This window comes from Myiozetetes cayanensis, unplaced genomic scaffold (genome assembly GCF_022539395.1).
Source record: "Myiozetetes cayanensis isolate MyiCay16 unplaced genomic scaffold, myiCay2020 scf7, whole genome shotgun sequence".
NCBI classification, from domain to species: Eukaryota; Metazoa; Chordata; class Aves; order Passeriformes; family Tyrannidae; genus Myiozetetes; species Myiozetetes cayanensis.
In genome coordinates this window covers 2045477-2187039 of record NW_026087964.1, presented here as the reverse complement: position 1 = coordinate 2187039, position 141563 = coordinate 2045477, and the positions used below count along the sequence as shown (strand labels likewise).

The following is a 141563-nucleotide window of genomic DNA, read 5'->3' as shown; positions in this document are numbered from 1 at the left end:
CACTTCATAAGAAATCTCTTCATTTTCTTTTTCCTGTTCTCTTCTAAGACTCACTGGATGTCTACACTTGGCTCTTGCCGATACCGCTTTATGGTTATAGCTTTTAAACTTCTTGTTCTACATTCGGGATTAGAAACCTCTGAAAACATTAACTGAGTCCACGCCTGCAGAATTTAGATGGCAAACCACCTAAACCACCTAACATCTTCCAGGATGGGGAAAAGACTTTGCATCTGCCTTCTGCTGGTGTTTAAGGGGTCTTCTTATTTTGAAAGGTGAGAAGATCCGTCTTCCTGGGAGAACTCCTGGGAAGTGTCCACATTGAAATGCTGTTCGCAATAAGCGTATGGTCCTCTGTGCTGCTAGGTACACCTGCAACTCCCATTCCCTTTGCAGCCCGACTGCCCCAGCACCCTACACCTCGGTTCCATCCCGCGTGTAGATGAGGCTGTTCACCGTGAAGTTGTAGTAGTGGTTGTACTGGGCTCCCTGGCTGCTGCTGCTGGGATGGAAGGAGCTGTAGTAGGCGGGGGAAGGTCCCGCAACCCGCTGCAGCTGGTCTGGTGAAGGCACCTCCTGAGAAGAGCTGCTGGAAGGGGTGAAAGTGCCACTGCTCAGCTGTCCAGCAGAGAAGTTCCTGTGATGCAGGTCACTGCTGAGACCCCCCGTCAGCCGGCTGCCTCCGCTGCTCAGGGAGCTCATGCCGCTGAAGAAGGTGCTGAGGCAGCTGGGGGTGGATGAAATGATACCGGAGGGAGAGGAGCTTTTTGGATGGTCCCTGGCAGAAGGTGAGGGGTCCAGCTCTGGGGGTGGGCTGTTTCCACATGGTTTGCCCGTGGCTGGGATGGGTCGCTCTTCCTCGGCCTTCAGGCCCCCCAGGGAGGAGGCCGCCGATGCGGTGGCGGGGGCGTTGGGCTCAGAGCGCCGCTTGCGCTTGCGACGGAAGTTCCCGTTGTCAAACATCTTCTCACAGTTGGGATCTAAGGTCCAGTAGTTTCCCTTCCCTGGTGGAAAACAGGAGACACAAGAGAGAAAGTCAGCTTCTGTGACAGCGAGCCCCACTGCTGACAGATAAGCAGCACCCATGTCTTGCCCAACTGGCACAGACCCCACATCTCTCCTACACCTGTTTGCTCATCTCTGTTATCAATTCAGTGTGTGGATCCAAAACCTGTCTCCAGGACATCACCACCTCCATCCCTCCAATGCTCCAGTGAACCTTAAGGCCACATGGAGGACCATAAACCTCCAGGGGGAATCTGTACCTCTACCTCAGACTTGGCTAAAGAAAACAAGAAGTGGGGCTCCCCTGCCTCACAAGAGCTGGGGCACTTGCTGCCATCTCAGCAGTGAGTGACAAGGCAGTGTCCCTGCCATGGCTCGTCTCAGAAGGGCTGATGGAAAGCCGGGCTGACACACTCTGGCACTCCGAGGGGACAGCAGGACAGCAGCACTGAGCTGTGGGGGCGCAGACAAGCTGCCCCACGCACAAGACTTGGTGTGAGGTGCTGCGGTGGCATCAGCTGTCCCCACACGCCTCCTGCCCACGGCCGGGATGGGCGCAGTGACCCCACAAGGTCCCGAGCGGGTCCCACCCGGCCCGTCCCCGCCCCGCCGGGCCGGACCAGCGCTGTCCGGGCGCGCCCCCGCCCACTCCCGGGCACCGGCTGTGCCCCGGGGCCGGGCCGGACAGCGGCGGGCAGGGAGGGGAGCCGTGAATCACGGCCCAGGGAGCCGGGCCTTGCACAACCCGAGCTGCTCGGGGAGGGGGCGAGGGCTGTGAACAGCCGGCCCCGGCCTACACCTCCCGCGGGGCAGCTCCGAGCCGGGCTGAGGCGAAGGGGGACGGTCACCTCACGGTGCCCGGGTGAGGGGACGGGGGAGCCCGGTCTCCTCCTTGGCGGCCCCAATGGTACGAGGGAATGCGGTCTCATCACGATGCCCAGCCCCGGGAGACAAGGGAGCACGGGATCCTCAAAGTGCCCGACGAGAAGGGACGGAGGAGCGCGGTCTCCTCTCAGCTCCGGGCTCCGACGGGACGGGGGAGCCCCATCTCCTTACAGTGCCCGGCTTGAGGAGACTGTGGAGTCCGGTCTCCTCTCAGCGCCCGGCCCCGAGGGTACGGGGGAGAGCGATCTCCTCACTGCGCCCGACTAGCGGGGACAAGGGACCCGCCGGCCACGGGGACCACTGCCACCCCCTCTGTTCACGGCGGTGCCGGCGCCTCCTGCGCTCCCTGCCCCCGCTACCCCCGCCAGCCCTCCCGTCCGGCGCGGGACCTCACCGGGGTCGTCCTCGTCGCGGGGCACCTTTCGGAAGCAGTCGTTGAGGCTGAGGTTGTGGCGGATGCTGTTCTGCCACCCGGCCTTGCTGCGCTTGTAGAAGGGGAAGTTCTCGGCCACGTACTGGTAGATGTGGCTGAGCGTGAGCTTCCTCTCGGGCGCGCTCTGGATGGCCATGGCGATCAGCGCCGAGTACGAGTAGGGCGGCCGCACCAGCTTCAGCAGCTCCTCCTGGCTGGCCAGGCTCAGCCAGCTCAGCTCCGCGCCGCCCGTCGAAGGCGACCCGGGGGCCGGGGGCGAGCCGACGAGCTGCCCGCCCCGGGAGCAGCCGTACGAGGCGGGCGGCAGGAAGGGCGCGGCGGCGGCGGCGGCGGCGGCGCCGGGCGGGCCCTGCAGGTAGGGCGCGGGGCTGTTCATGCCCCACAGGTACCCGGCGTTGGCGGGCGCCCCGTAGTCCCCCAGCGCGTACCCGCCCGCCCGCTGCCCCGACGAGGCGGCGGCGGCGGCAGCGGCGGCGGCGGCCGCGGCGGCGGCAGCGGCGGCGCCGGGTGGGTGCAGGCTGGACTGGGGGTAGACGCTGAAGTTCTCGCTGCAGTACACCGCCATGTCGGGGGCTTCCTGCGCGCTGCGGGGCTGCGGGGGCGCGGGGGCGGCCGCCGGCGCCGAGGCTCTGGGCTGCGCCTGCTGCAACTCACCGGCGCTCATAATCCCTGGCCATGCAGGGCGGCCGGCGCTCCCCCCCCCACAGCTCCCGTCCTTCTCCCGGCGACAACCCCCCCGGTGGCCCCAGACCAAAAAACTCCCGGGGGGCTGCGGCGCGGCGCCCTTATAGGCGCTGCCGTGCGCCCGGACTCCCCGCCCGGGGACGGGGCCGGGGCTGGGCGGGCGGGCGGCGGCGCGCAGGGAGCAGCCAGTAGCGCTGCTTGGCGGCGGGGAGGGGGGCAAGGCCGGGCCCCGAGAGCCGCGATGGGGGAGGGACCGGCGGGGGAGCTGCGGGAGGCGCCAGGGATTTGGCTCCCGGCAGCGCGGGGGCAGCATCCCCTAGCCGGACCCACCCCCCAGGCTGTGATCGTTCCCCCCCTCACTCCAAGTCCTGGGGGTCTCCCCGCTCTGCCCGGCCGACCCCCGCTTCTTCCGCCCCCTCTACGAGCTGCCCCGGCGCTCAGGGATGCGATCCCCCTTTCCCACGGATGCGATGGTCCCCGATCCCTTCGGCCCCGACGCTGAGGTCGGAGGGGGGTGAGCATCGCTGCGGTTCCCACGACGGGAGCGCGAAGGGTGAAATTCGCTTAAGTTCTGTTCCCGAGTTGTAACTTTACTGCCCGTCTCTCAGCAGCCGGGACCGAGATCTCAGTTCATAAGCTTTGGATAAGGAATTGGTTTGGATAAGGAATTGCCCGAAATTAAACAAACAAACAGCACCGGCGTGTTCGCTCGCACCGCGGGCGGAACGGGCTGGCGGGCACAGGGAGAGATTTAGTGAATAAAGGTTGATTTTCACCTTAGTGCTCAGGGCAGCCTTAGCTACAGCGCATCCCTTTGCAGAGAAGAAGCTATCGGTGTTCATAACAATCCCGACACCCGAGATATATAAGAGGACCAGCTCTGGCAAATCCTCTGGTCCGGGGCAAAGCATCCGTGTAACAACAAAAATACTCAGTGGTGCGGGAGGATTTAGCGAGTCTTTGTGGTCTTTTACCAGATACATGAGATGTGCATCTCCTCCCCGTGTCTTAAATGGGGTTGTTATTCTGTTTTCTGCTGGTAAAAATGCCTAAAAATGCCCTTTCCAGGTACATATGCGAAGTGTTTTCTGCAAGCACCGGACATAAGGATTTGGAGGGAGAGAGGAGCTTTGGGGAAAAGTTTTTGCGTTTTATGTCTTCAATAAAATAGTTGTAAACGCACTTGTAAATCAGTGAAGCTGAATCGGGGCAGCTTTCACGGGCTGCCTCCAATCCCAAATTTTCATCCCTTGTGTGATCTAAGCAGCGATATAATAGCTGAAGGATTTTCAACTTCGTATTTCGTTTTAAAACAAGTGAACAAAAATTTTGGATACAGAGAATCACCTAAAAGTGATTGAGTTAAAGAACTACGATTTGGGGTTTTCTCCCTTCATCATAAGGGAGTTGGTTTTGTTGTTGTTGTTGTTGTTGTTTTCTCCCTTTTTTTAATTAGTTTTTTTTGTTTCTTTGGGGTTTTTTTTTGTTTTGTTCTGTGTTTTCTTTTTTTTTTTCCTTTCTTTTTTTCTGCTGTTATTTTGTTTCTGTCACTGTTGCGTTTGCTGATATTATTTTGCATCCCGTTTGTATTTGGATAGGCAGAACGGCAGAAGAAAAGTTTACATCACGTTTTGCAAGGTGCCTTTTCCCCTTTCAAGCTTCCTTGCCTTTACCATTTATAACAGTTCCGCATCTCTTTAGAGCAGGGTCGCACTGGAAAATACTGGTTTGAAGTCTGACCGGACAACAGGCATCTAAACCAAGCAGTTTATGGGGAAATCACAGCTAGAAAGGACATTTATAGGACAAGAAAGATTTTTAAAAAGCAACTTCCTTCTGTGTTTGAAAAGTTAAGCCGAAAATGTTATTCTCTAAAATTGCAACAAATCTGTGTTCATCCGTTTGGTCAAAACCCCCGCGATCGTCGCAGGAGGAAGAGGAGCAGTCAGTGGTATCGCCGTATCGCTCGAAATTGAGGTTTTTGCTCCAGGGACTTGATGTTTTTGGGCAAGGGCAGAGCCATCTAGAGGGATAGCCCGGCTATGGCGAGGCAGGAAAGGCAGTTTCCCTCACAGGCATGGTGTGCTGCCTTCGAGTTTTCCTTAGTTGATTTCTCTGCTTCCAACAAAGGAAACGGGGGAGAAAAATAATGCTGAATTAGCTCTAATAAAAGTACGTGTCCTCAGAAAACTCCAGCTTGCTTTACCAAATAGTAAGGAATGTGAAACAAAAATAGCTTCAGAAAGGTTATTACATAGCTGGGATGGCACGGATATGCAAACCAACACTTAATTTAAAGAGCGGGGAGAATAAAGCTTTGATGGTGTGACGGCTGTAAAAACATTTAATTTTCTTAATGCATTTATCCTTCAAGTAGCGTGCAGTGTTGCCTCGAAACATCGTCAGCTCTCAGTACAGACCTGTTGCTGTTCCCTTCTGCCAAGGCACGAGGAGAGCACGAAGAGATCCAGCGCTCTGCCTCTGTGCTTTCTAAATGCTGCTTTTTTTTTCCAGAGAGCTCTGGGAGACCTTTGCCTTGCAGAAACTCACCGGGTAGCTGGCAAAAGATGCTGGAACACTAAACTGAAATGGGTTTCAAGGTAAGAGTCTGAGGTTACTGTCCATCACTGGGAGCAGGTTTGGGGCTGGGTTTTGGCAGAGCTGTGAAATGACTCTGTTATTACTGAGTGCCTGGGACGTTTTTTAGCGTTGGCACTGAGTGTGGGGCAGTGAGGTCTGCTGGGTAGGGGAGCCCGTGGCACCTCAGAGTGGGGCTGAGCCATAGCCCCAGCCAGCTGCAATTAAGTGCAAACCTCTCCAGCCAGCTGCCTTGGAAAGCGTTTCAAGACTTCCCAAGGAATAATGCTGCAGGAGAGCAAAGTCCTCCCCATCCCTTGCCTTGTGCTCTCCACACTGTTCTCTTTGACGTTGCACTTGTCCTTGTTGTGAGCCTGTCAAGCGCTTTTCCCCCTGCTAGGAAGACACTGTCTTTGCCTCTAAGGCCTAACTCCTCTCTGAACATGTAGGTACAGGCTTAACTTTCCTGTTGTGAATCTCAGGCGTGTGCAGCTGAACACAGAAACCCGAAAATGCTTCAGACCTGAGCACCCAGCCTCGCAGTGGGAACCGATACCTGCACCCAGCTGGGTCTCTCTCCATTTCCTGAGGATGGTCTTGGTACAGGGTATGTGTTGGAGGATCAGGACATACTAGCCCATCTTGGCTGATGTTGCCATTATTGGGAGGATAGAGAAACCAGGATCCCTTCAATGGCTCTGAATTGCTGCAGTGAAGCAGGAACCACAGGTTTGTTTTGTTTTGGCTGCATCTGCAATATAAGTCTCACTTTTTCCCCAGGGCTGGCAAGAAGCAAGGCAGCAACTCTATGGCCCATATACAACCTGCACATGAAGCATTCTTATATATCTTTCTCCAAAGTGGCCAGTGAAATTGGGATTGAGTTCTTGATCCTCAGGGACAAGATGGGAAAATTATCTTTTCTCTTGCCAGTACTGTGGCTCCACCCTCAAGAACAGTAAGGAATTGACTAAGAGCAGCTCAAGTTAAATTTAAGATCTGGTATCACTCCCTTACTTACAGCCAAGCATATTCCTCCCTATACTTAGTGTTTAACACCTATTAATGTGCTATAAGAATGCCTCTTTTTTTTATCAACCTCTGATTTGTCCTGCAAATGGCTAACAGAGGATATCTGATGGTGTGCAATAGAGGTTTCACTGCCATGCATTTGGGAAGGGTGTTCTGTGTATGTGTATACAGGTTGAAGTCATTTTTATCCCTTACCTAAGGAGAGTAATGTATCTTCCTCCCTCCCTATATCTAGTCATCTATTGGACCGAAGTTCTGGCGATTAAATTTTGCCAACTTACCTTATGATAAGATCAGAGGTTTTCAAATCTTTCTTGATTTTTCAGACCCTACAACATTTCCTGGGGAGGTGTCCTCATTCCACGATGTTCAGGCTACCGACAACAGGCTTGGTGTGGTTTCGTTTCGAGTTCATGGTCTCTGTAAAACACTGCAGGCTGCAGACTGAGGGTGAGCGTTTTGGAATAGCACATATTTTCCCAGTGTGTTTATGTGCTGCTGAGTGTGATGGAGCTCCTGGACCCGGCCACAAGGCAAGGAATAAATCACAGTTCATCGCAAGCTGTAGTTAAGTCCAACTCTTTAGGCTTCTGGGAGCGAACACCATCGCTGAAAGAAGCTGTTCTGTGTCCACTCCTCGCTGCTCTTTATGGCTTCTGTGCTCACACAAGTGTTTCTGTCGCTGTAGACTGGGCCACTAATCCGGTTTGAGAGGAACACCCTCTTCCCAATCCTATTTTTAAATTTCTTTCCCCTTTTTTACCCCCTCAGGTTGGTTTTAGCCTGGGCCTCCCTAGCCCCTTCCTGAGTGAGAGCTTGTTAGTGACTGATTAGCCGAAGTTTTGATAAAAGCTTCATTGTTTGTAACCTCTGTAAATTACCCGGGGCTGTGCTCCTAATAAAAGTGGGATTAAATAGACACCTTGGGAGTGAGGCAGTTGCAAGTGGGAATTTCAGAGTTTTGAGGGACAGAAGGATGTGGCCAGGCTTCAGCAACTCTGTGCATCAGATGTGATTTTACCAAAACTGGGAAAAAAGCCCGACTTCTGGGGGAAAAAGGAACCTGGTGGGAGATAGAAGGAAATCAGCTGTTAGTGGGTGGATTACACACATGCTCCAGGGCTTTGGTAAGGCGTTTGCAGAAGCTCTCAGTGCCCTGCATTCCTCTGTCCTCTCCTCGGGCTTAAGATTCACAAAAAGTATTTTAAAATCCCCACTCTGATCCCGTGAAATTAATCCTTCCTCGTTTTATTTTTGCAACAGTAAAAAAGTCCACCTGACAAGGAGGTGTGCCTGGTTTGGTACTGCTGGATGGTGATTTATCTGGGAGGGTTGTTAAGCAGGGGGCTTCTTCCCTCTTGCCTAAAGGAAGAAGCTGACCTGGGTTGAAATAAATCACCTTCTTGCTTTTTACATGGTTTTTTTTATGTGTAATGGGATATTTCCAATGGAGCTTGGTGCTCTGGGCTGGTTTCTCTAAAGTGGTTACTCCTATAGGAGAAGGTAAAGGCCAATATCTTTTGGTCTCAATTCATCCAAATAAGCCACTCTGAAATGAATAATGGAAACAGAAAAACATAAATTTATGGTCAGCTAAGGAGAAAATAATTGAAACTATTAGTAGATAAAGACAGTAGCTGTCATCACCACAACCACAAGGAAACGGAGGAGTATTAAATTGGCATTTCTTTTCCATGTTTGGCTGGGGGAGACAAATCAGATAGTGTATTAGTATCAGGTACTGATGGAAGAGCATTTTGGGCTCCATTAATAACTAGGAATTATGTTAAATAGCAACCACATAGATGAAATATTTTATGATCAGCCAGTCCCGGTAGTTCACAGCCAAGAGTTTCAGAGCTCTTTGAACCAGTATCGTGTGGGCCATTAATGCTGGCTTTTCATTTTGGGACACTGGGAAGGGTTTAGAGGACTAAGAAAGCCAATATTGGCTTGAAAAGATTGGGCAAGTGATTGGGTGGTGCTAGGAGTCTCAGCCTGTCACTGCTGAAGGCAAGAAATAGTGGGCACATCACTTGATTAATGAATTCTTAGAGGAAGGCAATGAAATGGATGCCAATGAGTGTGTACACAGAAAATAGACCTTGTCAAATTATTTTGCTGTTGTCCTCCAGGAAGAGGGAGTGACTCTTGATGTAACTGTTTTCTGAAAGTATTTGATTAGTGCCATCTTGGAGGTGGATTTTTACAAAATGGGATGAAATCCCCATGGCGCAAATTAAGTGGATCTAACTGCTTCAACAGAGATCTTGAAGTGCCACTGTGAAAAACAAATCCTTAACTCTCTTTTCAGGGAAATTTTGTGGCAATTGTCTCATTATTCTCCTTCTGTCATCAATTTGGAGGGAAGATAAAGAGTCATTGTCTACCAAATGTTTAGGAGCCTAAAACTGGGGCTGTGGAGTGTTAAATAATTAAAAGACAGTTCACTGACACTGTGAGCTACCTCTGAATGAGGTCAGAGAGCAAAGGGTTGGGGTATCTTTTGATATGGAGAAGCACAAGGATACATTTTTAAAAAAATCTGAGATTGAAGAGGTGATGGAGTCTGTCTCAGAAATTAATAATTTTTTAAACGTTTTTGTAGTTCTTGTGAATTGTCAGCTGTTCCTTGTTGTGTTCTTCGGGTGAATGAAGCATAGAAATAAGGAATTATAATAATTTCGTATTGATGCTGTATGAAATTATAATGGCACATGTAAAATAATGAGTAGCAGGGTAAAGTTACAGGGATGAAATTGTTTATTTTTCAGGCAAATAAAAGAGCTATATCAAATAAAACTGGTAGGAACCATGTTTGTGAGCAGATACCACTGTACACAGCATGCAGCTATGCCTTGAAGCTTCTCAAGGAACTCTCTTTAATTAATTACAGGAAAGGGGTATTATGGGTGACTTGTTTGCAGTCTATAAATATCTATGCAAGGGCTGAAGCATGAGGATAAAGGACAAAGTCAGAAGAGGACTCAGTGGCCAGAACTGAAGCAGGGCAGATAGAAGGGGCTCAGTTCAGCTGTGCACACAGGGATAACTGTCCACAGTGATCTCCCATCTTCCTATTTTCCTACCAGCAGTCCTGGTCCAGACTCAGGTTTTCTTCAGTTGCTTTGCTGTCTTTGCATTGTGATTAATTTTGCCCAGTACAGACAAGTTCAGTGATATTTCTGTCCAGGGTTTATTGCCCAGTCTGGCAGGTGGTTCTGGAAATTTAAATACTGCTGTGATGCCTAAATTAGAATTGCCCTCTCTTGGAAGTGTGGCTCTTATGAGAAGGGCTGAGCACCTTTTTCATCTCCTAAGCCAAAACTCCACTCATGGGAAGTACTCAAAAGATGCAGAGCAACAGGTGCTGAGACCCACAGGGCCACGTCAGCTATAAAGTCTATTGGAAAGAAACATTTTGAGTCCGTTCACTCTTCTTGGCCACGTAGGTGCTATCTGACACCTGTGGCTTGGTGTCTGATGAGGGGAAGTGGTTCAGCAGAAGGATTGCTGCTAGTGGAAGCTTTTAGCCAGTAGAAACAGGAATCTGAGATCACTCTGGGTAAAATCTCACTGCTAATGAGCCAGTTGGAGAGGTACCAGCATAACAGTGTATGCATTTGAAAATCAGGTGGACAGACAAGGGAGCGATGCTGTGTGGGAAAACCTTGTTTTGAGGCACTGATGCAAAACACAAGAGAGACATCAGCAGGAATCAGAGTTGTAAAAAGAAAACCCTGGTAAACTCAAGGTTTGCCACCTTACAGAAATCAGTCTTCCCACTCAGGGCTGTGGGACAGGTTTCCTAAGGCTTATAGAGGTATGGGCTCCTCAACCAGATGAAGAGGAAGAATTTCCTTGATTTCTTTGAAGAGTTTCAGGTGATATTGCTGCCAATCAAGGCATGCCTAAGCCATACCTTGGGAGTGAACCATTCATGTGCCCAGTGACTGATATTTGTGACTGACTGGCACATGTCAAACACTGGCAGAGACAATACTAACCAGGAGCAGATCTGGTGAGTGCCTGCAGGCTTTTGTGAGGCTCTACAGACTCTACATAAGCAAAAAGAAGTGCAACTGCAAAATTAATAGGCCACAGAGCTGAAAATCTCTGACATTCTCCACCTGGGCAGAGCTAAGCAGAATGCATAGGTGGAAGCACATACCCTGAGCAGGCATACACAAGGCAAAAGTGAAAACAGCAAGGGCAGTCAAGAAGAACTGGTTTAAAAGAAGGCAGCAATAAAACATTCTCGTGGAAGTCCAAATCAAGATGGTCTTTTTGTATTAAACATTCAGGAAGAAGAACTAGTGTATTCTCTTCAACATTAATGTTGAGTAGAGCTTCCTGCTTTCAGAGAGGGGCAGGCTGAAGAGATGGGTGAAATATTACCAGAGTTTTTACAGATCACTGATCAAGAGATTAAGAGATTCTCAGTGTTTGGGAGATTATAACGCTTCAGAAGCAGATTGACAAGAATAATCTTGCTAGCAGAGGTGCAAAGAAGGCTGAGAGAATTGGAATTGTTCAGCCTGGAGAAAAGAAGGCTCTGAGGTGACCTTGTTGTGGCTTTTCAGTACCTAAAGGGAGCCCACAAGAAGGCTGGAGAGGGACTTTTTACAAGGGCATGTAGTGACAGGACAAGAGTTTAAACTGAAATCCACAGGCTTAGATTGGATATCAGGACTAAATCCTTTACTGTGAGTGTGGTGATGCACAGGCACAGGTTGCCCAGAGAAGTTGTGGATGCCCCATCCCTGGAATTGTTCAAGTCCAGGTGGGACTGGGCTTTGACCAACCTGGTCTAGTGGAAGATGTCCCTGCCCATGGTGTAGTGGGGTTGAAACTGGGTGATATTTGAGGTCCCTTCCAACCCAAACCATTCTATAATTCTGTGAAAGTTCAGGAGATTGAAGAAAACTGAGGGGTTGAGAATGGATCGATGGGACTGTAGCACGGATCACTGACTCAAAACTGGAAACTGTATGTTATCAGGAAAGAAAAGATCCCTTAGACAAGGAAAAGTGTTCCTATTGAGTGAATTCCTACAAGGGACCTTCCAAATTCTGTGTGTTTCCTGATAACCAAGCAAATTCCTCTCTGTGTTCCTTGCTGGAGGATTCAGAAGGTAGATTCAGTTTCTACAAAGTAAGAGGGACACTACAGCAAAACCAGAGGCAGGTCACTGGCGAGTTCAGAGATATCAAGAAGTGCTTCAGTTCTTCAGTTGCACAATTTCAAGAAGTCATTTGACCCAGTGTGTTGCAAGAGGTGTGTGGAGTGTCCCAGGGCTATATGATATGTGTAAGAAGCTGCTGCAAAACATTATGAAGAGGTGAGGTCAGCAGTCCTGGTCAAGAACAAGCTGAACAACTGGTTCAACGCAGTGACTGGTAGCAGACAGGGTGACTTGATAATTCACAGTAACTTCTGGAGCTGCCTGTAGAAGGTGAAGGATGGAGCTACAGCCACCAAAGACTTTGGGCAAAGTCAGAAGACCAAAAACCTGAGGATGATCACATGTTCAGTGGTGGTTCCCGCTCATCAGATGTGCCAAGTCAGGTTGCTGCATCCCATGATGAATGATGCAGATCAGACACTGGTGTGAGCCAGACAAAGACCAGGAGGAAAGGGAGAAAGGAAGAGTACTACACAGACAGGTAGCAGCCAGGTGAACAAGATGGACAGCCCCATTTATCTGAGAAATTTTACCACACAGGTCAGCAGCACATCCCTCACAGAGATCTGAAATAGGATGTAGCTGGCACATGTAGATGCAGATCAACTTCAGTAGGTCATGAAAAGACACAGACAAATGATGGAAGCAAAAATCACGCTATTCAGTATGTTCCTGTCCTTGCTTTGTGTGCAAAGAAATGAATGGTCAGGAAGGCAAAACAAAACAAAACAAAAAAACCCCACAACTGGTCTTTGCAATGAAATGTCACAGATTGTGAGAGGATGTCAGAACTGGGACAGTCAGCAGGAGGATGTGCAAAAGGCATGAGGAAGCTCTGACTGCTGGCTGGCTGGCTGGCTGGATAGTCACATTCAAGGTACCCTGCTCTTTATTCTGGTAAAGGGAAGAGGATTAAGATCCAGATGTTAGGAGAAATGAGCATATTGCTTTTCATTTTGATTTCTTTTCGTTGTTGTTTTACATTTTTCTCAGCAGAGGTGTGGACCCTTAGGTACTGCGTTGACACCTGTAAGCAGCTACTCCTTCGTATTCCCTCATAGACCCTTTGGGTCTGCAGTCTGTGGATCGAAGGGGTGGAAGACATAAGAAAAGGAGCCTTTATTTGTTGAACACAGTGGAGCACCTGAAAGTGGCTTGTAAGTGTGCCCTATGGTCATTAGTCCATGGGAAAAAAAATAAAGGGCAAAACTCTCTGAAAATGGAGGTGGCAAAGACTGGGAGGGAAAAGGGTAGATTTATGCATGCAGCAGTTCCAGTTCATCCTCGAGCAATGAAGCCTCTTTGAGTTTCCAAACATGGGACCTATGCCACCAGATCACCCTAATGGGCCAGGCAGGCAGAACCCTGACAGACAGCAACCAGCACCAAGCATGCAGAAGAAGAGGCAAAATCCAGCTCAAATTTCCACACTCTCCCCTTGACGTGTGATGTGGCTCTTTACAAGTCAGGAGATTTCTGTGGAGTGGTGAAATCACACTGCATAGTCCCAAAGTTTTGGATGGGATCCCTACAAAAAAAAAAAAAAATGTTCAGTATGAAGAGAACCAGATGATTTAATCTGGGTTGTAGGAAGGGGTGAGTGAGATAGAGGTGATTGAGCAGCATCAAAGGGTGACAATCAATTTGAATTTCCCCAGAAGTGATGTTGATGCCTGTGTTGCTTCTCCCTGTGCTTTTTCTTTAATTAAATACCAAATGTTCCATTAGTAGTTGGAATAACATGCTGTTCTTGGGGAAAAGAAAACCCGAGTAATCCCTTTATCTGCTAAAATAGATGATTTCTAGTAGATTAAACAATGGCCTTTCAACTACCAGAGCATAGTTCAGGCCATAATTGAAGTCCTCTCCTTGGCCTCTCCTCGGTCCCTCGCAGCCAGCAGTCCGTGGAGCCCCATCATCAGAGATAACCTCAGTGACTCTTGTCTGCAGTGAGTGTTCCTCCAGATGAGGAGATTAGTCGGAGATAAAGCATATTACCTGAAAATAATAAGTGATTATGGTCCCGAACTGTCTCTCCACATTCATTTCATGCTGGTTAACCCTTGCAAAACTGGCTGCTGGTTGGGTTTAGGTCTTTGAAGAGGAGGGAGGGCGAAGGAAGCTTTCCAGTGGCTGAGTGGGAAAGAAGAAATCCCACCTTTTGTCATCTGTTTCATTGTCTGGGTGGGGATTTCTGGGAATGGCAGGAGGCACTGGGCTCATTGCGTTGCTGCACCCCACAGTCCGTGGAGGAGCTGGAGCTGTGCCTTGTGGTGTCCTTATGGGGTTCCATCACCCTCTGCCTCCCCGTGCTGGTCATCTTGAAGCTGTGGGGTCTTAAAATTCTCTTGCAAGGCATCTTCCATTTACCTGATAACAGCGTAGAAAAACACTGGGTGCCCAGTACACACACACTGGCTGCGTTTCCACTGCTGCGTTGGACAGGACCCTGTCGTGGGCTCAGCTGTGACCTGCAGTAGTCCATGCTGTTAAATTATTAGTGTGGACCAGCCATATTTTGGGATTCACAGTACTCTCCCATCCCCAGGCACGGCTCAGAGAATCTGAACTTCTCAGTGGGCAGCTTCCATGGGGCCAGTCTGTTACTGGCAGTGCTGGCTGGGCTGTGTGGGTGTGAGCTCAGGGCCAAAGAACAGCCCCTGGTATTTTTTCCAGCATGGATGTAGCTAGCCTGACTTGACAATGCAAAAACCATTTATAGCTGCTGCATTCATTCATCAACAAGACGTCCAGAGAAATACAAAACCCTTTTAAGTTTTTTATAGCAAATTTTCAACATGTTTAGAAGGAAAAAATTACCACATTGTGGTTTTCTAGAAATTCAAGTTGGTTGCCTAGGTGGGATGGAGAGAAGAACGTAAAAGAAAAAAGCTGAAGAAATGCCTTGAAATCTGCTTGTGGGGCTCTCTGTTGCTGTCACTGCTGGGAGCGAGTTCCTGTGCTGCAGAAAGCAAGTGTCCTGGTGGGAAGATATTTTTCCTTGGTTTCTCAAGGAAATATTACAAATATTACAGGTGAAGTCCTGGCCCTGCTCAAGCCACTGGGAGTTTTGTTAACCATTTCATCAGGACCACTGCTGTTTCATTCATAAAAGGCTTCTTCCCGGCTCCTGTGCCATTACAGCATCCTCTGTCTGTCATCAGGCTGGTCTCTGTGAGTGAGGGGCGAGCAGGTTCATCCTTCTTCCTCTGAAAGCTTCATCAGCCGCTCCCTTGAAAACTGTAAATAAAGGCCGCTGGGGATAGCTTTTCTGCTTGACCCCTCACCTGAAATGAAAATAAAGGTGACTGAATTTCATCCTGACGCGGAGCTCCTTCCCAGGCCGGTTCTTTCCCGTGGCTGTTGACAGTTACCTGCCAAAGCCCCACGGTTACCTTTGATTTTGCCGTAATGACACCTCCATGCTTAGGATGGCTCTGGGACTGTAATCCTCTCTGCAGCCTTTAACCAATTTGTGGGGTAACCTGAGACCAGGCTCTCTCCCCCCTTGTGGTTTTTCCTCTTGTTAACACTCACTGAAGGCATCAACAAACTAAATGCAAGGGGTTTATTTTATTGCATGCCCAGGGTTGGTGAATATCTGCTCTCATGCCTGCTGTAAGTCTCAGCCTTTAGAAAGCAGCTGCATGCACTTGCCACATTAAAATGGCATCGTGTTTTATTCCCCCAAAGCATGCTGCTAAAACAAACACTTTGTTAGCAAAGCCCAGGCAGTGCTCCAAGGAGCTGTTAAGGGCAGAAGGGAAGGTTCAGCAAAGTGGGATTTATCCAGTTTTGCCACGGATTTTCTGTGTGATCTGTAGCTTGCTTTGTCTCGGAGTGCTTCGTCTTTAAAATCCTTCAAGTCAAAGTCCTTTATTTGTGTCGTGTGTTTAAACTGTAAGCTCTTTGGGGCCGGGGCTTTTTGTGTGTGCGTTGCAGCTTTTACAATAGCTCCCTGATCTCTAGAGGACCTACCTGTGCGTGTATAATACAGTTATAAGAGCTCAGGCTCAGCTTCATCACAGTGAATGAGGACATGGTTCCTGCTCCCTAACCTGTATTAATTGGCTTCTCTGAAGGAAATCTCAGGGCAGATGATTTACACGGCGGCGGAAGTAGGAGGAGGATCCCTGGGGAAAGCAAACACTTGAGACTTCAAGGTGGGATGACTCTGGTGGCACACTTCTCTAATGACCATCTGATCCAGGAGGTGCCCGCTTCCTAAGCACAGATCAAAGACAAAAGGTGACTTCTGAAATGACATGCAACCACCTCTTGCATGGCTTAAATTCTCTCCCCCTGCTTGTGTTTGATCTCACTTTACTTTTCCTGTCACTGGGAGCAGGTGGTTGCTTTATTCTCCTGACAAGTTCAGATCAGCTGAACAGCTAATGGCTGCAGTGAGAGAATCTCCCAAGTTGCTTATGCAGTCCAAACCTTGGAGCAGTTGAGGATGCAGCCTGGATGAGCTGATTCAGAGCGGTCATTGCCCTGCCAAACTTGCCTTTGAGAAGAAGTAGGTGTGGTTGTAATGTGAGGTGAGACTCAAGGAAAGCCCAGCTGGCTGATACCCGTGACATGTGGGCATATGGCCCGAGGATTTTCTATGGTGTGCCATAGATGCACATTTCCTCTTTATGCGTTGTTAGCAAAGGCTCATGCTTGTTATCCTGGGCTCTCAGCTCCATGTGGTGGCTCTGCTGACTGCTGGTGAAAATGTCTGGCTCGTGGCCACCATGAGGTGTGTGATGAACGAGGTTACAAGTGACAGGCATAAGTCAAACCAGTGTCATATTGCAACCAGAGTTACACCAGATCAAGAGCCTTCCCGAGATCTTGGGTCACTTGTGTGCGCTGCTCTGAATTTCATCTGTTGTTCCTATTTGTCTGTAAAGCTGTTCTGCATTACCTGTGTGAGCCTATCTCTGATTTTTAACCTTCTCCTTCCAAGGAGAAGGAGAAGCAGAATTTACCTAACAGGCAAGCTTTTAACAAAGCCTTGGATACCTGATACACATAATGGTCCCAGAGGCATGTTTACTTTGGACTGAGTGAGTGAGTGAAAACCATTTTGGGAAGGACTTTTTCACCTCTAGGGACTTAACCTAACGAGGAGAAAAGTGATGTGGTTAAAGGGCTGTTTAAACAACGGGCACTGGGGAGCAGATTTAGGTTCTCCAACAATACAGATATGCATTTGCCTTACACAGGTGCATAAATATGCAATGATTTATATCACAGGACACATTGTACAGACAGTGATGAGATTTCAGCCATCCTCTGCTGATGGATGCTTTTTGGGGGATAATCACGAACAAACAGCTGATTGTTTTGGCAGGTTACAGCAGAACTGTCAAAAGATTTGGGGCACCACCACTGAGTTCACCAGGTGCCCTTGTCTTCTGCACAGAGGAGTGTTTGTTCAACAAGGAGTTTGACTTTGAGGGCTCAGTCCTGTAGGTGATTTAGGTGGCTGGAGGAGAGCTACAGGGGCCTCAGATTTAGGGTGAAGGATGCTGCTTGTTTCTGCTCACAAGGTGCCCTAAGTGCCCCCACCAATTTATCAAGAAAACAGGAAAGAAGGATGAAATAACTCCATAGGAAATGTGCCCATGCTGGACGGCTGCACTGCCACCAAAGTTCATGTTTTTAGACCCAAATGGGTGACTGACCTCATGCTGACAGAACGGACTGTCAACACCGGTCCCTTGAAGAATTGTCTCCCCTCTGTGCTTTGTCTCCTCGTGGTGATAACCTGAATGGAGATGCACAGATTACACCCTGCCTCCTCCACGCGCTGGGGGTCCTGCTTACCCATCACTTCCCTCTTTCAACATCCTCATGGGGGCAATGAATCTTGCTCCTAGCCCAAAGAGCACTTTTCAAGGGCTGGGTTGACAGGGAGGTATGTCCTCCTTGGCCATGTTTTTGTGCATTGAGTTGTTAATAGATGAGGTGGTTCCCCTGAACCCTGCCAGTACCCAGTGCAGCACCTTGCTCAAGAGCTGTACAGGCTTAGACAGCACCTTCACATTCCACAGGTGGGAAAAGACAGCAAATATGGTAAGTTAGGAACAAGTTGAGGTGAATTTTGTCTCTGTGTCATGTCCTATGTGCTGCTGCAGTCTTAACTGAGGCTATGAGATGGAATTTCCAGAGGTACATAGGTACTTCTAAGCACCAGCAGGATGTCAGGAAGGAGCTGCAGAGGTCAGGTACAGAAATCTCATCATTTTACATTATAATTAAGGTCCTTGACTATAACTTAAACTCCCCCAATCTGATTGTAAAGGACCTGAGCTCAGCTTTTAGATCTTAGGGTCCATTGTCAAATTATCCCAAAGTGCTACTAAAACATATCAATTTCTGCCTTTGACAATCTAATCCTGTCTGTTTCATTGTAATCTGCTTCTATGCATGATGTGGATGGGTCAAAAGCACCAGGACCCTCTGAAAACCTCCCTGGATGCTTGGGGTTATTATTGCCTTCGAGAAACAGGGTCACTTCCATTCAGGTGAGTAGTTTAGGCTTTGACCCCGGGAATCTCAGCCATTGCCTTCCTGTAGTATTGTGAAAATAAATCAATTATTTAAGAGCAATTTTCTCCTGCAGGTGTTTATAACCCTGTGTTGGTCTTCAGCATTGTGTCTTCTGTTTCAGGGATGTGCAGACAGCTACATGAGGAGCAGCCACGCAGGGTAGAGTGAGCTCTCCTCAGTGAAATGCTCCTGGGGGAGGGAAGCCTTAACAAAACATACAGTGGGGGAAGGTGGGGAGGAAAAGACACAGGAAAAAATCTGCCTGGTCAAAAAAATTCTGACAAAGCAACCCCATGGCTGAGATTCAAGGTGACACTGAAGTGCCTGGTGCTGCTTTGCGTAGCCCAGCAGAGTTTGAGTGGTCATTCAGAGGTTAATGGTGCAGGGAAGGGGCAGTTCCAGCTTATGTGAAGCCAACACAGTATTTCCAATCACTCCAGCTGGATGTCTGCCATGAACAGCCCATGCTGAGTGCTGTGGGGATGCCAGGGGAGGGATCTGACATGCAGGAGCATCCTGCAGCTGTGTTTCTGTGTATTAAGGGGATTCAAGAGAAAACCAGGACCATTGCAGGGAATTGATGTCACAGGAGAGATAATGGCACTGCAGCCCACCAGCTACTGTAAGGGAAATTTTAAAAGGTCCATATATATATATAAACATTTTTAAAAAAGGCATGTGGCTGGTTAACTTTTCCTCCATATGTGCATTAGCAATGAGGAGGCTGATAAGCTCTCTTGGAGGCAGAGGAAGGTGAGAGCTGGGAATTTGGTTCCTATCCACTTCTAATTGGAATTATGTTGGCAATTATCAGCCCCATCTTTTGATATTTGGGAAGAAGAAATGGGAAACTGAACAGTAATAGTGGGCTGTTCCTGCATAAACTGTTCTGGCAAAATGCCTTTTAATTTCATGAGAGCTGTGCCTGCGAGAAGACGGAAGGATCCAGCTATCATCAAGGAAGATTAGGATTTGGAGCCAGGTTTTGGAAATTGTCTTCAATCTCAGTAATGAATCAGACACCTTAGGTGAAATTCGGATCCTGCTGAATAAGCATTTTCTTTTTGTGTTTAACAGGGCCAGGATTTCACCCCTAACTTCAAAAACATCCAAACACTGCTGTGCCTGAAGCGTGGAGCTAGTTACCAATGTTACATCCTAAAATTTTATCTCATTTATATTAGCCTTGTAGGACCTTACTCTGCTCCCACTGTAACTGATGGGAGTTCCAGTGCTGAGTTCAGGATGATGGGACTGTCTCTCCTTTACCATGTTGCATTACAGAATTATCATATTTTAAGCGTGATTCTTCTTAAGTTATATTATTCCTGTTAATTATAGAGTGCAGACTTGGTGTCATTTACACCAGAAATAGGATCCGTTTTCTCTGCCCTGGAAGGAAGACACTCTGAGGGCTTACTGATATTTGTGTGTTTGACTTTAAGGCAGAAGTTTGTTCCTAATTAATTGAATAAGTGCTTTAATCCCTGGCCTGAGGGCTTCCCATAGAGCATTAGCTGTATTAAGAAGGAAATGGAGTGTAATCCCTTTAATATAAGCACAGGAGAACATGAGAGTTTCACATTTCTGGAAATAACTTCTTTCCTTGTTGTATCATTTATTGTAATATTAATTTGCCTAAAATGCAGTGGGGACGAAGGGCTTCTCTTCATTTCTAACACCAGTGCTGAGCTGTTTGCAGCACACAACCCTTTCCAGAGTGTTAACATCCCTGGGCTCCAGTTGCACGCTGGTGCCTGACAGTTTGCAAAGAGAAATAGCTCTTGGAATTCAGCTCATTCCAGCGGTGCCTGTGAACACAGGTCCGTGACTGGCTCTCCTCTGTGGAGGATCCTGCAGCTGAGATCTCGTCTTTCTGGCTCATCACTAGCATTTACTACTATTTGCAGCGCTGTAGTGGCAGACAACGTCATTTCTGAACCGATAGCCAGGCTCGTGTGTAGCTACAGAAATTGGAGTCCTGGGGGAGATTCAGCTCACCAAACACAGGCTTTCTGAGAAAGCAGTTTATTTCAGACCCAACTCTGTACCTGCAATGGTCACATGAACTGGGCTAAATGAGCCAGGAAGTCAGGAGGGATCGGCTCAGGTGGAGATGTTGTCCTTGTGGACATATAAAATTAGGCAAGATTAGTCCTGTGACGAAATGCGTCCAAACCTGGTCAAGGCCTGTCATTTTTGAAAGAGTAAATACTGCTTTGTGGATCTGGTCTGGTGTTCCTGTCTATTTATGGGACAGAGGACTCAGTCAAAGCATCCCCAGTTGTCTCCTGTTGCAGCTCACCAGAGGAAGAGAATGGCAGCACCTGAATGGGACAGTTCTGGTGTACTTGGCCACCCTCTGAGTCCAAGTGGAGACCCCTGCCTGCCTTACTTCTCCAGTGTTCCCATCCTGCCATGCAGAAGGTAAGGACTCAGTTTCTGGGTGTGTTGAGAGCAAGAAAACTATGTTCTTTCCTTCTCCATTTCCCCATCTTTTGCTCCCATCTTTAGCAGGAGCTGTGGGTGCTTCAAGAGCTAACAAAGGGAAGGCTTTGTCCTTCTCCTGGCCACGTGTCCCCAGCATGGCTGGACACAGCTGAAGCAGTGGGGAACAGCTCCCCAGTAGGACTGTTGGGTGCCTTCTCCCAGAAACAATCCCCAACCCCTTCAGGCTTCCCCGCCCCCCCTCCAAGGCCTCCAGGGTTCTGAGCTACAGTTGTGTCACAATGGGACAGAGTTTTCCCTCAACCCTGGAAACACCGTGGCCACACAGGCCATTGGTGGATCCCATCCCAGACATACCCTGTCCCAGGAGGTCACACCTGTTCACCCTCTGGGTGGCTCTGGGGCTGCTGGTGGTGGGATGCCTCCATCTCATCCCTTCTGGCTTCCAACAGGCTGCGTCCCCTGAGGTGTCCATCTCTGTAAGTCCTGGTTGGGTAAATTTTGCTTTGCTGAGCTTGAATGAAGTCAGTCATACTCTTACCAATTTGAGGTGCACAGAGGTCTTACAGCCCCAGCTGAACCCGCTTCCTCCTGCCAGTAACCTGCTTCAGACCTCTAAGTCCCTTATCCCTTGAGCTGGGATGGAGGAGTGGATCTGTCTTGCTGGTTTTTAACTGAGTGACTTTTCTGGTGCAGGTTCCTGGTTCACCATGGACCTAGCGAAGAATGCAAGGCGATGGAAGGTGAAGGATGCACAGGACTCTCATCCTCAGTGGTGTTTGAGTAATGGGTTTGCTGGGTCTGCTGATCTGGGAAGATAACAGGAACTGGTGACAATGGAATCCTGGGTCCTGGCCAAAGGCAGACACTGGTCTGGGAAGCCCAAAGGGGGAAAAGAGTGAAATGTTAGGAAGAGAATGTAAAATATAGAATAATAGAATATAGAATATAAAAGTGGGTGACTGACAAGGCAAGGCATAAAGAGCCCTCCTGAAGGTGCTGTGTGCCAGTGGAGTTATTCGTAGGGGGTTATTATTAGTAGGAATTCCTTTTAATCACAGGGACATGGGAATGCAGACCCTGCCTTGGCTGGCCAAGCCACGTCTGTGTGGTGGATGTGTCTGTGTGGCAGCAGAGATCACAGTAACACCTCCAGTTAGAGCTCATCTCCCCCAGCTCTTGCCATGCACTGACAAGTTATCACATCTAATGCTTAAGTATGAAAACAGCTCTTGGACCAGCCTGAAGGTTCATCTCACCAAGGAAAGCTGGAGCTTTCCTGGCTCCAGCAGTGCTCATGGTGCATGCTGAGGGAGAAGACACAGCTAATGCTTTCTCCCTAAAATCCTCTCCCAGTCTCCAGAAGTTTGCACTGTGAGGATTTTCAGGGCTAGGGCAGGTGTCACTGGCCTCATATACCCTGGCAGAGTTTTCCTCCATAGCTTCTCCACTCACTTTGCAGAATGAGTACTGACATTAGCCAGCACTTTAAATATGGGATAAGCACGTAGGAAATCTTACCGAGATAGAAGATGGAAGCATGTGCTGATTTAACTTGAAAGACACTGGACCTCAGCAGCTGATCAAAGTATTTCAGCAGCTCTATATTAATGCTCTGCCTGGGACCATCCAGGCAGTCAGAGGAAGCTTGAGAGAAGTAGAAGGAAGGTGTTTGTTGCATGGGACAGCCTGGGACAAGAAGAGCCCCAGAAACTGTTGCAAAAAGAGCATAGGACCTTCTTGGCCACCCTGCTTGGGGCTTAACTGAGCAAGGAGTAGCCTCTGTTGCCTCAGGTGGCCCACGGGACAGAGACTGTGCCCAGAAGAGCAGCTCATGCTCTCCTGAGCTATGAGAGAGCATTTTGGGTTTGTACCACTGCTTTTGAAGGCTTCCTCTGAGACTTAGTGTTTCCTTGTGTTTGCCTTCTCTCATTTTTAGCTGCCTGCAGCACTGGACAGGTACAAGAGCATGTACCAGAAAGACTTTTGCTGGCACAACACCTACGAGCCACCCAACCAGGAGGACGTACAGGTACCGTGGTCTTTTCCTTGCTTGTCTCCTTAGCCCATTGCTGTCAGCTCCCCTCTTGTGGCTACAGGACAGCTGGGGACTGGGATGGTGCCAGGGGGGCAGCAGGCACGGGTGCTGCTGCACTGGCAGGGTCTGCTTTAGTCCCCACCACTGTGACCCACCAGCAGGTCCCATCACGCCCAAATGCCCTTGGCTTGTGCCCCCATCCCTTCTGCGGGAAATCCCCCTTGCACCCTCCGGTAAAGCTGTTCGTGGGGAGTGATGCTAATTACGCTCATTAAGGCAGGGCACTAACGACTGCCTGCTGAACCGGTGTCTAAGCCTTGGACTCCTATTGCTCCCCGTGGGGCTGATGGAGCTCGTCAGGATTAGACCCATCCCGGTACCGCCTTGAGGAGGGGGATTGCGTTTGGGATGGAGATGGCTCCTTGCCCTGACACGGGCCTGAGAAGACTTCTGCGGGGAAGCTGAAGTTGTTTTTTCTCTAATCTCCTCGCAGTGCGAGCGACCCCCTGAGCTATTTAATCTGATTTGCCTCGCTCCGCCTGCCCTGGCTTAATTGCTTGTGGCAGCCCGGTGGGGACAGCTGCGGTTTGCACTGGGCCACTGCGGAGAAGTGGTGGGGGGCATGTTCGGTTGCTGAAGTGCTTTGGGCTCATACGCTCACGAGAGAGATAAAAAAAAAAAAGAAAAAAAAAAAGAAAAAAGTTGAGGCTGGGGAAGAAAAGGGGGGGACAGCAACAGAGAAATCATTGTGTGAAGGTGCCCGCCGGGGCAGAGGGGCTGTCTGCGGCCACCACTGCCATCCTCGCCTGGGCAGCAGCCTGGGGAGCCCTCTCCTCTCTTCCCCTCTCCTCCCCTCTCCCCTCCTCCTGCCCCGGGGAGCGCTCCCGCTGCCAGCAGCCTTCATTAGCGGTCCTGCTCGGGGCTCCCGCTGTTCTCCGGGCTGGCGAGGGCTTCCCGGGCAGCCCCAGCCTTAGGTGGCTGCTCCACTTCCAGGAGCCCAGATCCTGGCTGGGAGGGCAGGGTTTAACCCCTGCCTGCTGGAGCACAGTTTCCAAGCCGTGCATCTCAGTTTCTTTCTTTTCTTTTCTTTTTTTTTTTTTTCATTTTCCTTTATTTATTTAATTTAATTTAAAAATTTTGAAAAATTTTATTTTCAGAAAGCTGCACGCTTGCTGTGGAGGTTGTGATGTAGTTTGGGAGATAAGAAGGGAGGGAGCTATGTCTGATTCTCTTGGGTTGCAGCTCCCTTTGGCTCTTTATTAATTCCCAAGCCCTGCTGAGGAAAGCTCTCCCACTGGGGAGCATGATGATGAGGTACTTGGGAGGCCCAGGTTTCCCTCTTGGCCCTGATAGGATTCGTTCTGTTTTTTAGTGGATAAAACAAGTGTGATGTGAAATTTTGGGCAGTGACCTGCTCCCAGGGGAAAGGTGGGGAACTCCTTGGGTTAAGGAAGAAAGCACTCACTGGTGAACCATGCCCACCGTGGGCTCCCAGAGGCTCCTGACCCTTTGTAGATGCCCCATGAGGAGCTCTGGCCATCCTCAGTAGGGGAAGCCCCCAGATACAGGTCATTCCTGTAGCTCTGCAGCTTCCACCTGCCCTACTGTCAGTATGGCAAAGGAGAAATCACCTTTGGGGGAGCCCTGAGGACCTTGGAGACTCAAAACAACTAAATGAAACCCATGGAGGCCCACCTGTGAAGGTGGTTCTTGCTGGCCCCAGCAGCCTGGCAGAGCTCATAGCAGGAGAGTCCCTTTCTGAGCCCCTAGAAAGCAGCATCTGAAGATCCAGTTGCAGCTGGAGAGGCTGGAGGCAGCAGCCCCTCCAGATCAGCCACACCAGCAGCCCCTTTAGCCTTTCCCTGGCATGAACCCTCTCCCACCGTCAAACCACTGCTTGTGCCGTGGCTCCCTCCATCCCTCCTACAGCCCAGCAGAGTCCCAGGCTGTAAGACAGGCAGACAGAGGAAGCTGTCCCTTCACTTTCAATAACAGTTGTGCCCTGTGGCTGCATTCTCAGGGATACTGACCCCACCAAAGCCCAGGCTTTGCTGTGCACAGGTAGCAAGTGGTGTTCGGTGATGCCTGAGCAGCTGCCCTTCCCGCTCGCTGCCTCTCCATTCACAGGGGGCTTTTCTTCCTGCAGATAACTTCATACCATCCTAGTTCAGACGGCTACGTACCAAGGTGCTACCTACCCAAGTCCCAGCCTCCCATCCAGCCGACACCGGGCCGGTCAGGGAAACTGGAGATCCTCGCTGAGCCACAGGAAGGGCTGCTTTGTTGCCAGGATCTCCCACCTCCTGCTCAGACAGCCGAAACAGAAGGTAACCCCCAGTGCTGGCGCCAGCCACTCTCAAGCAGCTGACTGACCCCATCCAGCCACCCGAGGGTCTGTCTACCTGGGCCTCTGCCAGTCCCCCCAGCCCGTGGTCCATGCTGGCTGCAGGCACATGGATGGCAGCGTCCCGAGGGTGTGTCGGTGCTGGGCTGAGCCTGGTGAGGATTAGCAGCATGGGCACAGCACCCTGTTACCACAGATGCAGATCCCAGGCCAGCTCAAAGCACAGATGCAGTGAGATGGGGTCTTGGAAACATCTCAGTGCATGAAGAGTCCCTGCTAGCAAGGCAGAATCTCTTAAGGGTTTTATCTTCACAGCTCTGTTGGGATAGAGGCAGATGCAGTTAACCCCACCTTGCAGGTCATGAACAGAAGTGCAGGGAGGCAAAAGGACTCTGTGGCTGAACATGGGGGATTTGGGTGACTCAGACACCTTCTGTTAGGGGTGCCTGTCTGACAGCAAATGCAGCAAAGGGGCTGGTAGCCAGCCCTCAGCCACACCATTTAACAACTTGCTTGCAAGGACTAAAACGCTGATGGGAAGACAGGAAAACACAATGAGAGGTCACCAAACATCACTCAACCATGCTCAACCGTGCTGAAGCAGTGGAGATCATCCTCTGAGCTCCTACTTGAGAGGGAAGAGGGCAGAACTGCTCAACAGTGCTCCAGAAGCAAACAGGAGACGTGGCCAAGGATGTCCTCTCTGTTCCCTGAGCTGATCTCTCCCAGAGTGGGATGTCTGTGTCTGGATCCTTTCACGATCAGTGGGGAGCAAAGACACAGACACCTCCTGTAACTTAAATGCCACCCTGGAGATGAGTTGAAGTAAGCCCCAACAGGCTTTCTGTCTCTCCACTCACTAGAAGGAGATTCTGGACAAGCAGCTCATATGGATAAGTCTCCACATGGACAGTCAGTTGTCCATTTGGTCAATCCATTTAGGCTCCACTTAACATCTGAGGGCTTTGAGCATCTCCTTGCCAAGCCCATCTGAAGCTGTCTTGTGCTAACAACAAAACTCCTGAGGGCTTTTCCCTTCCTGCTCTGCCCCTGTGTATCCCAGCAGTGCATGATTTCCCACAAAGCCTTTCCCTTTCACACACAGACCTCCTGCAGTCCAGGGCAATGTGGAGACAGCATGGCTCCTTCCACTTGCTTTGCATCAACATAAATCCTTCCCCTACTTGTGCCACTAGCCAGATCAATGCTAAATTGATGCACCTCAGCAAAGCTCTGCTGAGCTGACTGGGTCTCCCCTGATTTATGCCAGCTGAGACTCCAACTTGCCCTGGCTGTTTACTTGCTCCCACCCCTGGATAGGATTTGGGTGAGTAATTGATGGTGATTCCTGACTAATGCACCTTTTCCTCCTCCAATGTCCCAGGGACGATGCTGCACAGGGAGAAAGTGTCCCCAGGCTTGGTCAGCTACGTGCAATTCACCCAGGGTTTGTACCGGGAAAGGCTGGACAACGCTGAGCAATACAAAAACAAGATCCTGGGCTCATCTGTTTTGATGGAAGGTCAGTGGATGGCAGCTGCCCCATGTGAATGACTGGTGGCCTTCAACCTGGCTTTGTTTTTTTTTAATTTAACGTGAAAGGAGACTGAAGAAGGTGAAGGGAAGGTGATTGGCACAGGAAGGGTCCACAGAGCCCCGTAACCACCTGCCCATCAGTGGGCAGAAGCAAGGCAGGGAAAAACAGTTATCTTTTAGAAGAGGCTGGAGTGTTGTGAATGATTTTGCTTTCATCCTAAGTTCCATATGGGCCACCCCATGGAGCACAGCCCTGCTCGATGTGGTCTCCCTGGAAATGATGTCACAACACAGGAACTGCTGCTGCAACCACCCAGGTTGCTTTAACAGCCTGACATGGTCGTGCACGTGTGAGATACCTGTAACCTCAGCCTCAGTGAAAACAGCAAAATTACTCTACTAATGAATGACTCATTATAGAAATGTGTCATTTTTAAAATACACAGAAAATCTGAAATGTCTGCAATGGGCGACTCTGCTTTGTGTGCCCTCCCTGCTTTGTTGTGAGTGAGACCTTGTGAGATGTTTATCCACAGGCAGATCTGCTCAATGAGGACACACATCAAGCTGTTAACATACAGATGAGACATCTCTAGAAGGGTTGGATGGGAGATGGCACCCCATCAAACCACTCCCACAGGGATTTTTGGGGAAGATAGCACAACAGATGTGATGGTCCTCACTTAGGGTTAAAGTGATCCATGGATCACTTCCCTTGTTCAGTTCCTGCTTAATGGCATGCTGGAAAAGAAAATCTAGGCAAGTGGGGAAAATATATACCAGGTGACAAGTCGATGTCCAGATGGGAAGACCACAAGATATCGTTTCCAGGTCTGCCTTGTGTGGCTTCTCTCTCACATCAAAGGCTATGGAAAATAAGGGCTGGATAATCTCATCTAAAAGACCTTATCTGTGCCAGGGAAGCAATGTTACATTTTTCCCTTGGCTAATCCCTTCATTGTGGTAGCTCCAGCAGGAGCACTGGAAGCACAAACAGCCGATGGAGCTCAGAAAGGGGAACACTCAGACTGTGCAATACAGGAGACAAAGACCCAAAAAAAGTCTTTAAATTCTTTGGACTCTCTTTCACTAGACTGCTCTATACCTGACTGGAGAAGTACCTACCAGCTGGATTTCCCACGCCGGACAGGAGTCCATGGTGGATTGTACACAGAGCAGACGAGGCCTTCTCCCATTTTCCCTGCAGATGGACGCTTCAACCAGTAAGGGAGAAGTGGGCTGGGGAGGAGAGGGTGGATGGTGGGAGCTGGAGACAGGGTAAGAGTAGGACGGGGAGGTTTTGGAACTGGTTGGAATTGGACGGTGTTTCTCAAGTGTATTTCTCCCTGTTCATGTCGTGAAATCAGGCCAAAGGAATTCTCTCAGGGACAAATCCGTTCTCAAAACCTGCTTAGCCTTTTCCTGAAAAGGCTTGCAGTGGGGTTGATAAGAGTGGGGAGACAACTGCTGGGACAGCCTCATCCCTGTGGAAAGAAGGTGCTGAGATCTCTGTGGAGCTGGGGCAGGAGGCATGTCTCATCATTTCCATGCCCAGGCTTCCCCTGGGAAAGGGCTCTCTCAAATCAAACAGGGCAGGAGCTGTTTGGAACGTGACTCATCTGCACACTATGAACCAAACAGGCACAAACGGCTCCTGAGTCCTCATTTCTCACTGAAAGGCAATTCCTCCCTGCTGCCTCACGGCCCCCACCTTCCCCCAGCACACATACATCTCAGCTCTGCATTGAAGATTTTGATCTGTGATCCTGGAGTTCATATGTGGGCTGGAGATTGAACCTCTGTAATGGTTGACCCAGGTGGGAGATTGGTCCCCGTGACGGCCGCGTGTGTCGCAGCATCTGCGCCGTTCCCGATGGGGACAGGCTGTCCCCCTCTCCCCCACACCAGCTGGATGTGGTTTCGTTTGTTCCACACAATCTCCCGGCTGGGAGGTCAAACGCTGCTGAAGGGGAGGCAGGTTCCTCGTCCTGGTGTGCAAAGCAGAGGATGGAGCTCCTCTCCTTCTCCCGCTCTCCGTGTTTTCTGCAGGGGCCGCTGGGTGTCTGAGTACGCGGACAGCTACAGTGTTTTCTTGAAGAAGCTGGACTGGTCCACTCCAATCCCTTGTCCATGGCTGCTGTCCGGGAAGGATATGCGCTGGAGACCGCGATGCTCTGAGTGGTGCTAAGGTGGCCATGGTAAGTACCAGCATTACCCTTTTTGGCCCTGAGATTTGGGATTTCAGGGACTGAGGCACTGGGAAAAAGTATATTCAGTCGCAAGACCTGGTACAAAACACCATGACACCTGAGATAAAATGGCAAGGGCTTCACCGCTGGAATGTTCTTCCAAGTAGCAGCGTTTGTCGTTGCTCATTGCAGGAGGGCTGGACTAGATGACCCCCAAAGGCCTGTTCCCACCCAAACCATTCTATGATTCTACAATTTTCTGGGCTCCTCGAAAGCGATTATCCAATCATATCTAATTAGTGGGAGAATAATGTTCACCATGAGGGTAGTCAAACCCTGTCTGGATACAGAAGAGGGAGGGGAATGGCGTGAAGATGTTCACTGGGTGATAGGACTGGGTCTGAGCAGCCTCATCTAAGCTGGCTCTACAGGACCAGGACAACTACATTATTCCATGGTTTTCTGGTTTCTTTTAGTATGTGTCACCTATGTTCTGTGATTACAGCTCTTTGGCCCTCCAAGCTGCCTGTAATATTGCTCATCCAAGACCCTGAAAGCCTGGAAACCTCCTCTCTTCCAAACCATGTCTGTCAGATGTGAAACGTATGGCAAAGACCTCTTTAAGTGCAAATTATCATTAAAATCTCCCAAGAACCTCAGCTTTTATCATCGTCAGAAAAACTTTTTTGGGGGAACAGTGTGGGCTACAGAGCTAAATCCATCTAGGCAGTTTCAATTTGTGTACTTTAAAGAAAACTTGATGGTAAACTTTGTCTCTCAGCAAGAAGTATAAACAGCATTGCTTGTGTTAATTTACTCTCTAAACCCTTGTGCACTCAGGGGGTGGAAAACATCCATGTTATCCAGGGTGGCTGAGTACCAGCCTTGCAGAACTCCTTCCCCTCGTTTGTATTTGTTGCAGGGTTTGGCCATCAATTTCAGCTAATGTTCGGCAAGACAGAATTGAGTTTGCCATGTCAATTTGGGAGATTGCTAGGATTTTTGGAAGGAGCAAGGCTGCTCTCAGCCTGAAGATGGCAATGGAGAGCCGCCGATACCCAGACTCGGAAAGGGCTGATAGCCTTTTTACTGTGGTTTTAGCGACCTGACTCTGAGTCTTCTAAATTGATGCCAGAATTGTCCTGGAGTAGGTGCAGAGAAACCTCTCCCTCACTCCTGAAAGGCATTCCTTTTAATCCTTGCAGTATTGAGGGATAAGCATGAGCTAAAATATCAATGTTAAAGACAGCAAATAACTTATTTTACAGTATTGTCAAGCATCCCTAGACCTGCTGGTGACAGAGACTTTGCAGACACAGCAGTATGCTGGTTGCTGCCCCAAGGGAATCACCTCTCCTGCTTCCTTACACTCCACAGGTGTTTTAGCCCATCATCACTTACCTATGGCAAATTTTACCAATTCACTTGCTGTAGAACCTTGGGAAAGTCATGTGCATGGCTGTGTTTCCCCATGGGAAGAGAAGCCCTGGGGGATTTAGCAAAATGACATCTGGCAAGGCCAAGCTCCAACCAGAGGCTACAGGGAAGTAGAGGGGTCCAGTATTTCTGCAAAGCTGCTCTGGCCTGGGGCATTGCTGACCACAGCCCATTGGTCCTTAGGGTGACATTGAGTATTGCCACTGGAGCTAAGGATAGTGGACTAGTGCCAATCTTGGAGGGCAGAAACAATGAAACTACCTTTAACCTAAAATATAGGGGAAAATACTTGCTTGCATCAGAGACCCCTGAGGAGACAGTTTGAGTTCTTTGGGCAATGAGACATGAGACTAGAGATGTTCTCAACAGGAAGATGTACTTTTGCACCACTTGGAAATAATCCCATGGCCTTACTGATAGTTTTCTCTTATGAAAAAAGCATCATTATCCTGCATCCCCATGCTGCAGGCAGGCTCCTCAAGCTGATTTCAGCGCTGCTCCCCTGTATCTTTTTGTTACGCTGGCTGGGGCTGTGTCTAGACGACAGCTCAGAGCACACACACAAGGTAAAACCACCAGGAAAAAGCACGTTGCTAAATGCTGATCAAAATGGGCAACCACGGTGGAAACAAATGTCTGGATCAGAATATGAGGTTGTGCTACACTCCGTCAGGAGCGCTAATGAGGATAATCAATCAGGCAGATGGATGCTGGGTTTGCTAAAGTGGTCCTTAATTGTGTGCCAGGGAGAAGGAAGGAAGCTGCTGATGTTGAAGATAAATGTTCTTCCTGGGTTTTCTGGCGGCAATGCTTGTTTAGGCACTTCCCACTTTTGAAGACCAGGCTTAGAGATGTGGCTTTGGAAACCTGCACTCGCACGTTTCAGTCCCTGCCCAGTATCCAGACTGTTGTATCCCCGTCTCCTGACATTCCTCTTCCCAGGATTACATTTATTTTCTTCCAAACATTTGTTTCTTCAGCCCTCACAGGGTCTGTCTGTCATGGCAGTGATTGCTGTTAATGCTTTTTTTGCCCCTCCCAACTCCCTGCTAATGGAAGTGGTGATGGTCCCATGGCAGCTCAAACGCACAAAAGGGCTCTCACACTGCCCCAGGGAGTCAATTCTGCCTTGTAACAGGGGACATTCAGACTGTATGCAAATATACCCAGGTGACAGAAAATCAGCTTCTCTATTTCCCTGGTGCTTCTGTGGATGGATTCTCTTCACGTGAGTGACACAGGGTTAACATCCAAGAGCACTGGGGTCAAAAAGAGGTGAGAAGCTCTAGCTAAGACTGGCATTATCTCAATGCAGTTCATTTTTCTGCCCAACCTGGGCTCGCAGATGACAGCACCAGATGACACCAGCCATGAGCTCAACGGGATTCAAAAAGGGATGCACCAGGTTTTACACTCATAACAAAGTCCAAGAGGAAAACCCCAAAACAACAGAGAGAAACAAGTTGGGCATGAGTCAGAATGTGGCTGGTGGAGATTAGGAGATGCTTTCCAGGACTTTGTTGCCTCATTGTCGCTATGGTTGACCCGAGGTATGTTTTTCCAAATTGTTTGGTGCTACCCTGTGTCCAAAACAGAGGAACATTCCTGGATGGAGGCTGCTGTGATCCACCATTTCTCTGGTGGGAAACTCACTGGAGCCATGAGGAGGACTTCAAGTACAAGTGGTGGCGTCCACAGAGAGTCAGAAATGTGTTTCCTCTTAGGACACTCAGTTGGTCCCATCACAAGGAGCACAACCCAGTGAATGCAAAGTTTGCAGGGTTTCTCCCCAGTACACAACTTCAGGGAAAACAGGTTTGGGGTAAAGCTGAAGTGATGCTTGTTGTGTGAGTGCCTTAGTGCCATCTCCTGGGTGGAAGGGGAAATTCTCATTTTGGAAGTGGAACATGTGGTCCCAGCACCCCTGGCTGTGCAGGTGCAGTCGTCAGCAGCTGGGTGTGTGCCTCCTCCTGCCAAACTGCTAAAGAAATGTCTGCCTTAGGATTCAGGATGGAGATGTCTGTTGAGGGCAAAGGGGTGCTCTGGGCTCGTCCCTCGTCGTCTCCATGAATACTGAAGTAGCATTTTCCATCTTTAACTTCTTCTTTTCTATTTCCCAGCATGGAGAACAGACTGAACCCTAAGCTCACTTCACATATCCTTTATGGAAACATTCATTCAAAATGATCATAGGTTAGTTAATCCAATAATGACTCGTTTTATACTTTGAGGCTTTTTAGATCTCTCCACAAATCATCTCATTATACATTAGAGGCGTAAAACTGCCTTGTTCAATAGTTTAATGAATTTCACAGTGCTGAAAGGCAGGCTAAAATACATCTGTGACCATGCTGGTCCCCACCACAGAGCACCTACTTTACCAAGGAGTGACTGAACCCTCAAATGTGTTTGATGCTGCCTGCAGCTTGCATGGAAACAGGAAAAATCCCACTACAAGCAGCTTCCTTGGAAGAGCATGGTTAGGAAGAACTGGTGCTTTGTGACAGAATGGGCATAAATTTTCAGAGGTGTTTGTACAGATGCAATTGGAAGCTGAATTTAGCCCAGAGGAGTCCCAGGCATCAGTGCTTGGGATTTCAGTGGTATAACATGACACTTATCAAAGAGAAGCACCTGCAGTAGCACTGCTGGCACACCTTCACTGCTCTGCAAGCAGTGTTGGTCACGAGTGCCATCACTTCTTGGAAGGCTGCAAGGACATTCAAGTGCTGTTCCTCAACCCATCACTGAGCAATCATCTTTTTCTCCTGTTTTAGACAAAATTCTTCCCATGGCTACCACCCAACCCTCAATTATGCAATAAGTCATCCAGCAAATGCTTATTGTTAATAGAGCAACAGTTAAGGATGTAAATCCACTTTTTCCTGCAGCCAGGTCTCCTCTGGTCAGCCCTGACCATGGCTCAGCCACCAATCTGAGCAGAAATGATAAGCAAAGGGAAAGAACTTGCCAATTAACATTTTTCACCAAACTAATTTTTGTCAAGGGATGATGGCAAAAAAGCTACTCTTTTTAAATAAAACAGTTTTAATGAAACTTTCTTGGGCAAATGACCGAGTCCAAAAGAGATGGAGAGAAAGAGGGAGGAGAAGCATAAAAGGCCTATTGTGATGGCTTGGCAGTCCAGAACAAAAACAAATGCCAGCTACTACACCCCACTTCCCTAAAATCAAGTCTTTTGCTTTCCAGCCAGCCTCGACTGGCCTCATGCCTGTTTCCATGCTGTTCCCGTGTGGCAGCTCAAGTGCCGTCAGCGTTTGGGACCACACCAGCCAGGCTTGAATGTGGGACGCTACCTTCACAGAAATTCATAGGCACTTAGATGGTCTTCGCTGCCTTTTTTTTGGGCTTGCTTAGATGAAGAGAGTTTCTTTGACTTGGTTAAAAACGACATGAATCATCCGGCAGAAAATGAAAGGGAATGTATTCCCGAGCTGTAACGACTCCACTTCTGGTGCACAGGTCTGCCCGATGATGCCGCAAGACAAAAGTGAGCTCTACAGTTATAAATGACCACATGAAGATGGCAAGTCCTCTGCATGCAACTGCCTGGCCTGTGCTCTGCTCAGAGGCAGGTATCAAATGCTCTGTCTCAGTTCTCCTTCTTTGGCAGGAAACACACGTGCCTGCTGTTGGGCCTGGCACTGGCACCTCCGTGTGCCTCGTGGTTGGCTTGCTCACTGCTTGATGGATTTGCCTCCATCAGATACAAACCATCCTGGTAAAATTTGGAGTTTTCCACTGATACTATTTTTATTTTTATTTTAAATTACAAGCAACTTATTCCTTAATGCATTTTGATTTTGACCATATTTTTCAGTTCTCCTTCGATGAGATCAAAGCAAAATGTTTCAACCCAGGCCTGGGCTGACCCCCCCATATTTTACTTTCCTCTTTAGATATTTGGTCACTGGACCTTAAGAAAATTGTCTTTTGGGTGGTCTGAGCCTTCCCTTTACTTTGCAGGTCATTCCTGGTGCAGAGGACCATCCCAGGTATGGTGGCATTATGTGGCCTTCGTAGACCCAAGCACTGCTGCTCTCCCAGTGAACAGTGGTGCCATCCAGCCAGGCCTGTCCTCCAAAGGAGGAGTCAATCTTACATGAATCTCACCCTATATGAAACATTCCCCTTTTTTTTTTTAGCATTGTTAAATGGAAACATGCTATAACATTTGCAAATTCAGTTCTCATCCTTCCATGTCCAGCCGGAGACATCCAGCTGGATGTGTCACTGAGCAGAAAAATGAGACCTCAGAGCAATAGGAAAAAATAAGTAGGTTTTAATTCTCAGTAGGCTGGATATCAAGGGAAAATATTCCCACAGATGATACATGGCTCCTGGGTGGGTTGCTGATAATGAGCCAATTAATTAAACAGGTCAGCAGGGCAAACAGTCACATCAGAAAGCTCCTGCTCTAATCAACATGTGAGAGCCTTCCAGCCTGGAAGCTGCTCCTTCCTCTGCCAACTGCTCCTGCTTTCCATCACAGTTCACACTATGAGATTCCACTGTATTTATCTGAGGAATGTGCATCTAAAAGGCATAAATAATTACAAAAAGTTAAAACAAGCACTTCAGTGGTTTATTTCAATCGTATTGTCTCAAGTGTCACATCGAAGAGCAGATGCAGGCTGAGATGTTCCACCTGTATAATTACCTACACCCTCTGCATTTCAGCTGTGACACTTTCTAGCAAAAAACCTAATTTATCTGGAGGGCCAGATTCAGCTGCATTGCACCACATGTGACAGAAGGGTTCCCAGAATCAGATTTAGTTTCTTACTGTGGCATGATCACCCTTGTGCATTCCTGCGGGGACTGGTGGGTTCATATACCCTGAAAACTGCATCCAAAGGCTATTAAACTGCCTGGAAAGATTTCTCCTAGTTTTGACAGGCTCAGAATTTTTAGCAAATAAATAAAACAATTTTAAAAATTAAAATTAATAAAAAACAGTGAGAGGAGCCCCCACCATGGCTCTTTGCAGTCCCAAACTTAAAAGTGCTCACCTTCCTCATTGCCCTTCCCTGCCATGATTCCTGCAGTTGTCACAGCTCCCTGTAATAAACCAAATTAACCCAATTTTGCTGCTACAAATACCAGCCTGCAGGTTTTATGCTAATTGAGCCTTGCACTGGCTTTGCAAGACGTTGGTGCTGGGTGAGGCTTGTTTACAGCCTGGTGCTGGATGTGATGGAGCAGTTAGAGATGAGTTAATAACAGAACCCTCAAAAATAGGGGCACTGGTTCAAAACAGATCCCTGAACCTGTGGACACCTCACTGAGGATGCTGGAGAAGTACAGCTTTGAGAGCTGGGAAACATGTTTCAAACCTAGCAAAGAAATCAGGAAGCAGTGAAATAGAAGGAAAACAGTTTATCAACAACTGATATGAGTGAGGAATAAGATGCTCTCTGAGTCTGTGCAGCACTTGGAGGCTGCCTGGAGACTCTGACATCTTAGACAAGAGGGAGACCTTGAGCTGGGAGGAGGATGAGAGGCTCATTACAGGGGATGAAGGTCCTTGTGGGGTCACTGGAGCAGCAAACATGCTGCCTGCCCCAGGGACACTGATGTTTCAAGGAGCTTTTGGTGTGTGGGAGAATGATGGAGGACTTGGTGCAGTGGGACATGTGCCTGGATGGTGATGAAACCACTAGTTAGGTCAGTGTTATTTGTGCCTGCCTTGAAACCCATACAGAGAATGGTGTGTGTTCAGCAGCCACGCTGCTTGTAATCAGTTTCCTGTTTTCCTGTTACATAATAAATGTATTTTATTCCAAGCGGAGCTGTGCAGCCAGCTGGAGAAATGCCAGCTCTGACACTTTGGCTTTTCATACAATTCTTTCTGATCCCAACGTTGTGTTTGCATGAAAAACATCAAATCAAGCATTTCTGCAGTCCTTGGAAGTTGTCCAACTCCAGCCCTCCCTGAAGGTCATGCTGGTGGGACATGAAGAAGGAGAGGACTATAGGAAGACCATACAGAGTTCCTCTGTTGACTAAGAAAGGGGTGGGGGGCTTAGGAGAAGAGGGTGGTTGTGTGGATATGTGGGATGGAGAACAGTGTGGAGATCCCCAGGCAGAAGGGAATGACTGCAGGTTGTGGGAACCAGATCATTCTGGTTGGGAATGGGGTGTAGAACGTCAGGTGAGTGTGAGGATGGGGTGTTTTCTGATTTGGGGAGCAAATTGCTATAGGTTAAAAGAAGTTTGGGAATAGTCTTTGAACTGGAATCAGGCCTTTTCCTTTCTCTGGCACATTCCTAGCTTTCAAAGAGGACAGGAAAACAAAGGAACTGTAGCAAAGACAATACTTGGTCTTTTAGGAAATCATAATCTTCTTTCTCCATTCATTTTGGACCTAATTTCATCACCCACCTTTCCCAGGGCAGAGTCAGCAGTCCCTACAGTCAGCATCATCCTAACCATGCTTGCACGTGGTGTTTGGTGAAATCCACCTGAATTTTATTGTGGTTTTGTGGCCAAAACAGTTTTTCATCCTGAATGAACACCTGCTTTGAAGGGGACCCTCTCTTCCCCCCAAATTTCACCTCTGGTAAGGAGAGGGAAAGTTCCTGAGTGTGCATCCCAGACTCCCAGGCCTGCAGCTTCTGGGGAAGCACCGACTGGGTGGATTTGGGTTGCTCTTGGAGATGGGAGTTGCATGACAGGAGAGAAATCTCAGGGGCTGAAGATGAAACTCTCCCTCTGAGTCACCTCAGCTCTGCAATGCAGGTGCTTGCCTGTCACTGAATTCCTCACTGTTTTGACCACTCTTGTGGGGATGACCAATGCCTGAGTCACCCCTCATAAAGCTGCTCACGGATTCACATTTTCCCCGGTTACTGCACATCCTATAATAGATGTTTTCCCATTCAAGCACAGTTTGTTGTTTTTTTTTTCCTGTTGGGGGTGACAGAAACCCACTCCTTCATCCTTTGATCACTCAAAACTTTGACCAATATGAGTAATTGGTAATCTTGTCTGGGGATAGGGGTAGCATTGAAAACTGTTGGGCCTTTTTGCTTGTTTTTATTTTATGGTTTCCACATTTAAATAGAATATGGAGAAAGGGCTTAAAAGGAATCCTGAAGGCACTTCTATGATGCCAAATGAGAGGGGCAGGGAAATCAGCTGAAGCACTGGAACACATAACTGAACTAATGGCTTAGTCCAGGACTCTGCAAGACAAACCTGCTGTAAAGGATTAGTGACAGTCCATGTGGATGAGAGCCAGTTCTGGCTGCTCAGCCTTGTGGTCAGGGTTTGCTCTTGACCATTTTGGATTTGGCACTGTGTGTATATACATCTGTGTGCATGTATGCATATACATGTGTGTGTCTCAGCCTAATTGCAGGCACAGCTCTGTGTTTGCAGGAAAAACAGCATGTGCACCCCACGCTCCAGATGTCCCCAGTGTCCAATTTACAGCTCCTCTTAATCAATTCCTTGTGCATCACACCACACCTCCCGCACACAGTCGCCATCTGCCATTTATCCATCACAAATCATTCATTGATACAAGTGCTTTACCCACTTGTTCAACACCCAGGCAAGCTCCAGGAAGAATTCAGCTTTGGGAAGTTCAAGTTGGAATTCTCTGGCTGAACACCTTCCTCTATACAGTACTGTGAGCTCATCTTGTGATGCTCTACAGACATTTATAGAAAGATATTCAAAAATGATAAGTATTTTTCTCTTGAGCCTACGTCAGATGCCATCATCATGTAGCTTTTCTGGCAGCAAAGGCTCTGCAGAGAGCTGAGAATGGATGGTTGCACACCTGACACAGCATGGGAAGGAGCATATTTAACTGCCAGATCACAACTGGCGAGTGGTGATATCCATTAACACCAGAAGCATCCCGGTGGTGCCTGCATGCCCCTCACCTCCAGGTCAGCACTAATTGCGTTGCCAAGGCTTGGCCACACAGCACAACACGCTGTGACAACTAACAGCACTTTTTTTCTTGTGAAGAAAGCTCGTAGATTCAACCAGCTGAATACAAATCTCCATTGGCAACTCATGAAATCTGCATTTTTTCCCTCCCGTCCTGCGTCCAGGAACACAGAGCTGATGCGCCACGGAAGCCTGTTATGGGTCAGTGGGAACTCTGAAGTCACAAAACAGAGTAGGCTCTTTCTTCAGTCAATTTATTGTGCCAAGTGCAAAATGAAGCTTCAGCTTTTCACGTTGTGAATCAAACATTAAACCCCCAGGGTTTGGGTTTGTTTCACGAGGCTGCCGTGTGGCAGTGGGTAACAAGAGAATTGGTTTGGTCTAACACTGAGCTGGGAACTTCTGTGAAGCTCAGACAGCTTTATTCTCTGGCTTTTTCTGACCTTCAGACTAATTCTTACTGCAGAAGCACTGGCTCTCAGGTGTGGACCGCTGATGGCTGCCAGCACAGGTGGGTTTCACTGCTGGGGGGTTTTGCCTTCTCAGAACTGCACTGTAGCAGTGACAAAGTGGCACAGCAGCAGCAGATCCACCAGCTGGAGACTCACAGGGCACAGTGAGTGAGAACCAGCATGGCCAGAGTTCTCACTGGGGACTTTGGCTTATACCAGGAGTCTCAAAAACACCTTCAGGACAGGTGAGAGCACTGTAAGTAGGTTTAAATCCTTCTTGCATCCCTGCTCGGACTCATGCCTTGTTTCCTTTGAGCCCTGGGTGGGCTCAGAAAGTTGTGGGTCGGTCCTGATGTGCAGATAGAAGTTGTTTTTGTGAACAGATCTCTGAGTGCCTGTAGGAGCCCTGCAGACTCCAGCAGATTCCTCCCCCATGTTTGTTCATCCCCATCTGACATCCCAACTGACCACTCTTGGCAGGCACTGGTGGATGCATTTGCTAAAGGATTCCTGCAGGCAAAAAGGAAAACCAAACCCTGTTTTTGCTTTATCAACACTGAAAAAGTGTTTTATAAAGGGGGGTTGCTTCCCAAAGTGTCCCAGTGAGTTAGAGGACAATGTCTGTGCCATAAAGGGATTTAAGTACACAAGTCCAAATTATGGCTTTGAAAGGTGCCCCTAGGCAGCACTGGCAGTCTATTTGTTCCCTCTGTTTTTGGTAAGAAGGATTTTTAGGCAGTTGATCATTTGACAAAGAAAGAGGATCCTAATAGTCCTTCAGGGATGATCCAAGTCCATCTATAATTCACATTTGGGCTATCATTTGGGACTGATGACCTTCCAAACAGGACCTGGCCTTGAACACCTGCTGAGAAGGCAGAGGCTGGGAACAAGGCTGGGGTAGAGGGAGCTGCCCAAACCCTTCTGCTCTGCTGCAGTTCCTCTCCACACTGAGGTCCCACCAGTCTTCAGGGCTTATAAAGCACTGGAAAATTGCTGAGTGTGGCAGGAAGGTGTTCTTTGGGGAAGGTGGACAGAAATGCCCAGAGCACTCCACCTTACTACACCATTATCCTCTTTTAGGCACTTATCTGCCTGGTTTTGGTGCCTTCACCCCCACCACAATGCAAGGGGAGAACTGGGGATGTGGGAAACGGTGGAATGGGGAAGCTGCTGAGCCTCTCCACGAGAAAATGCTGAGCCCAGCTCTTCCCTGGGAAATCAGGTAACTCCCCCTGTTTTCATGGGCTAAAAGAAATTTCTTCATGACCTTTTCCCTGTAGCTCAACCCTGGGATCTGGTGGTGAGGGCCGTGGTTGAGAGGAGGTGACACTCAGACAGCTTTGGAAGAGCACCTGAAAAGTTAACTCTGTTCATTTGCTCACCAAAACTAGTTTCTACCTGTTATCAGATTAAAAAAAAAAAAATTTTAAAACATTTGTTTCTCAGTTCAATAAAATAAAATAAAATATTCTTTGGGTTTTGCCAACTTCAGAAAGGTACCATTGGTCCACTATTTCAAGGAATAAAGAATGATGAATAACAGGAATCTAAATCTTTAAAGAGCAAACAGGCTTTTTTTGCTTAAACAGAGATCTGGAAGTGTAAATGTAAAATCCAAGCACTAAGTGGAAACAGGCTATTTTTCATGTGTCAAAGCTTGAAATGAAAAATATAGATTGGCTCCCACCACATTTCTTTTAATTCCACATTTATCCTTGATAGGGTTGAGGGCAAATTATGGAAAAGATGCCACTTCAGAAGAAACAGCCCAGTGTGACACTCTAACTGGTAACCTATACAGGGAGAATTGTGCTTGTTTAATCTCAGACTCAAAGCCAATCAACACGTTTTCTCGTTTGCACTGATGGAAGTTCACAGTCTCCTGGGTACCTTGGTAGCACGTTTTGGGTGACCATTGACTCTGCTGCTAGAGCTCCACCTCTGAGGACCCACTTCTGCCTCTGCAGTAACATATTTTCATTATTTTATGTTATACCACAAGCCAGTGAAGAGATGTTGCTAGGTACCTCCAGCTAAGGAGTGTAGAAAAATCTTCAGAGAAAGACATTCTTCTTCTGTGAAAAGATATGAACGCTGAATTTTCCCTTTATTGCTTTCCTATAGTTTTGGTCTTAGAGAAAAGCAATTTCACCTGAGAATCACCTCAGATTAATGTATCTTTATAAAATATTCCTGTCTTCACTTTGGAGATGGTTGTTTTTCGCTGTATGTTTGGTTTTCAAGCAAACTAACAATATTTTTGCATTTTTTAGTGGGATTTTTCATTTTCTAACACAACACATCAGCAGCCCTTCATGCAATCAGGTTCGTGAAGATTCCAAATAAGTTTCCCTTTCCCCAGTATCAAGCACGAAGAACTGGATTTCAGACTCATCCTGCTAACAGCAATGTTGTCTCTATCCTGCTCTCCCTCTGTTATGGGATTTTGAGTGGTTTTGGTAAGCACAAAGCAATAAGTGCACCGAGGTATTTTTTTATACCAACAACATCAGCCACCTCTTCTGGACACCAAGTATGTAAGTACCCTCTCAAGACATTGCACAGAAGAGTCTCTACAACAGTTTATGTTAGCGTATCTTTCTTTTTTGGCTCTCTTCAGGCATTTTTTTTTTGCCAGGCTCACTCCAGTTTTCGAGACCAGCTTCTTTAAAACGTGCATTATCATTCAAGTGGCGGAGGATGCTGGCGCAGATCAATTACTGCACACGCTCCTGCTTTAGCAGAATTGCACATATTGGCCCGGCAATCCACGGAAGCACGGAGCCCACAGATGAAATGCTGCTTAGTTTTGAAATGGCAGCATTGAAATGGGGAATATGGTCGATACATAAATCAGCACACACAGGGGGGAAAGAAATTTTGAGTTGCAAGGTTCTGCTCCGAGACCTTCAATTTTGTGAGTCATGCGATTCGCAAGCAAAGGTTAAAAGTGTTCCTGGGCTTTAACTTGTTGTAATGCAGGGGCTGCCAAACTCCACTGACTGCTGGGTCTCTGGGAAAAAAAAAAAAAAAAAAAAAAGAAAAAAAAAGAAGAAGAAATTTAATACGCAAGATTCTTCTCTTTATGTATGTTTAATTAAAAACTTAATTGGTTTGAGCTAAGTGTTTCTGAACTCTGGTAAAGTAAATGAATATTTCAAGCTCTCTTGGGGCCATGATGACAAGCACTTGCCAGAAAAATAGGAATTTTTTTACCAGAAAATGAAGGCTTTAACATGACATGATGTTGCACCAGGACCTGTCAGACAGCCAAAAGTGGGGGGCACACCTGATACTGCACAGGTTTTTTTCTCTTGCCAGAAACTCAGTTTTGTTTTCTGTTCTCCATCAAATGTTGTGGTTTTTTGGTTTGTTTTGTTTTGGGTTTTTTTGGGGGGTTTTTTTTTGGTTGTTTCTTTTTTAGGGGGGAAGGGTTGGGGGTCAGCAGGTATTGAGGAGGTTTCTATGTAACATTTTTTCTTCTATTTAATGGAGTAGCATTTCTCAGGAAATGCTCACTGGAAAGCACTAAAATTGCTCTAATTAGAGCAGCCTTTTGGGACATTCCTGGATGTTCATTAGAAAAGAGAACAGCACATGGTATTCTTCATTAATACTCCTTGCAACATGAACTATAGAAAAAAATAAAAAAAAAAAGGGAGAAGCAACTGTCAGAAAAAAATATCTTCAGGTCCCTCTTAATCTTCTGCAATTATCTACATAAAATCTCTGACAGCCTACAAGCTGATGACCCATCAAAGGGACCCATTCGCCAGGATGAAGCTTTTCGTTCAGGACTGCTGTGGCTGCTCCACGCCTGGAAGTGTTCAAGGCCAGGTTGGATGGGACTTGGAGCAACCTCGGATAGTGGAAGGTGTCCCTGCCCATGGCAGCGGGGGGGAACTTGTTGACCTTTGAGATTCCTTCCAAACCAGGCCATTCTGTGATCCTATGAAATGCAGGGTTCTGTATTCTGCGACTTGACTTGCACCTAAACCTCTGCTGGGTTTTCCACACAAAGCTCAGACACTTGGGGACCACCCTGAGGAGGGCAGACAGCAAGGATGATCACCTTTGGGAAGGTGCACAGAGAAGAGGACTGAGACCCTTCCCCATAGTCAGAGCCAAGAAGCTGGAGCTCTGCCTCCTGCAGTGTCTGATTTTAGCACATCAGAAGCAGAAGTCACCTGTTACCTCATCTTCATCTGGTGGCTCATCCCCAAGCTGGAGGAAAGTAGTTATCCCCCAGAATTAATGAAGCAGAGAATGTAAAATGCTTTATTTAATTAAGTCTCTTACATGAGAAGGGCTCAGATCCTCCCTTGGATGCTTTGGGGACGTGCCCATTCCTTAGAACATCAGACCTGAAGCTGGCAGCATCCTGCCCTGGTTATGTAGCTTGTGGAGTCTTTGCTGTCTGTGGTGATGGCTTCAGCTCAGGTCATTTTCCTCATTTTATTCCTGATACAATGTGGGATTCATCATTCAGAGCCAAAGGACTCTCTCTTCAGCCATGGTTTTAATGGATAGGCACTAAATTTTTGACTATGAGTTTCTGTAAAATGCAGCCACTTCCAGTCATTCGGGTCAGATTGCCCAAAGACTCCTGGAGCTGCTCTGCCAGCTGTGCCAGGTAAACCACTGGGTGGTGGGATGGGAAGGTTTCCTCAGCCCTCTCACTGGGTTGCTCTGTGCCTTCTGAATGCAGGGACCCAGCAAATCTTCTCCTGCTCCTCAGATGTTTTGCCACATACTTGAGCTCCTGAGGTGGCCACTGAGCTCAAGAGGACATTTATAAAACATCTGAAAAAATAATAAGAAATAAACTGCCACTCTGGATGAACCCACACCCCACCAGTGACAGAGGTACTGCAGATCTTTGGTTTAAATCCATGTCTCTGTGCTACCACACATCCCTGCCTACATACACGCATGCCCCAGCTGAGCAGACAACGTGGACAGAAAATCAGAGGACAACATGCATTTCTGGTACTGTCAACCCCTATTTCTCCATAAAGGAGTTGGGTTTCTATTGCTTTTGAGACAAGACAAAGCAAATTCCCCATTGTGACAGCTGGATATATATTCCCCAGAGCTTAGAGGAGTCCTTGGTGTGAGGTGGTGAATGAAAAGTACCTCAGGTGAATGTGCTGTCTAGATAAAGGAAAGTCCTGCTTGACTCACTCTCAAACAGAAAAGAGCTGAGAAAATCTTGAAATTGCAATAGAAGGGAGAAAAGTCCTGCTTAACTCACTCTCAAATAGAAAAGAGCTGAGAAAATGTTTCTGAAATTGCCTTATACTACTGGGCTGGATCCTGCTGCTGGGCGAGGGCAGGGGTGGCCCTCTGGAAGGGGAGAGTTGCACAGCCCGAGATACGATGCAGAGAGCAAAGCTTTGCTTCAGGTGATGTTCACAGTCAGACCCAAAGAGGACAGTGCCTCCCACCAGTGTCCTGGCGAGCCTGAAGGTCACTCTGACCTTAATCTGCTTTTGTGGACGTACCTGGTTTGGGAAATGCCAGCTTTGTGGCCATGGATAGTGTCAGATCTAAAGGGGTGAATGGAAACTTCATCGTTAAACTCAGAAAAATACAGTTTTTCAAAGAAAATAAAATGTGTCAGAACATCTTATAACCTGTGCTCTTGTTTATATCTGGTTCCTTTTCTATGTCCAGATTTTACTTCCTTGCCTTGATTAAAACTGACTCAGTCAAAGTACTAACATAAATAGGCTGGATACCAATGCTTTGAGTCCAACCTGTATTTATCTGGCATAAACCATATTTGTCCAGCATAAATCAGTGTCAAATAAACAAATGTAGCCTGGCTTGCATGAAGACAGACATGAAAAATAGAATAACCAAAAAATAAGTTTTAGTATTCCAGATTAGGCAATGGGAAGCAGATAATTATTGGGAAAGGAGGTCTTTGGGGGTCCTTAGAAGCCAAGTCTGACACAGCCGTCAACAGAAATAAATTTTCAGACTTTAGTCATAAGTTATTGGCTAGATAAAGCAATTATAGTTCCACACAGAGACAGCACCCTGGTGCATTGCTTTATGTGAGTGCCTGGGAGAGCATAACTGAGCTGGGATATGGGGGGGGAAAGGGAGAAAAAAACAAATATGAGAAAGCAATGAAATGATGTAGAGTTCTGCTGGGTGGGCACGATTCTGGCAGGGCAATGTGCACACACTCTCACCTCCTGGTCCCAGTTTCTGCTGTCCTCATCAATGATGTTGTTTTTCATTCCCTTCCCCACTTTCTTTTTATCTGTTCCTGGAAAGGACAAGGTTTTGATGAGAAGGATTTTTGTCCTGCCCCTGAAGGGCCATGTAATCCAGCTCAAAGTAGTTCATCATTTTAGCAGAGAAGATGTATTTTCCTCTCTTCAGCCTCTTCTATATCATGACCTATCAAATGAATCTCCCTCTCTCCTGCTCCTTCTGAGAGCCAGCAGATGCAATTGTGAGGTGGCAGAGGGCACAGCTGGACATCCTCAGCACAGATGCCAGGAGCTGCTGGCAGGAGCACAGGCCTTTAACAACCTACCAACATGTGCAACCATTCTTGCTGCCCTCCAAGCTGTTTCACTTTTTTCATCTGCCTTCCCTGGCTTTGTATTTATATTCCAGCCCTTCTCTTGCCATCCAGGTTTAATGACCAATAATACACACATCACGCAAAAAGTAAAATCCTTGGAGTGTAACACATAATTTCCAGCACAGGCTTCTTCAATCCCCCCGGGGCTTACTCATCTCTGGAAGAAAGCACCATTTCCAGAGTTTGATTTCCCATCGCAGTGAAGCAGAGTGTTTCTCACGCTGCCAGTTCAAACACATCCTCATTTCCACAAACGCTTCCATAGACACTCGGATCAGGTGTGTGTTCTCAGCACAACTGTGGGCAATTCCTGGTGGAACAGCAGTGCTTTGACTGCTCTGATCAGCTTTCCACCCGTGGAGCTGCGAGGCATACTGCAGCATCAGTTAAGCTCAAAAAGACAAGGGATGTGTGTTTTTTAAGTGCAAATGCTCTGTGGATATATCATCACCATGCTGCTGAAGTCAGTAGGTTTTCCTATATTGGCAAGGGAGTTATGTTATACAGCTCTAAAGTATTTTGTAACTGTAACTGTCATTTTATTGACAGGTACTGGGAGGAGGGATCATGTTTTTAAAAAAATAAATAAATAAAGACCACCTTTCACTAGACCAGGCTGCATAAACCCCCATCCAGCCTGGCCTTGAGTGGTGCCAGGCATGGGGCATCCAGAATTTGCTGCAAAAAATTGTTTGTAGTTCAGGCCTTAAGGCTTGTAACTAATTTTTAGCTTCTTAAGTGAAAATCCATATTAGAATGTGAAATATTAACCTTGCCAGGCAACATTTTGTCCTTCAGCTAATGAATCACATCAGTAAATGGGTCTTCCCTGGATTCAAGATGAAATGCCTTGGGAAAAAAAGACCATTAATGTGCTGTTGCTCTGCTCTTCAGCATAAGGTAGTCTACATTATGTTTGTATTTAGGTCCATTCCACTTGATCTGGGTAGGAAGTGATAAGATTTGAAAGGAGACATCCAATTAAAGCTAAAAATAAGCCACAGATACATTTGCCCAATGACAAAAACATGATGCAGCTTTTTTGTAGAGAAGAGCACAATATCTCAGTGCAGTGTAGGATGTTCTGAGATATTAACAGCCAGAGCCCAGCTCTCTTCCTGCACTCAATTTCCCTGTCCACCTGACCATTTCTTCGTGGTTTATCATTTCCTACTGTGAATCTTCTCAGAAGATCAGGCACCACCACCCTGACATCACCCAGAGAGATAAAGTCTGTGCTCCAGGCTTGTTGGAAGGAGCCATCGGAGTGGAAACACACACATTTCACAGCTCAGCAGCCAGACTTGGCTCCAATCACGCCAGGAAATGCTGTGCATGCAAATGAGACTCAGCACTGTGCTCTGGGGATGGGACATTAAACAGCGAGAAAAACATTTTGCAGTGGGATTGTAAAACTGAAATGAGATTGCCTCTTGTTGGAAACGACAGGTCCTGGCATCAGCGCCACGGAATCTGAGGAAGAGCTTTTAAGAAACGCTGTGTTTCAGAAGTACACTGCCTATTTAGCTATGAAAGGATGAGTTTCTTCGAAATTCTCCAGGGTTTCAGAAGTAACCTTGATTTTTAAAAAATCACCTATTTATTGAAGCCTCTCTACTGCAGATTCATCGTGTTTGATGTTGTGAGGCTGACACTTAGTCTTTTGATCCTGTCTTCTACTCAGCCCAGTGCACTTCTCTTTGGCTCTGGTCTGCTCTGACATGCTTAGAATCACAGAATCATAGAATGCTTTGGGTTGGAAGGGGCCTTAAAGATCAGCCAGTTCCAACACTCCTGCCATAGGCAGGGACACCTTCCACTAGACCAGGTCACTCAGAGCCCCACCCAACCTGGCCTTGAACACTTCCAGGGATGGGACATCCACAGTTTTTCTGGTCAACCTGTTCCAGTGCCTCACCACCCTCACAGTAAAGAATTTCTTCCTAATATCTGGTCTACACTTACCCTCTGTCAGTTTGAAACCATTCCTCCTTGTCCTGTCATTCCATGTCCTTGTAAATAGTCCCTCTCCAGCTCTCCTGTAGCCCCTTTGGGCACTGGAAGGGGCCCTAAGGTCTCCCTGGAGCCTTCTCTTCTGCAGGCTGAGCAACCCCAGCTCACCCAGCCTGTCTGCAGAGCAGAGGTGCTCCAGCCTTCTTAGCATCTTCATGGACTTCTCTGGACTTGTTCACACAGGTCCATGTCCTGCTTGTATTGGAGGTCTCAGAGCTGGACACAGCACTGCAGGGTGGGTCCCAGGGCAGAGGAGAAGCTGTGCTGTGATAACCAGAAGGACCCTGGTCTTCCACTGAGGTTTGTGAGGAAGTAAAATGGGTTTACTGTGCAGCACTTTGCAGCCATCTGAGAGGGGGCATCCCAGGGGGGATGTCTGGGCTCTCACCGTGGTGTACTGGAGTCCCTCCTCTGCACCACCGGGTCCAGGGCAGAGCTTCCAGGCACCAGCCTTGCTCCTGCTCGGGAGGTGACCATGAAGATGCAATCCAGAGAGGGATCCACTTTTGCCTTTAAAACAGGAAGCCCAAAATGATGGTTTAACAGCCCTTTCTTTTAGATGCAAAGCTACGTTTGAATTCCTGGGTTAAAATGTGAATTCCTGGGCAGCCTGGTTAAGGCAGGGCAACCCCGGAGAAGCGCTCAGCTTGTGTCCGTGATACAAATGTAGCTTGCAGTCCCATCCACAGTGCTTCCTGAGGTTTATCCAGGGCCAGAAGTTCAAGCTGTGATAGCAAAGGTTCAGTAGGAGCAAGCTTTGGCTCTGGTTTCTGCGGCTGCTGCAGTAAGACAGTGCATGAGAAGGCGGCAATTCCCAGGGAATGGCGGTGTTCAAGACATTGTTGCAAAATGTGGGTGTCTCCCCTTCTACTTGGCCAATGGTTTCTTCATCTCTTCTGGGATGCACAAACAGTATCACCCTGTGATGGGGAGCCTCGCTGAAGGCACTGGACTGACTTTTAGTGGCTTATCTTCTGCAATGTTCCCAGCACACAATAATCCCAGATGCCTGGTGAAATCTTCCTCCCATCTTCTCCCAATTACTCAGCCTAATCCTTTCCAGTCTGTAATCGAGCCAAGCAGCCTTGAGAGACACTAATGTGTTTTGTGATTGTAGTTTGCTTGCCAGTGTTTATGACATTTGGAAAGACAGTGGTGAGTCATGCGAGACAAATGGTTAGTGCCATCTATTTTTTTATGTATGTATATAATTAGATTTTTCAGCACAAGAGAAAGCAGCCCCTGTCCAGCTTGTCAGGAGAACAATAAAAAGGGAAAAGAAAATTTTCTTTGGCAACTATTTGCAGCCTGACAAGTGGTTTTGATGATAAGCTTCTTAGGTGGCTTTTTTTTTTTTTTTTTTTTTTCAGGGCTACATAATAACTTGAGTGCTGTTGCTAGAAATTCATAACAGAGCCAGGAAACCTAATTGTTGGAAGCAAGTAAAACATGGCAGCTATTCAAATAGATACTCTGTCCTGATTCAGTGTGTAGGATACACTGACTTTTTCCCTCCAGTGGTTTTGTCTTTGGGTGTTTAGTCCTCTCCTCCCTGGACACACTTTATGTATCATTGTGCCCTCTGGTGTCTTTTCTTCCAAGGTTAACAAAAGCCTTTGAATCTGCCCTTGGTGGTCTCTGCAACAGATCTCTAGTGTCTACTCAGTGGAATTTCTGACTAGATTTATCATTTTCTCCATCCCTCACATCTGACGTGGTCTAATAGATAACACACAGAACCAGGGTTTTTGTTTCAGACCACGACGTTTGAGTCATTATGCAGTTTTTGGCAGGCAGGCTTAAAGGCTTAAAAAATGTCCACTCACTTCTGATGACTCAGTTTAAGCATCTTCATACCTCTTGGGCTTGAATTTCCCGATGGCCTTCGAGAACTCAGAGCACTCACAAGGCTTAGTTGCACAACCCCGCTGCAAACCCGGCCAAGGCATCCCAATCTGGATGCTGAGGAATGGAGCTGCCCATAATTAGGCAGCACTTTGGGGAACGTTGGTCTGTACTCACCGGGTTTCGGTTTATTCCTTATAAACAGAAGGGTAAAAATGCCAAGGCTCCTTCCTGACAATGGGCTTCTGTTTGCACAACACGGGGATCCTCAGTGAAAGTGCCGCGGTGTAAACAAGGGCAGAGAGCGTGCCCACGTTGAAACCCTGACCATCTGATAACTGGGACGTGCCCTACACATGCAAAAACACCTTGCTTAGAAGTACCATCAAATTTCTGGAGAAATCTCCCACACAAATAAAAGGCACCTGCCCAACAGCTACAAAGAGATCATCAAGCCACTTCAGAGATGTGAACAAGCAATTTCGTGAGAACACGCAGCAGATGCGTGCGCAGTTCAGTGCGAGCTATCCAAAGCTCCCAGGGAGTGTCCTGGTGTCTAACAGCTGGAACCCACTGTAAAAATCATTATTGCTTTCAAGAAAACTCAAGGATAGTTTCCTGACAGCCTTATATACCTCTGTGTGAATTATAGGACAGCTCAGGCACAGCTATGGTTGTTATATTATCAACCGGTGCAAAAGGACTGTGATGTGGTAGCATCAGATCTGTTATACCTCTACAGAATGAACTGCCCAAGGTCTTCCCAAGGAGTGATGAAGATTCATCTGGAGCTGCTCACTGCTGTGTGGAGGGACACCGGAGTGTGGCTGAAATGAAACCACAGCGAACGACTCAAACATTTACGAGCACAAACTTGTCACTGCTAAAAGTCACAAGGCAGAGCTATGCCATTTCTGTTTCTGAACGTGCTTTTACAGCTTGTGAGCCTCAAACTCTGCACTAAGCCTAAGGGACAATCCATAATAGAGCAGAATTTGGTCACAAAACTCCATATATCAATTAAGTCAGTCAAGTACCTACAGCCCTGCAGCTCAGGGGTTGTGAGCTGAGGAATGGGGTGAGTGACCACAGCTCCTTCTGGCAACCACACTTTGCTTGTTTATACCAATGAGAAACTCACGTAGAATGACAGAAAAAAAGGATTTTGAAACTCATTTTCATCATCGAACAGCTACCAAAGGATACACTGTCCTCTCAAATGAGTCAGGCAGTGCCCCTGCAAACCAGTCCTCTGCACCGCCCTGATCTCTGTCACAGCTGGCCAGTCCTGCTCTCTGTCAGAGATTACACCCACATCCTGAACTCCAGGAAAGACTGGGCTGGATCTGCACTCAGGTGGGAGATGCCTGACACATTTTGCAGCTTGGGTTTTGAAGAGATAAATTATGATTGCTCTTCTTCCTCTCCAAGTGGGATTGATCCAATGATCCAAAATTGCCCGTAACTGTATATCCATCTTCCTGCCTTGAATTAATGGATGATGTGAAAATAAACTCTCTCCCAGGCTCCAGTAATTCCCACGGATTTCACTAAGAATGTTTTGTGGTTTTCCAGTTCTCTTGAAAATTGGGAAGATCCTGATTTTTCAACCGAGTGACACAGGCTGCAGTTCAGCTAAGGCACACAGAGAGATGTGGAGGTATTTGCAGAGTTAAAAGGGTATCCAGAGAAACATTGCTGGAAGGCAAATGTGGAAGGCAGTAGGAATACCTGCACTATTTATTTCCAGAATATAAATTACATAATTGAGACAGGAGAAATTAGGAGTTCATGTCTTCTACACAGCCTCTGGAGAGAAGTGAGGCCACTTTTGGGTTCTGAGGGGCAAGTGGAAGCAGCGTAGAAGAGTTGAGCTGAGTGCCTGGCACAGGCAATAAAGTAATCCCTCCGTGTTCATCTTAGGAGTGAATATGTCAAGGCAGAAAGATTACAAACCCCACCTGAAAAAGGAAATATAAATATATGGGTTCTGATGAGGGAAAACCGAAAGTGAAATTGTCAGGTAGAATTCATCAAGCGCAAGAAATGTCTCAGGCGCTACAATACATAAAATATTGAAAAAGCACAGTCAGGGAGCACAGCAGGTATCACGTGTCAAAGGAACTTCATTGCTTGGGCTGATGACTAACACCACTTACAGAGAAATCAAGCCCAGCATGCCAATGAAACCTGACAGGTTTTCATCTCAGAGGCTCTGACTCATAGGGCTGCCAGAAAAGTGGTTAGCAAGTGCCTTCAGAGGCTTCTGTTCAGAAATCCTGTCAATCAGCAGAGTTAGTAAAGAGTTATTTAACAGCTGAGACAACTGTTTGTACATTTTCACACCTGGATAAATCAAGACAGGCAGGAAAGGAAATGCTCATTTCTTCCCTCTGCTTCTCACACCGCTGCCCTGAGAAGGGGCTGGACAAGAGGCAGTGCCATGAATGCCTCCCTTTCGAGAGGCAGAGGAAAACACCAAAACAAACCTGCCACTCCTACAGGCCTATTTACCCAATTCCACGTGATTTACAGGCCTTTTTTATCTGTTATTCTCTGGGCACTTCTTGAATCTCCACGTGTGGTGGGGCTGTCGTATGCCATAGCAGCAGCCCCACTGCTGAAGCCACGAAGTCTAAAAGCCACCAACAAAAGTGTTTTCTTGTATCCTTCCACTTGGAAACGTAACACATTGGTCTGAGCTCCTTCCCCCACTCCTCAGGGGTTTTAACTCACTTTCCAAGTGAGTACCAAGTGTAAATGAAGCCTCAAACCATTCTGAGTATTACACACCCTGCACCATCGTATTTGCCAATTTAAGGAGCTGTACCTCGGTATCTGCAGAAACAGCTCTACTACTCCTCAAATTTTCTGAGATCAGGATGCTTTTTATATGCAAAAGGCTCTGCAATGTACATTTCCTATTACTCTGCTCGTGCTAAAGATCAGAAAGTCAGATAAATTCTATTTTCTTTCACTTCTCCCTTTCCAGATAGTACTGAATAGAATATAAAACCTGAACCTCAGCAACTGATGACATCCTAAGAATTACTGCTTGACGTTATCCTTTGCAATTGCAGTAAATATTAAATTGTGCCATGTTTTTTGATGGTCTGTAACATCAATCACAGATGACATTAATACAAGTGTCTGACACAGCATTTGCAGCACTCTGTCCAAGCCACTTTCTTCCTCTTTTCGCTGTTATTTCCTTTGCCATTTTTCTGAGATTGGTGCTATTGAAGAGCTGCAGGCCTTTGCTATTATTCTCTACTCCATAAAAACTCAATTATTGGAGTCTGATAGCCTGCCTGGATTACATGAGGACAAAGAAAGGCCCAGCAGGAGGAGAGCATGACCAGGTGACCCACTGATACCAGGGACAGCAGCAGAGCCCCTCCGGCCCCCAGGAAAGGTAATTAGGTAGACAGGCAACTTCTTTTGGGTTTTTTGAACTATTTTTGCTCTATCAATTGAAGGGAAAGAGAAAAGGATAAAAAGGGGGTTCAGCAAGGCCAAATGCAAAGTCCTGCACCTGGGTTGGGGCAACTCCTGGTATCAATCCAGGCTGGGGGATGAAAGGAATGAGAGCAGCCCTGGAGAAGGATTTAGGGGTGCTGGTGGATGAGAGGCTGGACATGAGCCAGCAATGTGCCCTGGCAGCCCAGAAAGCCAATTGTATCCTGGGCTGCATCCAAAGCAGTGGGGGCAGCAGTGGGGATACTGCCCCTCTGCTCTGCTCTGGTGAGATCCCACCTGCAGTGCTGCCTCCCGCTCTGGGACTCCCAACATAAAAAGGATGTGGACCTGTTGGATCAAGTCCAGAGGAGGCCACGAAGATGCTCAGAGGGCTGGAGCACCTCTGCTATGGAGACAGGCTGAGAGAGCTGGGGGTGTTCAGCCTGGAAAAGAGCAGGCACTGGGAAGACCTTCTAGCACCTTCCAGGGCCTAAAGGGGATTATAAGAACCATGGGGGCAGATGTTTCAGCAGGGCCTGCTGCCATAGGAGAAGAGGTGATGTTTTTAAACTAAAAGAGGGTAAATTCAGACGAGAGATAAGGAAGAAATCTTTTGCAGTGAGGGTGGTGAGGACCTGGCACAGGTTGCCCAGAGAAGCTGCGGATGCCCCATCCCTGGAAGTGTTCAAGGCCAGGCTGGATGGGACTTTGAGTGACCTGGTCTAGTGGAACATGTCCCTGCCCACGGCAGGGGGATTGGAACTGGATGACTCCAAAATGTCTCTTTAAATACAAAGTATTCTATGATTCTGTGATTCTGGGGAAAAGTATGCTTTAGGAAAGTTCTGTTAAAAACCCCACAAAAACCAACAAACCAACCAACCAAAAAACCTAGCTGTTATTTAAAATTACACGTTTTTTCTATTTGCATAATTTTATATATGTATTATATAATTTAAAAATATTAATATAAAATGTGCTACACTTAATATAAAGGTGTGCATTTATATATAATTTAATTCTATTTGTTGATGCTTGGTTGTCAGCAAATGGAGAAATAACAGAGCTTGGTACAAGCTTTTAAATAAACCCCTCAATCCATAAATTATTTTTATTATAACTTCTACCCCTTGGCTCCTTTTCCCTGGTCAGACACTAATGGTGTGAGGAAGGAGATCAGAAAGTGGCTTAAAGTGCTCAACTGGCAAAGAGGTCTGTTGAACCACAGACAGAAACTTCAGGTTTGAAAACTGTCGGTTTTGATTAATATTAAATCTTTTTCTCAAATTTCAGTTTCTATAAAAGCTTTTTTAAAATGAAATGTAAATTAGAAAACAACTTGAAACGCAATATTAAAGTATTTTACACCAAAGTTGTCAAAAGCTGACATTTTCAGAAACACATGGAAGCTTATGTTGACTCAAGTAATGTAATCAATCAAAATTACCAGAATACTCTGATCCACAAATAAGAAATACTTATTTCTCCAGCTTTTCCTTCGTTTCCTTGCTTCTTTCCTCCCTCCCTCCCTCCCTCGAGGGGAAAAGCGTAATTTAAACTACATTTTATTATTTTCAAAGGGTAATCTGCTATTTCTGAATATAAAATGATCCAAACATGCTCTTCCAGAACAGTTTGGTTATCAATGCCAAACACAAAACCAAAAAACCTGGGAGGCCAATGGCCAGCCAAGAGCTGGGCAATTCCAGGGAGAGGACAGTAAATCTGGGTTTCTTTATTTTTCACCAATCCTACTCAAGAGACTTCTTTTCCAGACTCATTGAGAAAACTCTCCAAGGACGTTTTTGGTTATATGAGAAGCCACAGTCCAAAACCCCTGCAACTGTATTTGGAAAACAGGTGGGAAAGGAGAGGAACTTACTGGTGATAGCAAGCGAGTGTGAGGAGCTGATGCATTTGGGTGTGATTTAGGGAGTTGTTTTAGAACAGGGGCTGTGGATGAGATTTACACCCAAGCACTCAAAGAACGAGATTTTCACACCTTTTCTTGCCGAGTTCATTTTCTGCCAGCTCATTAAGTTGAGTCAGCTCCCCGAGGAGCCCGAGAGGTGTCAGTCACTCCCTCAAGCCCAGACCTGCAGCTGGGAAGAGGATTTCTTTGCAGGCAGCCAATTTAGCCGGGTTTGGCCCAGGGACGTGCCTAAACAACCCCCTGCCCAGCTCCCAGCTGCTCCAAAACCCACCACCCCACCATCGCTCCGAGCCCGACCCAACCTCCCTGGCAAGGCAGGGAGGGACTGGGCAGCTGACATATCACCAGCACTGATGCCACAGGTTCCCCTTCCAGTCCGGTTTTTTTTGGCATTTTGGTTCATGAACAGAGCACTCTACCTATTTAGCAACAGAGGAGACAACCCCGCTGAACGCCACTTATTTTTGTTATTATTTTCATGCATCAGATCGCCGTGCCACTGCAGCTGCGGTGGGGCGGGGGGAGTGGGAAGGACTGGTGTGAAGGCAGGGGGAAAAAAAAAAAAAAAAAAAAAAAAAGCACGGTTTCCACGGGGAGCCCCGGCTCCCGGAGGGATGAGACGGCTCCCGGCTGGGAGCGGGGAGGAATGGGGAGGAGCGGGGCGGGGCACAGGAGCGAGAGGGGCTGCTTCCATTGCTCCCTCGGTAAGTGCTGCTGCCGGCATCCTCATCCCTATCCCCGGGCAGATCCTGATACCCTCTGCCCGGGCAGGGCTCCCCGTGGGCTGTACTGCCGCCTCTCGCTCCGGGTGGGACTCCCTCTTTAGCAGGCTTCCCCCAGGCAGGTCCTGTGCCCCTTGCCCAAAGGACAAACACGCCCAGGTAGTGTCTCCCAACGCGGGCAGGGCTTCCTCCGCTCCTTCCCCACCCCCGACACAGACCCCGGGATGATTCCCCCCGCCCCGGGCTAATGCAGGGGCAGATGTGCTCTCCAGCATCCTCGGGGTTTTGCCCTACCGGTGGCCGAGGGCTTTGCTTCCCGGAGCGTTGGCGTTCTTACCCCTCGAGTTTTGGAATTTTTTGCCCCCCCCGGGGTTGGATTTGGCACCCCAGGTGCTCGGGATTTGCACCCCAGGTGTTGGTGTTTTTGCGCTCAGGGGTTGGGGGTCTGGCGCCCCAGGGCTTGTCAGTTTTGCAGCCCAGGGGCTGCGTTTTTTGCACCCCAGAGGGTGAGGCTTTTGCCTCCCCAGGGGCTGGGGTTTCGCACCCCGGCTCGGTCGCTCCCCCAACACCAAAGGGCACCCCCACGTTTGCAGCGCGGGTTTAACTTTGCCTTGAGTTTTACTGCTGTGGTTACGCCCCAGTCTCTCCTCTCTCCTCGGAGCAGTGGCTGCGACCGACTTGCTCTGTCTGTGGAGGAGCGTGCCCGTCTGCCGGGGGGCGATCCCAAACCGCTGTGCCGGCTCTGGATGCGGGTTCCATGTCCTGCGTTGGGGCAGGATCCGTCAGCCCCCCTCAGCCGGGCTGGGAGCAGCTCCGTGGGGAGGGATCCGGGAGCCCTGCGAGCTGCTCTGAGTCCTTCGTACCCTGCTGATGAGCAACATCCACGCTCCGGGCTCAGGGATACTGCCCAGCTGCTTCAAGCCGGCCGGCTGCGTTCAGCTGTCAGCTTTGAAGGTAAGGATACCGTGCCTTGCCGGGTTTCCAGCCTCGGGGCTGCCAGGGAGGCCGTAGGAGTTGTTCTGTGCCGATTCCACATCTTTAAATGTGAGGGAAGAATCCGTTCGTGCCCTGAGAAATGCTGCCCTTCAGACCGGGAAAGTTGGATAGAGGCGGGGAGAAGGAAAGTCAGTGCGGAGGCTCAGGCGCTTCTTGGCATCCTTGAATGCAGATTGTACAGGTGGAAGCATCCCCAGGGATGTTCCTGCTTCTTTATCACCCCACACAGCCTTGCACAGTAATGCACTGTTTAAGAAATTACTGAGCTGGTGCAGTTTCAGTCTCGGGGAGGAGGAGGAGGGAAATATGTTTGAGGTCCTGGGGCAGGTGTGATTTTTGAACCTGCTGGCATACGTTGGTTCATTCTAGGTTTAGCAGAGGAGCAGAGTCTGACAGCAAATACATTCCCAGTAATATATTTCCACTTTTCATCATTCCTGTAAGATTTTAAAGTGCACTCAGCCTTGAGATTGCAGAGCTTGTTTTTTTTTATTCCTCCCTTGCTGTCAAAATATACCTTTTACTGATGAAATTAACCTTTTGCTTGGGATTTTTCTGCTGAATAAATTAGGTCAAACTTTCTGGATATTAAAGGGAAATTGAAATGATGGGGTTGCTTTTCTCGGGCAACCTGAGAGCAGAATCTAGCCCATGAGGGTTTTTTTTGAAGGGAAGTAAAACTATAATGTCCAAATAAAAACAATGCAAACCCTGAGGCATCTGAGATCCCCAGGAAACCTAGGATGATCCCACATCATGGTACAACTGGGCATTTATCCTACTGGTTTAAGAGGACTCCTTACAGAAAAGACTGATGTTATAGAAAGACTCAGGGGTATATCAGCAGCACAACCCCTTGGGCTTCTGCAGCTCATGGGAGAATTTAAAAGCTGCAATATTTTAAGCTGTGGAAGTACATCCCTGGGAAGGATGACACATCCTGCTTTCTCCCAACAATTTCCACAGAGATGTTAGGATTGTCTCATTCCCCACTTTCCTGTATTAACAATTCTCCAGGTGGAGAAGCAGCACTTCTCAGTTAACAAGGACTGTGAGTGAGCTCCCAGGGCCCCTCTGCTTGGAGATCCTTGAAGAGGAGTCAGGAGCAGCAAGACCCTGTTGTCTACACTCTAAATTAGAGTTCAGGGTCCAGGCCTGAAGTTTCAAGCATCCATCATCCCTTCCTTTTGTCATCAGAGAAGTCATGGATGCCAGATAAGAACAGCCTTATTTCCAGTCCTCAGCCTGTCTTTAGTGTTGACCAAAGAACAGTAAGACAAGAGAGTATTTCCCTAATGTTTTTTGAGTGTGGGCACATCTGTCTCCTGGTTTTGTTCATCATGGGGTCATACTCCTGGATATATCCTGCATTAAGGAACCTCCTGTGAGTTTTTCACTTGAGGAGACCTTTTAACCCAGGCTGGTGGCTAAGATGGCACTCGAGGAGCACAGGGTGCTTGCAAAGAGGAACTCTAATAACTGTGTTCTAATTCTGCTTAAAGTCTGAGAGTGGTGTGTGTTTACAGAGCAGTAGCAGGGCAATGTTCTGTAAGTAACGATCTGCTTTAATTAGGGTGGACTAACACTGATACAGACTTAATGACTGTCTGGGAACAGTTGTTGTTTGCAGGAAAAGGAAGATGTGGCTTTGAAACTTCTTGTTTCAGAGTTATATCTAAAAAAACCCAAATAATTAATCCAGATTTCTCCTCTATCATTCTCATCTATCCAGGGCCATAGACCAAAAATCTGACACTGATTTTTTTAAAACCTTAAGACCTGGTGTTTTACAAATCAATGTCAGGTTTTAAGGTTTTAAACCATAGGGTTTTGGTCAAACCTGATTTTTGCTGTTCGTGTCTTAGAAGCCCCATGGTCTTCTGGGAGAATTTGGAGCTGACTGGGTGGTGTAAACTGGTTAGGGGTCATCTTGAGGTGGGAATCAGAGGACTGTTTCCAGACCTTGCGGAGGTCCCAGAGGTGTGAGGACACCAGCATCTCCCAGCAGATATGGGAGATGAGCTGGAAGATGGGCATGGAGCATGGAATGGCCCTTGCAGTGGCAGGTTCTGGAGCCTGGCTGGCTGTGTGGCCACAGGTTGTCTCCATGTGGTTTTCCCAGCTGGCAGTCACTGTGCTGTCTGTGCAGACCATGCAGAGGGGAGAACAGGCTGAACAGTTTTCCTGCCAGGAAGTGTGGCTGCATTGAAATCCAGCTGTTCTGCAGGAGCTCATCCAGCCTGGTGACATCCTCAGTGGGGCTGTTACAAAGAGTGCAGCAGATTATCCCATTTCCTGTCAGTGACAGAAGAGCTGGAGACAGGGTGCTTTATTTTATTTTTATGGGGTGTTACTGGAATGTGAAACGTCGTCCAAGGAACATTTTCATTAAGACTGATGTACTTAAGACACCCTGCAGACTTCTAGCAGTGCTGGCTCAGGGGTGTTGCCACAGGGATGATGTCCAAAAAACATCCCTGTTCATCCCAGCTTGGCTGAGTAGAAGCTTTCTTTCTTAGCTTCTTAGTTATTTCTAGAGAGCTTTAGTTATTTTTTAATTTGTTTTTTACTTGAAAAAAAGGAAACCACTAAATCCAGCAAAAAAATAGAAGTAAAGGGAGGGAGCTGAGAATTTTGAAGGATGAGTGGGTGCATGTAATACCTGATTACATCCAAGGACAAGGTCAGTATTGCTATAAGAAAAAGCAGCCCAGCTTCACAACCACAAAGGAGTGCCTGGAAGAAGTCAGCAGGTATGAGTTTTTGAGATTTGGTCCATCCCAGAGGCTCAGAAGAGCAGGAGGGATGGACAGGAATCCTCCATTGCTTCTGTACGAGGAATGAGCAAATTGTCAGAGGCTCCTCAGCCTGACTAAGAGAAAAGGGGGCTGGGGGATGTGACAGAGGTTAAAGGGCCCACCAGAGCCACTGAGAGAGTGGATGGGGATTGTTCACATGATGTCTCTTCCAAGGACCAGAGGGCACCAAATGAAACTGGCTGGTGACAGGCTCAGAACAAGCAAAAAGAGGTGTTTCTTTGCACAGTGCATAGCTGAGCTGTGGGAGGTGTTGCTATGGGAGGTCATGGATGTTAAAAGTTTGCTGGGGCAAAGGGGAAGCAGGACAACTTCATGATTTGGGAAGTTCTCGAAACAATCTTTAGAGGTAATTCTGGATCATAGGCTGCTGGAAGGAAACACAGATACTGGGGATGTTTTGCTGCCTGCTGCCTCGTTCTTCCCATGCTCCTAAGGCAAAGTTTGGCCACTGTGAGATAAGACATGTAGGACTACAGGGATGTTTATCTGGACCCATCCTCAGGCTGCGCTCAGCAGTGATGCCCTGGAGACGTGGGATTGACCTGAGGTTGCTGTGCAAGCAGAGCCCAGTCACAGGAGAATTGATGGCATTTAAATACAGCAATTTGGCATCTGGAAATAATTCTATACTTCCCTTTTCCCCACAGGTTTTGGCTTTGCCCTTGGCCGCACCAGTGTGTTTTGAACGGCTGGATTTTCTGCAGCACATCATTCCCACCTTCCCAGGTACTTGCGACACCACTGTGTCAAAGTCTGGGAACTGAGCTGTGGACACAAACACATGAATTTCCCCAACTGGAAAATCCAATTTGAAAACTGATTAAGCTCCCTATGTGGTTACAGGCAGCCCTGCATGGCCATTCAGACTGGAAGATGAAGCTGCCCACGATGGCAGTAAAAAACCTCTTAACTTCAGAGCCTGAGAAAGCACCAGGACAACCCAGGACAGGGCATGGGCTGGACAGTGGGGTTATGGGGGCAGCCAGCCTGGGCAAGCAGTTTCAGCTGGTCTGGGGGTGCCAAAGATGATGATGATGAAACTATAGAATCATAGAATGGTTTAGGTTGGAAGGGACTTTAAAGATCATCTAGTTCCATCCCCCACACTTTGTGGACGTGGCATGTTGTTCAGTGGGATTTAGCCCAGCTGCTTTCATTTTTGCATTCAGTTGTTTGCTTTTCCTTTCTCTGTTCTCAATAATTTTTATTTTTTGTTGTCTCACACTTCATCTGATGATGCATTTTGGTTCACAGAAGGGCTTCTAATTGCCATGAAGGACTTCAGCCAATGCTGCATATTTATCCTCACCCTTAGGATTTCAAATACTTCTAATGGACTCATAACCATGGGACAGTGATGGCACAGGCACAGCAGGGTGCGTGGATTTTCCTTGGAGTAAATGAAGCATAAACAATATTTCTGTCCTTCATTTCACACACCTACAAGTCATGCATTAAAGTAATTTTGTTTTTCCCCTTTCACGTCTTTCAGATTTTAACAGCGGGAAGATGCTGATGGACCAAAATGAAACTTGGCTCTCTAATTTCTCCTCTGCTGCCTCCTCCTTTGTGAGGGGAGGGATTGGGCTCCAGGAGGTGGTCATTGGGCTGATCCTCACCCTCATCGACCTGATCACCCTCCTGGGAAATACCGTGGTCTTCATCTGCCCTGTGGTGGAGAAGAGGCTGCGCACTGTCACCTACATGTTCATCATGTCCTTAGCCACGGCAGACTTCCTTGTGGCCTGCCTGGTCATGCCCTTCAGGTGAGGAGAGTTGGTACAGTGACAGCACACGGTGACACGTGCATGAATGTCCTTTCTCCTGGCTCTGCATCCACTCTTTGAGCGGGGCTGGCTGGAAATTCACCTGCTGGGCTTCGGGCTGGACTTAACTGTGGGTTGGTGATTATTTGTGCTTCCATGTCTCTACCCTGTATTATGGGTCCCCTGGACTAGATATCCAGCTTTGCACGTGGCTCCAGGGCAGAGTCCCCTCTTCCAGGAATAGCCCTGTGTTGCACACGGGGCCAGCATGGCTGGTAGATGATTTTTCAGGCTCCAACTGTTTGGGGAATGTGAGCTGAGGACTGCATTAAGAGCAGTGACTGCTGATGGAATGGTTGTTGTATCCCATCTTTCCTGCTGTCTTGGTTTCCTATCTATGTTGCTCCTTTGAATTTCAGTTTGTTCCTCAGTTGGCACACGCCAGAGAGAAGGGAAAGAAGTGACCTTAGGAGCCAGTTTGGCTCAGGAAAATGGGACAGAAAGGAAAAACAAGGTTGTCACCTGGTGCCTTAATCTCAAGAGCCATGAAACCTTTCCATGTGTGTGCAGAGGGACCCTCCACGATGCCCACATGGGGACCACCACGGTGCAGGGACAGCCTCTGCTGTAGATCCAGTTTGCTTGAATTTTTGCTGGTCATCCCCCACAGCAAAGAGCTGCCAAGGGCTGGGACCTTTTAGCTGCGCTGCACCCACCTACAGCAGTTGTTGCGCTCTGTAACAACATTCACGAGTAATTCTAATGAGTTGTTGCCAATCAAGTGTAGGCCAGGCATTGTTTTCTCCCTCCCCCGACATCACGTTACTCTTTCTGCTCTTGCTGGAAGCAGAGCCCACCTGAGCTCTGCAGGGCAGCAGCCTTGGTCTCACTGCATTTAACCAGCAAGCCAGGAAGTTACAGGGTAATTAAAGCTTTGTAAGACTAGGGAGTTACTCATCAAATTCACACACAGTGGTGATTTCAGCAGCACCCCAGGAGTCGCAGAAAGCTGGTGAAAGAAAGGGAAAGTGAATGGCATCTCATTGAATGCTATAGAAATATGCATCAGCCTTCCTACAGCTGCCATATGTTCCTTCCCTCGCTGCTCACTTCTCACAGGCCCCTCTTGACTTTGCTGGAAGTATTTTTGGTATAATGTCTGCTTTTTTTCTAGTGTGTTTACCTCACTGAGGCATTTATGAGCTACATAATGTACAAGCTGCATAGTCTTCCTACCAGGATTTTTTTTTCTTAACAAATGGTTGAAATCCTCTAGTTTTGCAGGGTGAGATCAGATGTAAAGTGAATTTCTTAGGGCACTGGAATTAAAAGCCGCAATAAACAAAGCTGTGCAGATGTAAATTTGGGGAGCTTTGTGGGACAAAACCCCTCTCTCAAGGCACCCACTCAGGGTGCAGGCAAGAAGCACAGGTTTGATCTTCTTTAGCCATGCTCCACCTGTGGGTTATTGCCCTGGGTTGTGCTTTGAGGATGAATGGCTGCTGTCAGAGCTGCATCCCCATCTTTAGCACCTCCATGATAAAATATGGCATTACCTCCATGCAGTCATGAAGAAACAGAATCACAGAATGATTTGGGTTGGAAGGGACCTTGAAGATCATCCAGTTCCAAGGCCATGCCACGGGCAGGGACACCTTCCACTAGACCAGGTTGCTCAGAGGCCTATCCAACCTGGCCTTGAACACTTCCAGGGAATGCACAAACTCAGCCCTTCGAGCTTTGATTTCCACCTGTTTTCTCTCACAGTATCATTTATGAAGTAACAGGGATGTGGCTGTTTGGGAAGCTTTTCTGCAAAGTCTGGATCTCCTTTGATGTCATGTTCTGCACTGCATCCATTGTCACACTGTGCTTCATCAGCCTGGACAGATACTGCTCCGTGGTGACCCCCTACCACTACTCCAGAAGGATGTCCCGTGGCAGGTGAGTGGAGTTGCTTCTCACTTTGGGTCCCTCCAAATTGTCACTTGGCCGTGGCCTACACTGATTTTGGACCAAATGAGCTACTGACAGCTGCTGCCCAGAAGCAAAGTGTTGTGGCAAAAAGATCTTTGCAATGTATAAAACTGCTGAAAATGTTCCACGTGGTGCCAGAGAAGAGGAGGATGCAGCTGAGCTGGTTTGATGGTACTCCTGGAAAATAAGTTTTTGAGCTAAGGATGGGTTGCAAAATGGGTAGATTGGACCTACAACTTCTGCCCTTTGCAGGCATTTCATGGGCATTTCATAGAACTGTAGAATGGTTTGGGTTGGAAGAGACCTTAAAGATCATCCAGCTCCAACCTCCCTGCTATGGGCAGGGACACCTTCAACTAGGACCAGGCTGCTCAAAGCCCCATCCAGCCTGGCCTTGAACACTGCCATGGATAGGGAAGGACTTTGAAGCACTTCCAAGGACTAGGGGAAAGAGACCCAGAAGAATGCGTGTAGCACTACTCTTCCCTCTCTTAAATTCACCATGTTTTCTGAAGTGATATTCAGGGAAAACCAGAAGAGTTTATAAGCTCCTGGGTTGGTTTCATTTGAAAGGTTGAAATGAGAACTGAAGGGTAGGGAAAGTCATCTGAGGGTGGGCAGAGAGGACACTGCAGCAGTGAGGTTCAGGCTCTTTTGGGCATGTTTTTCTGCCTCTGTACCCTTTGCTGTGTACGATTTGTGGAGTGTGTGCAGTAGCAGAAGTGAGGAAGGGGCTGTGTGGCCCCTCTGTGATGTTGTGTCCATCAGCTCCACCCCCACCGTGCCTCAGAGGGTGAGATAATGGCCAGATATTAAAGCTGAAACCAAACAGAAAAATCCACACGCTGTAGTTTTAAATAGTAACAAACACCCTCTGTAAAACCTTTCCTCCTCTTTTTTCAACCAGCTCTGAGCATTCCTTATGCCGACCCCAATTCTGTAAACCACCGACCAATTACCCAGTTGTTAGAGATATTCTCGTCTGGGCTTGTACCCCAGCCCTTTCCCTTCTCCAAGCCCTGCTGGACTGCTGAGCAGTGATATCCCACACAGGTTACCATGGGGATTGAATCGTACTGGATGTTCTCAGCTCAAAATTACTCAGACCCTTCTCTCCCCTCCCCGTCTCTTTCCTTTTGCAGGTGCATTGTGATGACCTGCACGGTCTGGGTGTATTCCTCCCTCATTTCCTTCCTTCCTGTCATGCAAGGCTGGAACGAGATCCCCGGGGTGGACTTTGATGCGGGCAGGGAATGCATCTTTGTCACCAACTGGATTTTTGCCATCGTGGCTTCTGCCCTGGCGTTTTTCGTTCCCTTCATGGTGATGTGCAGCATGTACTTCTTCATCTACCGAGCTTCGCGGCTCAAGGCCACCCGTATCATGTCCCAGACCCTGGAGATTCACTACCACCCCAACAGCAAGCGGCAGAACCACCTGCAGCTGGAGAACAAGGCCACGAGGACCATCAGCATCATCATCTCAGTCTTCGTGCTCTGCTGGCTGCCCTACTTCGTCCTGAACGTCTGGCTCGCTGCCAGGGGCACCGACTCCACCAGCACGGTCCTGGTCGACGCCTTCAAGATCATCACCTGGTTGGGATACTGCAACTCCACCATCAACCCGATGCTCTACGCCTTCCTGAACAGGGACTTCCAGCGGGCCCTGAAGAAGCTGCTCGTTTGCAGGCACAGGTCCCAGGTGGACATCGGAGAAGACATGGTTTCCATAGCCACCTTCTCCAAGACTGCTCCAGACCTGGAATACAGCACCATGGTGCCAGTGCCCAACGGTGCCCTGAAAGGCAAACCCAAGTCGTAGGGATTGAGGGTCAGTCGCTGGAGGTGGTGATACAGGAAGTGCCAGAGCACATCCCAATGGAAAAGTAACAGGCAGGAAAATAGGGGAAGGAGGGACTGGAATATTGCAGCTGGGGACATACAACAAAGATGCGTTTCTTCACCTTCCACAGTTCTCAGAACGAGGACCTTTGATCTTTTAAGGACAATTTGTGATACTGATGGAGTTAATTCCTTCCTGGATATCTTTTTTCTTTTCTTTTTTTTTTTTTTAAATGAGCATTTCCCAAGACAAAATCAACCATAATGTTGGGGGAAAAAAATACCAGTATCATAATGTGAATTTATCTTCCTGTGCATCCTGGTGATCTGTGTCAGGTGGGGCAGTGTTTCTTATCAAGCCACTGTAGCTCTCATTTCACAACTTTATTACAGACTTGACCAGTTTCAGCAACTCCACCTGTATCAGTCTGGGTGGGGGAATTAGGAAGGATGTGGCCAAAGAGCAGAGCTCAGTTCTTACCGAGGCACCAGTCTGCAGCCTGGGCTGTTGCTCAGGGTTCAGCTCGCTTGCTTCTGAGACACTGAGAGGTTTAGAGCTCTGTAGGGCTTTCTGTGAATTATCTGTGAGTTAATTCTGGAAGGAAACATCCTGTGTGGCAGAGCCCAGGAGATGAGCAAGACTCGTAATACCAAGAGCACTGAGTGCCCAGGAGTTTCAAAGGCTGACACCCCCAAAGAGGGGATGTGAAGAGGAATCATTACTTGCCTTTGTGTTTTGCACTGTGATGTCTATGGAACACACAGACATAAAAAAAATCACGATAAAGGGGAACCACTGTTTTTACTATTTCCAAGTGCTTGTCTGGACTTCCAACAGCTTTTCTGTAGCAGGGTGACACGAGGGCTGGTGACACCTGAGACAACAGCACAGTTGTGGTGGGGTCTCCCACTGGTTTATGTGGGAGGGTCACTGCACTCCGAGCCTGCTCTTAGGCTGATCTTTTATGGGCATGAAACACTTCAAAGAGGGTTTCTGAAATATCTCCTTCTGAGTGTCAATCACTCCCTTGGGACAGGCAAGGCTTCTGCAGCCTGGGAAGCAGAGCAAGCACAGCAGAAAGATGTCCAGTCCAACATTTAATGCTAAAACTACAAGAGTGAGGCACTGACAGGGGTGAAGAAATTCACTTTGTTGAAAAATTACCAAAAAGGGAGGATAGTACAAGTCCTGAGTCCTTCTGCTCTTCCACCTCAAAGGCAGCTGAGGACTGTAACAAAATGCATGTAGGTCCTGCCCAGAGCAGCTCAGCTACTGAAAACTCAGGTACAAGGGTCAGGAGTTCTCTCTCAAGAGTCTGGTAGAAAAAAGAGCTCTGACTTGGGGTTGCAACACTGGTTCTCCTGTCAAATGGCTCTTCATGGAGTGGGTTAGGTCTCCCAGACCCTATGACTCCCGTAACAGCATGGAAGTGGTAAGTAGAGTAACTACACCTTATTCTGGGGGCAGCATCTGAGTCCATTGGGCACAAGGGTGGATAGGGCAGGATTCTTGCTGCTGCCACCCTGTTAATTTTGATAAAACAAGACAAGGAATGATGTTCCAGCCCCAAGAGCTATGGGGGGAAAGCAGCTTGAGGGATAGGTAACGTCCTAGGGGGATTGGGACAGTGCAGCAGGGCCGCAGTCAAAGCCCCTCCTGCAGGGCTGTGGGCTCCCAGCTATCCTAGTTCAGGTGTCCTTCCACAAAAACAGCTGGCAGGAAGGAACACACCATTCACAGGAAAACTTCTCTGGTCAGGGAGAAGGCTTTCTCAGTCAAACCCTGGGGCAAAGAGGTTCAAAGACAGGGACAACACACTCCAGCAATGACTGACCCAGGCAGTGAGGGGCTGAGCGTGGCCAGATGCTTCTGTGGGCATGGGCCACACAGGAGAGGGTTTGTGCACACCTTTGAGGGTAGGTGTAACACCCCAGAATATGCAGACACACCTGGTGTGAACACATGTACCAGTTTTGGTACTGAAATGCTGCAGGGCCCTTGGAATAGGCAGCTGCCTACATCAAGTTAAAAATACCTCATTTCTCGCTCCTGTGCTCCATCTGTAATCACTGAGCTGGCAGGGAAGCCAGAGAAGTTTCAGATGTGGCCATTTCACTGTGCAGTTGTAGCTGATGCAAACTGGGAAATCCAAGGGAAGGGGACACACTTAACTGTCTTCTGCTTTAACCCAGCTAAACACAATTCTGTTTCTGACCAAATACTCTCTGCAGCACTCTGGCTTCACCTGGACAAGCCAACATCTAGGACGGTTATCCAAGAGCACAGGGGAGACCATCCTTGTAATTCACTTCAGCCTTATCACAAAGCTGCAGAGTGTCAGCAGAGTGTCAGCTGGTTTAATTGCTGGTCACAGCGTCACACCACAGTGCAGTGATCCCCAAAAGGATTTGAATCCAACACCTTTTTAGGAAACTGATTTCGGAGGCTACAACTTTAACAAATTTAACTCTGTGAAACGTAAAAATGCATTTATACAAGAGCAGTTCTAACAGCATAAGAATTATCCCTCCTTCTTCCTTCTCTGTTAACAGGTGAGAGATTGCCTCCACAACCCCCTCAGTTTGGAGCCCAGTCCCCTTCTTTCTCCAGATCGTATCTCACTTCCAAGCAGCACGTTCGGTTTTGCGTCATCACACACGCTGTGGCCAGTGTGAGACAGGAAAGCACAGGGAGTTACAGGGATGCAGAGCCCATCCTGCTCCCGCTGCACAGGGCTGCCACCTGCAGCATGCACAGGTCTGGGCTTCCCACAGAAGCAACTACTATTTTGTCTTATAAATAAAAAAAGTTTATTAAATCATTTAGACTTGAAAGAAGTCACAATAATCAATGCACTTCAACAATTACAACAAGTGCATCCTGTACACCACCAACCCAAACGGATTGATTCTCTATTTTATAAATAAAAATTAACATATTTACAGTGAGAAATAAAAGCTTGGCATTAGGCAGTTAAATTAGCAGATTACACAAATGCCTACCAGTTGATTTTTTTTTTTTTTTAAAAAGTACAAATCTACAAGATTACATACGACACGTATGACTTCATTAGGCTTAAATCTTCAGAATCACAACATTTTTGTACATAATTTTGACTATGGCTCTTCCAACCACTGCCTATAAAACCCCCCATTTAATGGCAAAAAGCTCCTTTTCCTTCTCTACAGCTTCATCTGCATAAGATGCATTCCCTAAGATCTACGGTAGTGCAGAAGTATGAAATGATTTCCTCTAATGACTGGCTATGGACAGTGACAATATGTACAACTGTGGTACTTTTTTGCTTTAAAAATAGTGCACGTTCCCAGTTTACCCACCAGGGACAAAAATGGAGTCATAGTTCATTTCAAAATCATCTTCATTTCACCAAAGAGCAAGTGATCCAGATAGATACTCACTAGGCTTAGAGACTGTAATTTGCTCTATAAAAATACAGTATTTTAATTCTATTTACATGTTACAGATCTCTCACTTACCCAGCAAGCTGACATTTACAAGCTTCAAAAAACCCCAAGAAACCCAAAAAAACTGATAATGGAGCGCAACATTGGTAAGCAGAGTAGCTGGACCCGTCCGCCTTGGAGAGTTAAGGTAAGGAAAATGGAATGTGGAAAGTGTGGTTACTGGTTTTCCTTGGCTGTCAAAGTAAAGGAAACTCTGTCCAACAATGTCTTATACACTAAACATGGCAAAAAAAAAAAAAAAAAAGTTTAGGTAAACTGTTTCCAAGATAAACATTCTGCATCATAGGATCCTTCTGCTGAACAATCCCTGTAAAACCTGCCGAGTGGAAGAAGTGATCCTGAGGATAGTTATTTGCTTGGTTGTCTGGAATGTTTATTTCCTGATAGACTCATTGTCCGTGACCTCTGCCTAAGCACTGGTTTGGGTGGGAGATCCAAGTCTTCAAAGACAGGATTTTCTATGATTGCTGCAGCCTCTGGTCTTTCAGTGGGACTTGGAGAGAGCATGTCCTTCACCATGGTGTACTGAAAGAAAACACGACACATTTTACACAAAACAATTCATAAAGTCTTTCTTCTTTAATGTTCTCACTTCAATTGTGAACAAGCATAAAATCCCCCCAGTTTTTCCTGAGTAATCTGGGTGTTAGTGCTGTGGCTCAGCAGCTAGAAGTGCATTAAATTTTTTTAAATGTATCAGCGCGCAGTTTCACAGCAAATCAGAGGTTTTCCTTTAAATATAAAGATGATTTGAATATTTACTTCAAACTTAATCAGAATTAGTGTCCTGCTCCAGCTGAGCAGAGCACATCACCTTCCCCCAGGCAGCCTACAGCTGTAAAGGAGGACAGGCTGGTCTCATTTAGCTGCTGGTCTGAAGCTACCATGAACACCTGAAAGCACCTCAGCTTTCTACTGGAGAGGTTTTGTGCATCACCTCCTCTTTATCTGCAACCACATCACTTTACAGGCCTGACTAATAAGGACACAGAACAATTTGCTCATATGTTTTCCCACCTGGGAGATCCAGTTCCTGGAGGGAGATCCCATCCAGGCCATAGTTGCTACCCTACGGTCTCCCCTCAGTTTGTCTGGAACTCTGCACTTTCTCCTTGGGAATATGGATTTATTGCAAGAAATCATATCATGAAGTATGTGAAATGAATGACTGCAAGTGACAAAGGGAAATCAGGCAATACTGTCTAGTTACTGGAGGTTAACTGTGTGGCAAAAGTATCATCATCCACTTTACTGGAATGTCATAGCTTTGACATGTAGAAAAGTACAGGGACAGAGAAATGCATCTTAATGACATTAACATGGGGGTTTTACTCCATTTTTACCTGCAAAGCAATTGGAAAACCAAGAAAAAAGCTACAGTGATTAGAGAAAAAGGTATCATTAACAGCATCAAATGTACTTACCTCTTCTGCATATTTCTCAGTGAACAGGGGTGGAAACTTCAAATTTCTAACATCACTTAGGGTCTGCAAAAATAGGAAGAACAACACATAACTTTTCCAAAATAGCATTCTTCAGTAACATTACTCTATTTTTCAAAAATATGCAAACTACGCAAACAGATCAGCCTCATGGAAAAAAATTTAAAGAAGTCTTGCTTTAGTGGTTAAAAATCACAACATACTTGAACAGACAAGGTGCTGCTTCTCTATGTGTACAGCCTGCAACAGGAGTTATGAGAACTGTGATCTCTGCAGTTTTAAATCATTCAGAAACACAAACTTGTACTTTCTCACTTCAGCTCAACAAAGTCAACAAATCTGTGCACCACCCATAACCCCCAAGATGGTCTACACTGGTTTAAGACATGTGAAATGACTGTCCCTGTCTCAATAACATAAGCACCAGTCTTTATTTAACATTTATGGAGAAATGAGCAGATTTATCAGCAGTTGTGATGGGTATGTCTGTGTTTCTTCCATACCAAGGCCACTGGCTCCATCTAGTGACAGTATTTTTACCGGGTTCAGCCAGAAGCACAATATTTAGCACTTCATTTCTATTAGGAAGGATATCTCTTTTTCAAACGTTTGAGCACAAAAATATAAAAATTCCAAAGTTAAACCAAAATTCAATTCACTGTTACTCCACTGAAAGCATAAACTGACCAGTTAATAGTGATGGGCAACAGTCACACTCCTGTTCAAGAGAACTGAGTTTTATGACATTAAAATGCTTCAAAAAACCTTTTCTCCTTCTCTGCCAGTTCAGTCTGCAATTAGTGACCTATTTCAAAACATCTAATTTGGAAATAAATTGCGCTGCCACAGACTAACTGCTAACAGCTTGAGACAGAGGCAGGTCTCACGCTCCACCTCTGGGGATTTTTCCAGCCAGTTGCCACGGATTCCTAGAATTTGCTGGGTTACTTGGTCAGGCAGAGCATGTTTTGCTTCAGCAAGCAGTGCTAATGCTTGGCTGATGCCAATGAAAACCTCAGTGTAATAACTGAGAAATAACTACTGAAGTAGCCAAGCTCCAGAACTTGGCAATGAAGGGGGGTTAGAGGTTCCTTTTGGATTTTAGCAAAAGGAGCAGGATGACAGCTAAAATCATGGGAGGTCAGGGCACTCTTTTAACCCTTTTTTGAAGCAAAACATTGCAATTAGATGCAATTTAAATTTTATTCTAATTACTTGCTAACTGAAAGGGTAAAGCTTGTAGTCTCTGCTGTGAGAGAGAGAATCCAGGATGGCTCTTTATTGGGAATCTTCTTTTTACTAAAACTGATTTGGGGAAATTGAAATTGGTTTCAGTGGAAGAGGTTTGAATTTTAAGCAAGAGACTGCAGTGGGTAAAGCACTTGGTCAGGCTGTTGTTTCTTACCTCTCTGCTAAACCCACTCCATCCTCACATGAGAATGTAACCCCCCCAAGCACACATAAATGATAAATACAAATTATAATGACTCTTTCTTTCCTGCACAGGTCACTAGTCACCATGTACAAGAGGAAAAGCCTTTCTGGCTGTCGCCCTTGTTCTCTGTGAACTTGTTCCTGAGCAAGATGGATCTCATTTTAACGGGAAGCAAGAGCTGTAACGCACCACCAACCATCCCAAATTCACATCTGATTCCATGAAAGTCATCAGTTAGGGGAAGATTGTGCCTGAAGCTGAGTGAGACTCACAGCTAAGACTCACTACAGGAAAAGGAACAGCAATTTTTCACCAAGTGCTTTGGGTGAAAAAGCAGTGCAGATACAGACGAAGGAAGAAATAATAAAAATGCACTGCGTGGTTCCAGTTCTTGAATGAAAACCAAGCTGGTAGGCTTAAAGTCACAAGCTATATTTGTTGCTTGAGTTCTTGGATATCCTAGTTCAATAGTTTCTCTTACTTGGCTTGACAACAGAGGAGCTTTGTAAAGAAATTAAAGCCTCCATTCAACTGCACACATTAGGAAGACTGCAATTTATTTCCAGTGATTCAGGGGGTCTGTACAAGGCTGATAAAGAAGTTGTGCTGCTAATTGCAAGGCTTTCTCAAAACTGACAGGGACCTCTTGCCAGCGTTTCACCAAGTGAATAGCTACTTTAAACAAATGCTCCAACTGAGGATAACCCAACCCCACGAGTACCTTGACCCTCTCCATCTGTGTGCTGAAAGGGTAAAGCAGCTCGAAGAGAATCAGTCCCAGAGAAAAGATATCCACTTTGTGCGAGTAGGTGTTCCCATAGATCTGAAAAGGCAAAATCAGGGTTAGGGCAACCAAGCTGCTCGCTGCATGTAATTATGTACCAAGTAAACAAGACCTTTTCAAGGCCACCTATGGAAGGGATCAGGCCTGTGCAGGGCTGAAAGCTGCAGCACAGGCACGTTGGCAAACTTAGCAATGAGCATCAGGGACCAAGATCCTGACCTGATCCTCAGCTCCTCTGTGCACGCCCAACTGCAAAGCAACATTTTTCATCCTACTTAAACCTCTGCACCAGAGTGTGTCCCTCCTCAATTAAATCCACTGTTACACAGTTATCCTTGTATGGCATTCAAAACAAGAAAAACGAATACATCAAGTTTGAATCATTAGCCACTTTTTTGCTATAATAAATCTTATATTAAAATATTGGGTTTGGAATTCAATTTAGCTCAAAACTCTACTTTGATGAGGAAGAATTTAAGTGGTTTGACGGCATCAATTTACTAGGAGTGCCTGATTCCAGAAATTCAGGGCTCTTCCAGGCACTGCCAGGTAACAGCTTTAAAGCAGAGAGCACAAACCTGTTCCGGGCTCATGTAGAGTTTGGTCCCTACTTGTCCTGTGTGCCTGGCATAAGCTGGCATTGGGGTCAGTACCGATTCCTCCTCCTCATCTTGGTCCATAGCAGTTACCAGTCCAAAATCCCCAACCTTTACTATGTCATCCATTGTGAAAAATATATTGGAAGGCTGAGAAAACAAAGAGGTGAAAGGAAAAAATAAGTAATAAACAAGTGTCTGTGTTTCAGTCATTACAACACTCGATTCTAATTCAGAAGCCATTCTGTCAGGGTTAAAAACACTCATTAAACAGCTAAGAACTGTAGGTACTCAGGAAACAGGATTTACTCCTGCATTAAACACTGTCCCTTCCTGAAACTCAAACTGCTCATTTCTTGCCATTCAGCAGAGGTTTACCAGCACCACACAGGTCTGCTGAGGAACACACACAAGAGTCAACAGCTGCTGGGGACAGCAGAGATAAGTTATCCAGCTCCCCATCACGTGGCACGTTCACACCAAATGCTGCAGTTCTGACTCCTGGTCTTTTTTATTCTAATCTTGAAGTTTTATTCTAATCTAGACTCGTTCGCTTTATTATTAACCAGCACACAGCACGTCATCCTAACGTTAAATTACAGATAACGGGAGCCTGGGAACAAGGTCTGCTTTTCAGCTGCAGGGTAAATGCGCAGTTTGAGTGGGGAACAGCTGTCAGCATCACAGAATTGAAAGTTTATCTTTGAGAGAAGCTTAATTTGCAATTCACAAGAGCAGCAAGAGTGATGATCTGGCTGAAACTTTCCTTGAGCTTGTTTGCTACGTACCACCATCCTTGGCTAAACCTGATAACAGACTGGAACTGAGATGTCTCCTTGAGATTTGCATCCTGGCTGATAGAACAGCACCCACCAGATGAATGATTATTACTTTGAAATAAAACCACACAGCCTCTGTTACAAATACAGATGAACACGGAATTTTGAGGAAAGAAGAGATTGATTCTGCAAGGGGGGGAGGAAGCAGCAGGATAATGTACAGGGGAAGGGCCAAGGTGTGGTGAAAAGGCTGGGTAAGGTCCCCTCCAGAGCTCCTGGACCCTCACAACTGGGAGAACATGGTCCACGCTTTGCTGACACAAAGGCTGGAACAGGAGGAGGCAGACAGAGAGAGGGCAATATTCTTCCACAAGATTAAAGGACTACAAAACTGACCTATTTCAAAGTCCATCCGACTTCCTCAGTTAAAGACAAACCCACTGTGTGCAAGAGAGAAATGACAAAGAAAAAAGGCTTCTTGTGTTGTTTTTTTTTTTTTTTAAGCAACGGACAGCTCTGAGATAAGCACTGCAGAAACAGCTCCACAGTGCCCACATCCTGCCTCTGAAACTGCCTTCTGAGCCAGGTCTTATCTCCCCTACATTTCCCTGTGATCAATGCCAAGCCCTTCAGAGTCACAGCACATTTAGGGCACAAAAGCTGTGTGCCCTGTAAGCCCACAGGATCTCCAGGCTCTTGCTGAAGCATTTACACAGAACCCACCCTCTGAGTGCACAGCTGTGATGCCAAAAACCTTTCCATGAGAATTTCAATGCTCAAGGATTAAAGGTCTCCATTAGGGGTTTGTATCCCACTGCCTTGATCCCCATTGTCCTCCTCCAAGAAACACAGAAGAGGTCAACAAGATCTGTCTTGCTTCATGGAGGAAAAACTCTTCTTAAGAGAAAGTTTTATTTCTGTACTTCTCTGGTTGGACACAGACTGTCTCTGAATAGGATGGCATTTGGTTTCTACAATTTAAGGAGAAGGGACTTTCTGCTATTGCAAAATACCAGCAAAAATAAACCATCAGGATCTCATTTGGAAAGACAAAGTCCAAGGCAGATGCACAGGATTTTGATTTAAATCATCAGAAGAATACATCAAATGTAACCACCCTCTAGTTTAGTTATCTTGCCACCTGCACAAAGAAATTTCTCTCCATATTCTTCAGTCAGGGTAAGAACTCCCATCTTTTCACAGACTTGAATAAGCTTCTCACACATCTGGAAGACTCTGTTTAATTTAATTAATGCTGCAAAATGTATCCAAGAAGGTTCTTGCAGTTCTATGAAAGTGATAATTTCTTTTGAGCTGCCAAGCATGACCGACAGCTTATCCTAGGAATAATATTAAATTCACTTGACAGACAGACTTTTGTTTCTGTACTCCATTTGCTTCAAAAGAATTTGAACTGTGACCTACTCACTTGCCTACCTAAATTCCTGTATGCCAGTATCTCTGATTAGCAGGAGCCTAGCTAATGCATCTTAATGTGAACTGTTAATTTAAATACTTAAAATGTCTTCTTGGATCTTTTAACATTCATACATACAAATTTATTTACACACAGATCTCCCAGTTCTTGTTGGTGCCAATGGGAGCAAGAACTGGCCTCTGCTACCACTCAGCTCTTCTGCCTGTAGCAAGGCCAAAGCAGCTTTGCAGGTTATTCACTTGTTAGTGCTGGCATGAACTCAGGGTTGCATGACCAACCTCTTGGACAAATTACAAAATTAGGTGAGATCTGTTCCAAGAGGCTTCTGAAAAGTATAGAAAATGATTAAATATACTGGATGGTTTTTTTGGGCAAATTAACACATAACAGACAAACTCTGGGATCCAAGAATAACATCTGTACAAGCACAGAAAGTTTCCTGAAGGAGGAAGTTGTTCATTCAGGGAGAGCGTTTCCAAGTTGGTTATACCAAGTAAACAAAATTAAATCTCTTGTTCAAATTGCTGCCAGCACTGAACTTTTAAGATGTTCCAGCAAAACCCTCCACACCTGCTGATTAGGACTAATACAGTTTTAAGTGAAGCTCTATGTAAGGTTTACTGAACAGTGATACCAGTGAAGGGAGCTACAACTGACAGTATTGTTAAGAAAGGTTATTAATTAACATGTCTAGCAACATATTAGTACAGGGACTTAATTACTTTTATGGTCCGTTTCTCAAGCACTAAAGATTGTTCAGATAACTTGTCCAAGGTAATTGCCTAATGCTGATGGGAAAAGAAAATACTTGGATGGGTTAATGAGCTTCTAACTTTGACATATCCTTTCAGTATTAATGAATTTGAATCCCCTTTTATTGCCACATCTGAGATGGCATTTTTACCTTTGGCTTCTGCTGATATCAAATGATTACCATCTGAGAAGCTACAACAGCAGCTACAGTGATTTCAGTGATGACTCCACTAAGGTGGGTATTAATGCCTCCTCCAACAAGCAAAGAGAAACAGGAACTGCCTCTCCACTTTGGCAAAAGGGATCCATTTCTCAGAGCTTGTGCTAACGAAATTAACTTCAGCTGGGCTCCTCAATTAAATTCTGGTATTTGGTAACACATCCACTACTTTAGGTTTCAGCAAAATTAGGCACTAGCATGGGAGGATCATAGAGCAGAATGAAAGAAAAGGTGCAACAAGTTACTCCTGACTTTAGTTATGTTTAATATCAGAGGTTACAAACCACTTTTCCCAGTCCTAACTTTCTGGATGCTATCAGGCATTAAAAATATTATGAATCCTTCAGAAAGCTGCATTGTGATAGATGGCATTGATTCAGAATTCAACTCTAGGACAGTTTACATTTCAATCCCAGAGCGCTCATACTCAAATTTTACTTTCTCTAACCAAGAGTAACACCCTCCTCTTAGGCTGCACTGCTGTAGAAAGAAAGAAAATAGAATCACAGAATCATAGAATTATTTAGGTTGGAAGAGATGTCTAAGATTGATTCCAGCTGCAAACTTAACATTGCCAATTATCCGCTTCACTTGAAATGCTAGAACAGGATCCAAAATAGCTTTGTCACACAGTTCAGCACTGAACAACCCTGTCTAAAGAACATGAATTAAGAATGCCATAAAACAAATGCAACTCTTCTGTGCCAGGTACAAGAAGTCTTGCTGTAAGAAAGACTTTAATTGCAATAAACCATGATGAATGATTATTTCCTGGAGCACTGCACCTCCAGATTACTGTACAGACATTAACCCAGATTTTGTAACACCCGTGCTGAGGTCACCAATAAGAGTCAGCTATTTTAGCAGGATTTGTCTCCAGTGCCATATTACTCCCACATACAAACCAATTTTACCTGTACCCACACACTCATCATCTGTCAGTTTAAAGCAGAACTTGACCCTGAACTAACCAACCTGGCACTGCTGCTTTAGGAGCAGTGAAATTTGGAACTGTTGATGCCCAAGTCTGTAACGCAGCAGAGGGACAGTTACTCTGTAACACCATTTGAGTCAGTAAAATGTTCCAGGAATTTTACAGCACTAGAGACTTCAAGTTAGGATAGGTCCAGAGATAATCCTACAGTACTAAAGCAGGAAATGTTTGCCCACCAGACACAGCCACTGAGATAACCGTTACAAGCATAATGTGCAAAGTTCAGGCGTTCAGTGATGACCATGGCAATAAAAAAGTTAAATTAAAAACCCAACGTATTTTCTACAGTAACCTATGAATACAAACCTTGAGATCCCTGTGCATTAATCCTTTGCTATGTAGAAAGTCAACTGCCTCAGCTATCTGCAGAAATATCTGCAGACACTCTGTCCTTTCCCTCTCCTCTATCTCGCACCTTCTGCTCATCCAGTCTTTGAGGTTCTCTTTCCGGCAGAGCTGCATCTGGATGTAGAGATACACCTTTGGAGACGTGGGTTTGACTTTTTCTGCAGTATTTTTAGAAAGGTCCAGGCTTAAACTTGTTGGCCTCGGTGGAGAAACTGAGAGGGGACTTCCTGAAGCAGATTTCTTTTTATCAGATTCCTTTGTACTTTTCCCTTTATCCGCATAAAGACTCTCATCATGTGAAACATCCACTTTATCTTCCTTACTAGAAGCATTTCCACAGCCAGAATCCTCAAACACAATGGAAGAGGAGGTCCCTTCCTTCAGCTGTACAACAGGAACAGCTGAAGAACAAATTTCCAAGGAGGAATTTTCCAGCTCATTACTGTTGATAGTACTGTCTTCTACATCACAGCCCGTAAGGACACTGTCCTGAAGGTTTAACAGTGGATCTTCTGAGTGCTCTAAGTCCCTGTTGTCTGTCTCAGAAAATTCCAGAGGAGAAAAGTGGCTTCCAGATGAATCTGACTGACCACAGGGTATCCCCACAGACCTCACCCCCTCTGATGAAGTGGCAATAATTTCAATGTGCTCCTGCGTCGAAAATGGTTCTGTTCTGATCTTAAACGATGGGACATCCATCGGGCTGGGAGAGCTGAGTGGCCAGTCAGTGCTGGAAGGCAAAACTGAGAGGTCAATACTACAGAAATTGTAGCAGATTCCATCATTCCACTCAGTCCACTAGAAATGCATTTTCAGAAGATTTTAACAACTGCTACCTCTGAGACCCATGTCATACTGTAATGATGAGGGACGACCCAAGTGTGGGAATCACTAACAACCAGGATCTGTTCGCCTTAGCAAGGATAATGTTTTCTCACTGAGACAAAAGTGTTGATAAAGGAAAATTTAGCAAGCTCTGCTGCCTGGATTCCCAATGTGCAATCAGGCTTATCTTCAGCTTGAAAAAAATGCAGTCCTTTGGAACATGCACTGCGATGACTGTTTAAAGTGCCTTGGAAGAATTACAGCTGTGAAATGTTAATTTGATGCCTGAAATATAAAGGTTGCTGTATTCTAAAAATTGTGAGGCATGTTAAGATGTTATTATGAGACCACTCAGTACTCTTGCATTAGGTCTCATTCTTTAAATGCCAACATACACCCACTTTTTCCTTACACTCTCTAAACTCCTATATCTAATTTTCCGTTTTTAACCTACTTATACCAAGCTTTACAAATCATCACTCTGATTATCCCTTGCATATTTCTACTAAAATAAATTCACTGAAGCCTTGGAGTACTGAATCAGATCCATCTAAACCAAGATAACAAAGAGGAGGAAAGCAATAGAAATCCAGTCACCCAAAGATTCAATTACATAAGTTAAATTAAGAACTACATGATGTTTCCTAAGCTGAAAGAAGGACCCTGACACAAAAGAGGATCAAAAAATAGAGAGACTCTATGCAGAAGGGTAATATATTTGTACCTTGTTCAACTGAACAGTTAACAGGCCAAGTTAATAACTCTTCCCTACACAGTCTCTGTAATCTTCCTGGATCCTCTACCACTTCTCCAGTTCTGCTGATGCACAACCTCAAATTTAATTGTTACGAGAGAAACCCCCTTGAGTTACCTTTCATCTTTTAACCACTGCTCATCCATCTTTTCCTGCCATCTCTCGGGTGGAGCTTCCAGCCACGCGTTGAAATACCGGACAATCCCTGGATGTTCCAGTTTAGCCAATGCCTTGACTTCCCTCATCACCTTTTCCCGAGCCAGCTCCCTGCGATTAGGGGCGAGGACAACAACGAGAGACATGGTCACGAAAAGCAACAGCACAGCACGTACATTTCTGCAAAGGATTTAATAAAAGCTGCCCCAGTACAAACCAGGCCAGTAATATTGCTTTTCACATCAAAAGACAAGTATGTTTTAAATTCCCCAGAGTATCTCCTTTAGGTTAGAAGTGTGGAGGAGCAGTACGTGCTCACAGTGGCTAAATATTTAGTCATCCCTTTTCACATAATTACAGGCAGCAAACACTGAGAAGAAAAGGTTCATCTACCTCTCAACTGTTCTCAGGGAAAGAAAAAAAAAATCACAGCAATATTCTACAGGGATATAGAAGACACTGACACAAAGACAGACAGCAATACCTTAGGATTTGGTTTTAATTGAAATAATGTAAGGAGACTGCATAAGGACTATCTCTCTGCTGTGGACAGGAAAGCAGGAAGCCTTCTGTCTCACTGAAAGTCTTTTATCTCTCTTCATAAGACTAACTGAATCAAATGAAGTCTGATGGTTTTATTTAATGGGTTTGAATATGCTTGGAAAAGAAGAATTTAGGCTACCTTAAATTTCTGAACAGAACTTTTAAATCTTAAATAGCCATGCTTATTTTAACACATTCAAAAATAATAGTAATTCTAGATTTCATAGCTTTACCCCCTCCCTCTTGCTGTTCTAACTTGAGATTTCCAGAAGCAGTGTCTCCCATCTCCCACTAAAAGGAAGTGCTGCAAGCTCTGGGTAGGGTAATTCAGCAGCATGGCTTGACCACCTACGACTGAGAGAAAAGGTAGGGGTTGTGGGACCAGAAAATGAAAAAGATGGACAAACGGAGGCAGAAAAGCTGGTGAGGGAGAGAGAAAAGGAAGAGAAGGTGGAGTAGGAAAGGTAAGGAGAGGAAGGAGAGAAGCAAATTAACAGCAGGCTACAATAACTGGTCCTGTTAGCAAAGGCTCTATTCATCAAGGAAATCAGGAGTTCCCATGGAGCTGCAGCATCCTCACAAGGGTCCTGCTATCCAAGTATTTTAGCCAAGCAGGTCACCCTTCTGCTGGAATTACATATGCCAAATTCTTGATGCCAAAGCTAAGTCAGCCCCCCATTAAAAAAGTATGTCATTCATCCCAATGAAATATCTGGGAATTCAGCTCAGGAGCAGATGGTTCAGGGTAGGACAGGATTCCACCATTCATTCATTACTTCTGTGCCTCAACAAACCCATTAATTACCTGTTGGGCAAACGGATCCTTTTGATAGCATAGTTGCAGTCATCCACTTTATTTCTGGCTTCAAAAACCACTCCAAAACCTCCACGACCCAGACACTGAATTGGTTCAAAATCTGTCAGATATCTGTGAGCAGCGGAGTGTGAGGAGGGGACAGAAGAATGGAGGGAGGGTAGAGGAGAAAAGTGCATTAGTATAGATAGAAAAATAAAGTCACTTATGACTACGACTGAAGCAGTTCTGTACAGGCAAAACACGCTGAATGACTCGAAGCATTTCTTGTTTTTCCCTGCTCGCCCACTGAAGCTGTCAGACGGTTCTCTATTTATGAACTGGACAATTGCTGACTGTGCCTTTACCCAGCATCTATCCCAACCCAGCAGGATCCATTCTGCATGCACTGGACCAACTGAAGAGGTTTTTCAGAATATCAGGTTGCACTGGATCATGGACTATGAGGATGTAACCTAAGTTTCTACACCAAACTACGTGGCAACGGCTAAGTATTTTCTGAATCATGATTTGCCTTTAACCCTACCCTAAATAACTATTTCTGCAACTAGTCCTTCTAAATATCCTTTCTAAAACATCACTGTCCTTAAACTTTTCTTATTTTTTTTCCTCCTCATTTCAAATACTCCAGTTCTTGCTTTTAAAGCAACTGTACAGGAAATGGTCCCACTTGCTCCAGAATATCGTGACATGCCTCTATTAATCCTTCTGTCTTATCAACTCCTTTGTAACAGCAACAAAGGTTTCATTTCATGTATAGACCGCTTATTGTGCACAGTATATAAACTGTCATCTGTTTCCACCTGCAATTGCCTTTCTCTGCCTTAAACCATAAATACAGACACAGAGGGAGTAAACACCGATAAAGACCTTCAAGAATCAATCTCCCGTTTTGCGTATCAGCAAGAAATATGACAGCAACCTTCCTGATGACATGTAACCTCTTGACTCTCTGGAATTGCTCAGACTCATCATAACTGCAATGCCCTGTCAGTAGTGGGGTCACAGAGTTCTTTGTGTCGGTTGCTGATCACCCTACAAAGTCAGGACTAGGAGTACTTAGGTAAGAACAAGTGAACGCCTACTCTCCTATCTCCAGACAGCATTAGCTGTGACACTGACAACACCCTGTTCGTGTTGTGTTGGACAGAGCTCACCTTGACACGTAGCCAGAGTTCTTGACATCACTCCAGCTGTTTTCTTTAACATCTCCACAGGTGGGCTCATACTTGCAGTCAGTCTGACACTGTGTTTCAGATTCCTTCCGCAGCTAACCAGGGTTTCCAAGACAAGAACAAAACAAACAAACAAACAAACCAAAATCAACTCCTTAAGTACCTGAGACTAGTTTGTACCCCAGATACAGCGTTAAATAAATATTTCCCAAGATCTTGAAGCAATCTAATCTACTTGCTAAGTTAAGTCCAATCTACAGTTAAGCAAATTGTGGCAGCTGGCAGCCTTCACAGACAGATTAAACAATAAAATTTAGCCTTTTGATTTTTTTTTAAATCTCATTAGTTATTAACTTATTAATATTACTCACTTCAGACTCAAAACTGAAAGAAGCAGCTAAAATAACTAACCTTTTAGAACTCAGGAAAAAAAATACTTACTCTGCTGTACGGATGGGGATGGAAAAGTTTGCGTACGATGAAAGTTGTGGCCACGATGCAAAATATAATGGTGCCAACAATTTCCTTCCACCAGTGGAGCAGGAGAACAGGATCTTTTTTGCGAATGTTCTTGTAATTCGTATCATCAAAAAATCGAACGGTGATCTGGTTGCTACGTTTGTTTCTCTCTCTCTTGTAGTAGGGTAAGTAATAACCATTATCTGCGTAGGAAAGACACAAAGAGACCAGATTTACTTGCAGGTAACTACAAAACAATTTTGGCTTCTCATTAATAAGGTTTCCTACACAGACACAGGGTATTTTTGTTTGCATGCCCCATGATTTTAAATGGCACATGAGCAAATTCAGTAAATCCAGGTGGTGGATAGCAACTAGGTCACCCATCAAAGTCTGCCTCTTCAGAAGGCCTGACCACTGACAGCTTTAAGCCAGAATATCTTCCATATGGAAAACTTTCCACCACCAGGCTGTGGTGGCAGCACTGTTAGCAAATTCTGAATGACGTAATTCCTAAGCTTTTCCCACTTGGACCAAGTATCAGTGGCAATGGCAGCGCACACAACAGCTCTCCAGGCACTCTGAAGTGCTCTGTGGGGCACTAGCTGGTACCTACACCACAACCTGGAAATCCTAATTTGGGCAATGGTTTCCTAATTCATTAAATGTTAAAAAAAATACATGTATTTAAGATCAAGCAACTGGCCATTTGTCAAATTACACAGCCAATAAATGGGTAAACCTGGCTATCTGAAAGACTTAAAATTTGGAACTTCACCTACCATAAGGATACTGCAGAACTGACAGTGCTCCATTACTGTACTCCTCATGAGAATACTTGTCATTGCTGAGGCACTTATCAAACTCATCAGAGCCCACCAACACTGGAGTCCTGGAAGGAGAATCTAAGCAGAAAAGACATGATTTTCTGAGCTGAACTGTGTTAAAAGTTCTGTTCTCATATTATTTTAATGAGAACTCCAACTATATAATCTTAGAAAATCCCTCTTGGACCAGACCATGAGAAGCAAATTTCAGAGAACGCAAGGAAACATTAATAGGGATATTTCAAGGTTACAGTTACTTAACATCTTCTCCCTTTGCTAAAACAGTAGTTTTGGACAAGTCAATTCACTCCTATTCACATCACTGTGAAAAGCTTCTTCCTCTTTTTGTTGAAAAATTCAATTTAGAAGACCCAGCACTTCATTATTAAAAAAGACCCTGTCAAATCCATAGTAAAAGAAAGCAGACATTAAATATTTAATTAGAAAAAAAATAAACACTTAATAAAGCACAGAAATAGTTCCTGAACTGCTTTACAGCTGGAAATATTAGACTAGTTTGGACCATACTGGAAATCAGAAAGACGTCCTGTTTTTTATCAAGCTAAGACAATAAATGAAACTCTGAATTGTTACTTACGGATTAAAGGTTTCCATTTGATTTTGGGAAGAGGAATAATTGCATTATCGTTCCTGGATTCCAGAGCCTTTGGGTTGGTTGGGAATTTCTCAGAAATTCTAACTGATGACTGAAGATACAACTGGCCCCTGAACATACCTAAGTAATAAATCAGAGAGCATATCAGTCTTTAGATTTAGTTATCTTCACCATCAGAATAAAACTGCCCAGTAAAATGGGGTTAAAGCCATTTTTGAAAATATTTCTTTATATTCTGAGAACCAGAGATACTGACTCTGATTGCTAGGCTGGATTAATTCAAATCTTTCCCCTGTTCTAGAAAACGAAGAGGTCAGGACACCTCATCTTCACTGCCTGAGAGCTGGTGCTACAGGAAAATGCCAGCAATTTTTAAGAGCTATAAAGCAGCTTGGGCTTTGCACAGGTAAAACCCCTCTCAAACTTCCTACCCTCGTTAATGCTGCACAGATTACTCCTCAACAGCCACTACCAGGGAGGCTGGAACTATCTGCCTTCTTCCTAGTGTTATTCTTTATCTGTTATTCTCACCACTAACAGGAAAGCTACAAGGTGTAAAGATTTGGAGAAAAAGGCAAAGACAAACCAAGTCTTAGAAAACCAAAGCACATTTACCTCCCAGAGACAGACAGCTGAGGAGGAGGACCTGGGGCCTTTATTTCAAATTGTCACAAGCCACATCCAATGAACTCTGACAGCTGGATGAAAACCTAGTCCTGTAAAATCTTACCTGAATTTTCTTCATGGTAAATTACTTAATCAGTGTACAAATTAGCAGGCAATAAGACTGCCTTGTTAGCTATAAACCTGTCTTCTAAAGTTTCAAGACTTTCAGTCATCTCTAATGTACTGAAACTACAAAGCAGTGAACATTTCAGAGCCAAAATGGAAAATATTTCTAGTTTTGAAATCTACCAGTACAAAAAGATCTGCTTTACTACAATCTCAACAGAGAAATGAATAACATTTACTACAGACAATGCTGCAGTTGGTGTCTCACCCAAATAGACACTGGATTCTGTGGCCCCTCTGGCAGCTTCCACAAGATCTTCATCTTCCAGTACCTCATTATTTGCAGTGTAACTTGTGTCATCAAACAGACTGATTGGAATTACTTTGCCATCCTTAAGCAGCCATGCAGAAGCAATTGGAGTGCAAAACTGAAGGAGAGAGAGGTAGTTGGAAAATTAATGTTGTATTAAAGAGCTATCATACAAGAATAAGGCTAAAAAATGTGCCTAAATTCCTTGTTTTAATTTTTGTAACAGATGCAGCAGCTCAAAGTCAGAACTTTAGTCAAAAAATTCCAAGCAGATGTGTGCTCTTTTACAAAGACAGCGCCTGAAACCCAAGATGAAAGACATCTTCACAACTTCTGCTTTTGTGATATTTAATAGTCTGTCTTTTCCCTTACCTGGTATTCCCATTCCAGATGTCCTCCTCGTTTGTTAAAAGCCATCACCTTCCAGTCAGCCACCGAGACCTTTATCACTGTGTCTTTCATCATAGCTTCCTGCTCCTCCACATCCGAAATGATTTTTGTTTCTTCTTTGTTCATGGTTGATTTAAAATTGCTCTCGATGTATCCTGCTCTGGTTTCAATATCTGGGACATAGCGCAGCTCAAAGTGACCAACACTGAAATTCCACCTTAAAGAAAAAGAGAAAAACTTCGTAGAAGCAACTTGTATATTCCAAGGAAGTCTCAATTCTCTGTCCAGAAGATTCTTACACCAAATTACCTTTATTTGGCCCATATTTTCACAGTAAACCCTCAGACTGCCAGATGAACAGAACTGTACCAAGAGGGGAGTGCTAATCCAGAGCATAAACCAAATAAGCTGAGAAATCTTGCCTAACATGATGGGTGAGCTGAGAAAACAGCTGGTGAAGTAGGGCCAATGCCACTGAAGGTTTAGTATAAGGAGAGGGCAATTAAAATCATCAAATAGTACAGCTGAGTCTGCTTAGTAGGAAAACATTGTGGAGCTGATGAAAGCAGCAAGTACAAAGCTTTTAGGAAGCAGCATCCTACACAAGACATACTTCTCTTCACTAATTGAGTGGATTTAATTGGAAATCTGAGATTTTTCAAACTGAGGAAGGGATAATGCTTTTTTTGTTTGTTTTAATCCCACATACAACCTAACACAGATCCCTTGGCAGATGCTGCATGAAACCAGGACCACTCGTGTCCCATATAGGTTAACACTCAAAAAGACAACTACATAATGAAATGCATAGAGAGCACAGAGTTTTATTGCACAGCAAAAAGCTCTTCAATTCCTGCAAACCAACAAAGATAGAGATGGGAAAGGATGGCAAGTCTGTATCTTAAACAGCACAAAGTGGTAAATATTTCTTGAACAGTATGTTTGGATATCCAGAGTTTCTTATCAGTCTGGCAACCACCAGGAGCCTAAACTGTCTCCTTGAAGAATTTACACCGTTATGATAAACATTTGACATAATTTATATACATGTTTCTTTCTCTGAATTAAACCCCCAGATCTATCCCAGTCATTCCATGTCACCAGGAGAGGCACCTCTGTTTCTGACCATACAGACAGAAGAATTCTAGTGCACAAGATGCAATACCATGGCTTTGACACACTCTCTCCCTGCTTATATCAGCCTCCAAGAATCACAGAACCCAAGATTTATCTTCTCAGACATCTGATCTGTTAATCTATTGGAGTTCTCATTAGGTCATCCCTGATACACTACAGATGCACAACCTGTCACATCCTGCTGCAAACAGAAGAGGGAGCAGGGGAACAGGGAATGATGAGTTCTCTACTAAATTGCTGGGCAGTTACTGTATCTATGAGCGGCAACCAGCCTTCTAAATCTGTATTTTATCAAATGGGTTTTGGTGGGTTTTTTAGCAGAATACATGTCTGTATCTTTATAAAAATCTTATTGTATTAAAACTTCAACGTGACAATGTTAGGAAAATCACAGATGGAACCAGTTTCTACAGCTTGTAAAAACCAGATCACCTACCTTATGAAATGAACAATACAGATCTAAGAATGATTTAAAATATCAACTTAAAATGAAAGCTAAAGACATCAAGCATAAAAAACCCACCAGAGATAGTTACCATGAGTAGGTGAAGAACTTAAAAGTGAATCAGGAGGTCGTAGTAAGACTTTTAAACTGCCTCTTCTTGTACAAAAAGCAACAGTTAGAACTAACATTTGTGACATTTGCCTTGTGCAGCAGAACAGTGACAAACTGAGGTATGCAAGGACAAGGGAAGTAACTGTTATTTGACTCTTATCTTTTCTGTCTAAACTGAAGCCCCAGACATTTTTAAAAGCACTGAAGAGCAAAAGGGTTCGATCCTCTCCAACAGCCCAGTGCATTCCTTTGCTGAACAACCTGAACTCCCCATGCAATTTCTAAACTGATGAGAGTAAAAAGAAGGTCAAATCCTTAAAACATTACATGTCAAGGACTGTGTCTGTGGGTTGTCTCTGAACTCACTTTTCATTGCCGCTGCGGGGTCCAACAGCACGGACTGTTTTCTGGGTTCGGTGTAACAGGAGCGTCTCCTCCTGCTCCGTCTCGTCGTCGTCCCACCGGCGACATCCCACAGCTGAGCAGATGTACTTCACCTAAGGGACAAGGCAGGAGACTCCCCTGTGCAACTTCAAAACAAGTGTAACCCACAGCAACACTCAAAGCCAACAATCCTCACAACACATTTTTGGCTGCCGGGCAATTTTGAGCTCTGTGACTTTAGATGCTCGACTTGAGGGATGTTGAAAAGCCTGGTTTAAGAGATAAGGGCTTTTCAGAACTAGGATTTTCAAAGGATCCTAGAAAGTTTACAGCTTGTGGTATTTTGACTACCACTTGACTATATTTTGCATGTATTTCTACTTCTAACAGAAAGAAATCTTAGCTTCCGCTTTTCCCACTATTTTTATGGACATCAAAAGAACATTCCTAAAAGACCCACAGCATAATTCTGCTTTCATGTCATATTTGTCTCAGCATAACTCTATCAGCTTCAAATGAACTACTATTGATTTATATAAAATACCACAGAGCCTTTCCCCTTTGCCTTGTCAGCTATTTAGGGGAAAGAAAACCTTACTGAACTCTCACAATCACACAGACTTTGCAACAGTCCTAATCCCAAACAGAATTTGCATTATATGGGCAACTGTATTTTGAAAAGGGAGTTGAACACACTTAGGAAGTTTGGATTGACACCAAACTGCCAAAGACAAGAGACTGCTTCAACTTTTAAGAAGGAAGAGTCAGGCTCTATTTCCCCTATGAGACACCACTGCTACTGTGAGTGTAAGGCAGGAATAAAAACAGAAGTTAAAATCTCCACTTTCTGAGACGCTGGGGAAGAAGCAGTCTGTTGGTGCACAGAGCCCAGTGAGGAAATCAAAAGGAATTCATGAACTCTTGTTTTGGGTCTATGCTCTTCAGCACCGGTGATGACTCTACACCACACCACACAACAGAAGGGTTCTACATCAAAATCGTATGGTGAAAATGAAAAAAAAAAACCAAAAAAACCAACAACAGCCTGATTTTGCTGAAAACAAACATTGGGAAGTTTAAATTTTTTTAACAGAACCTATTTTTTAACCTGTTCCAAAATGTTACAATGTTTCTCGTTTACCAAATGTCTGTTCTTCACTACACAAAGTATCTACAAGCACTTTAATGACATCTGACATTAAAGACGGGGACAGGGATGTCAGTTCTAGGATTATGAATAATGCAACTAATTCCTGGGCTTTTTCTAGCCTTTTTTCCATTTGTGCTTTTTCAGGACATACAATTTTGAACCAGTGGGTTTCAGAAGAAAAACACCTTCTGTACTAGTCAGACAGCAAGTAGTTTTTAACTTTTACATATGACTCTACAATGTAAGAAGAGCTTCTTCTGAGAGACAGTAAACACACTGACAACAACTACAAGTCTTAAACTTTAGAATAAGTTGAACCTTTTTCTTTTCTCATTAGTTTTGGAAGATCTGAAATAAGTTATGAAAAAAATGACACATAAAGCCTTAACTGATATGCAGTAAAATGGACAGCAAAGTCTACTTCAAGCAGGGCCAGATGACAAAGGTGAACTCCTCTCCCAGCTTGGTAGAAAGGGGTCATCCCTCTTATCCTCCCACTTGCCTCTGGTCACAAAGCCCCTGTCCCTTCCCTTGTCCTGGCTCTGAGACTCCCCAACCCCTTCCTACAGCTCACCCAGCATAAAACTAATCCAGTAAAAAGTGTGCAGTGCTCTGCTGGGTTTGCAAGCTGAATCAGCTGAACAAAGAGTGAGACAAGGGTTAAAGCCAGCACAGGGGACGCAGCAGCAGCTCCCAGGAAGGAGGAGGTGGCAGTGAGGGGCTCAGCCGTGCCACCTACTCCAGCCCACTGCAGCTGTTGCCCAAGACTCTGCCCTTTCGTGCCCTGCAAGTTGTACCCCTGAGCTGTACCACAGTTTAAATCTCAAGAGTTACAAGAGTTTGCAAGGCAGTGCTCGAAGCACACACACACACAGAGAAAACTCTTACAAGCTCTTACCTTCCCTGAGTAGGAGCTCAGCCCGTAGGTCGTCAAAGACTTTCCCCCAACCAGGACCACGTCCTCGCCAAATTTGTAGGATGACTCCAAAAGAGATTCTACCGTGAAGGGAACTGCTTCCATGCTCTCTCGATCCCGATCCCACTGGAAAAGGTCCCCATCCAAGGAAGGGATTATCATCTTATTTCCAAATACCTAAAATAATTGAACTGAAGGTTAGCTATGATTTAACCACAGTTTTATCAAAACATACAGACCACAAATGGAAACAGAAATGCTGTAGAAGCAAGTCCAGTTCATTATATTCCAGTGTCCTATTTTATGGTTTCATATCCCAGAGTCTTATTTTTCAAAGTCACACTGAAGACAGAAAACTTTCAGGCCTTCAAATCAAATCCATATTTCACTATTCTTATTTGAAAAACAGTTCAGTGTGTGACACTTCTTCAAAACATTTTAGAGCTCAACCAGCTGACAGGTCAGTGTTCATTCAAACTGCAGAAAATACGATGTGGGCAGAAGCATTCTCCAAGAGACAACCACTGGTAAAACTGCTAAATTTTGTAGATTATTTATGATAGTTTCAAGACAGTGGCATTTTAAAAGAAAAACTGAGCCTGTTTTTACAATTAATGACTGCTCCAGAATATCTAATGTTCTGTAAAGCAGGGAGAGCAATTATCACTGAAATCAGAGCTAACATTTCCCCTCTGCCTTTCCAGACAGTTAAATCTGACTTCACAGAATCTACATTTAAGCACACTGTTCCTTTAAAATCTGCCTGGCTTTTTGCTAAACATACATGTTAAAAAAAAAAAAAAACTAAAAAAATCTTCACGGGGATACGACGTTTCATCCATAACAGTGAGATTTTCAAGGAGATCCTGGTTCGGAAGTATGAGTCATTGTCAGTGAGTACTAAGGGACTTATTAAGAAACTCATTATCAGCATGATGGACCATAACTAATACTGTGGAGCCACAGTGGCTGTGCCCATCAGGAACAGTGAGAAAGTGTAATCCACATAATCTTAGCTATTGAGGATGTGGATTAACATGGAAGATTTTAATGCTTTTTCAGAACCTCTGTCCACTTGGGCAGTATCCTACAATGTAATTACATTAGATTCAGATACTTTAAATATTAGGATTTAAAGGTTAGTTCTGGTACACATATATTAGTCACTTCAAACAAAATATTCCTGCTCAGACTCCGAGGCACACATGTGTATTACAAAGGATACAAAAGCTGCAGAAGGTTTCTGGTTATTATTTCTTGGAGCCACTGTGAGGATCTGAAACCACATCTTCTGCGTGATTCAAATTGTCTCTAACATGAGACTTTTTATTCCTCTAACTGGGTCACAGATGAGCAAACAGCATTAAGCAAAGTTGGGATTCACCTAAACAGGCAGGGAACTGCAGGTGTTGTAAATGTGTGCATGTCATGACTAATATCTCCCCTTACACTGTTTGACACACCTCATTCACAGAGAAAATTCAGGTGAGCTACCCGACAATGCTGGTGACTTTTAAGATCCCCAAAGGATTCAACACCCCTACTTTCTGGCTTTGAAAAGCCTCACGATGACTGACAATTAAAGTATAAACTCCTCTCAGGAGTACAATGTGTAATTGAAGTGATGATAAAAACAAATCCCTGAGAGTACGTTGTGAAGCTCTTTACAAAGCAAAATGAAGTGTGTTTTTTCCCTCCCAGATATTTACCTTATGGCAAAAAAAGCCAAGTATCCTGGAAGAGACACTGAACAAATGTTGCATTAAGGCCAACCATTGGAGAGGAGAAATAAACACACATGGCTCTATATATACACACAGAAAGAAATCAACAATGAAAAGGAAAAATTCCTGGGGCAGGAAGGGGTCATTTGTAAAAATCACCTGATCAGTGGGGAAAAAAAGCAAACAAATCAGGTTTACATAAGCATTCATATTCAGGAGCTGCCTTGTGATCCTGAGAAACAAAGGCATGTAGATTTTGGAAAACACCCTTTCAAAAACAGAAGATACCAGTGCCAAAGTTGCTGCTGCAACCATGGTGGAGTACCTTGTTAAAACATTCATCACAGAAGAGTAACATCACAAAATGTTTTTCTAACACATTCTTTCAAAAATGGGTAATAATTCTGGTAATAACTCTTGGTCTGTGCAGCTGTCACCTTGCATTAATAAACCCTCTGTAAGGTTTTCTTCCTGCATGTGATCCATATGCCTGCCAGCAGCTTGGGGGCTTGTGCTCACCTCCAGCAATAGGAGATATCCTGCTCCAAGGGCTGCAGACCATCCCATCAGTTTGTGAAGAGAGGAGGCAGTGGTGTAAACCGCCCAGGAATTGCTGCTGAGCAAGGAAGGCTCTCAGTGGGCAACTGTGGGCTCTGGGGACAGTGTGACACACGTCACCTTAAGCATTTCCCTTGTCCCAAAGCTTTTGCTCCAGGATTCCGACTCTGACATTTTCCACTAGCAAACAACACAGACACGTTGGCCATTTCTAGGAATTACGAGCCCAAACTCCCAGCCCACATGAAGATCACTCAGCAACCACACACTTGTAATACTCCCAAGATACGGATCAAATCAGGTCATGCCTTCAGAGCTTCCCTGGCAGTGGGTCACTGCCTGCTCATCCATTACAGCCTCGGTTCCCATAAGCTGTGGAGTGCAGATGACACCGTGTGGTCAGCTCTGCCATCACCTGCCCGTGCTCCCAGCCTCGAGGGCATCTGTGGGAGCAGCACGTCCTGCGTGACATTGGGAAGGAAAGGCTGAGAAAAGACACAACTGCTGTGGGTGAGGATCAGGAAAGGGAGCACAGGCAGCAGGAAGAGCTGTTGCAGTGAAGGACAATGCCAGGGCAGGAGCAGATGGGGTTAAACTGACCGGGAGTAAGTGCAAGCCAGATATTTGGGTTACTATCACAAACATGGTATTTCACTACAGAAACAGAACAGGGGGGAAAAATCACCTTCTTTTAAGATTCCTCTATCTGTAAGAGGGATTACATGACACAGTGCTGACAAGGGACTGCACCTGATAACCACAAAGGTCTCCTTTTACCAAAATAGCTTTATTTGGAGAATGGGACAGGTATGCAAATGTGCCACTTGCAGGTGCCCACATACACATGCAACAAAAGCCATTTGTGGCCACTTGTGGCGACATCTGGTTTTCAAAAGAGCAGTTCAGCTAGAGGCTTTGGAAGGACATTAATAATAACATCAACTCCTATTCAAATTATGCAGCTCATTCTCTGGTAGATCAGAAGCAGCAAAGGGACTTTCCTTGAAAGTACTAGCAAGTAGCATCGGCATGCAGCTCAGGTAAAGGAATGACATCACCCTGTATCTCAAAAGCATTACCTCATCTCCTAATCCAAGGAGTGAGTCACCCAGGCAGTCAGCTGCAAATCTCTTGGCACAGAAAATGTAGGTTACCACGATGCACTTACACATTCCTCTGATCTGTCAATGTAAATAGCTATTTGTTCAGCTTCACCGGTCAGCAATATGGCACATAATTGTTAAGTGGCTTGTCTTTCAGAAGTAACACTTAAAAAAAAAAAAAAAAAAATCCCACATTAACTAATAATGGCCAGTCTTCGCGAGCGAAGATCCGGGGAAGGTCTTTCCACCTTCCAGCCTGCGCATTGGATTTTTTAGGTGAGACAGTGTGCGCGGAACTGAGCCCACCTTTTAATCCTAAGGTTCATCTGCCGGGGCCAAGCGAGCTTGGACAGTGGCAGTGAGGTCCTTAGGACGTAGGTGGGTTGCCTTTAAGGACTAACGAGCCCCACCTGCCCGGGAGTGGCCCTGACCGGGAATCGAACCCGGGTCTCCGCGGTGATAGCGCGGCGCCTTTACCCCCTAGACCACCAGGGGCTCCACCACATTAACTATCGAGCCCTAAATGAGACGCTGCTCTTTTTGCTCATTAAAGAGTTTGAAGCCCAAGTTCTCCATTGGCTCTGCGCGGGGCTCTGCAGCCCTATCAGCGGCGCGGGCTGCGCAATCTCCAGGCCGACGGGTGAGGTAATGCAGTTTCTAAAAAGCCCTCACCGAAAAAAAAAAAAAAAAAAAAAAAAAAAGCGAAAAGGCACTAACGATCCGAAATGGCATTCGCTACCAGGGAATTTGCTGTCTAGACTCTTTACTGGAAAGGAGGGCACCGTGCAGGTGCCGCGGCAGGTTGATGGGCACGGGGAGCCGATGATTTATAGCGGTGGGGGAAAGGGAAACAGAGAGAGAAAGGGAAAAAAAAAAAAGTGTAAACAGAGATCAAAACGAGCTGAAGTACTAAAGCTTCCAGGAGCGGCTTAACAGCAAGCGTGACATTCTACCCCATTCCCAACACGCTTTATCATCTAAAGCAGAAATCAAGCCTGCTCACGTGCAGACACATCTGAGCCAAGTCTGGTGCCAAAACAGTCAATATTATTGTTTACAGATGGGCTGGACTGTCTAATAACTCCAAGGAAACAACTAAGCACAAGCAAAATATTTTCTTTAGAATAGGAAGCGTTATTTTATGCCTTTATGTTTTTCTCACACTTCAGGTTGTAGTTTTCAAATCTTGCTGTTACTATAAACTGTGAGAGCTTCATTCCAGCTCCTAATTAACTAAAGACTAACCTATATGATCTTAAATGATAAGGGCGCCAATTTTTTTCCCCTCTACGATTATCCCTACAATAGGATCACTGTAACAAACAGGATCAAAGCCAACACGAAGCATGCTCTTAAGAAGGCTACTTCTCACTGAGAACTGTGTCTTTTAAGCCTCCTTAAAATTAATCTAGGCAACATATTAAAAGTCACATATGGCAGCTTCATTCTGAAGGGTAGAAACAAGAGTCTGCACAAACAAATCTGGGAAAGAGAAAGCCACCTTGTATGCTCCACATTAAAAACCAAACAAATAAAAAAATCCCAAACCATAGACAGACAGTAATGCAGGTATTCCTACCATAAATGTTTAAAATTTTTCAGGTTAGAGAAGATACACACACACATACACATTAACGTTTTTTGAGATGTCCCTAGTTCAGGCTGGTCCGTAACTGATTTATTGTCTGTTCTTTCTTGCTTAGCATGCAGGGACATTATCTGCACAGACCCACTGGTTTATGACTTCCCCTCAATAGAAGAGGTTATTTCTCCTCTTCACCTTAGATTTCAGGATGCTGATTTGTCAGTTTTCCCTCCAGATACCTGGAGGAATCCTGAAGCACAGGGCACTACAGGGGTGACACTGCAGTATTATGAACACCCAAACCCTAATGAAACAGCAGCACACTGGGGCGAAGGGGCCAGCTGGAGTGTTCAAACTTCGCAAGGCCCACAAAATCTCCACTTCCCTAAGAAGAGAACAAAGACCCAGGCACTAGTACAATACTCTGAAAAACAAAGACTGTTGAGTTAAGCTATTGCACTGCCTTAAGCACTGGTAAAAGAGCAAAGTATTCTTCAGAGCATACAGTGCTGTTCAACCAGCCAAGGAAGAAGAAAATTGACTGCAAAGGGGAGTCCACAATTTACATCAGTGAAACAACCTTCTGAGATGTGTTCAAGGGCAACAAGGAAGCTGAAGCAGGAAATACCAACAGACAGGTGGCTGTTTGTCTAGAAAAATCTTTCCTTGTGAGTGGCATTACTTCTGATCTCAGCACTACACTTGTTTACAAAGTGCATACCCGTTGCTGACCACCTCCCATGTCTGTTAAGCAGAGCACATGCCCAGACCGGCTTCAAGACCTGGACCGTGAGAAAGGCTGCACCTGGAGGTCAGATAAATCAGTATTTTATTGAGCTGTTTATGAGGCAGGATCAGGTGGCCTTCCTCCTCTGAACAGGTAAGAGCCAGCCTGTGCCAGAGCGGCACATCAGAGGAGCCATGGAAATAAGGGTTTGTCTCAGTTGGGGTGTGACAGACTGAAAGAGCACACACACACACCAGCTCTGCACAGCAACAGTGAGAAGAAGAGATGTGTCTCAAACCTCAGGCTGATTTTTACCTGGGTGCACAGCTCACCCAGCAACAGTTCACAGCATCTGTCTACTGGCCAAACCTAGTCCCCAGCTCCTGCCTACCTTAAGATCCTTAGGACACAAGTTTGGATCTATGACAATCCTTCTTTGCTTCCACCATCCCCCACACTCCACAAGCTCGTAGTTTTGATTTCATTTTTCACGAATACATGAAAAAAAGTCATAAATGCAACTTCCACCGCCTTGTACTTTGTGTATGATCAGCACATGAAGTGTTGCTGTAACCCTGTGCCTGGATAAGTACTGGAGATCTCATTTCAAAACTCCTTTATTCTGCCCTCAAAGTAACACCTGCAACATCCTTCTGACAACTTTAATAAATGACAGAGGTTGGCATCTCTGTCATGATTCTACACTTCAGATCTTAAAATCTGATCAGTTGTAAGCACCAGGGTCCCAGCAAAACTCTGTATTACACCAATAGTGTAAAAAGCAACAGATGATAGCAGCACAGTAGAGAATTACACTCTCCAGCATCAGGGGCACAGTATCTTTTTCAGCTTGAGTTTGCCCTTAAAAGAATTACTCCTCCTCTGCCCTCCCTTGAAGAGCCATGCAGGGAACTGGAGGAACCACAGTGTGTTAACCAGACCACCCCAGCTTCAAAAGAGATCACGAACCCAATACTGTTTGCTCTGCAATCAAACAGACCCTCCTTCTGAAGACAAGCAAACTAAAATACCACTGTTACTTTAATCACAGTCAAACAAGACTTGGGGCTTTGACTACAGAGATGCCAGCCTGCTCTGCTGCCATGGTAACAGACTTTTAAAAACTGTTCTCCTTAATAATAATAAAAAATCCAACTGCACGGTGCTTTAAGAAAGACTTTATTTTGACATTATTCCATCCCCCTCTTTTTCATGGCAAGTTTTATTAGTAAGACTGTAAGTCTCCTGAAACTTAAGAGCAGTGATTTCTGAGGCAAACTGGTGCTGCTGCTGCTACAGAGCCCATCACTGAGCTCCTTGAAACTAACAGCACATAAGGAAGTAGATCAGTGAGGAAAATGAAAATTCCTCGAAGCCTTGCCTCTCCAGAGAGAGGCCCCACATAGAAGTTCATCAGCCACCATGGCAAAATTAGTATTTGTATTGGGTTTGCATGGCAAGGCTTTGGTAGTGAGGGTGGGGCTACAGGGCTGGGAGGGACCCCACACTGGAGCAGGGGAAGAATATGAGGAGTCCTGCCATGAGGAGGAAGATTTGGTTTTATTTCTCACTATCCTACTCTGGTTTGATTGGTAGTAAAACTAGTTTTCCCAAGTCTTTTTTGCCCGTGACAGCAACTGGTAAGTGATCTCTCCCTGCCCTTGTCAAGCTTTTCAATACATTTTCTCTCTCCTGTTCAGCTGAGGAGGGGAGTGACAAAGCAGCTTTGGTGGGCACCTGGTGTCCAACCAGAGTCAACCCACCACAGTCCTCCTCCAGTACTGGGATGTTTAAAGACAAGGTTTTAACTCTACCCCGCCTCAAAGCTCTCCTGCAGACTCCCTGGACTCCTACAGCACTACTGAGAGCTAAGCAAGCTGCTGCTCCTCAGAGACACGGAGCACGGGCAATAGCAGAAGCTCATCGCACTCCAGGGGTCCAGGATTCAAGCTGAGCTCTGCTGGACTTTGTGGGTTTCTTCCCCTGGCCCTGCCTGGACAGCATGGTGTTTCAGATAAGGACACAGAGTCCGTGTGTCTTGAAAAATTAAGTCATAGGGTAACTCCAGTAGGAAGAGAGTCTGATAGGAGGAAGACAGAACACAGAAAATCATAATCTCCTCTTTCAAGGATGCAAAGAAAGTAGAGTGAACAAAACATGCAGCGAGTCTGACAGAAAGATTAATAGTTACCTCCTTATGGAGCACAAAGTCCAGAAGAAATTCGGAAATGAGATGTCAGCGGCTGCGCTGCTGGAGGAATGATTTGCTGAAGTGTCTAAAATGTTTAGCCCTTGAAACAGGCACTTCTATATACTGATAAAGATACAGGCTGAAAGTTAAAAAAGGCTTCAGAGCACAGTAAATTACTCTGTTGTGTACTAGGCAGCTGAATTCTCATTAAGTTATCCATTACCTGAAACAGGTATTTGTCTACAGATTACTAGATCCATTTTTATATCTATAAACACCAGAACTGCTAAACATGCAGTGTGCTGTAGGCAATTAAATTATGAGCTCTCTCCTGCCCTTATCTCGACCCAGTAGGTGAAAGGGCCAGAGCACAAGACTTGCAACAACCGGCTGAGGGAGCTGCAGTTATTTAGCCTGGGAAAAAAAGGAGGCTCAGGGAAGACCTCATTGCTTTCTAAAGCTACCTGAAAGGAGGCTGTAGCCAGGTGGGTCAGACCCTTTAACCACTAAACAAGCAATAGGACAAGAGGAGATGACCTCAAGTTGCACCATGAGAGATTTAGATTGGCTATAAGGAAAACTTTCTTTACTGAAAGGGTGATCAAGCATTTGAACAGACTGCTCCAGGGCAGCGGTGGAGCCACCATGCCTGGAGGGATTTAAAAGACATGTAGAAGTGGCACTTGGGGATGCGGTTTAGTGGTGGCCTTGGCAATGCCGGGTTAAGGGTTGGACTCTGTGATCTTAGAGGTCTATCCCAACTAAACCATTTTATGTTTCCATTAAAGACAACTAAACAACAGGGACTGTGCTGATGGTAAACATCCTCTCCAACATTTGCATGATTTTGACTGTGTCTGTGAGCATGAAATGAAAGTTAGTTTTAAACATTAGCCCAGAGTGACTCAGAGAAACTTTCCTGGCTTTGTTCAAGGCAGAGCATCACTTGTGAGGATCGGAGTTGAGAGCTCTGGTATAACACAAGCCACAAAATCCTGTTCTGTGGCTGCCCATGTGTCTCGTAAACAAGTTGCCATGCCCCCAAACATCCTCAAAGCGCAGTGAAAGGACACACATCAGCACTTCATCAGGGCTTTATCAGCGCTAACAACAACCAGTGTCAGCAAGGCAGCCACCGATCTGCAGCCCCAGGAAGTCTTTTGGTTTTTTAATTGAACAAAACATTGAATTAAGATGACTGAAGATGTGCAGTGTCGATAGATACACAAAACCACTTGTCTAAGCAATGGCCCTACTTGTCATCTCAACAAAAAAACACGGTACTGCATCACAGAAACGATCATACAGCTCAGGCATCCATCAGCAATTCCCATTCTCCTCAAGGAAGTTTACCACTTCCCACGAAAAGAGTTGGTTGAATGTCCTAGAATAGCACAACTTCCAGCTATCAGAGTACTTTACAACAATTAATCTCTTGTTGATGACTTTTTGTCCACTAAACATCACTAGGAATTTACTTTCAGGAGAATTATAATTTACATGTTTTAGATTCACCAAGAAAGCAGCAAAAATCTGTCCTCGGAAATCCATGGGTGTCTCTAGTGAAGTCTCCCAAGCTTGTCACCTCTTCATGCCCACGCACACCGTGTGTGTTTCCAGCAACAGAACTGAAAGGAATCGCTTGTTCTACCAGGAATCCTGACACATCCATGTAGTTACAGAGCAGTCACATCCATTCTCTCCCTGCAAAACACAGGCTCCACACCCCTGATAGCCCTAACAAGCCTTCTCTGCCTCAATTGCAATTAGAATTTATCTTGCTTTGAAGTACAATTCTGGACACTCACTTCTTATTCATTATGAGCTTTTCCAGGACCGTTTAAGACATTAATCTCTCTCTCTCTCTCTCTTCCCGCAGGCAACACAGATCACATTTCCTTGCCCTGCAGAGGAATGGAGATGGCAGCTGATAACCTGTCACGGGATCTCTCAGTACACAATTTTTTTCAGTTCTGAACGCGTCATCTCCAACCCTCAACAACAAAACTGCTGTAACCAATCCCCATGTCTTGTATTTCATTTAGTACAGTTTAATTTCATTTCTATTACAGAAAACCTGTACTGTTTGAGAAGTAGATGATGCCCCAGCTTTCCCCTAGAGGAATGATACCTTCAGCTATCAAAGCATCTGGTGGTCTCAGTAGTACACAAAAATAAGGGCCAGCTACAGGACACTAGAATGCTCTTTTACACTCTTGGACAACTAAAATTATACCACCTTACCTACAAGGAAATAGATTTTCCCCAGATTGGTCACCTCAATAACTAGACCACTGATTTACACTCTGCCTGCTTGAGCAGAGTGGCAATTCAGAGCTTTACACCTGGTCACAGCATACTACAGCTGGAAAGTAATTTTACAGCATTAATAGATTTTTTTTTAAAATGTTATTCTTTCCTTTGAGTAAAACTGTCCTTTAAAAACTTGTACACACTCAAACACTTCAGAGAACCAACCTGCTGTTCTCTGTATATGAAAGTCTGACACCACTGCACAGCTTCTGCTCCTGTGAGAAACCTGTACAGTGCACAAAGACTCTTCCAAGGAGAGATTGCTTCTGTTGCTGGCGTGTCCCAGGCCAGATGCTTTTAAGATGCACAGATACATTAAAAGTTAAAATTAACAACAGCAAGCTAGACAGAACCATTCATTTTTAAGCAGAATTCAGAGAGAAAGCCATTTTCTCAGAATGTTTGTGTAGTTTGAGACAAACCTCCTTTTTGTTTGTCCAGTGAGTGCTAGCAGAGTCAGAATAGTTTTGTGCAGGATTAATATAAATTCCTAATATTCAGCACTGCATTTAACAGATGCTGTAATAACCTTTCAAGTGAAAACACTCAAGTCTGACTGACAGCCTTAAGTGTTCCCCACCCATACCCAAGACAAACATATCTCAGCTTTTCCTTGGATGATATTTACAGGCAGTGACTCAACTGAAAAACAACTATAGTAAAAAGCTGTGAACCAAACAAAAACCTAATTTTTATTCAAACTAATAAGATGCTGCTGCAGGGGTGCCCTAAGTGGTGGGTGAGACTTTCCTAATTCTTTCAAAGTTAAATTATTTACCCTCCCCAAACCTCTGGGAGGGCACATAAAAGAAATCACAATTCAAGCTCCTCAGAGGGCGTTTTCCCCTCTTGTCTTGCCCTGACCCTTTCCAGTGTGTATTTTGCATTTTCTTCTATTCCAAAGTGTAAGAGGTCGAAGGATAAGAATTGCTGAGTCTCTTCCTGTGTTCCCAAAGCAACCCAAGGCAGATTTTGGCTCTTCTCTGGCTTGACTGGTTACAGAGGTTGCCTTATCCAAAGTGCAGGAAAGTGCAGGCAGTCAGTACTTCAAAGTGAGTCCCAGGTGACTGGACACTTCACAGCAGAATTTAGTATTTCTTTTGGGGAACCAAATCACCAAAAATTTGGAATGGTTTGTGATGCTGATAAAGGGAAGGAAAAAGAAAACTCCTCCCAAAAAAGATACATTCATAGCGCACATTAAATCCAGGCACAACTGGAGTTTTTTGAGATTTCAAAATCCTTTTCCAACTCACTGCTCTCAGCATCAGTTTGTCTTCTCCAAAGGGCAAAAAAGAAACAAATTGCTAAAGGTATCTATGGGTTCACTTTGCCTGCAATGCAAAGAGGTTTCAGATGACTTCAATATAAAACTTCTTTGCATCTCCACATTTCTCTGGAGAAAAAATATGATTCTATGAAAACACGCCACTTTTATGTCCAAAAAAGATGACAAAGATGCCTCAGTTTGTACAAGAATTGATTTTATGTGCCTATTGTAATATAAAAATTAAGATATATATATACACAGTGCAATTCTAAGGTCATAACAGTTTTTACAGGCATAAGGTTGTTGACAGATCTGGTGACATGGCATAACAATTATTCCATTTTTTCCAGGATACAGTGGCATGTTTACTCTGACTGCTATAAATGTCAGCCTTGTGGCCTGAAACTGATTTCGTCCCATGATCCTCAATGTCTCAAATAAGGAAATAAGATGCTTACTTAGGGATTAGTCTCTAACAGCCCAACCCCGAGCCAAGGCAGTTACTTTTATCAAGTCCATCCCAGCACCGCCCCTGCCCAGAGCACTGAAACAACTTCGAGCTCCTGCAGCACTTCTGACACCACAGGGAGAAGTGATGTCACCTTCCTGAACGTGTTTCTAACCTGTTACTCTTGCATCATCGCCACCCAGTATCCAGATGTGCTCCCCTTTCTCATCAAACACCAGCCACCAGCTCTTACACAGGATTATCTCCACCATCCAGCAACCCACAGGAGGTTTTTTTTTCCAGACTCCATCTCTCCTCCAGCTTCCCACTGTCCCACCAGCCCTGCCAGCCACTGCTGGCCAGTCATTTTAATATACAGGCAAGTTCACACTTGCATTTCTCTCTTTTAATAGACCCTTTAAAAGACAGAAACCCATTAAGGAATGTAGTATAAAGCTATGAAGGTAAGAGAATGCACCATCCTTATTAGCAAATGCCAGCAGTCTCATGATGTGGTATGGACCATTCCCACTGCTTAAGAGGCAGTTTTTCACTATGATTGAGCATCACTATTTCAACAGGCTGATTCTCTCAGAAGTATTCTAAGTATAGCCAATGCATTAATTACAAACCTAAATTTTAAAGAGTATAGCCAATGCATTAATTGCAAACCTAAATTTTAAAGAGTAAAGTGTTGCCATGAAAAGTAAGCTCTCTTTTAGAAAAGCTGTGACTTAGTGACTTTTCTCTGCATCAAACAAACTTTACATGCAAGTAATAAGAAAACTTGGAGTTGTAACCGTATAGAGAAGGGTTTTTCCCATTTTAACTCAATGGATTGGGAAGCAGAGTTTTTTAATTCCTATGCACAAGACTGAAATGCAGAGTCATAACTTTTCAGCATTGGCAACCTGACCATGATTTGTTTGTGTTGGAGCTTAGAGCCAAGGAAAGAATTTTAGCATTTCAGTTACCCAGACACACAATTAGTACTTCAGCAGCCTTTCCTTTCTAATTGATCTGTTCACATGACAAATGATGAACATCTCACTTGTCAGTGTCTTAAGCAGTAGTTTCAAGATCTGAAGTGTCTGACAGAGCTGCTGGGAACACTTGAAATTTCACTACCTCGCTTTGCTTAATTAACACACGAGCTCCAGACAGCCAGGTTGACATTTTACAGGCAAAGCAAGTAACTACAGTTCTACTAAACACTGCAAGTTTGAAGATCTTAATGTCTATTCTTAAAAAGCACTTGGAAAATGAATTCATGCTTTTGCCCCACGACCTAGAACTACAATTCATTGCACTCTCACTCCAGATAGTGAAAAAAACTCTCATCAAAACAATGGAGACACAGCAGCACGCACTTTGCTCGCTCTGAAAGAACACAAATCTTTATCACTGCAAGCGTAACACAAAAAGGGTTTCTAATCTGCCATTTCTTGCAAGAAGATGTAGGTTACCAGCTTACATAATAATACTGTTTTATGATGAATTATTTGTGGTTGCTAGCACAGAAACCTTTGTTACCTCAAAAATGTTGGATGAGGAAGAAAAGGCCTCAATACTTGGTTTGAGAGAGTAAAACTTAGCATGCCACATGCCCAAATCAGAGAGGAAATACCATCGAGCAGGGAGATGACAGACTCTGAAACTTCAATAAATTCAGTATTTTGACCTAAACCAGAATTTTCCCAACAATTTTAATGAGGCAAATTACTCAAGGGATTCTATATTCACTGCATGAAGTCCTTCAGCTGATACTGACAACAGATTAAACATTTAAATATTTAAGTGTATTTTATTCAGAGTATTCATTACTTTTGTTTCTTGTTAAATTCTGTCTTAACAGCATTTGTTTACATGACAGTAAGTCTAAAAAGGCCCATATTCATAATGCTTAACAGCTTCTAAAAGGCCAAAATGAAGTTTTATTTCCAAAATTAGTTCTCTGATAGGCTCTGCATCTTAACTGCCAAAATCCATCAGTGTCTTCAGCCACAGCTGTAGAAGTGAAACAATTTGAAAGCTTATCTGAAAGCTCAACTTCCTCTTTGCATAACAAACTCTCTCTAAAAATGTATTTTTATGACTCCTATAAACTACTGACTTGTAGCCACAAAAGAGAATTAAATGTTGCACGGACAAGCTACAATTTTTGTTGTCTGAACATGAACCTTTACTTTCTACAGCCATACCACACTGGGAAAATAACAGAACTCCAGACAGATCATCTGAGTGACAAAATCTAGATGTGCAAAAACACTTCGGAAGTCTGAAATGTGTGCATTCCCAAAAATCTTTAAAAGCTTGGGCTCGTGCCTTAATTTGTAGTGAAAAATTAAGTTTATATTTGTTCAGATTTCAAATATGTGCTTTTTATAACCGGTGATTTTATGTTCATGTGGTCATTTGCAGCAACAGGAATCAGACCTGTATTTTAAGTATCTGGCATTGAAAACATTTGTGAAGGATCACACTATCACTGACACCTTCCACTTTACAGTTCAATGCAGTTTCTGCACTCTTTTCAATTCTGCTCTTGAACATACCTTTAGGGGGAAGTTCTTCTTTCCTACGGGGTTTTTTCTAAACCATAAAAATACACCTGAACAAGTCTCAAAAAGCTGCATCCATAAACAAAATTCTCTCTCAGAAACAAAGGAACACGAATTAATATTCACATTAATTTTGGAATCTGAAATACTTGTTACTAGCACTCATACTCACACTAGCACCTAAACAGATCAAATCTTTCCTTAGATTTCTTTACACCCAGAACAGAGGTCATCTCCACAGACAGCAACAAAGAACCACAAGCAACAAGCTCCTACAATATGAATAACCCTGAATTCAACTTTCATTCTCTGATGATCATTGTGCAAAAGTATGATATAGGACTGGTCATCAAATCCAACCATCCATGACAGGGAAGGACCGTGCACTTTGTCATCACCACAAACTACATCAGTGTTTTTATTCCTCCTCATTCTAGGAGAGAATGACTCAGAGATCTCACTTCTCCAGTGCAGGGAAAAAAAAAAAAAAAAGGAAAAAAACCCTTCCTTCTAACTTTTAGCCCAAGTTTACTCAAACCAATGGTGGAAATAGCACCAAACAAGAAATTTTCTTCCTGCAGCTCACCAGCAAGAAGTGATGCAACCCTCCCTTTTTCAACTCAGTACTTCAGGGTGACCTTCAGCACTGTTTAATTGCCAAGACATTGTGTTTCACAGGCAGCCTGCTTATCTAGTATAAAACACCCAAAACAATCCTTTGTTCATTTATTAAGTCGCAAGGACTTTTGCTTTTTCTTGAGGGACAAAAAAAAAAAAAAAAAAAGCCAGTACTTGCCAAAACATACTTTAGTAATACAAAGCAGATGATCCTTTTATTTGCTTCAAATTACAAGTAACTTGTTTTCAATCAGCAATCACATACAATTCCCAAACTCAGTTACATCATCTGGTTTGATAGTTATCACATACGTCAGTGCCAAGGCCAAAATGCTGACACACTCCAGTTTGAAAAGGCAACATGATGTAAGCACTCCAGAAAAAAAAAAAAGAAGTTTCAGAACTGTCTGGATGAAGTTCCGCAGCTAAAAGTTTGCTGCATTATTTAACTTCTACCAAACAGGGAGGAAGCTGCTTTCATTTTATTAGAAACAACTCTATTTTTAAAGATTTTATCAGGGCAGAGATTAAACCTTACCTCTGGTTTGCTGAGACTGGATGACACAAGAGAACCTGATCCCACATCCAGATCCCACTGTTTTCTCCCACTGTTTTCTGGATCCAGCGCAGCAATTCGTCCATCCAAAGTGCTGATAATTACGAGAGATCTGCAAGTTGGAAACATTCACAGTCAAAACTACAGCAGTGTGGACTTCAGCTGTTTTATGTTTAATAAAATGCAGCTCCAAAGTTAAGCCTCTATACTCTGCAGAGCAGCAGCTCAGCTTGGTAGCTCTACCCAGACCAACAACAGAGTGTAGAAGAGCTGAAGTCTCTGGCTGAATGTCATAAACTAATTTACACTTTCAGAGTTCAGTTTCAAGGTAAGATAGTTGACTTTTTGCTCCCACAAATGAAGACGTGACCACCTCAACACTGAACGAGATATTTGCAGGACCAGTATGGATCCTACTTTTCCCAATCCCTTCCAAACCGATCTTTAACCCATCCTCTCAAAACAACCTAAACCTGAAACTCTTAGCCCAACAAATCAGGATGTAAGAAATACTAAGTTGCAACTAAGTTTTCAATGGCTTTGGATGAGACACGGAAATCCTGGATATTTGACAAGTCTCTCAAGTCCCTCCTAAGGCACTCACAGGGCACTGGAAACAACCTCCAACACCCACAGATCACAAAGCAAGCAAAGTGCTTTATGCAGCTCAGGCTTTAAGCAGTCTGATGTCGGGGGGTACGTGGCCATGGCAGGCTGGCTGCTGATTTCTAATGCCTGAAGCTCCTCATTTTCAGTAAATCTTTCTTCTGTACAATCAGAATAAGCATTTCTGGTTGGGCTAGAACTCCAGCATTAAAATAAACAAACAAACAAAATAAACAACACATCAGAGACAAAGCACTGACAAGGCACTTTTGAAGGGCCTTTTTTTTTTTTCCTTGAAGATTGTTTCTCTCTGACCTGAAAAAGGCTGGGATTGTGTTGTCAGTTTTGGCTTGCAGCAGGCTCACCAATCTTCAAAGGCTGTGGGAGTGGAGCTTGATCACTTTACAGGCTGCTTGCACTGAGGGGGGGCTGGATCTGGTGACCCAGAAGGACCTTTATAGTCACTGGTTTCAGTGAGAATAAGAGACTGTGCAAATAAAGTGATGGGGAGATTAACCATTTTCAGGTGGAGGTGAAAGGGCAGGGGGTTAGTGTTGCTCACACAAACACATATAGAAATCTTTATTTTAAACAATGGGGGACAGTAAATTATTGTGTAGAACTGAAGCCAGATATATTCACTCGTCTGAAGCTACCAGGGTAGTAACATAGAACTTAGGGAGGAAACAACAGGGGCTTTCAGTGTGCTTTAAGGAGGGCAAAACTGAAAGCATGATCTTAAAAACACATTCAGGAATAATGGCTCATTACATCACTTACAACAAAGGTCATGTAAAACACGGCAGTTTTACATGTAAAAGTAACCCACACAATTTATAGGACCTTATAATGTACTATAGGACTGTATTGTTAATAAATAGAGAAGTAAATATGTCTTCAACCTGTGCCAAAAAAACCATAGCAGCTCCTTACTTCTGAAGCCTCACATTCCTCCAAAAGCCAAGTTTAAGAAACTGTTAGAAAAATACCAATTGTCCAAATATTTGCACGGTAGAATACCTAAGTTTTTATAAGCTGAGTACAAACACTTATTCCACCTGTACAGAAACCAAGACTGGGTTAATAATAAACCAGATTGCAGGAGACTGACTATTCTCAAGTGCTGTAAACAAGTGCTCTCACACTAAAAGGCCTTGGACACACATTTAACAGCATCTGTTTGCTTTATGGTAAAACAATCTATCTGAAGCCCTCTAGCATTGCATAAAAAAAAATATTATTCCAAGTGGGTCTACTTAAATTTTATGTTGATCCTCCTGACAACTAGGCTATAAAAAAAGGTAGAAATGTAGCTGGAATGAAGGGAATTTTGGCAGCAATAACGCAGAGAAGAAAAATCCCCATAATCACACTGTGAAATGTTTGCTTCCCCTCTACTCCCATTGTTTTCCTTTATCTAATTCTTCACATTTGACTTCTTCCTCGGGTAACAAATGTTTTATGCCTTTGTATCTTACCTTTCCATATTATCTTTCCCCACCAGATGCAAACCTGAACCTTCCCTACGAGTTCCCTCACTATTTAATCCTCTCCACTGCCACTCAAGGAGGCAGTTTTGGAATCTGCACCTGCATCCTGCCCTCCAGCCACCCAAATCGTGGTGTAACCACACTTCAGTTTTAAGCTTAGGTGGTTAGGAAAGAGGAGGAGGGTGTGGGGAACCTTTGTACCAACAGCACACAGTTGGAGAAACTGGTTTAACCAACTGCTTCTGCAAATCATAAAAATCCTGGCTCTTCTTGGGCGCAATGGAACTCTTTATTTGTCCCCTTGGCCACAGCTCTAGAATGGACTTTGTTTCACCTCCTGAGCAAACACTACCATGACACATAGGAACAGGACCAGCTTGGCTATACCTTTATCTTGCAGGTGGCTGCCTTTAGAACTGGAAGTAGGTGCAAGAAAAATATCCATTTTTCTCTGTTTTTTTAATGAGTGACTCATTTTGAACTAAATAACCACACTTCTGGTTACACCTTTATCTTGTTCTTCAAAAATAAAACTGCATGTCATAAAAAAGTGCTAAAAATCCTTACTCTTGTAATAAAATCCTCCAGTACTTTTTTTTCCTATTAATTAAAATCTTAATACCTGTTCTCTTTTCTGATGGACTCCAGTAAGTTAAAACCCTGCCACTTGAACTCTAGTTGGTGTAAAATCCTAAATTTGTCTACACATGCCCAGGACTCACACTAGTGTTACACTTTCTCACTATCAGATTTTCCATTTTCTCCAGTTTTCCCCCTTCCCCTGTGAGATTCCACTGCTTGCAGCTTTGCAGACTGAGAGTATGAAGTGATGATGAGATCTTCCCACTGCTCAGGCAGTCTAATCAGGCACTAGATTCACACATTCTGATAAAAGCAGTTTAGGCAACAGCTTCAAGAAACTATTTCAGAGTTTAAAAACAGGCAGGTGATTTGCCCCACAGCACTATTATGAGTTTACTGGAGTGTATTATGCCCAATTCTTACAGCAAATTCTTAGAAACACCAGCAGAATACAGCCACAATTCAAGAATAAAGAGGGTCCCTTCAGCCATCTGTTTGCAAGCCTTTGCTGGCTGAAGAGTCAGGGCTGTACCTGTAATTCCATTACAATAAACTGAAAAAAACCACTGTTTTGGACGCATCTTTGGGACATCTGATTGACAAATTGCAAGGAAAAGGAATTCCTGAATCAGTTTCTATTTTTGGTCAAGCCTGATAAACTCTCTCATTCCCTGCAAAACTACACCTTATTGCTGGCTTTATCAACATCACCTCCTGATTGGGGTAGATCTTAAAGACTGCCCTGACCAACAAAGCCAGCTTCCAGCAACACACAAGTCCAAGACCACCACCAAACCAGGCTCCATCCTGCACACCACCAACCCACAGGAAGCACCAAATATTACCCAGCTTCAGGGCAAAGGTCAAAAGCCAGAACTACAACACCAAGGAAGTGAGGAGGATAGAGGCAAACAGTATCCAGGCTGCACATTCCTGAAACAAGATATTTGTTGCAAGTAAATCAGGGACTGTACTGGGGAGTGAAACACATCACACAGGTACTAGAGATGGAAAAAAAAAATGAGCACCAACAAACCCATAATTCAATAGTCTCCACGAGCCTGGACCAGAACAAAAAAGATACAAAAAGGAATTACTCCAAATTAGGCAGTTACTTAAATCCCAGGATCCTTCAACCAGACACCCGAAAAATGAACATCAGTAAAATAAAGACTTGCACTTCACCTTGCCTGTAGCTGCTGGTCCAGAATACATTATAAACAAAGGGATGGAGGAGAAGAAAATCCCTTCTGGGCCCTTAGAGATGGCCAGTACAGGACTAGAGCAAGGGGCCAGTACACAGAGCATACAAAGATAATCAGTAGTCAGAGCAGCTGGCAGGGAACAAGCTAATGCTGTACAGTCAGATTTTATTTGCACTTTGTCACTATGAAAACACATCTAGACATATTTCCCCCACCCCTGACCATCTACAAACAGCCTCCATGGCTAAATGAAAATGTTTTCTTGCCATCTCCTATTCCCTTGTGCTCAGAGACAGGAGCTTGTTATTTTAGTGCAATGGTAATGTTCCCCCTTGAAAATATGCAAAGCACCTACTACAAACTTCCACATACATTGACAAATGGTCAGTTCTGGGCCTTAAATCCTCTGTTTGTATCCCATCAGGAACACAGCCCACTTTTTGAGATCAAGTGGTGTGATCTACCTTGCAGAATGGAAGGTATCTGCTTTACCTGCAAAGAGGGCTAAGGTGGCAAGGGAAGATGTAAACAGGACATAGAAAGGACTCTTCTTTAGTTCACCTCCACCGTTTCACTGCACCAAAACTTTGTAGGGATTCAAATAAGTCGCTTTTGTTAGGAGAACAAAGCAGAACTTGCCATCATTTTGGTACAGCATTTACCACCATTCCTCCTTCAGTTTAAAAGAACCCTCAGCACTAATCACCTCGACCCTCAAAAGCCATTTGGGACATTGCAAATACATCTGTTTGTCAAACTTGAATTCTAAGCAGCTATTCTAACAGCCAAACCAGCATATGTGTAGGCAAAGAGCACAGTAATTCACTAACCCTCATATTTTCTCCCAGGAAATTTTAAAAAAATCTTGAAAATCAAGAGGATTACAATAATTTGTCTACAGTAAAAAATAGGTGGGGTTTTGGGTTTGTTCTTTTTTTTTTTCAGATTGCACTGCCCTGTTATATTACACAGATATGGCTGAAGAACAATTAGCTGAGGTGAGTAGAGATCTCAGAAATACAGGTGAAAAAAATAAAGAAATGCAGGCAAATACTATGGCCAGGCAGCCATTCTATTTTTATTTGATAACAGCAAATCTGTTCCTACGCGCTAATCAATTACAGAACAGCTACATTTAATCTCTGGCTTAATTTACTACATTGAACATCTTCAGTGTATTCTAGTTAGCACTAGTAGTCAAAGAGAAAACGCATTTCTAAAAATTTTCCGGGCTAAATAAACAAAGGTGTTACTAAAAATTGAATACAGTAGAATTGCAATAAATTAGGTAGGATTTTGATGAGCTGATACACAAAAGAACGATCCTGTTGCTAACTGGTGAGACTGCCCTCAAAGAACACAGGATACCAAGTTTTATCAGCCAGCTCATTCCTCTAAGTGAACGCTCAGACATACTAACAACAAGCTTTGGGCTATTCATTTTTAGAAGAGGTTCTCAAATACAGCATTTAGTCACGCTCTTCTTCCTTTAAACTCTGTGGCTGTGGCTTATCACCTCATCGCTCCCAGCCAATTCCTAAACAGACGGGAAACGGCTCAGTAACATTTCTGCACTTGAGTCATTCATCTAAATCTTGCTTCTGCCAGAGCTTCTTGCCACACGCAGTTATTAAACTATTTTATTTCCCCTTGTTCTATTCTGAAACTTGTTCATCAATTTGCCTCGCACGTTCGGCTTCCCTTCAGGCACACCCCCGTGTCTGAGCTTAACAGACAACCAAGTGAACGGGAGAACTGAATTTTTCTTTGAAACGGAAAGAAGCGGCGACAGAGAGGGACACGATGCTCTGAACAACTGGGAGTTGCAGGTGTCGGGAAGAGTTTATAGACCACAGATGCGGCGCTTTAGGGCGTCCCTCCCGCAGGCACAGAACTGCCACCTGGGACCAGGGGCAAGGGAGGGATCGAGACGTGGTGTTACCAGCGCAAGCAGACGGGCCAGATGTCACATAGCGTGACATCCGGCAGCTTATTTGTCTAAGGACTAAGGCACCCTTTCTCCTTGCTAACAACCGCGTGAAGAACAAGCACCTGAGCGCTGGCGAGGTCCCGAAGTTCCCTTTTGCCCATTGTCACATCCTCCCCCTCGCTCCAGCCTGTCCATCGCCGCAGCCCCATCACGGGACTCACCTCTCCCACTCCCTTCTCCCTGTGCCTCTCCTCCCGCCCCGGGACACTTTCCCTGCGTGTCCCACAGCCCAGCATCACTCAATCTCCGACTCTCCCGCCTCCCCTCTCCGTTCTTCCCACTCCGACACTTCCGATCCATCCCAGCGCTATTCCCACTCCTGCACGGCCCCTTCCCCAAACGCGACTCCCGGGACCTCGCAGCTCCTTTCCCACTCCCCAACACCCCAAGCTGCTGATTCCCAGCCCAGGCACAGTCGTGTCTGCCCCCTGCACCCCCAGACACCGACCCTGGACACTCCTCTGGGGCACTGACCCCCGAGAAGCACCCCCGCACGGGACCTGAGCCCCCTCCGCAGCATCTCCGCCCTGACAGCGCTGACCCCGCCCGAGCACCGACCCCCACCTAGTCACTGACCCCTCACCCAGGCACTCAGCTCTGTCCAGCAGCCCCAGGTATTGACCCTCCACCTCCCTAAGCAGCCCCAGGCACCGACCCGACCAGCCGACCCCTGAGCATCCCCACGCAACTGAACCCCCTCACCAGCCCCACCTACTGACCCCCCACCCAGCAGCCCCAGGCACCAGATCCCCCAGCTATTCCCACTCACCGACCCCTCCTCAGCACCTCCAGCCCCCGCCACTCCCCCGGCCCACCTGCTGCCGCTGCGGGCCTCTCCGCTCCCCTCCGCCTCCTGCTCTCCGGGGGGCGCCGCGGGGGCCACGCCGCCCTCATCGTCCTCCACCGTCACGTCGGCGGGCAGGGCGGCGGGCGCTGCAGCCGCCCCCAGCCCGAACGCGGCCTCCGCGGCATCGCCCGGTCTCGGCGGCTCCGGGCCGCCCGCCGCCCCCCCCCACAGCAGCACCGCCAGCAGCGCCAAGGCGGCCAGAGCGCTGCGGCCCCGCGGCCCCCGCATGGAGGGGCCCGGCTCGCCCGCCGCCGCTCCCCGCTAGGACATTGAACGCCGCTGTCGCCGCTGTCGCTGTCACTGTCGCTGTCGCCGCCGCGGAATGGGCGCCCGCCGCGCGCGCCGCCCTGCCCGCCGCGCCCCGCCCCGCCCGCCACGTACCGGCACGGCGCGCGCGCCCGCCCCGCGGCGAGGCGGACGCGCACGCCATTGGCCCGGCGGCACGCCGATCAGCCCTCCCCTCCGCTCCGATTGGCGGGAGGCGCGGCGAGGGGGGCGGGACGGAGCCCGGGGTGTTTGTCAACAGAGCCCGCCGGGCCAATGGGAGCCGCGCCGCGCTCACCGCCTCCTCCGCCCGCCGCGCCGGCCAATGGGCGAGCGCATGATTCACCGGGCCGCCTCGCCATTGGCTGCCGGCGGGCGCGCGCGGGCGGTGTGGCCCCGCCCCTTCCCCGGCCGGGCTGGAGACGTGGCTGTTCCTGCGCGCGGGAGGGGCGGGGCCAGCGGAGCGAACCACCCGGTGCGGGGGGCGGGGGAGGCAGGGAAGGAAAGAGCCCCCGGTGCGGGATGGACTCGCCGGGCGGGAGCGGCGCCTGCGGAGCCTTCGGGAATTGGGATGTCCCGGGAACTGGGGGAGTGACCGCCCCCGGGGGTGTGCGGGGGGAGACTGGACGTGGCACCCGGGTATTGCAGAGATCTTGTCCAACCTCGTTGATTCTGCGAGTCCCAGGTGACACCCCCCCCGCCCAGGCGGTCCAGGGCAGGACAGGTGATCCCACACCTGTGTCCATCCCAGGTGATCCCACACCTGTGATCCCACACCTGTGATCCCACACCTGTGATCCCACACCTGTGTCCATCCCAGGTGATCCCACACCTGTGATCCCACACCTGTGTCCATCCCAGGTGATCCCACACCTGTGATCTCACCTGTGATCCCACACCTGTGCACACCCCAGGTGATCCCACGCTTTTTGTGTCCGTATTCAGCCCTGTGGGGGTAGTTTATCAAGCCACACCTTTATCATCTTCGTAACAAAACAAGTTAGTTACAAACTCTACATTGTGAGGCGTCCCCTCCTGCCCTTAAATTACAGTTTCTTGTCCCTTTTTCCAGTTTTTTTCAGCGTTGAATTTCAGAATATGGATATTTAGGGTGCCGTGCCCATCAGCATCCAGGGTAGGAAAGGCTGCAGTGCATCCCTGGGTGTGCCCCCCTTTGCACGGGGGGTGACTGTGACTCACAGCACACAGCAGATTTCTTTCCTTCCCCTGTTGTACCTGTGCACACCTGAGATGGGTGGCTTTGTGTCTGGCTGCCTTGTGAGCCAGTCCCTTTATCCAGATCCAGGTTATCCTGCCGTCAGCTGCTGCAGATGTTGTCTGCAAATTGCATTAGGACTGATTTTGTATTTGCTTCCAAATGACTAATGAAAATATTGATTAAGTACACGTGTGGTACAGCACACACGATCATGGAGGGTCCCATTAGAAGCAGCCTTATTCAGTAATGATTTACAACCGCTTCTGAAAAAAATAATCTCCGTGGCCAGTGTTTAATGTATTCATAACTGATGCTTTATAACTCTGTTTAATTAAAATGTTGCGCAGTTCTAAGTAAAAATCCTTTTAAAAGTTTATTACACCTTCCAGAGGAAATTGAATTATTTGTTGTCCTTTGGAAGCATGAAATGAGATTTCTATTAGACCTCTGACCAGCATTACTAATTCTTTAATGAGTCACATAACACCCTTTTTTTGGTATTTATCCAGAACATTATCCATAGATCTAATGTTATTGGATCTACATTTACTATACATCATCTAAATGCCTTTCCTGAAGACAGACACCAACCTGGCACGTTTTTTAGCTTTCTAGAATTGCCCTAATATATCAAGGTTTACTAAAGAGGAACATCAACAGGCAAGGGCTCTCTGCAGTCAGCTGTTTCTGTGCTCCTGGACCACAGTTATTCCTAAAAGACTGGAGCTTCACTTGGCTACTAATGGACTGAGATCTATTAAATCACAGTTAAGTAATCCCACCACATATCTTCCTGTGTCTTTACAAACATAGATCATAAATGTTCAATGAACACTTCTGCATTGTTATTGACATTTTAATCATGTCCATCTAGTAATGGGCCAGAAACATTACTGGGGTTTTCTTGGATTTAGCCTTGACAGGTATGGATTTCCTTTGATGTGCTTCACTTCCAATAACTACTCTGCTTCTCATAACTTCTCATTTCTATCAACACTTTTTTATTTCCTGCTTTCTCCATTTTGGCTATAATTTTTTTTTTTCATTTTTAGTCACTCTTTCCAGTCCACTAATAAAACAGGAGTTGTCAGTGTATTTTCTCTCTTGATTTTGAAGCTGTGGCTCTTTGATCGCCCAACGGACTCTTTAAAAAGAGCTTATAATTGCCTTTTTTAAGACTTCTACCTAAATTTTCCTTCCTGCTTGCACTCTTATTGAGTGAGTTGAAAATACAGCTCTTTTAAAGGACCAGATATATGCAAAGTCAGGTCATGAGCACTGCTCCCCTGCCAATCACTGAACTGCAACCCAGAGGTTTTTGTTGGGTTTTTTTTACTTACTCCATTATAACACAGTCCAAAAGAATTTACCTTGTGCCACATGCCAAATGGCTCGTGTCATTTTTAGTAACTTAAGTGACATTTTATTACTTTACCCATATGGTCTTGTGCTACTATTTTCTTTATTTAGATAACTCCTCTCTCTTGAGCGTCTCCCTGCTCATATGTTTATAAAGAGTAATCAAATTCCTTGTTCTGCTAAGCAAACCAAGCCAAGGGCTTTTATTCTCCCCTCACACTTTTGGCTCTCTGCTCTCACTTGCTCTCCCCTGCACCTGCCTCCACTTAAATTAATTTTTCTTGCACAGCGATGTTTTGAATGGTCACGTTGAAGGGTAACTATTTAAATTTTAAACACCATTATGTTTTTAGGGTACGAAGAAAAGCTTGTCCTGTGCCATGATTTTTACAGTAACTCATGTCTTGTCCCACCAGTTATTGGAGGGACTTAAGAGACAAATACACCACAACCAAGTTCCAGAATGTTAGAATATGCCACAAGTAGATTTGCACTCCTACCTTTGTGCTGGTTCATGAAGGTTTATTTATTACGCTTCAGGCAAGGCAACAACAATCATGAGCAAGTGTCTCTCTATCGCCAATAAGCATGACCTCATTTTCCTCTGTTACCTCCCACTCCCCCGCCCCACATCAGAGTCTTCCAATTGCAGCCCTTTATTGTAGGGAGGCTCTAAGAATTTTCTCCAAGTGCACATCTTCTTCTAGACTCCTCCCAGATTCCGTAGCACCGAGGAATAAGGAATAACAATCAGAATGTAAAAGCTCTTGTTTTTCTGTTTTGGAAACATTTCTCTAAGGGACGGACAGTGTTATTCTCGAATCCTTACGACAAACATGGCAACGCAGCCTTACAATTTTCTCCCTCTGTATTAAAAATTTGTGCCAATAAAACCAAACTTCCTGCTTTTTGCAAAGCATGACTCACATCCTCCATTCTGTTTCGACTGACTGACATAAGAGATCTATTTCAGTCATATGACAATAACTTTGAATCTGACTAGCCACTTATGTGGAAATCAAAGCCTGTTCTTGCAGGGTGGATAGATGTCAACAGGAATGGTGTTTTACCGAACTCCACCGAGGATTTGCCTGCTTTTCCCGAATAACTTGCTCTTGGAATAGCAAGGCACAGCAGTGAAAGCCCAGCATGCCACCTCGTGGCTGCCCTGTGCCCAGGGCCATTCGTAGTGCCCTGGAACAGGATCATTTATAGCCTCCCTTTTCCAGGAGAATTCACACCATATGTTGTAATTAACATACCAGCACCCCTGCTGGAGTCTTTTCACAAGCAGAATAAACCCAAGTAATTCTTCATCCAACACATCAAACCAGAGACAGACAGCGAGGCAGGTGTTATTCAGAGGAAATGTCACTGAACTGGAGTTTGCAGGATAAAAAATTAGGTCGCAGGAATGTAAATTGCTGGGATGTGACAGGCTTGGGGTGCTGCTGCCAACCAGAAAGAGAGTTTATCTGGGAAGATGAGTTAGAAAGGCAAGTGATGGACCATAGGAATGCTCCTTTTTGAGGACAGTGCCATGTTAGGCCAGGGTAGCTTAAGGTGGTTACAAAACTCCCTGTCAGAGACATAATATATTAAGTTTGGCTGACCCAGTTCAACCTCACTCACCTGGCAAGAAGAAAATGATTTTTTTTCTGCCTGCATGGCGAGGTGAGTCAGCACAGGGTCATGGGAATGCCAGAGCCAGCATAAACTCTGCACCCAGCCTGAGAGGGAATGGTGGCTGAAGGGAGCGAAGAGCAGGATCTTCCCTTTGTGTCAATAGCAAGCTGTTATCTCAGCTACCATGTAATTTCCTACTATGTAATTTAAGCCTCAGATGCAGAATTCAGCACCCAGAATCACAGTCACCCTCACAGTTTGGTGGGCTGAGCTTCTCCCTTCATCAGAGTGGAGTTTTCTTGGGGTTAACACCTCACAGGTACCACCCTGTTTAACAAGCAGAATGTCTGTTCAAACAAAGCAGGTTCAAACACCTCCTAATAATGAAGTAGGGAGGGTTTGAATTGGCTCTGGGAGAGGCTTTGACATGGGGCAAACACAGGCTCGTGCAAAAGGACTTGAGGTGTTTGCAAACAGAGCTGCTTGTCGCTGAAACTCACAGAAAATCCATCTCTAAAATGTCCAACGCCACGTTTTTGTGCATAGGCAAGGTTCAGCACACCATAAATGAAAGATTTTCTGCCTTTGATGGAGCTGTAACTCACCAGCAGATTCAGATAAATTGCTAACAGAAAGCCCATTATCTAGAAGTGGAAATGTTTGTTTCTCCCCAGGCAGAGGTACTGCAAGATGTGTTTCAAGCCAAAACCATCAGCTGTTGCTGTGGGGATATCAACAGGTTTATGACCCCACACTTCTGGGCTAACATTCCCTGCTCTGATGGGATTTGAGAGATGCCTACATGTAAGGACATTCTTCCTGAATCAATGTGAAATGATTGTTCTTTGTTTCAGGTAGCAGTCAAATATTTAGGATACTGAATGGAATAATCATAGAATCATAGAATCACAGAATCATAGAATGGCCTGGGTTGGCCAAGACCTTAAAGACCACCTAGTTCCAACCCCCCTGCCATGGGCAGGGACACCTTTCACTAGACTGGGTTGCTCAGAGCTCCATCCAACTTGGCTTTAAACACTCCCAGGGATGGGGCAGCCACAACTTCTCTGGGGAACCTGTGCCAGGGCCTCGCCACCCTCACAGTAAAGAACTTTTTTCCTAGTATCTAATCTAAACCTACTCTCTTTCAGTTTGAAGCCATTCCCCCTGGTCCTGTCACTACATGTCACTATATGCCCTCCCAAAATCATTCACAGTCTCTCCCAAAATCCAGTCAGCTGCTCCTTCACTTTTACCCTTATTGCACCACGGGAGAGTACAGTGCTTTGGATCCATTCTCTCTGAGTATACATGCCACTAGATGTGCATATTTACACTTTAAATGGGTAACTTGCAGGAAAGATCTTTGCCAGACAGCAGAAAACACCGAGCCACTGTATAGAACCACGTGCTGTTCTTAATAGCAAGTCACCTGCTCTGTACAGAAAGGTAAGGCCTCACCACACTGAGATAAGCCTGGGTAATGATAATAGAGTCTTTGTTGAAATCCCACCCCATTGTTCAAGGACTGGTGTGTTGGCCCAGGGAAAACAAAAGGAAACATTTCTAGTCCTTGAAAATCACAGCAGAATCGCAGAGGTTGGCAACAGAACAAGCCATCCATGCACAGAATTTAAAAAGAGAAGTCGACAGCGGCTTTTCTCTTGTGCAAATAAAAAAGATTATTCTCTACACCATTGTGGTCTGACCTTGGAGTGAATAGTAAGGGGTAAATACCTGCAATTCTCATTCACCTTGGTGGGATTTCAGCCTGGAGAGAAATGAAGTGCCTGGGCTTGGTCCTTATGTGTCTCCCAGGACTGAAAATGCTGGTGCAGAAAGATTTCAAGGTTGATCTGCCTCTCTAATATGTTTCAGAAATAATTTCAGCAGATGCCAACCCAGGATAGAGGGGGTGAAAATATGGTACATGAAGAAAAAAGGGTCTGTGTGCTTCAGGACAGGAGACTTCCATGGGGTTTCATCCTGCAGGGTGGGTGAGGGATTAGTGAGTTATGGTTGATACGTTGCTCAGAGGACTGGTGAAATTTTTAATTTCACAGAATATTCTGAACTGGGAGGGTCCCACGAGGATCATCACATCCAGCTCTTAATCGAATGGCCCATACAGGGATCGAACCCACAAACGGTCTTTTTTTTTTTTTAGCACAGTGCTCTAACCAACAGAGCTAATCTCAGTTTTCACGTTCATGTTGCAACTTCCGAAGAAAATCGTGCTACAAAGTTGAGTAAAAGACCAAGAAAGGCTCTTCCTCAACTTCCTTGACACCTGTGAGTTACAGTAACCCCCGGGGGCTCAATGCAGGGATTCCCCCCGCCATCCTCTCTCGACCCCCATCACCTCCAGATGGGACACTACGCGGGGATGCCTCAACCCCTCCCGCCCTGTCAAACCCGATGCAACGATACTTATACACGCGTGTACACCGATGCAACAAGTTGCTCCGAGGAACTGTCGGGCATTGTGGGAGCTGTAGTTCCGCGGCTCGCAGCACTACAAGTCCCATCCTCCCGGAGGAGGGAGAAGGAGGAGGCGGTGGCGGAGGAGGAGGAGGAGAGGAGCCGGCACGGCCCAGGCCTGCAGCCCGTGAGGAAGAGCCCCCCGGGGGCGGGCCGCGGCGGCATGCGGCTCCCCGGCCGGCTCGCCCTGCTCCGCAGCACGCCCCTGGCTGCCCGGCCGCCGGGGAGGCTCCGAGCGGGGCGGGCGGCGGCGCGGCGCGGCTTCTCCCGCGGGCGGCTCGGCGGCACCATGGCAGAGGAGGCCAAGAGACGGGCCGCCTGCGCCGCCGTGGACAAGCACGTCCAGGTGAGGCGGCCCCGGGGATGCTGCGGGGCACGGAGGGGCTCGGAGCGGCTGCCGGGGCGACGCGGAGCGCCCGGGGCGCGGAGCCTCCCGGGGCGCACGGGCGGACCCCGGAGTGCGCGGAGGGGCTGCGGGCACCCCCCAGAGCAGAGGGTGGCTGCAGGGTGCAGAGACCCCTCTGAGCACAGAGCAGTTCTGGGGTGCAGGGACCCCCTCAAAGCACAGAGCGGCTGCGGGGTGCAGGGGGACGCCCCGATGCAGGCAGTGGCCGTGGGGCGCACGGAGCTTCCAAGCGCACGGAGCGGCTCCGGGACGCCGGGACAGGCTCTGCGGTGACGGGACCCCCTTCCTAGCCCCTCGCCCGCCAGTACGCGGAGCCGGGTAGGGTTGAACGGAGTCCCCAGGACACAGACTGGCCCTGGGGTGCAGGGACAAGGGCTGGGTTGCCGGGACCCCCCAGTGCAGGGAGCGGCCGTGGGGTGCACGGAGCTTCCAGAGCGTACGGAGCGGCTCCGGGGTGCCCGGACAGGCTCTATGGTGCCGAGACTCCCCAAGAACACAGGGCGGCTGCTGGGTGCAGGGGGACCCTGCGGTGGCCATGGAGTGCACGGAGATTCCAAGCGCACGGAGCGGCTCCGGGATGCCGGGACAGGTTCTGGAGTGCCGGGACCCTTCCCCGCCAATTCATGGAGTGGAATTGAGGTGCACGGAGTCCCCGGGAGACGGAGTGTCCCCGGGATGCAGGTACAGGCTCTGGGGTGCCGGGACCCCCAGTGTACGGAGCGGCTGTGAAGTGCACGGAGCTTTCAAGTGCACGGAGCGGCTCGGGGGTGCCGGGATAGGCTCTGGGGTGCCGGGACCCTTCCCCACCAATTCGTGGAGTGGAATTGGGGTGCACGAACTCCCCGCTAGACAGAGTGGCCCCGGGGTGCCGGGACAGGCTCTGGGATGCCGGGACCCCCCAGTGCACGGAGCGGCCGTGGGGTACACGGAGCCTCCCAGTGCATGGACGGGCTCTGGGGTGTGCGGATCCCCCAGTCCGCAGAGTGGCCCCGGGCTGCCGGGACAGGCTCTGGGATGCCGGGACCCCCCAGTGTACGGAGCGGCCACGGGGTGCACGGAGTCTCCCGGGGCACGGATGGATCCCGGGACTTGAGGAGCGGCTCCGGGCGCAGGGACAGGCTCTGGGCTGCCGGAACCCACAGACCTCGGAATGCACGGAGCGACTCGGAGGTGCCGGGACCCCCAAAAGCACTGAGGGTCCACGGTGTGCCGGGACGTCCTAGTGCAGGCAGTGACCACGGGGCTCGCGGAGCTCCCTGGAGCAAGGACGGACCTCGGGGTGCACAGAGTGGCTCCAGGTGCAGGGACAGGCTCTTGGGTGCCGGGACCCCTCAATGCACAGAGGGACCATGGGGTGCACGGAGCCTTCCAAGCGCATGAAACGGCTCCGGGTGCAGGGACAGGCTCTGGAGTGCTGGACTCCCCAGTGCATGGATGGGCTCCGGGATGCACAGATCTCCCAGCGCACCGAGTGGCTCCAGGGTTCAGGGGTAGGCTCAGGGCTCCCAGGACCCTCCAGTCCTGGAAGCAGCTATGGGGTGCCCGGAGCCTCCCAGTGCATGAACAGGCTTCAGGTTGTATAGACCCTTCCAGTGCATGGAGCAGCCCTGAGGTGCATGGATGGGTTGTGGGGTGCATGGATGACCCCACTTGCAACATGTACAGTCCTGGGATGCAAGGATGGACCCTGGGGTGAACGGACAGAGCTTCTTTCTCCTTCGTTTTGAACTGTGCTCCTTTATTTGGAAAGAAGGGAGAAAACTACTTTTCCCTTCCCCAGTGATCACCTCCTCGGCAGCAGCTCTATGGCTTGCCCAGCTCAGTACCGTGCACACCGAATTTGGGGTAGCGTCTTGCACCTCCAAACTTTCACTGTGAACCCTCCTGCGAGCTGGGCTGCGGTGGGAGTTCAGACTGATGCCGTGCCCTGCTCCTTTCTCCAAGTCCAAGTGCTCTACTGCTGCACCTTGTTTCTGAGCACCCAAGCAACAGCCCCAAACCAGGGAGTGGTGTCCTGTCCTCTGCGGGGAGGGGAGTGCAGCAAGGGGCTTGAATGTCAGATGGGACTGGAGCTGCTCGAGGTTTGGCACAGTCCGATGGTGAATGCTTGGAAGATCAACGGTTAAAGTCCCGCAAGGGTTTATCGCAATGTTTGCTGTGCCAGCCCTTTCGCAACAGCAGTGATGAAACGGGGAGAAGAAGAGTTGCTGCCAAGGAGTTAGATATTAGCAGTTGGGGGGGGGGAAATTCCCTTTCCCTTCCTGTCCGTCCCCCCCCCCACGGGGTTAGTGTTTTGAGGTTCAATTGCCGAGGGCTCCCCATATGTCCTAAAAAAGTTTGGCTTGTTTTGCAGCCTTGTTCCTCTGAGCAGTCTGTCCCTGCCTGAGAGAGAACAGCCACATGCTGAGACCTCCCCCCTGCCAGGCTGACTTGATCAAAAGTAGTTTATGGGATGGGGGAGCTTGGGGGCTCTGACAGTTGCATAAAAATCCCCTTTCTTACCCAAGGCAAGCAAAAATTTTGCATGGAGGGGTTGCAGAAGGAAGTTATGTCTGGGGAGGTTTAGGCTGGATGTTAGAAAAAGGTTCTTCACACAGAGAGGGTGGTTGGGCAGTGGAACAGGCTCCCTGGGGAAGTGGTTACAGCAACAAGGCTGACAGAATTCAAGAATGATTTGGATGATACTCTGAGGCACATGGTGTGACTCTTGGAGAGGATCCTTTGCAGGGCTGAGGGTTGGACTCGAGGATCCTTGGGGGTCCCTTCCAACTTGGCATATTTGGTGATTCTGTGACTTGTGTTGCAAGTTGTGGAGCCAAGGCACAACTGCTACTGTGAGTTATCCTGAGCTGGGTATGCCTTTGATTTGGGGTAAAGCCAGGACTTTTGGACTTTTCCTAGTGAGATAGCTGGCCTTTGTGCTGTGTTGTGGTCAAGCAAACTTAGGATAACGTTTCTGGCTGTGTCCCAGCTGACTGAAGTTCAGTGTCCAGCTAGTGACACTGATTAAGTAAATTAGGCAGTGTCTGGGGCAATACCCCGATGCTTGTTGAGCAAGTTGGCTTGAATCAGTAGTGGAGAAGCAGGTTAGAGTCAATGCCAAATAGTTGGATGGTTTTGTCTGTCAGTTTGCACTCCCAGGGTGCAGCTGCCCTTTGTAATGGCTAAATTTGTGTTTGGTTGTTAGAGTTATCACTGTTAACCGAGGGAGCAACCTTATCTCCAAAAACAAGGCCAGAGGCTCCCTTCCTTGCACAGCAGGGATGTATGGGAAAAGCCACTGACTTCAGGGTTTGGTTCTGCTGGACAGATCTCTCTTGCTTCACTGTGCTGTAAATCTGTGGCACTGGGGGCTTGGTACTGGGTGAGGCTCCTCTCTTGGCGTCCACCTTCACACCCATCCCTGCCTGTGCCAGCACAGCAGCTCCTTGTGCACTCTGTGGCAGGTGTAAACCTGAGGGTGGGTGGGGGGATTAGGAGAGGAGAACTTGTTTCTCTTTATTTTTATTTTTTTTAATTAAAGCCAGGTTGTGTACCCACAGCACTTGTCCATGGACAGCTGTGGGAGCGGAGTTTCTGAGCTCTGCAGGAGACACTGCGATGACCAACCTCAGAAGCCGTGGGCTGTGTGGCCATGACAGCTCAGAGGAGCAGGGCTGCCACAGGGCTTGGGGCTTTAGAGCTGTAAGCTGCTTGGGGAGAGCTGGCTTTGCATTTATACAACACCTCTGAGGGCAGGCCTTGCGAGCGCCTCCGTTAGAAATGAAAATACGGGTGCGAACCCAAGGTCCTGCTGCCCCAGAGAGGACTGAGCAAGCTTTGGGCTTTGCTCTATATTTATCTCTTGCTTTTAGCAGGAGCTCTTTGCTCTCTAATCTTGGAAACTAGCACTGGACCAGTCCACCCCCGTGCTGATACCGCTCGATGTGTGTCGCCTTGTCAGCTTCTGTAATGCTGGGCAGCGTCTTTAGGCCCTTGGGTTAGCTGAGAAAACGCTGTGGTTGCTGCCAGCATCACTCATACGTGGGTCCTCAGCTGTGCTGTGTCTCAGTGCCTCGGTTTTGTTTGCTGGGGCTTTGGTAAGCCATCTGAAATGTAACTTTTTTGCACGAGGTGCTGCTCCTTCAGTGCTCTGCTTATTGCCAGTGTTTGCCCTGCCCCTGTTTTTAAAAGTGGATGTTTTTTGCTTGGTTTTGTCCCTGCTTTGGCTGGGGTTGGAGCTGAGGAGGGAGAGCTGGGAGCTGTGGTAAGGCAGGGGTTGTGACAGCACCAGTTTAGACTCACTTTAAACTGTTTTTCGGGGGAATCCACTTAGCCCAAGCTCATACCATCACCTGAGGGAGGGTGCTTCACCCCTCATCGCTGGTAAATGGATGAGCTGGGACCCTTGTGAAACTCCTCCCCTTTCATTACAGTGGAGTGGCTGATGCTGAGGCTTTCCCCATCCCTTTAGGGCACCCAGCTGCTCCAGGAAGCTGTCCCACCCTACAGAAATGAGGGCAAAGAGAAGAAACTGCCCTTTCTCAGGTTGAAATGAGTCTCTTGGGAACGCTGGTACTGCCCATGTCCTGCCAGCCTCTGTGCAGCTTTGCTTGCCCCTCGGCTGGCCATGCTTGGCTCTGCCTGATGGGCTGGTGGAACTGAGAAGCCTTGGGAGCTATTGGGTTTCTGCTGGCAACGCTGCAGGTGTGCAGCTCTGGCCTGTTGCTTTGCCCATCTTTTGCAGAGCTGGCGAGGGCTGAGGTGTAATGTGAGTCTCTGGTTTTGGAGATCTTGTGTTTTCTTTAAGCTTTTAACCTGCAGAAGCAAGAGAAGTGAGTAATCCTGGGGGAGCGTGACCTATCTGGAGCTCCACCATTCCAGGCAAATCAGCATGCCAGAAGGACTTTAGCTGGTTGAAGTGCTGCAGGTGTGGTTTTTTCCACAGCTGCCAAACTCTGGATTTGCTGCACATGGGGAAAGAGCTCCAGATCTGCCCAGTGTCCAAGAGATGACACACAACAGCTCTGTGCCTGCATCTCTGGCTGGCTCCAGGTCTTTCTCATCTGAAGTCTCTGTAGTGATACTGGGCCTCTTTAAGTCAATTTAAGCTTTGGATCCCATCCAAAGGAAGGGAATTACACTGAAAATGGGAAGAGTGCAAGAGGCTACAGGGAGTGGGAGACTGAGCTGATAAAAACCAGAGATTTGTGTGGCAGTGGAGACGTCTTGCAGAAGTAACACAAGTGCAGCCATCCACCCTCAGCCTGCAGCACCTTTTAGGAGTGTACCTGTGTTACAGATGAGACAGTAACAATACTCCTTAAACCAGACCATAAGCAGAGAAAGGCCAGGATGGAGCTATGGTTAAAATTTGATCCTCTTCATCACGTGCTGCCAGGATCACCCACCTTCCAAGTGTTGCTGGACTCTCATATAGGCAGTTTCACACTGCCTGTTTTGGAGAACAGTTTTTATTATCCACAGGAACAGCTGCTGCGCTCTCTGCCTTGGCTGCTGGTGCATCTGTGCTATTTACTAACAATACAGTTGGCAGCAAACCCAGGTTTTTACTGTTCGGCTTCCTCGGGAGATGTTATCTTGAGGTTGTTTCCGCTTCTTCCTCTGTGCTGTTTTTCCAAACTCCCAGCTTTCCGGCAGGAGAGGATGGATGCAGTGCCAGCAACTAGCCATGAGTGTGCACTGAACACCCCGAGATCAGGGCAGGGTGGTAATTAGCAAGCACATGTTTTTTAATGAGAGGGCAAGTTGCTTAAAACCCCTTGGCCGTGGACCACGGTCGTGCCCTCGCTGGCACGGTGCGTTCCCTTCCTTGCCTGCAGTGTTGTGTATCGTCTTGCATCTCTGGGCAAGGCTCCCCTTGCATGTGTTTATAAGATCAGTTTTACCAGAAAAAGCGGACAGCCTGTGTGCTGAGGCCCCCAGTAACAGCTCTCTCTGTGTCTCTTTGATTTGCAGAACAATCAAGTTCTCGGGATCGGAAGTGGTTCTACGATTGTACACGCGGTGCATCGATTAGGTAGGGGTGCTCCCCTTCCTGGCCCTCTCACCACAGACAGTCCTCTTATCCATCTGCCCCAAACTACTTGAAAAACACACTAAATCATCTGGATGCTGACCTATAGCTCATGCCTCGGGTCATTGTTTGGGATGTTGTTTGCCCCTTGTTTGGGACTGCTGGGTTTCTCCTTGAAGCTGAAGGTTAAAGCAGGGCTCCAAATTTATGGCATAGAGAGTCCTGAGGAGGTAATGATTTGCCACCCGTTCTGCCCATGCAGCCAGCGCTCTGCTGGCACCCACCACAAACTGGAACTAAACTCCTGGGTCTTGTTCCAGCTTTGCCCAGCTCTGCCCAGTGCTGACTTGCCGTGTGGCTTTGGGCCATGCAGCTGCTCTGCTTCCTTTAACCCATTCATCTGCAGCTCACACTGCTTCCCACATCCACCTGATTCACACTGAGGGGCCTGCTGAGGTGTAATGAAAATGAGGAATGTGAAATCCTCCTGCATTTTATTTATGTACCCTACGTCTAGGTTTATCTGCTTGCCCCTGGGGCAGGTTTGCTCAGGGTGTGGTTCAGAAAATTTCAGTAAAATATTCAAGTGAGGCAAATGCAATTTTGCAAAGTGAATGTGGGGGTTAATTACCCTCACGCCTCATTACAGAGTGTGCAGAGGTTTAAAGTTCCTTTGCAGGGCACTCTCAGCCCCAGGGCAGATCTGCTTGTGGGGGTGCTGAACCTTGGATGTCCTTGGATGTGGAACAGAGCAGCTGTGGGTGCCATGGCAGGTCAGGGAGTGCAGGATCAGCCCTGTTGTTCTTGGGGGTCTTGCTTGGACACAGAGGGGGAATGAACAGAATCATGAAGGTTGGAAAAGACCTCCAAGATCATCGAATCCAACCATTAACTCATCACCACCGTGTTCACCACTAAACCATATTCCCAAGTGCTACATCCACATATATTTTAAACACCTCCAGGTATGAAGATTCTACCACTTCCCTGGGCAGCAGAGTTCAGTGTTTCCCACCTGGGTGGCGCTCCATGGCTGGGGAGTCCCCTGGTGACCTCCAGCTGTCTTGGGCAGAGCCGTTCCGCAGCCCACGCTGGGCTGAGGTCTGAGCACGGGGCATCTCTTTGCTTTGCAGGGACACAGCAGGGCTGGTGCTGTGCCTGTCCCTTGCCACCCACCTAGCCCCACACTCTGTGTGTGTGTGTGATAACCCTTTAATTGTCTGGGAGCTGCGGTTCAGCCTTCTGGGTTTGGCTCAGTGTTGCAACCACTCCCGCCCTCAACACAGAATGAGCCTCTAAATAAGTGGGTATTGTATTTAAAGAGGAGTGCCTGTTCCAGGCTGCAAATTCTGGCTTTTCACGTCTCCTGACTGGGTTTGCTCAGGGATGTGGCTTGTAACAACATGCAGCCTCATGTGTTGCATCTTCAGTCCTTCCAGCAGCAGCGTTACCTTGGCTTGCTCTGGTGCTCTTGCTGGCTCTCGGGCTGTTGGCTTGTGCCTAAGTATTGTAATTACTAAAATAACATTTTGTCCATAATGATATCTTAGTAATAGATTTTAGTCATTTGAGGTTAGCCTCGGGGAGGAAATATTTCCTTCCATTTAATGGAATACTGTACTTTATTAGTCCTTTCCCTGCCATATATTTAAACGTTCTGTAATAAATTAATGTGATGTCCCCGGGGCAACAAGCCAGCAAACCTTTCAGACAGCTGCTGGAGCTCTCTGTTTACATGGAGAGCAGCAAAAACCTGTCTAATGGAGTGAGAGAGGGGAGTGGCACTAATTTTCCAGGTGAGGATTTGCTGATGGTGCTCCTCTGCTGCTGGAGATATAAAGGTTAATGGCTCATGTTGGCTTGGGCTGAGCCAGGGTGGGTGTTTGAACATTTCTGGCTGTTGAAACTGAGCTCCAGCCTAAGCAGGGTGGCACCTGTTTGCATTTTGAGCGTGATTGAGTTATTTGCAAGCCAAGCAAGTAATTGCAGTGAATCAGAGGGGCTGCTCCGAACTGAGATTTCTTAAAGTGGAAGTTGGTGTGTTTTTTCTTCTATAATGAACAAACCAAGGCTTCTGTTTTTTTTTTCCCTACAGCTGAGCGGGTTAAAGAGGAAAACCTGACAATTGTCTGCATCCCTACATCTTTTCAGGTGAGCACTTTCCTCCTTTGCTTTCTGCTATTCCACTCATGGGGTGAGTGGATCTTCCCCTTGGTGAGTTAACCCAAAGCACCGGTGAAAGCAGTCGTGATGCAGCCTGCAGAGAGATCCCATGGAGGTGATGGTGCTGTGTTACCCTGACCTGAACCCAGGGATGCCCTGGGGCTGGGAGGTGTGTTTTGAACCAGTGTGGTAAGGCTGGTTGTGTCAGGGTTGGTGTGTGGCTTCCTCTGGATCCCACTTGCAGAAAAATGCTGTTTGGTGGTGAACCAGACTCGTAATGCAAAGCTCACTGGAGACTCTTTGAGTCTGTATCAAGCCCTGAAAGCCGTAAAGAATAACAGCGAGCTTCTCTGTTTTCAGGAGGAGCTTAAAATGCATCAGCTGGATTTTATAAGAAATGGCAGAAGAGAAATTGGCTTAACCTTTCCTTGGCTGCACAGCTTTTGCAGGAATTGGCTCGTACTAAGCCAGATGTAGAGAGGTTTGCAGGCAAAGGGAACCTGGCTTGGTGGTGATATGCAGAGCTGCTGGGAAAGCTTCTGAGCTGCTTCTGTGCCTTTGGCAACTGGCTTTGGCCTCTTTGTCTCAGTTCCCTGAGATGGGAACCTCCCTGTGGGCAGGGAGAAGTGACAAGATGGGGACCACCCAAGGGATTTTCAAGGCTGGGTGGCAGTACCCTGCTCAAGGAATTGGGGGTGTCCTTCTCATAGTCCTGGTGTGGATCTGGGGGTTGTACTTTTGTCCCAGTGACTTTTGTCACTGTGAGGACACTCTAGCAGTGCAGGAGAAGGTGCAGAGCCTGTGCTGTGAGGTTTTCAGGAAAGAACTGAATGGGTAAAGCCCTGAGCAACCTCGTAGCTGACCCTGCTTTGACCTGGAGGTTGGACAGAGACCAACCTGAATTATCCTAAAATCTTATGAGAACTTAACATCCTCTTACCCTGCAGATGTTTAAATGTGAGTGTGGAGTGACAGGACTCTGTTTTCCCAGCTGTTGCAAACATCCAGTGGCCAACTGAGGTATAATGCAAGGTGCTGCAAAGGGCAAAAAGTGAAAAAAAAAAATTTTTTTTAGCCTATGTCAGTACTTCTGTTGCATATATAGACTGTGGTGAGAGCCTTGTCTTCAAACTTGCTAAAATGATTCCCATCCTGTTATATTCCCATCCTGATACCATGTTCCCTTTAAACCTAGGTGAAGTGCTCTGAGTTCAGCCTGTAGGTCTTAAAGAAAGTTGATAAAGCTCCTGTAGTGAATGTGAGGTGGAGCCTGTCCTGCCTTGAAATGTTGGTGTAGTTCATTTGACACTGCAGAGTTTCTTACCAGTAAAACAAAAGGGTTGCTGCTAAAGGGAAGAGATAGACCCACAGCCAAAATCCCCAGCATGGGGCTGCCTCAGATCTTTTTGCAGTCCTTTAGACCTCGACCAATTCCTACTGAAGCGTTCCTGGGTCAGCAAAACAGCGTTTTATTTTCACTACGTACAGGTGTAAATGGCTGCCTGAGGTCACTGGCAAGGAAGAATTGGTTTCAGTGGGCTTTTATACTCCTCCCTTCCCTGTTGTCAGGTTGGGTTATTCCATCACCACCAGTAAAGCTAGAGCCGGGGTAAGTATCTGTCCCTTGGCTTTTGCGTGGTTTCTTCTCACCTGGCCGTGTGTCCAGAGCACGGAGTGGGACTGTTCCTGGCAAGTGCTGTGCAGTTACCACCACTTTTTCCCCCAGTTGTGGGAGCTCTGCTTTTGATTCCTGGCTGGTCTGCTCCCCTTGCCTCGCAAGCAGAGCCCGAGGAAAGCCAAGACACCTCGTTTCCACACTTGCTGACTCTAAGCCTGTTCAGGAACTGGCCTGCATGTGCAGCACAGTGGTTTTCGATGCTTTCAATTCCCAGATCCCTGAAATCTTCTTTATGTGGGCACCATGTGATGAATGTCAACCCACTGATTTTTATTCCTTCTATTTTGTGAGTCCTTAGGGCCCCACAGCCCAGGGGTGTTAAAGCTGCATGCTGTGAAATGCCATGATAAACTACTGAAATCATGCCTCATTGCCAGGAGTACCACCTGCTAATTCTGACGTTTCTGGGATGCCAATACATGTGACTGATGCACTTCGTTAGTGTTGGTGGGTAAAATCCAAGGGAAGCAGTTGATCCAGGCTGCCACACCAGGGTTTCTTGGTCCAACTACAGCATGGTGGCAAGTTTGGACTCGAGCAGAGTCTGTGCAAGAAGGGAGTCTCTCTTAGATGATGATTTGCTACACAGAAAATTCAACCAATTCAGGATTCTGCAGATGACACCAGGTTGGGTGGGAGTGTGGATCTGCAGAGGGATCTGGACAGGCTGCAGAGATGGGCTGAGGCCAATGGAATGACGTTCAACAAGGCCAAGTGCCTTTGGTCACAACAATCCCATGAGAGCTTCAGGCTGGGAGAAGAGGGGCTGGAAAGCTGCCCAGCAGGAAAGGACTTGGGGGGGGGGGCTGGTCCATAGTGGCTGAACATGAGCCAGGAATGTGTGCCCAGGTGACCAAGAAGGCCAAGGGCATCCTGGCTTGGATCAGCAATCATGTGGCCAGCAGGACCAGGGCAGTGATTGTCCCCCTGTGCTGGGCACTGGTGAGGCCTCACCTTCAGTGCCGTGGCCAGTTCTGGGCCCTTGAGGGCAAGAAGGACTTTGGGGTGCTGGAGCAGGGGCAACAGCCCTGGGGAAGGGTCTGGAGCACAAGCCCTGTGAGGAGAGGCTGAGGGAGCTGGGGGTGTTCAGCCTGGAGAAGAGGAGGCTCAGGGGTGACCTTATTGCTCTCTACAGCTCCCTGAAAGGAAGTTGCAGCCAGGTGGGGGTTGGTCTCTTCTCCCAAGTAACAAGTGATGGGACAAGAGGAAACAGCCTCGAGTTGTGCCAGGAGAGGTTTAGATTGGGAATTAGGAAAAGTTTCTTCATGAAAAGGGTGGCCAAGCACTGGAAGAGGCTGCCCAGGGCAGTGGTGGAGTCCCTGTCCCTGGAGGTACTTAAGAGGTGCGTAGATGTGGCACTTGGGGACAATGTTTAGTGGTGGCCGTGGCAGGTCTGGGTCAATGGTTGGACTTGCTGATATTAGGGGATTTTGTTTTACAACCTGAACGATTCTGTGATTCCCGGTTTAAACTGAGGGATTGAGCAGAGGGCAGCTCTGAGCACTCTGTGATGTGTTGCCACTAGAGGGAAATACGCAGCCACTTCAGGAAAAGCAGATGAGAGTCACCAAGCAGCTGTTTCAGGAGCTTCCCACACTTTTTTCCACACTTTTGAGTTGTGCTTTTCGCTTTTTTTTTTAGTTAATTTCCAATATGAAAAATATTTTCATTGTTAGTCCCACATTGCTGTGGTGTAAATATTTAATTTTCTTGCTCGCATTTTTCAGCCAAAGGAGATCAGAGGGGCTGGATGAGTGCAAGGGAGAATGATTTCCAAGCTGAAACATCACAGGACTCAAAAATTCCTTGTCTGCTTTAGTGCTTGGATACAACTGATTCCCACCAAGCTCATGGGGCCTCCTCTGTTTAGTATGGAGAGACCTGAACCCAGGAGTCCTGTTGCACCATCTGAGCATTTTAATTCACATCAGCAGCAGGGTTTTATTTCAGTTAAAGTCCTCTGGTCTGGAAGCATCGTTTTCTCCTGGCTGTTCCTGCAGCTGGCTGCAGCCCCTCCACCAGCTCAGGGAGCAGCAGTGGAGCTCTCCCAGGGAAACTCCATCCTTGCTGCAGCGGGGCAATGACACCACAAGTCTGTTTTCCTTTCCTGCCCCTGGTAAATGGTGTTTGCTGTCTTCTTGGTGCACAGGCCCGTCAGCTGATCCTGCAGAACGGCTTAACACTAAGTGACTTGGACCGACATCCAGAGGTAAGTGGGAGTGCAGAGGTGAGACCTCACCTGACCTTCCTCTCACCTGATCCTTCATAAAGCATCAGGCTCCTTTGTCCTCCCCTGAGGATGAGTTTGGGCAGCCACACTGCTGGACATGAGTGAGAACTTGTGAGTTGGGACAAGAGGAAATAGCCTGAAGTTGCGCCAGGGGACGTTTAGGTTGGATATTGGGAAAAATTTCTTTGCTGGAAGGATGGTCAAGCATTAGAACAGGCTGCCCAGGGAAATGGTGGAATCACCATCCCTGGCAGTGTACAAAAAACACATAGATATGATGCTTAGGGACATGGTTTACTAAGGACCTGGCAGTGTTAGTTTAATGGTTGGACTCAATGATCTTGTCCAACCCTAAGGATTCTATGATTCTAACAGGCTTAGTTTACTTTTTCCCCCAAGCTTTAGTGTTGTCCTAGTTCTTGTCCCTTTAGATGGCAAGTAGGCTGCTGGGCTGTGCTTTCTCCAGGTGTTAGGCATCTCATCCAGACTGAGGCTTGCTGGCCTGAGGCAGGGATATTGTGCTGCTGGGCTGTCGTCGGGGTTTTTCCCGGGAAAATCTTGCCTGCTGGTCCTTAAATGACACTACAGGCTGAAGTGATGTGCCTTGCAGGGCCAGCAGTTGGTTGTGGTTTCTCTTCCTCCTCTTCTCACGTGCCTGTGGTTTAGAGTGGCTGCTCCTCTTCCCACAGCTCGACGTTGCCATCGACGGAGCGGATGAAGTGGACTCTGACCTCAACCTTATCAAAGGTGGCGGGTGAGCCCTGCTGTCTGTCTGTCTGTCTGTCTGTCTGCCTGTGCATGGGGCTGGTGGGGGGGCCTCTGTCTTGGCTGTGGATCTCTCTGTGCTGGGCTGGAGAGGCTGAGGGGACCCTGTGCAGGGCCGTGTATGCACCCACTGTGGGAGATGGCCCCTGACCAAAGGTGTGTGCAAGGGACAAGGGGGATAAAGTGATGGGTGAGGAGGAGGAGGATAAGGGGTGGGGCAATGGCAGCACTGAAAACAGCAAGCACATGGTGGAGGGGACTGGACTTCGAGGCCATCAGGCACAGGGAGGAGCAATCTGATGTTTCCTGGTTTTACTTTTCTTTTTTTTCCCCCTTGCAGTGGCTGCTTGACACAGGAGAAGATAGTTGCAGGATATGCAAAGTGCTTCATTGTTATTGCTGATTACAGGTGAAAATATTACTGTCATTATACCTCTGGGAGGATTTGGATGGTCCTGTGTTAGGCCATTGTTGTCCTTCCAGTGGGTCAGGGGAGCAGGAATAGGTGGAAATGAGCCTGGATCACAGTGCCTCAGCAATTCAATTTATCTTTTTTCCTTAATTTTCAACTCAGCAGGCCTGCTTGGGAGTCAGCAGAGCTTGTGGGCAAATGGCTGCTCTACTCTCTGAGCTCAGTGATTGTCAGCACAGGATAAATTTCCTGTTCTGTACAGACAGCCATGGGGCTGTGGAAAAAACAACTCCTGTCCTTGTCCAAAAAATGTCAAAACAGGGCTTGTGAGTGAATAGAGGATCATGCACTAAACTGGCTCCTGCACATGAGCACATGTGAACTGATCACTGTGCCCTCCCTGGCATTGTGCCTGAGGGGTTTGCAGGAGAGCCTGGGGTGATGTTAACTAATGTCCAACACCAATCCCACCTCAAACTGTGTCCTCAGGAAAAAATCAGAGAACCTTGGGGAGCAGTGGAAGAAAGGAATTCCGATTGAAGTCATCCCCATGGCTTACGTCCCTGTCACCAGAGCCCTGACCAGAAAATTTGGAGGTGTGGTGGAGCTGCGGATGGCTGTCAGCAAAGCGGTGAGTGTCCCTGTCAGCCCTGCTGCCCCAGAGGAACCACCTGAACGTGGGCAAATGGAGGACCAGAGGGTCTGGCCTGTCATCTAGTGAAATTCTGGGCTTTCACTCTCAGAGAGGCATCCCATTTCTCCCAGTTATATTTTGATTAATGAACTGTGTGTTTAGGTGTTCAGACCTCACTGAAAGCCTCTCTGGCTTATGTCTCCTAAGGAAGCATCGCAGGGCAGGGAGCAGAGGGATTGCCTGTCTGGGTCTGACCTGCTGCTCTGTGGGGATGTTGGGGTGCTGGAGGGCAGTCTGTGCTGCCAGAGGGGGTCTTGAGCTGGGGGGCAGCTCATGCTGGGTGATGGTTGTTGTGGACTGTCCCTCCTTACTTGAATGATGACTCCAGACCGTTGCAGTCCCAGTGAGGGCTGTGACAGTCCCTGGCTGGGCTCAGGAGATAAGGAGCTCATTGTCATGACAACTGGGTTTGCTTCCCAGGGCCCTGTGGTGACAGACAACGGGAACTTCATCCTGGACTGGAAGTTTGACAAGGTTCATCAATGGAGTGAAGTGAACACCGCTATAAAAATGATACCAGGTAGTTTCTGTGGTTTTTTTAATAAACACAAAAGCTGGCTAAGGCTTGGTCTGTGCTAGGTAACCTGGACTGTGGGAGCTCCCCTCTGGGAACAAGGAAATGTGTGTATTGTGTTTACTGCCCTAAGAGTCCAACATTTGTTTCTACTTGAGAAATCTATCGGCTGAACTGGCACAACTATACCCACGGAGCTTTTTCATATGGTGGTGAAAACCTGGGGTGATGCTGGTTGATGTTGACACTGTTTCCCATTAGGTGCAACAGTCCTGTGCTCTTCCTTACTCTCCTTTAGAGTAAGGTGCCCATTTAGAGTTACTTTTAGTGGAAACACTGGTACGATATTTTCCAGCTCTGCATCCCATTTCCATTGGGAAGCCCTACAGGCTCACTTTGCTGGGGGGGTGCAATGTATCCAAGTGCTTGCTGTGCAAAAGCAGCAGTGGCTGATCACTCTGTAAACAAAACAGCCTCTCTGCAAGGACTCCTGCCTTGCATGAGATCTGCTGCCCAGGTCAGAGTTGCTTCTGGACCAACCAGGTCTGCCCGGGGGCACTGGCACTCTCTGAACTTCAGGGAAGCAGCATCTGGATGTCTTTCTGGTTATCTTAAGGAAAGTCTGCTCTTCATCTGGTCTGCTTTTGAATACATGTTGTATCTTTGAATATATCCCAGGCCTGCCTGGCCCTGAAGTTCATAACACAAGTGCCTTCACTGACTGTTCATGTGTTGTCAGAACATGCAGGAACAGACTGGGATCCTATTGAACAAATCCCAACATTCCTACAAAGCAGCAATATATTGTCCTGGCACCACAATGAAAACACAGGAGCAGGCATGGGCCGTGGGTATAGGCTGGGTGAAGAGTCACCAGTAACTTCTAGTTGCTTTTGCTCAGTGGCTTTGCTTCCCTCAGTGGTGCTTATAAGCTGATTTACTGAAAATACACCCATTTTCTTTCTTTCTGCTCTAGGAGCAAACTGCCAGGGTGCTGCCTCTGGCTTGTCCCAGTGCTTTTGCTATGGGAAAAATTACCTGGCACTTGCTTGCAGCCAGCAGTAGATGGTAGGTTCAGATCTTTGGCAGAAGCAGATCTACCCAAACCAGTGACTGATCCAAATGAACCAGTGACTGATCCAAATGCCCTGGTGATTGCTGCTGGTCTGGGCTGTCCCTGGTGCTCCTTATCCTAATCCAGTTGCTTCCCAAGGCTGTACAAATGTTTGTATCATTAGAGCTGTTTCTGTGCAAGAGGCAAACAGTGGCTGGTTATGCTGTTTGCAAACAAAACAGCAGTGACTTCTTCCTTGCATTTCTTTTTGGTGGAGAAAGGAAGGGTAAATGATGGGACCTGTTCCATCGTGTTGGTGTGGAGATGGTCTCAGCACTGCTTGCTGCTCGGAAATGGACCTGCTGAGGGGAGAAGAGCATCTTCTTGACACAGAATTGGATGAGCAGAACTGTCAGAGCCTAAATGCAGTGGTGGTGGCAGGGCTCTGGCCACCCTGTGCTTGGGGTTGTCCTTGTCCTCCCTTTCTATCCACCTTCCTGGCCTCTGGCCGTGTCTCAGTGATCACTGTGAAGTTCTAGTTCACCCCATAATTAAATGCAACCACAAGTACATTTGCAAATGGGTGACAAATTGCAGAGGTAGCATCAAACCTGCAGAGTTCTAACATTTGTTATCACCTGGAACAAGTGTTATCCAGGTGTTCTCCAACAGGATAGCCTTTCAAATGAGTTTAAAGGCAAAGGGAGTAATCCTGTGGGTGCATGTGTAGCTTCCTCTTGCTCCTGTGGGTCACCAGGTGGCTGAAAATGCCTCACTCGTGGTTGTGTTGGTGTAATGGGGGTGGCTGGGATGGTGTGAACGTTGAGGGAACTTTGGGAATTGTTTCTCAGTCTCTGGAGAGTTCCTCCAGCAGCACGGGGTGGCTACATGGGAAAAACTTCCTGGAGGCTCCCTGTGTGGCTGATGGAACATCCACCACTGCTGGACACTTCCCCAAACCTCTGGTGGAGGCACTGGTGCCTTTTAATGAACAAAACAAGGGGCAGAGCAGGGGATCCAAGCAAAGGGATGGCTCTGGCATTAACCAGCAGTGGCCTCTTGTTCCCCAGGTGTGGTGGAGACGGGGCTGTTCATCGACATGGCCGAGGTGGTGTATTTTGGGATGGAGGACGGCTCGGTCAGCGTGAGGGAGAAGCAGCCTCGCTGACAGGGCTCTGCTGGCTCTGCTTTGCCTTCAGCCCAGTTGGATTCAGCTGTTGTAAAGGTGCCAACCTGATGTTTTGCCTTAACAAGCAGCGGTTATCGCAGGAGACCGATGGGAAGCTGATCAGAATCCGCTGATGTGTTACTGAATGTCTTTTTTAAAAAAAAACCAGACAAACAACAAAAAAATAGATTCTATTTCTATATATATATTTTTACTTTACAGGAATATTGTCTTTTTTTAATGAATCATTTAAACGAATTGCTTTAATGTTTTTATTTTATTTTCTAAGAAATACTTACCAAAAAGAATATTCCCTGGTTTTGTGTTTGGGTTTTTTGTTTGTTTTTTTTTTTTTCTTTTTTCTCGAAGAGAACTTGAACCCTTCTGGTTGCTCGCAGGGCTTAATGATTGAGGTCAGGAATACAATCCTAATGCATCATTCCTAACCACCCTGGCAGGGAGGGTGATGTACATAACAGGAGCACATCCAGTTGGGACCTTCTGATGCCTTATTTGGAACCTTTTTGGTTCGGTATTTTATGCCTTTTATTTTTCTATACCACTGTTTTTTAATAGTTCCGGATGTCTAGTTGTCCTCTGTGCACATGACAATTCTCTGAGCCTAGGGTGGTCTCTACATCCCCCTCTCTGGGACACTAATAAGGGCCTTTTCCTGGCCTCTGTATGGAGGAGATTTTCATCCTTTGAGCCAAATTCTGCTCTCATTGATTCAGTACCTCTGATTAAAGTCTGTCCTGTAGCTGGAGATGTTTGGGACTTAATCCTTGTAAACAGAGAGCAGAACTGGGTCCTTGATGAAGTTTACAGGAGCATATTTTAACAGCTTAGGGCAGCGTGGAAAACTGTTCAGTGGCAAATGATTTGGTTTGGAATGAAGGTTAATTATCACCCCTCACAGCTGGTTGATTTGTGGAAGGATGCAGCAGAACGCACAGGAAAACGGAGTCTTCCTGCCTCAATTTTCCACATGTAGCAGGAGAGAGACACTCGTTAAATATCTCTTTTTCAGTGTGTAGGTGCTTTGCATGGTTCTGATGTCGAAATGCAAGCCCTCTTTTTGTGTTTTAGACACTGAAATAAAAGAGCTCTTATACCAGACCTGGTGTAATTTGTGTCTTAAGGTAATTTATTTCGTGGACAAGGGGGCAGATCATGGTCAGACAAACTTCTGCTGCAGTTTGCCCTTTACAAGAGCCCCTCACCCAGGCCAAGTTCACCCTTCTGCGTTTGATTTCTTTTTGCTTAAGGTAAATACATTATTTACAAATAACCTGATTATCTGGTCAACACTTGTTAAATGCAGTCCTTGCTTCAATAGAGGATGTCTTAAATTTGCACATCTAAAACCTGTGCATCTAAATGCAGATCCTTTTTTTATTATTATTTCAAAAACGAGCTATTTTTACATCTTTAGATATTCCCCTTCCTGCACATCTATTCTCTTTAATTCTGAAGCACTTGTAGCAAGCAAATGGGCTGCCAACAACTTGCTGGAAACACTGGAATATCTCTTCCCATAAGCCTGGTGCTCCAGGAGCCATTTGCAAAGCCACAGCTCTTGCCATGGGCTGTTTTCAGGTGCTCTTGGGCTCCTAGTGCAACCCTGGGTAAACAGAGAGCAATCGAGCACAGCTTTGTGCCCAGGTGCCTTCTCACTCAGTGCTGCTGGAAATGAGATTAGCAGGAGCAAACTGCTGCTGTTGACTCCCCTCTCTCTGAAATCAAACAGTTCCTTCTCAAAAAGCCAATAAAACCATTACTGCACCATTACTTTCTGGCCCTGGACCAGCTGTGATCTCACTCAGCTTTGTGCTTAGCAGGGTCTCCTTAGACCTCAGGCTGAAAGTAGCAGGTCTGATTCTTGAGCTGCCTTTGGGTGCCTTGGGGAGCGGGTAGCACCTGGGGGTGCTTTTGCAAGAGATTCCCCTGCTGGAATGGGAGTCTGTGTGGGCCTTGGGCTGGGGGTTATGGGTACAGTGTGCCACTGTACCACACAGATGGAGTTAGGATGTCTGTGTGGGGTTACATTGCTGGAATGCCAGAGAAAATTTAGTGTCTGAGCCAGTTCTGGAGGCTTTGTGCAGATTTCCCTTGTGCAAAGTCCCCCAGCCCACACTTGCAGAGTCAGTAGATGGGTTTTTGAGTTAAGGGGTTCTTAAGGATGCTCTGTTCCTTTCCCTTTGGGGCTGCCAGGCTCTCTGACCTGTCATGACCATCCACATCTTCATCTACCAGCACGTGTGGGGCACACTTAAACGTGGTGCAGGGAGTCCATCCCCTCCTGGGTTGGCTTTGGCATTCCCTGTCCCTGCCCTGTCCCTGACACAGCCCTGCTTATGCTGATGCTTAGCTGCCTAGCCATGAGCATGTTTGATGAAAATTAAATGTACAGGCAGCAGAGGTATTTCTAGTCCCTGGTTTTTGCTTCTCTAGAAATTATTACACATGTTTTTGGGAAAGGTAACAGTTTGTAGATGAGCATGCCATGGTAGATCTCCAGATAAAGGCAGGCACTCGTGAATTCCTTGGGTGGGAGCAGCTCAGCTGTGCCCTCAGCTGCTCCCAAGAGCTCGAGTTTTGCTGAGTTTGATTTTACCACCTTGGCTGGTTTCACTGTGGCATTTGCTTTGGACTTTGTGTTTTTTTTCAAGATTCTCTTCAAAAGAGCCTTCAGAGGCCTTAAGAAATGGGGCTACCAGTTCTATCCCACCCTGCCCCCTTGCACCTTGGGAAGAAAAGCAGGGACGTATTTTTAGAGGATGGCATTGGGAAAATGTGGTATCAAAAGCAGGTGGAAGGAGGTGTCCTTTCAAAGCCCAAGGCAGGCTGGTTGTAGCTATTTAGGGTGCATTCCTGTAGTGGGTCCTGTTACCTGATGTGATCCAGCCCCTGCATGTTGCCTTTCAGGTTGTGCACAGAGGGTAATGCACAGCTGATTTACCATTAGCGTTGAATTATGGATTAACTTGGCCCTGGAGGAAACAAACATTTCAAGAAACGGCAACAGCAGCACTAAAATTAATGAGCAAGAGAGGTAATGAAACACTAGTTCCATTCCAAAAAAAAAAAAAAAAAAAAAAAAGCAATGTAAATATAGTAAGAGAGTGCACCAGATTCAAATTAATTAACCTGTGGTTTATAGGTTAAATAATTAAGATGAATTAATTAAACTAACTAGAAAGAAATTACATGTTTAGTTAAACCAAATTACCTTGTTCTATGTTACAGAGCAAGTATTACTGTCTGTCAAGTTCTTATTATTGTCAGTGTAGGATGGGATTTATGATCTGACATAATTATTGTTCTGAGAAATGTGACATAAAAAGAGGTGAAAATAATTAAGCAGTCAGCATAGAGGATGTGTGCCCTGGGTATTAAACCAAATGATTAGAGCTAAAGTAATAAAGAAAATAAGGATAGCATAACTAGTGATAAAAGTTAGCTGTAATGAGTATTAGTTAACTGTAACAAGTATTAATATCTTTTAAACATAATGCCAGGTCCATCTTTTAACCATGTGGATTTAACAGAAAGTTGTGTAATGGCTCTGGCTTTGGTCTAGTTGCACCAGGAAAGAAGGAGGAAATGGAGAGATGTCCTCATTTTCAAAGTGATGTTTCAAGGTGATCAAGCCTTATGAATCCTCCAAACTGTTTTTGCAGTTTTATTTCACTCAGCAAAAAATGACACATTTCAGATTGAAGATGAACCTAAAGATCTATGAACTGCCAGGTTTTTGTACTGAAAACTGCTAAAGTTCACTCATTTCCCCTTCCAGTAACTTTATTGGGAGTTGTATCATCCCTGTAAGTCCATAACCCTGATAACCAGGTTTTTGTTGTTTTCAGATCACTAGACTTTCCTGTTTGCATTTTTACAGCTCCTGACACAAATATCTTTTAAACTTCCTTAGTTACACTTCCAGCCTTGTGAAAATCTTGTCAAATCATCGAGGTAAATCCAGTGAGCAAAAGAGTAAAGGATCAGGGACTTGGGTTTGACCACAAGAAATTACATAAGTTACTTTTTTTAGTGAAAATGGAAGGCTTTGTACAAGACTATCTCAGCTCAAAATTCACCTCATGCCAGATTGTTAAAAATGTGTGCACATAAATGTGATCATACAAAAAAAAAAACAAACCATACCAAAAAACCAGAGAAACTAAAGTGCCTGCTAACTAGAATGGTCTTTTTACTGTGCACCAAACTCTCAGTTCCCTCCTGGTGATCTTCCAGTGCAGGATTAATTAAAGAAAACTCTGCATAAACTATCCATCCTTCTACTTATAAATGTCTCGCAGGTTTGTGTAATCTCTTACTGAAGTTATTACTGGAATGCCTTATAGATCAAAATCACTAATTAAACATTAATTCCCTTAAAACATTTTCAAAGCCTTAATTTCAGTAACTTGGAAGTTATTTGCCTGCCACAATACACTGTCTTCTTGTAATCAGTATTTAATAACCTCTATAGTTTTAATCCCAAAGTAATGTATTTAGCAATGACAAATTAAATTGAAAAACCCCCCTGTAAATCTAGATGGTACACCGGGATGCTTTTCTTACTATCTTAATTTATTGCTGAAAAAAAAGACAGTCCTGCCTTCCTCTAACCCATAAATGAGTGTTATTTTTTGAAGGGAAAGTTATCATTCTCCCTTTTACTTTTATATGTAGCTTAGTGAGGGCTGGGCCAGATCAGTGAAGAGTCAAATCCAACAGCTCATAACTAATGTACCAAAATCCTGTGTGATTTAAGAGTGAGCAGATATTCACAGATTCTCTTTACTGAGATGGTCACGTGGCTTTAGGATATGATCCCTGATATGAGCATCTTGGGAAAACTCAGCCACTTTGCTGCAGGCCACCACTTTTACTTGCAGGTTTCTCTGCAGGCCGGCTGGGAGCAGAAGGCTCCTGTGGTTGTGGGTTACCATTTATGGAAAGGTTCTTTCATCTTTCTTGGAGAGCTCAAGCAGCACGTGCTGACTGGCCAGGGCTTTGAGGTCTGCACAGTGTGTTTTTGCTCAGGCTCCACATTTTTCCTGGTGATTTGCTGATGTGACCAGCCCGGCCTATCTACACCCTCTTCCAAGTGTGCCCTCACTCCAGCCTCCCCCTGGGCTCTCCTGGGCAGGAAGATCCCCAGCAGCCCAAGGGCACTATCACTCTGTTGTCTGATCTTTGGAAGCTCCTCAAGGAGCTGCTCTGCTGTAATTTGTACTCCATGAGGCTCTACCTGTGGGGAAGCCCCTGCAGCAGGATTTTCATCCCTGAAAACAGAACTGGGACCCCACAAAGAGTCTCCTCCATCCCCCACCCCCTCACAGCACCCCTTTCCTCCAGGATGGAAAAACTGCTGAAGACCGTTAAAAAATTGACTTTTAATCAATAGGTTTGTTCTGTGGGAGGTCATTATCCATCCTGGTTATCCAGGAGGTCAGGGAGCTGCACTCTCTCCCAGCCTTGGCTCCGTTCACCCTCTCAGCAGGGACATCAGCCCATGGGACAGGTTGGGTTGAAGCGCTGGTATCTCTGATGCCCACAGGTGCCCTGACAGGCTTCATTTGCAGTTCCTAGGATGCTCTGCCTGGCCAACAGCATTGCCTTAGATATAAGGCTGTCCAAGAGCTTTTTATTGCTTTTAAATCAAGTCAGCAGGAAACTTTTAGCAGATTAAACACCCTCAGTTGTAGAATCATTAGAAAAATCTTCTCTGCTCACAGGATTTTGCAGCTGGATGTGCCAGCAAGATTTTGCCACATGTGTTAATCACAATCCCATCAAAACATTACTCACAGGTTTGGTATTTTTTAATCTATCCAGCCTGGCCAATTTCTTTCATTTACCACCTGATTACTTAGTTGAGATTTTTCCCTGGAGTAAATCTAATATCTGAGCCTTAAAAGTCATGGATGTTCTAGAGACGATGAACAGAAAGTCGATAACATCTCCCATATGCCAGGTCATCAGGGAATCTTGCATCCAACTTCCTTTTCTTTATCTCAAAATGACATTTCTTTACCTAAAGTGTCCAGAATTCTGAACATCACTCAGAGAATATTGTTCATTGGCATTGTGGTAGGCAGCAATTGGCCACCCAGCCAGGACATGACAGCAATAAGACATCTCCAACCCGACCACCCTTGCCCTTGTGACAGAGTTCCACTGAGTGGACATTAATTTGGAACACTCCACAGCTGGAACAGACAGGTCCAGGAGGTTCCCAAAGCACCTGGATAATGACTTTCTGGCACAGGGCCTCAGGGAGCTGACCCTGTGATTTCATGCTTGATCCCAGAGGCTCTCATGGGTGAGGTAGTGATTGGTGACTGCCTTGGTCACAGCAACCATGAAACCATCGAGTTTCAAATCTTTGATGCTGCTGGAACCTGTCTGGCTCCTGAG

The 141563-nt window shown here is 46.4% G+C and overlaps 5 protein-coding genes across 7 annotated transcripts; 3 read left to right on the top strand and 2 right to left on the bottom strand.

Moving 5' to 3' along the window:
• Positions 1–414: 414 nt before the first annotated feature.
• Positions 415–3049, bottom strand: FOXI3 (forkhead box I3). The gene is made up of 2 exons (XM_050338745.1): positions 2285–3049; positions 415–1004 (listed from the first exon to the last, which is right to left on the bottom strand). Exons 1-2 carry the CDS (start codon positions 2985–2987, stop codon positions 415–417), a joined length of 1293 nt encoding a protein of 430 aa, XP_050194702.1. The 5' UTR covers positions 2988–3049.
• Positions 3050–21502: 18453 nt separating this feature from the next.
• Positions 21503–28898, top strand: LOC126651963 (uncharacterized). The gene is made up of 6 exons (XM_050338454.1): positions 21503–21535; positions 22732–22824; positions 24977–25157; positions 26559–26696; positions 27804–27933; positions 28760–28898. Exons 1-6 carry the CDS (start codon positions 21503–21505, stop codon positions 28896–28898), a joined length of 714 nt encoding a protein of 237 aa, XP_050194411.1.
• A 27114-nt stretch (positions 28899–56012) lies between these two features.
• On the top strand, positions 56013–65574 carry LOC126652134 (octopamine receptor-like). Of its 3 annotated transcripts, XM_050338743.1 has the most exons (6): positions 56161–56247; positions 59756–59834; positions 60363–60484; positions 60601–60874; positions 62642–62818; positions 63994–65574. In XM_050338743.1, the coding sequence occupies exons 3-6, from the start codon at positions 60466–60468 to the stop codon at positions 64670–64672; spliced, it is 1149 nt and encodes a 382-aa protein (XP_050194700.1). In that variant the 5' UTR covers positions 56161–56247; positions 59756–59834; positions 60363–60465; the 3' UTR covers positions 64673–65574. The 3 variants fall into 3 exon arrangements, with proteins under 3 accessions (XP_050194699.1, XP_050194700.1, XP_050194701.1); XM_050338744.1 differs by lacking the exon at positions 59756–59834 and having other exon boundaries at positions 56186–56247; XM_050338742.1 differs by lacking the exons at positions 59756–59834; positions 60363–60484 and having other exon boundaries at positions 56013–56247.
• Positions 65575–67486: 1912 nt separating this feature from the next.
• EIF2AK3 (eukaryotic translation initiation factor 2 alpha kinase 3) lies at positions 67487–111257 on the bottom strand. Its single transcript, XM_050338722.1, has 17 exons — positions 111054–111257; positions 104348–104477; positions 88694–88888; positions 86628–86758; positions 84551–84785; positions 84137–84296; positions 83119–83256; positions 82476–82598; positions 81676–81896; positions 81217–81329; positions 80051–80173; positions 78664–78813; positions 76926–77697; positions 72418–72585; positions 71777–71878; positions 69603–69665; positions 67487–68703 (listed from the first exon to the last, which is right to left on the bottom strand). Exons 3-17 carry the CDS (start codon positions 88871–88873, stop codon positions 68527–68529), a joined length of 2856 nt encoding a protein of 951 aa, XP_050194679.1. The 5' UTR covers positions 88874–88888; positions 104348–104477; positions 111054–111257; the 3' UTR covers positions 67487–68526.
• Positions 111258–118120: 6863 nt separating this feature from the next.
• On the top strand, positions 118121–136253 carry RPIA (ribose 5-phosphate isomerase A). The gene is made up of 9 exons (XM_050338749.1): positions 118121–118380; positions 124399–124459; positions 126552–126607; positions 130447–130506; positions 131217–131281; positions 131633–131701; positions 132194–132335; positions 132819–132918; positions 135037–136253. The coding sequence occupies exons 1-9, from the start codon at positions 118198–118200 to the stop codon at positions 135132–135134; spliced, it is 834 nt and encodes a 277-aa protein (XP_050194706.1). The 5' UTR covers positions 118121–118197; the 3' UTR covers positions 135135–136253.
• Positions 136254–141563: the final 5310 nt, after the last annotated feature.

Bases quoted from the DNA above. Each gene is read 5' to 3' on its own strand.
- RPIA (XM_050338749.1), top strand. From the start codon at position 118,198: ATGCGGCTCCCCGGCCGGCTCGCCCTGCTCCGCAGCACGCCCCTGGCT. The intron at 118,381-124,398 runs GTGAGGCGGCCC...TTTGATTTGCAG, and splicing joins CCGTGGACAAGCACGTCCAG to AACAATCAAGTTCTCGGGAT. The intron at 131,702-132,193 runs GTGAAAATATTA...CTGTGTCCTCAG, and splicing joins ATTGTTATTGCTGATTACAG to GAAAAAATCAGAGAACCTTG.
- EIF2AK3 (XM_050338722.1), bottom strand. From the start codon at position 88,873: ATGATAATCCCTTCCTTGGATGGGGACCTTTTCCAGTGGGATCGGGAT. The intron at 86,759-88,693 runs GTAAGAGCTTGT...CTTGTCCCTTAG, and splicing joins TGAGCTCCTACTCAGGGAAG to GTGAAGTACATCTGCTCAGC. The intron at 69,666-71,776 runs GTACTCGTGGGG...CTATTTTTGCAG, and splicing joins CACAGATGGAGAGGGTCAAG to ACCCTAAGTGATGTTAGAAA.
- LOC126651963 (XM_050338454.1), top strand. From the start codon at position 21,503: ATGGACCTAGCGAAGAATGCAAGGCGATGGAAG. The intron at 22,825-24,976 runs GTACCGTGGTCT...TTCTTCCTGCAG, and splicing joins CCAACCAGGAGGACGTACAG to ATAACTTCATACCATCCTAG. The intron at 27,934-28,759 runs GTAAGGGAGAAG...TGTTTTCTGCAG, and splicing joins GCAGATGGACGCTTCAACCA to GGGCCGCTGGGTGTCTGAGT.
- LOC126652134 (XM_050338742.1), top strand. From the start codon at position 56,040: ATGCGGGTTCCATGTCCTGCGTTGGGGCAGGATCCGTCAGCCCCCCTC. The intron at 56,248-60,600 runs GTAAGGATACCG...CACGTCTTTCAG, and splicing joins TTCAGCTGTCAGCTTTGAAG to ATTTTAACAGCGGGAAGATG. The intron at 62,819-63,993 runs GTGAGTGGAGTT...TTCCTTTTGCAG, and splicing joins AGAAGGATGTCCCGTGGCAG to GTGCATTGTGATGACCTGCA.
- FOXI3 (XM_050338745.1), bottom strand. From the start codon at position 2,987: ATGAGCGCCGGTGAGTTGCAGCAGGCGCAGCCCAGAGCCTCGGCGCCG. The intron at 1,005-2,284 runs GTGAGGTCCCGC...GTTTTCCACCAG, and splicing joins CCGCGACGAGGACGACCCCG to GGAAGGGAAACTACTGGACC.